Below are 106,225 nucleotides of genomic sequence, written 5' to 3'. Positions count from 1 at the left end.
CACAAAAAATCTCCTGTGGCCATGACTATTTTACCCAAGCTATAGCATGTGTAGATAGTATTATTTTTCATAACCATGTCTGATCACCAGATATAAACTAATGAAATTCCCACATTTGTGAGAATAAGCCAGAGGGAAATCAGTGACTTTCTGTAACTGCAGTGTTCTGCCAGATTAAGGGAAACTGTGGAAGGCTTAGCAAGATAAGCAGCCTCGGAAACACAAGAGGCCACAAGGCTGCTTGTTATGATGCACAGTCATGCTTACTGGTCATCAAGTGTAGGCTGCACTCAAACTGAATGTCCGGACACATTTCCTGTGTAGCTTCCCCTTTCTGAATTCACAGTAAAAAATCGGTTTGAGAATAAGTTTGTCTATTTTTCCTGGTATCTCTAAAGACGAAAACATGCAAATAAAAAGAAATATGACACAAAAATTATCTCAAATGTTGTGTTTTATTGAAACTGAATACAGAATCCCGAAAAGCATCTTCAGCTGCTTAAACTTAAAATACAGTATCTACAGATACTTCACTTTTTAAAACCATGCATGCAGAGAACCAGACAACTCTTTATATACAGTAACAAAAAAATATTTAAATAAATAAGCCACAAAAAAATGTAACAAAGAAACATGCTTTTGTTTGGATTGATCTGTTTGTAAAGAAGCCACGAGCAGAACATTCTCATCAGAAGTGCTTCAGAGTGACAGCAAGTGTGTCTTTATTTAACTCTTTGGGCCAAAAATCTTCAACAAACCTAATCAACAATGATTTGGTATAGTGTGATAATTTCTCTACTAATCAGCCAGTAAGTTTCTAACCCTTTATTACTCATTTGCATACTTCACGGAAACACAGTATTGTGTTCACCATCATGCCTGTGCCAAGACTAAAACTGATGTTGCAAAAAACCACATCATTAACTTGGTTTAAATACAGCATCTGGTTAAGAGTCCAAAATCACAAAATTGTGACAAAAGCCAAAATAAAGATTCAATGTTTTCTTATATAATTACAACTCATGTTAAGAGGGATTTGACTAATTTTATAATATTTAGGGATATGACTCAATGCATAAATCACCGTTCAACTCTCAAAGTTCACAATCCTTCATTTGAGTTTTGGCATCAATGAAGACAAAAAGAAAAGTAAAACAATTCAACAATGTGCCACAGGACAAAAAGAATATAACCTATATCCTACACTTTAAACCTTAACAATGTGTGAACATGCTCAAGTCTGTAAACTATGCAAACTACAAAACATACATATTTATAACCAACATTTGCAAAAAGCCATTTGAAGTCATTTGGAACTTCAAAAGAGGCTGTGAAAGAATAAAATGGTTCTAAAATGACACAACCATCGGCATAAAATGTTGCCTTTAATATTTACTGTTTCCTAACTTTAACTCTTGCTTTAAAAATAAGTTCACAGCAATAACACACATTGCAAAGAATTTCCCTGACCAGCATATTGTCCCTGTTGCCTCATATTGCACATAAAAACTGGTAGGTGTTAACATTTAAGCACAATTTTGGTATTTTTTAATCTGGGTCCTATGTTTATAAATGCAAGGGGGTAAACGAATGGTACTTCGTGGTACTAAAACAAAAGTTTTTACAAAAAGATAACACTGTAGCATTTTAAAGGTTGCTGTAAGTGCCATTCATTTACTTTACATTTGCTTTAATTGTTAAAGACCTAAACCTAAATAAAGATCTTGCATAAAGATCTTCAAAAAGATTATAAATATATTATAAAAATGGTAAAATTCCAATTGTACAGTAGACTAAAAAAAAAAACATAAGGGAAAATCAGCAAACCCCTGACACGACCAATAACAAGGGGGAAATAAAAGGTTCTCACGAGCAAGCATTAAATTCAGTGAGGATGAACATGAGTATATCAACCAAACCAAAACACTAATACATGTTTGATAAGGATGCAACTCGTTCTATAACTTTGGTTTTGAAGCCAGCAGATAGAGTTTCTAATGAAACTGAATATCCATTCATTACTAGACTGCTTATCATTTAAGAATCGTTGGGTGAGAGGTCGGGTACCTGGACAGCCTATCACAGTAAAGATAATGAAGAGGACCATTCACACCTACTGGCAATTAGGGACTTGCCAACTAATTTAGCCAGCATGTCTTTGGACAGTGGAAGATAACCAGTGTACCCAGATAAACTCAGGCAATAATGGGGAGAGCATGCAAACTCCCCACATAAAAGACCCTGGTAAAGCCTTTTCAACGGAATTAATTCACATGAACACTGAAAAGAATTTCTGGCCTGAAAAAGAAGTGCACTTTTACTTTACTGCCATTGTTTGTCTGTGATCATGCATTATCCATAAGGGGATTGACCTGAAATGCTGAACAGATAAGGCTGGCAATTTCAGAAAAAACAGCTGAGCACAGTTCATCAAAAGCTATAAGAGGAGATTTCAAAATAAAAGTACTGCTGTGTGCTGACTGGCTGTCATCAAGGGAAATTAGCAACTGCCTTCAGCTCTTCGTTGTCCGGCCGGTGGTCCAGCTGGTCCTGGAGCCGAATGACCTGCTCCAGCTCTCGGATCTGTCGGTCCGTCTTGTGACTAACGAGCGTGCGGTAAAAGTGGACGGCGAACACAATGAAGACGATTCCAAACGGCACCATGATGCAAGTGGAGGCGATGGCTGCAGCCTGGCCAGAACTTATGGTGCCGTTTACTTCTGATTTGCTTCTGAGGGGTAAGAACTTCACCCAGCACAGGAGCATCACCTCCGTAAGGAACAGGAGGGTGCCGATGACTGTGGAGAAAGCCCAGGCCAGTTCTATGTGGTGGTGCATCCGCTCGTGGGGAGACTCGTGGACAGAGTTGAGGTTGTGAACGTTGCTGACAGCCTCAAGGTTAGGGAGGATGCAGGTGCTGATCATGAGGGCAAAGAGGTGAACTGCAACCAGAACTGTGGTGCAGGCACTAAAGGCTATGAGCAGCCCGGGAGGATACTCATGCTCCGGTTCCAACTGGACCTCCACCATAGCAACCTGGTAAATAAAAACAGCGAGGCATTAACAACATTTTATAAACAGTAGGTTTTCATGAATAAACACAGTGGCAGATATCTGCACCGATCTAACTCCACTGGAATGGTATCATCACTGGTAGTAACTGTACGGAAATCATCTATCTGCAATTAAATGTAGTTATTATTAATTGTTGCATTTTTTGCTTTATTTTGAAACTTGTCTTTCATTCAGTCCATTTCAAACTTCGATAGTTTGGAAATATATATTGATTTAGGCTGTTGCCATTATCATCAATGCTGAAAAACAGGACTGATACACACCTAAAATAACTTTACTCCACCTATTGACTGAACATACATGAAAACTACCAACTGCACGGATACAATTATTTAATATCTTAAATTATTTAACCCAGAGTGTATCAGTAACACAATAAACACGGCTGTTGTTAAAGGTAAATGCTCAATGAGAATAATTAATGAGCTTTTTTTCTACAATGAGAAAGGGCATATCAATGGCAGCTATTAATCCAACTGTACGGAAATCATGTATCTGCAATTAGATATAGTTATTATTAATTGTTGTATTTTTTGCTTTATTTTGAAACTTGTCTTTCATTCAGTCCATTTCAAACTTCGACAGTTTGGAAATATAAATTGATTTAGGCTGTTGCCATTATCGTCAATGCTGAAAAACAGGACTGATACACACCTAAAATTACTTGACTCCGCCTAATGAGTGAACATACATGAAAACAACCAACTGCACGGATACAATTATTTAATATCTTTAATTATTCAACCCAGATTGTATCAGTAACACAATAAACACGGCTGTTGTTAAGGTAAATGCACAATGAGAATAATTAATGAGCTTTTTTTCTACAATGAGATAGGGCATGTCAATGGCAGCTATTAATCCAATGAAATGTAACCATACAAATCTTCACACAAGTGTTTCATTGCATGTTTAACAATATGAGACAAACTTTTATCTGACGACCAAAAAAACATGAGCCAAATACACTTTTTCCAAATTCAGCATTTTACTTTTTACTACTATTATAATGATGTGTGGTTGTGAGGGGGTAACATCCCAGGTGGAACTATTATAACACCTTGTTGCACATGATATACTACTTAAAACAGTAGCTTGCTTTTTATTGTATATTAATTGGATTGGTGTAGATGTGAATATAGCGTAATGGTTTGGATGTGTCAGCACGATGCTGCTTTGCGGTCTACTTGTTGTGGCGGAAGGTGACCCTACAGGACTAAGTTGGGGGTGAGTTGGCAAACTCTGTGAAGTTTGCACCAACTGGTTACTTGACCAGATCTTCAGATTGTTGCGCTGCTTTGCACCGTGAGATCTGTCTGAAAGCACGGTGAGGGGGGAGTTCACCTTTTGTTTCCTGGAGTTACTTTTGTAAGGAGTTAATAAACAATCATAACACGTTATCACACAGGAGCGGTGGTTCGGCCTGAGCAGGTTAAAACGAGCATCTGCGTCACATTTACTCTGTGTGTGGGTGTGTGTGTGTGTGTGGGGGGGGGGGGGGGGGTTGTTGGGTCGAACTTCGCTGATGTGTTCACGGGAACAAGAGGCGGTGAACTCACCATGGCGAAGCCGGAGAGCAGAGCCGAAGTTCGGCTGGTGGCCTTCAGCTTGGCTCGGCTCAGGTAGAGTTTCCTCCAGGACAGAGCCTGTAACGAGTGCTCGTTCAAACTCATTCCGACAGAGAGTTGCTCGGAAAGTCACCGCTTTGCCTTTGTCCAGGTCAATCTGAGCTCCGGCTGGAGGTCGCGGCTCGACACGCGGATCTAATGTTCACGCAGGAGAAGAGTTTCCACTCAGTTAACCCTCAATACAAGTAGGTTGTGAAAAAAGTGGCTGTCAAACTATGTGGAGACTTTCCTGCAGCAGCTGACTGGCAGGAAACACGACATACCCACAATCCACCGCTCCTCCTCTCAGCGCACCTCCTTACGCCCGCAGCTCAAACTGACATTCTGCGCCTGTTTTCCACTGAGAATACGTCCCCAACGTAGAGCTGGCTAATGCAATCGTATCAATAATTAAAGCTTAATCCTTTTCATCCTCAGCAATATAACAAGAGCCTAATGTCGATGTAATGCTCACGAGGAGGCAGAACACATAACTGATCCACCCTTGATTAGTAAAAAGGTTTTTCTGTTGATCAAGTGTCATAAAATCTGTCTTTATGATTCGTTATGAGCCAAGTTCAACCCATGAATCTGGATTATTTTTTTTGTCAAATATGTAATAAATGTGATATTAAACCCAGCATTACTATGTATTTCATCAAGGAGCAGTCATACAATAAAAACAATATTTAAAGTGTGCAATATCTCTTTCAAATAAATAATAATGTGACATCTATCTTGATGATTATTGATATAGACTGATCCTTTTGACCATATTGTCCCGCTCTTCCCCAACATTAAGCATAACTGTGTAATCCGGTTTTATTTCAACAGGAAATGGCTTAACACTGATGCTCACACACTTCCTGAGTGTGAGCGTCTCACTTCCTGAGAGTAAACCCAGTGACCAACACCACTATACAAACATATACAGTGTTTGTATAGTGGTGTTGTCATTCACTGGGTTTACTCTCAGCCCTTTTAATGACACTATGGGGACATTGATTTTAGACCTAAAGTCAGAGCGACTTGGAGAAAACACACAGAATCTAACTGAAGTCTGGTGGGGACTTTCCTTTCAATCATTCTATAGTTCCTTAGTTGCCATGTTGTCATTCTCTGTCAAATCATTACATTTAAGTTTCACACCCTTACAGATATTAATGAAAACTGTGAGCCTGTTTTGACGAAAAAACAATTTAACCTACATTTGACATTGTTAACAGCAAGCAAATTCAAAATACTAATGAACTACATTAGTGATGGCTCCTATGCCACTGGGGAGTGTGTTCAAAGAAATACAAAATGTTATGACTCATAATATATTTGAGCTAAATGTTAATTCAATTTATTGCAAAACTATGCTTGGAGGTTGAGGTGGTTTGTTAGCCCATATCTCACTGAGGCAAACAACCCATTGTTCCGTGTGTTTTTTTTATGTGACCAAATCAGAGAGTGTGACAGTCTGGTTCAAAAGTTTGAGGATTTGACACAACATGGCTCCACTGAAATCCAAGAAATGGAGTGCATCTACTTCCACCACAGTAGCATCATCATCAGCTATTTATGTTTCCTTTTCCCTACTTACATCAATTGAATATTACTTGACAACTCATTTATATCATCTGTCTCCACAGAACAATACATACACAGATTTATTTGACAGTAGCTGGGGTGAACTCAAGCATACACACATCCACAGACAGACAGTGCATTTAATCAAAGTTAAACACTCAGAGTGTATTTCCGTTGAGGCTATGCAGCAGCACTGGAGACAGTTGGCCACGGGTTTTGCAGACCTTCCTGTGTTCACACCTCAAAGATCAAGGTAACCGCTATCTAAGACACATGCACAACTTATTGTCAATAAGCATCTTTCTATAATCTGGTTCAGTTTTCTTGGACATCTGCTTGAGAATAAAGAAGCTACATTTATCACTGTGGAATGAGTGGGCAGGGAAAAATATAGTGAGGAACGTCATGGCAGTCGTTCACCACCTGAGGGCTCACAATCACAACATATCCTATGGGCAGAATCCCCACCCCTCAAAAAAAAATTATGTTGAGAAAATACCTTATTTTATAGTTAAGAGCATTTAAAAGTAATGTGTCATCCATGCTTGCTTTTCTGTACATGCAAACCTATATGCATGTGTGTGTGCTTCTCATTAACAACGGCAAACTGAAATGCAACGGTTTGAGAACATTCTTTACAGATTATCCATAACATGTCTCTCATTGAATCCAATGTGTTGCCTATCGTTTCTAATTAGTTTTGAGCACAGCGATGTCTGATTTCACTCCCAAACACATCTCTGCAGATTGAACACCACTCCCTCATATCCTGTGATACAGCTCATCTTGTTGACTCAAAGCCTCTACTGTGTCGGGGTCTGGATTTAGTCCTGTTTCAAAAATAATATGAATATGTTTGTATAAGGAAAAATGAAACACAGTGCAGCCTTGAGAGAGCATGCATACAGATAAAAGCATTTATTTCAATTGCACTCATTATGTCAAACCCCTTGAGATGTACCATCTTGTTTTCGAGGGTCCTAACATAAACCACAATCAATACATTCCAAAATAGAAAAACAGTTATCAAAATAGTAGCAGAAGAAGGAAAAACAAACACAAAAACAAAAACAAACGGAAACAAAACTATTTTATGAATGATTTCAGTCAACAACTATGAACTCATGAACAGTTGAGTGTGAGTGAATCACCACATACAACCAGGTATAATATTCATGCATAAAATAGACTGCATCTATTTATATAGATGAAATGATATACATACAGCTTCATTGATCTTCCATCTCTAAATGAGAGGACAGGGCATAGTTCAACATATCAAGTGAGGAAGTGGACATAATATAAGCAAAGAGCCTCATTTGATCATTTGAAAGGAACACAATGCTGTTTTGAATAAGAAGGATAATTGAAGTGACTATATTTGAATATCAGTTACAACCAGTGACATTTAGAGATGGCCATCCAACAGTTATGAGTGAGAAGAGGACATACGTATAAAATTGGCCCATTTACCCTTTTATTAAATAAAAAATAACCTGTTCATCTTGAGACGAAATCACTTTTCATATAAGGCGAAGGAACACTGACGTTTCCCACGACATGGTGGTTATATAACTGTTTCGCTGCACGAGATGTTCTTGATCAATCCCCAGATGCCGCCAAATCACATCATGTTCACACCACACAGTGACCGACATGATCCAGTATGATATCACACAGTTCACTCACGAGTAAGTCAATGGCATATCTCTTGGTTGATTGGATCTGAAACTAAACAACGTCAAAGAGCTGATTCACGTTTGACCTGAGGGTCTTTATCAATATGAGATCATTAGTGTAGGCGGTGTTTTATTTATTTTTTCAGAGGGATTAAATGTATTTGAGGTTATCGTGTTGAATATATGATGGCAAATCTGGTATGTGACACCGGCTGATATTTTAATTATTGATGTTAAATATACGGCAGCCATCTGCTCCTGTCCTCAGCTAAAACACCTCCTCAGCACCACTGAGGTTTCTGACTGACTTTTAACATTTTTAACAATGAGCATTAACATGTAAACACCAGGAGTAATTACATAGCTAGTAAAGCCACACATAATGTCAGGTAAACCCTCTCAAAGGCCTGTCAGCTGAGTGCGTGACTAACACACACATTTGGGGATTAAGATGTCAAATAAATAAAATGGATCTTTGAAGAATTAACCTGTACGGTCTTACAACACCGAGCTGAAGCCAACACACATGTGTAAAAGTGAATCATCTTGTTCTACCTGCTCGTCTTCATTTCCGGTTGCATCGATGCTGCATTTATAGCACACGTAAATACGTAAGTTAGTGTATTACAACGCTTTAGTGTTGTAATACACTAATGTACATCAACCATATATTTTACTCTTTTATTAGCTATGCCCAAAAACATGCTATGTAGGTGTAATAGCTATTATAGTGTCGAAGAACCATATGTGTCCTATATGATGGGAGTGGATTAGGTGAGCATGAAGGTAGTGTTTCCCGCTGTCAGTGAACGCAGCACGGTGCACACAGCTAGCACCATGAGCTAGCAGCTGCCCGTGAGGAGCAGGGAGGGCGGAGCTGCGCGAGCAGCGTTCAGCCATGTTAGTTTTCTGTGCCGTCCACAAACGATGAGACAGAGGAGCCATGGCCTTGTCATTGAGCGGAGACGATGAGGAATATGATTCAGAGTCCGAGCAGGTCAGAGCGCCTACATTTCATACCGTCACCTCTCTGCGCTGCCTGTCCTGTTTTCGCGATGTGCCGTGGGGCTGAAAGCTTCGTGTGGGAGCTGAATGTCGTGTTTTCTCCCTCACTGGCTTCAGGTTAACGTGCGGTTCTCAACCCGCTGCCCCTTCTTGTGTTGTGGTCACATGGAGGGAAAGGAGGGGAACGCTGTTTTATAAACGTTAGCCCGGTTCCGGAGAGGAGCCGCTAGCTGGACATTTAACATAGATAACACGGGGTTAAATGGAGCTAGTCATCAGAGCTGATAGCGCTCAAAACACGCCGCGTCCTCTCCTTCTCCTCGGACACCATCTGTCATGCTTCACCGCAACTGACCCATTTCTGTAGTGACCACCTCTGAGCACCTCCATGCCCTGAACTTCACAGACTCCTGTCCGTGCACAGAGCCTCACTGACCTCCTGCTAGCTGCACGGCTAACACAGCCCATGCTAGCCGAAGCTGTGATTTGCCCCCGTCCCCCCACATCTCTTCCTGGGGAAAGCGTTTTGTTGTCGACCAGTGTCCTCACACTTGTTAAAGTTGCCCCACCACTCTGTGTCTTTAAGAAGGCTTTGGGCTACATGTTGTGGGAGCAGGGGCTGAGGAGGGGGATGGGGAGCTGGAACAATGAAGTGGCTCTACTTTCTGTTGGGTTCCCAAACTGGGTCCCAGTGACCCCGGCAAAAAAGTATGATTGGTTTGATTTGAACAGTTTGTGTTCCACTTGTTTTATACGTTTTTTTGTCCACATGTTGCTGTTGATTCTGTCCAGAGGTCCCACTTCTATTGGACTAACTTGTATAATATCAGATCCATCTGTATTGGGGTCCAAGGAATGATTGGTTTCGAAAATACCTTTTATGGGATATTGCAAAAGCCTCCACTGGTCACTTGGCCTGTACTATTCAGGAGAAACATGAGAAGTGTTGACATGAGAGCCAGCTCCTTGTGCTTACACAATGTTTATACCCACACCACCCATTAACGGTTCCTCATCACAGACAGAGGGTTGTTTTGACACATTGTTGGAGAGACACTTTTTTTTAATCTGTGTCAAGGACCCCACTGTACATGAGCAGCAGATGATGGGAGCCTTGTGACTCCCCCCACCCCACCCCACACACACTGAAATCCACGCTGAAGCCGGAGTCAGAAGACTGTGCTCAGAATATAGGCCATGTTTTTGTTCTTAGGCCTCAGAAACCAATCCCAAATTCCTGACATAGTACTGCAGAGAGTTACAGTAAAGACGGGTCAGGTGATAGTTGCTTTGGGGATCATGCTCTGCACAGTGGGCCCAGGCAGGCTCCATTTGTATGTAGCCTCACTTACTATCAGCTACTCATTAAGTAGCCAGGTAGAGGTCAGAGATTGTTCAGGGAGTGGAAGGTACCCTGCACTTAGTTCCTCAGACACTGTGATCAGAGACGCTGCAAACCTGATCTCAAATTTTCTGTTAAGATAACAGTTGTAAGACAACAGCAAAATCATGAGGCCGCTGGACTTAAAAAGCAGTTTCTGATGTTGACAGTCACAGAAGCAGCAGCAGCAGTTCTATCTGTGATGTCACCCGTGTCACTTCCATATTTCCATGGTAGTCAGATGGATTCATGGAAATCTGCCTTTGTGTTTTGATTAAATGTTAAATCAGCATCAGCAGGCCAAGACCAGCATATTGTTTTTGAGAAAAATATTCTGTTGTAAACAAACTCCACAATCTAAAGTTGTAGTTTTCCTTAAACCACTCTTTCCGAAACCCTCCTGAGGTGCTAAGAAGAAAAGTTTGTTGGGTAAACATGAAACAACTTGTTCTGACTAAATCAGGGAAACATTAATGTCCTGCTGAGAAGGCAGTTTTTCCCCCACATAACATTTAAGAGCATATCATCATTAGGCTTGATGGAATGTCTTGTTCTCTCTCCACAATGTTATACATGTTCAACCTGCCAGCAGCTCTCTAGCATTACTATGCACAAATTAAATCAACATGCTCTTGAAGGTTATTTTTAATACTCGTGTATCATACATTTGAACAGTGATAACTGCTCCTATAGCCACTTAATGAGTAGTGTGTGGGTTGTGTGTAGACACTACGAGTAGTTGATATTAATAGATGACACTTTCTTGCACTCATCTGTTCAAACAGTTGCCCACCAGCAAGGCAAATGTGTTGCCACGGTAACCTCTCCTGCTAAAACAAGAACCCATGTAATGTTCTATGATTCGTCTTGTTTTCAATGTGCTGCAGAATCCTACCATGGCAACAGGAAAGAGTCTAAAAATAAATATGAGAAAATCACAAATTAGAATTTGGGGTCATTGATTCAAAAAGCTAAGTGCTGTGTGTTTGTGTGCATGTGTGTGCGGGGGGGTGCTGCGTCTTCTCCCTTGTACATTTTTAGGAGGTTAATCATAGTGTTACCTTCTCTTTCATTTACTCCCATGAGTCACTCATACAGTGCATGGGTGTATTCTCACAGAGTGTCAGAGCTCAAGAAGCGGCAGCCGAGGGGCAGGTTGACAGATAGATTCCTTCATCGTTTAGTCTTTGCCGTTTTAGATATTAATATTTACAGCTTAACTAATTTGTTAATTGATTACCTGATCAACTAAAAATTATTTTACGATCGTATTTATTTTGTTTTGATAAATAATTCAAACTTGTTTGTTATAGGTAACAATATTCTGTTATTTGCTGATTTATATCTTTATAAACTGAGAATTTCTGTCTTGCTTAGTGTTAATTGACAATGTAATAATATTAATCAAAAATCAAAATGATTGTTTGAGCCTGACAGATATTTCTACGGTAGTATTTGTTGGACATGCTAATATGAACCATAACAATTTCTGCCTCAGTAGCTCAATACATATAAGCTGACTTAGCATGTCGCATTATCTTGCTGAACGATCCTTGTCACAAAGGATGAGACAGCACAAATGTGTCCCCCCTCCACTGAGAGAGAGGCTCTGAACTTTCTCATCTTAATCTCACTTTCAGTCTCTCTATTTGTCTTCCAGCAGCGGGCAGCCAACCGGCCAAAGCCCAAGATGGGGACGACGTCAGCGGTTAAGCTGCCGTCCAACCGCAGCACGTCCGGCGCCAGGCGCAGGAGGACGCGCTGCCGAAAGTGCGAGGCATGTCTGCGGACCGAGTGTGGAGAGTGTCACTTCTGCAAGGACATGAAGAAGTTCGGAGGGCCGGGGCGCATGAAGCAGTCCTGCATTATGAGACAATGTATTGCGGTAAGTCAGTAGTAGGAGAGTTGTAGATTAATAGAAGTACTTATAGTGTTAAAGCATTTACCTGATTTTTCAATAATAGGTCTGAGGAGAGTTGCATGAATTGTAAACACACTCCTGGTGTAAATATAAAGTATTTAAAGGGCCCCTTCAAGGGTAAATATAACAATTTGTAATAATAATAATACAATTTAGATAATTACGCACTAGTGAAAACATCACAAGGATTACTTTATATTCTATATCTGCAAATCGATCCCTTTAACCTAAAGCCTACATACCGAACCTTTTAAATGTATTTATTCCTACTATTTTTGTCTGTTCTTAATTCATACAGCCCGTCCTGCCTCACACGGCGGTGTGTGTAGTGTGTAAAGAGGCCGGCAAGGAGGACACACTGGAGGAAGAGGAGGACAAGTTCAACTTTATGTTGATGGAGTGCTCCATCTGCAACGAGATCGTCCACCCTAACTGCCTCAAGGTATGGAGGGTCAGGCTGGGAACAATGGAAACACTCCACCTCCGTCAAGCCATTCACATAGCGACTCATCTGTTATAAAGCAGTATTGCCAGCTCATAGAAACGTAATGTGAGTGACTCAGAGGATAGGGCTGTAGTCACTGAAGGTAAATGGAAATAGTTTTGTTTACACAACTCTGAACGCTCGTCAGGTTTATGTGACTCAGTGGTTTTTTTATGGTTCAGGTATGACAATATCATGTTTGAGGACTTGACTAATTGTACCTGGATAAAACGTGTACGTAATGAGAGTTGAGCTCATTACCTTTTAAAAGGGCGTGTGAATGTATCTCTTTACTGAAACATTTCTTCAGATAAAGGCCTAACAAAATGTAAAGAAGAACACACCCTGTTAATAGCTGTTATTTAAAAAACACAACAGGTTGTTGCTAGCATCGTCTTGGTCGAACCAGTTTTTCAAACATGAACTGTCTAGTTGTTTTGCAGCATGCAACAACTTAGATATTATATAATTCAGACACTACAGCCGTCTAGATTTCCATATTCAAGACCCTAAAGTAGGATTCTACTTCCCTTTTCTATTGAATGCGTGAGGCAGGAGTCTGTGTTTTGACTAAGGCTGCGGTTAAACTAAGCTGACCTGCCTAACAGGCACCACATCACAGTGTTCGCTTTCACTTCCCTCCAACGGTTTGTGTTAAACTGTACACAGGAATCCTTTTGAAAACTCGTTGTTCTTGTTGACAATCTGTCTTGTTTCCTCGTTGATTTGTTAGGTGAGCGACGCGTCGGGGGTGGTGAACGATGAACTCCCCAACTGCTGGGAATGTCCCAAATGCAACCACGCTGGGAAAAGTGGAAAAGTGAGTGCAAAATGTGTGTGAGTCAGATTGTTAATATTAAGTAACAGTGTGGTCAGGAAGTATTTTCAGTCACAAGACAATTAGTTATACAGATTTGATAATTTCCTTGGATTTGGCAATTCATACAGTTTAAAAGAGTTTTTTTGTTATTCAGAGTATGTGTTTTTAGTTTGCCACTTCCTGTTTATACTTTTCTAGTTTGTGAAAGTATTTCACATGTGACTGTTTGGCACGGAAACAGGAAACAACTTTTGGTTTCAGCGATTAGTGTATTAAACCTCAGGATTGTAGCACAGCTTATCTTGTCGCCATAGGCTAAAGGTATAAAGTTGTCTCGCAATTTTGTCCCCTTTGGCATTGAAGCAAAAAAGGGGCCCAGGCTTCAAGTACGCCTCCAACCTCCCCGGCTCTCTGCTGAGGGAACAGAAGCCTGTGAAGGAGGAGGGAGACGTGTCCTCAGCAGCCAAGAGGAGAACAGACAGAGAGGAGACGCCCAGGTACAGACCTGAGGAGTCTCTACACCGACAGCCGCCACTACTCTCTCCCAGCAGCCTGCCCAGGCCCAGGCCTGAGGACAAACTGAGGAAGAAGAGGAAGCTGTTTGATGATGATGATGAGGATGATCTCAGTGTGAGGAAGAAGGTTGGCATTATGCACAGCGTGACTGATTTAATTTTTCTGTCTTTTTTTGTAAAACCAGTAAATGTGTTTGTGGATAATTCCAGTTGCACCAAAGTAATTCTGCTATTTTTGTTCAACAGGAAAAGTCAGATGACCCTTATTTTTCCAAACTTCTGCGCCATATCAAAACAGAAGAGGAGGACGAAGACGCATATGAGGAAGAAGACGAAGAAGGAAGGGATCCTCAATTCCGGATTGGCGTAGAAAGGAAACGGCGATTAGGAGAAGCTGAAGAACAAGGAGCTGAAAGGGAATCAAAGAATGAACTTTTGAATCCCTGCATTAAAACGCCTGTTGGAGACAGTGACCAGTCTCACAGCAGCTCTCCGCAGGCAGGCCCGAGCAGTGAGGGCGGAAGTGAGACACAGGAGAAAGGTCCGCGTCCTAAAGCTCGCCGCAAGCGGCGGTTGCCCAACAGAGAGCTGAGCCGAGAACTGAGCAAAGCACTGAACCAGGAAATCCAGAAGACGGAGGACTGCCTGGCGAACGAGAACCGCCAACCCCTCAAGGTGGAGCCAGAGACGGAAAACGAGGAGCCCAAGAGGTTGTTCCGCAACGGTAATGAACTTGGGGATCAGAGGCCACACCTCAAGACCAAAGAGATGAACGGGACCCCGTGGGAGCTGCGGCACTTCTACCCGAGTCAGATCACTCCACTAGGTTTCAACCGGAGCACGCCGACCAACCGCCCAGTGCCACCACGCTCCCCACCCAAGTGTGTCCAAATGGAGCGGCACGTCATTCGCCCTCCTCCGATCAGTCCGCCTCCCGACAGACTGCCTCTTAAAGACAGTAAAATGCACATCATACAGCGGGAGATCTGGATGAAGATCTTTCACTACCTCACACACCAGGAGCTGTGTGTCTGCATGAGAGTTTGCAAGACATGGAACAGATGGTAAATTCAAGCTAACATTTTTATATTCAAAATTACATTTCAAAGAAGATTTCAGAAAAAATTAAATTGCTGCACGTAATGCAAAAATGTTTTACTTTTGTTAAGCGTGAGGGAGCAATGAAAGCTTATTGATTCTGGTGCTGTGCTTTGAGAGAGTAACACAGAGACATAACATGCAACACAAACCTGTGTGTCTGATGTTTAGGTGTTGTGATAAGAGACTGTGGACAAAGATCGATCTGAACCGCTGCACCTCCATCACTCCACTCATGCTGAGCGGGGTTATCCGCCGACAGCCACTTTACCTGGACCTCAGCTGGACAAATATTTCAAAGAAACAATTAAGCTGGCTTATCAATCGTTTGCCAGGTACACAACTTTGAGTGATTTCTGATCTATTAACAACAAAAAAAGTATATTCTTTGTTTCACTTGTTTTGCATCTGTAATTTAAAGCCCTGCTGTGTCTTTCAGGTCTGCGCGTGTTAAAGTTGTCTGGGTGCTCTTGGGCTGCTGTGTCTGCGCTCTGCACCTCCAGCTGCCCTCTGCTGCGCACCCTGGATGTCCAGTGGGTGGAGGGACTTAAAGATGCACAGATGAGGGACCTCCTGTCACCCCCCACAGACAACAGACCAGGTAACTCAGAGGGCCGACAAAGCTCAAGTGCAACTTTACTGTGTGAGTGCACCGCTGTCCCCGTTTTGTGACTGATTTGAATAGAATTGTTCAACGATGCAACTTTAATTTAGACACTCCTTCTATAATGTAAGGGTTAGAATCCTTATATAGTAACAAAATAGTTTATGAGAGAGTGGCTCGACTTAATTGTAGGTGATGGATTAATCATTGTGGTTAACTTTGCTCTCCAAAGACTTTCAAAAGGAAGTTTACTTCAGAACATACTGCGAGGGACTCCTTGCACATATCTTTGTAGTTCATCCTGCACCTGTTGACCAAAACTGATGGGTGATATTTGTATGTGACTAACTGACAGGTCAGCTGGATAACCGCTGCAAGTTGCGGAATGTTGAGACCCTGCGGCTGGCGGGGCTGGACATCACAGACACATCTTTACGTCTCGTCAGTCGGCAGATGCCTTTGCTGTCCAGGCTGGACCTGAGTTACTGCAACCACATCAACGACCAGTCAGTCAACCTACTGACAGCAGCGGGGACCACGACCAGAGACTCTCTAACAGAAATCAACCTGTCTGGTGAGAAACGGGAGTTTAAGAATACACAGGCACGATTACAGGAGCTGCTGGGATGTAAATAACATACAGATCTGACACGGTATGATCCAGAAGATTTTCCTGGGCGGTCAACAACATCAGTTTTTTAGGGAATCCCGATTGATCTTGTTCTGCTTTTCCCAGAGTTCAGTTTGTGGGAGGTACATCCTCAGTAAACACTGAGTCAGCAACAGATAAACAGATAAAAATAATGAAGCCAAATTACAGCCCAAAAATTGTTAGGTTTAAAATTCCTGGTTGAAAACACTGACCTGTGTTAAGGCTTTTATTTTGGAGCAAAAGGGTAACTTAATCCTCAACTTAAAAGATATAACGAGGAATTAATCAAATAAACCCATCTTTTATCTCATATTTACATCTGGACTATTTCTACCGTGACATTTAAACTATCTTCCAAAAGACATGTCAAAGAATACTCTTCCACAGATTGTACTTAAATTGCAGCCTGAGGTGAAAAAATGTATAGTTGGCTACCTGGGAAACTAACTAACTGACTACCTTTGGCAGGAGCAACAGAAAACAGGCTGTGCCCTCGCTGTTGAACACAGTGTCCGTGTGGCAACTGCAGAGGGAGTGTTGTTATATGAAAGTAGATAAGGTAAATCACAGCTGATTTTAACCCCCTAATAACCTGAATGCTATGAGCTGCACTTCATTGCTCAAAGCAAATACACTCCTAGAATAAAGAAAACACCAATTAATTGAGCTTACACCAGAAAGAAGAGTGAATATTTGAAAGGCACTCATTAGAGTGTATAACTCGCCCAACCGTCACCTTCAATATAATTGAGCCGCAACAAATTGCACACACTTATTGCTTTCACCCTCTAAAACCCTGGATCTGCCCCAAAATTATAACAGGCTCTGTCTTGTCTGTGTCCCATCATTTGTAGTTTTGTTTTGACAAACAAATCAACAGCTGGGGTTGAAAACATAACCTAGTTGCTGGACATTTTGAAATAATATATCACTTGTCTCACATTGGTGTATTTTAGGCTCAGATTTGATCATTTGGATTTTTTTTAAATGCTGACACATTTAAAATTGATTTAAATAATGTACATTCTCTTTGAGATGTTGTACCTTTCTCCTCAAGAAAAGACGAGAATAACTTGCACATCCCTTTTTAAGTATGAGGCTTGTGACTGACTCTTGTTTTCTTCGTTTTCTTTTCAGTTTGTAACCGCGTCACAGACCATTCCCTTAACTTTTTCAAGCGGTGTGGAAGCATCTGTCAGATAGACCTTCGCTTTTGCAAGCAGGTGACCAAGATGGCCTGCGAAAGGTTCATCGCAGAGATGTCTGTGAGCGTGCCGTTCAGACTGAAAGAGGAGAAACTGCTGCAGAAGACAAGCTAGTTCCCAACGGAAAAACAATGATCAAAAAACTGTCTTTGCACTTAATGGAACAATTTTGTTTTCTAGACCGATCCCTATGATAGGTCTCTGGGTCAGTTTGACGGTCAACTCAAAGAGACACATTTGTGGACAGAGACCTGAGATGGACTCATATTAGAAGGTGATATACATTCACTGGATGGACAAACGGCATGCATGTATTTATGTTGAGATTGTACTTTTTATAAAGACGTTGCTTGTAATTGACGGTTGGGTTGTTTATTTTTAATCTTAAAATATTCGCAAACCCAGTATTTTTATACGAGCATCATTTCATGAGTTTACAGTGTCTCAGGAGCTAAATAGCACAGAGAGACTGTGACGTGAACTGAAACATGTCCCCTTCCTCTGTTTGACTTCAAACGCAATGTGTCTCCTTTGTGCCAAAATCTGTACTTGACATCAGTGTAATTTATCAGAATCAGAGAGAGAGAAAAAACATGTACAGTAATAAATATCTGACTAAATTGTCATTCAAATAACATCCCAAATATTTAGAATGTTTATCAAGAATAAGAGAACAAACTTCATTTTCCTGTTACACCCTCATGTCTTCAGTTTCCTAAATACTTCTATGAACTGTTAAGTGTTGGTGTTGGATGGGTTTTTCATCAACATTTCAACATTAATTTATTGTTTCTTTTTTTATTACAGTTTGTATTTATTCATTAATTAAGTCGTTTGACACAGAGGTCTCACAGAGCGGGTTCAAATAATGCTTGCAAATAATTTATGGAGTTGCGGGTGGGTGGGTTGGAGTCTGTTGCAGCACACACTTGGTGGGTTTAGCACCAGAATTTGAGTCACAGTAAACAAGTGACTCACCTCACCCTGACTTTCAGTGATGCGGTCAACCCCACATATCTGGCTCTCTATATAAGTATCTAAATAAGACCATTGCAAATAACTCATTTGCAAACATTTTAAAGGTGAAATAAACCTCCATACAGTAGGTGTTGTGTGTATTTTGGGTGTTGTGCTGTAATCTTATCACCTCAAGTGAATGTGATGTTTATATTTGTAAATTCAAAAACTGAAGTGCTAAAAATGCATTAAAGTAACTCATTTGTATCAACATCGAGTCTGCAGTTTGATATTTATATATTCTGATGAAATTGAGATGTCTTTGAATATCTGAGGTATGCACAGCAATGGTTCCCTCATTTTTTGACTTATCACAACCGCAAAGGGTGTTGTATTACCAAGAAACTCGGTGGAAGGATGTGGCTTGGGTGAGTTAAGAGCCCGTAAGAATGTTTTGTATCAGTCAATGAATTATTCAGGGAGCATTTTACTTTCTTTTTTAACATTGCCAGTAATGACATTATTCAACATTTTTGATTTCTAAGAATAAACCATGGATCTTGTTGAAAACAATCTGTAAAGTTTAGGTATATTTTTTAGTGTGAATAGAAAATCAGGATCTAGTGAATTTAGAGGCGGTTTTATCAGGGGACTATTAAGGCCTTGGAGGAGGTAATAGCTATTGAGTGCCAGTTTAGTTTAAAGTGTAAAATGCCCCGGACAGTGTTGTAGTAGGTTTTTTAATAGTTTTGTGTCAAACCTCTGAAAAGACATGGTTTAAATGTCACAAGCTAAAACCAGAAAATGTAGGTGGAGGTGATTGACATTATTGTAGCCCAAAAATATTTTTTCTTAAGTTTGATGCCAAGTTTCACAAGATCCAAGATAATGCAGGGACACTGTATGTGATGCTTGAACGTACAAAAACTGAATTTTTTTATTGAATCTTTAATTACCAAAATAAAAAGTTTGACATTCCCAAATACGAAGACAAACCTTGCACACATATACCCTCACTAAACTAAAAGTGCAACCTGCTCCTCTTCATGATTGCAGGGGGACATCTTTACTGTTATAGCAGCAACTTTGAATTTGTGTGGGTACAGTAGAGAGGGATACGGCTAAAATGAGCAGGGGAATTAAAACCAGGAAATAGAGCTCTGCAGCTTGAGAAGATGGAATATAACATGACCAGCGTCGAAGGGGTTTGGGTTCTTGTCATGCTCTGGTTCAAGAGGGACAGATAGTTCAAGCAAACCTATGCAGATTAAACACGTCAAACCACTTGACAGGTAAACATAACTCTGTAATAATAAACAAACCCAATCCCACAATCTCTGATTACTCAATTTCAAATCAAATAAAGAGAAAAAAATATATATATACACATCTCATATGAGTCAATATATGCAAATGTACATTAGCATTAATTCTATATACTTTCTATACCACAGGTGTCAGTTAACTCACATTATATCTTGAATAGTTAGTTCAATATATTACTCCTACATGAGAGAGAATCAACTGAAAAGCCTTAAGACACTTCATTCCTCTCCCGACAAAACGACGACAGAAAGAACATTCAGTTTCACATCCACAGTTCAGCTGGAAAACGGTAAAGGATGAAGGGATGAGTTAGCACCGGTTGTTGTGTCCTGTCTCCATTTAAGTGCAGAGACAGGAAGGAGGTGACGGCGGAGGAGGTTAACTACTGTATTGCTGTAATGGCAAGAGTTTGCATGATCCTTTCAACATGACATGCATCAAAAATAACATCTTTTTAAAAGCAAATCAGTGAAGATAATAAAATTAATGAAATGTCATCATCAGTCATCGGAATCCTCACCTGCTCATTTAAAGCCAGGAAAAGAGTTTAACTTGAAAAGCAAACACAAGCTCAATGATTTCTACTTCTCTTTTCACACCGACTTGAATAAAATGACTGGGATTAAAAACATGTGCTACCTCAGCCTCTGCTCCTGGTTTGCAGTTTGTGAGCAGTGGTGCATCAACACACACAGAGAGTGAACAAAGTGCTTTCTGTTCAAACAACCAACAATCACACACTGGCCCACACAGTCGACGAGGGAAAAGACAATGGGTGAGAAGCACGAGGGTGGGACCCATTATTTGGCAACTAACTCTCCTGTGCTCCAGTTCAGTGTGTGTCTGTCCTCAGTGTTACTAAGATATGTATTCCCTTGCAGCAGTTGTAAAAGAGAAGTGCTCTATAGAACACTCAAGAGTTGAGGTCCAGCTTCAGTTTATAGGCTGATCTGAGGGTGATGAGTTGTGTTAAAACGTGGCTGCACGTGCCCGAGGGCCACACATTCTTTGTGTTGAAAAATTGTAAGAAAAGCAAAACTGACACTTAGGAATGAGCACAGATTATAGATATGTTTACTTGAGGAATGAGTCAAAAGAGGTTATGAGCCTACACTCTGCCCACTGGCGAAAGCAAAGACTCAAGTTCTTAATAAAAACACATTTCTCTTAATGTGCAAATAATGTGAATACAAACATGAGACATCCACAAAATGAGTCTTTTGGGGATCCAAAGGTTGTGAGCTGCATGGTTGAGTCAAGGTAGAGTCTCTGTCGGAGCTGCGACTCTGAAGCACCTGCTGCGGTGCTGCAGTGCATTAGGACTTGAAGACGTGCACGGCCCTCACAACGTACTGCCTGCAGATCGGGCACTCGCTCATCCTCTTGCCGCACTTGGTGCAGGTGACCATGTGACCGCACTCCAGAAGAACACAGTCGATAGATGCGTCCATGCAGATCCTGCAGAGGTTGTCGTCCTGGGTCGTCAGTGGACCCTTCACGCCGTCTACAAGGGACAGAGAGCGGTGACGGCAAATGTTGAGAAACTGCTGTGAACACAGTGAAGAATAACCGGGACATTTCATGCACTGTGAAGGGGCAAGGAGCAGCAGCAGCTTGACAAATCCACTCATCTTATCCAGCGTGCCTCATCTTGGTGAAGTCACGCTCTCAATCACCGGTAAAATGTCAACGTCTGCTGTGGTTATGTGTCAAGATGTTCCTATGACCACCACACAGCCTTTATCGCTGGAGACGTGCTGGTAGGAGAGTGAAGGTACCGGGCTAACACACTGCAGCGCTCAGTATAATTAGCTTCACACGTTGAACACGTGACCTTATGGGAGCGACCCCCATGGTGGATCAATGTTCCTGGAGCATTGCTTAGCTAAAACGTTTAAATTAAAGTTCTTCAGTGGGATAAGTGAAAATTCATTTTCAATAAAAACAGCCTTCACAGGAACTGCCATTCCACAGGGAGGGAGGGGCACATGTAGGGATTTAAAAATAAAGGGGGGGGGGTGTAAAACGAATGAGAACAGGTTCACAACGAACACAGATGTGGTGCAGATGTGACACTGCTCACACTATGGAGAGGCGGACCACGAAATGGTTAAGTGTGACCATGGCAACGGTGGCAAGGAATCCATAAGCCTTACCTCCGATGGCACCGTTGCAGATGTGAGGGGGGAAGGCCACCACTTTAATGTGGGAGGAGTAAAGCAAGCGAGAGACATTTCATCATCATTCTGGGCGAATAAACTCTTTGTAATTATTCTGCTTGTGTCTTCAGTGAAGGTTATTCAAATTATTCATATTTGTTTAGTTTTATAATTGTTATTATTAACTAGGTGCGTAGCGGAACACAAAAATCAGTTTGACATGTACCTCGGTTTTGAGATCCCTGTTCGGTACGTTTTTGGTAGAGCGAAAACCAGTTTTCTCACAAAAGAGTGAGGCCACTTATTGGCTGCTAAACAAACACCTATGCCATTTGTTATTAGAGTGTGTATACGCTACCCGGCTGGGCAGGGTTCAGAGAGAATGTTTGAAATGATATTCAGCTTTACCGTTACACCCCTACCAAATACCTACAGGATCTAATATCATCAGAAGGAAGGTAATAGGTTTCTGAGGTTAACAATCTAGAACATTTCAAACAGATGGGTGACAGCTCACCTGTGGTTACAGTACTGCTGTCTTTATCCACTGCAAGACACAAATCAGTCAATCAACAAGTGCACAGAAAGAACACAGTAGGGGTCAATTTTTATATCAATCTGTTTTCTACTTGGCTTCATCCATACTATAATAGATAAGGCCATGCTTTTTTCATAGCTATCAACTTATAAATAAGAAATCACGGTCAACTCTAAACACAGTCTTTATTCACGGTTCATAGTACCCACATGATTTCCTGTTCTTCTCCGTCTCTCTGTACAGTCTGCTGACGCGCTCCACCAGCTCCCACTTCTCACAGCACCCTGAATAGTTGACAAAGTTCCTGGCCAGGATCTCCTTCAGCTGCCTGACGGACAGGCCCTCTATGTCCCTCAAGCTGGAAATGTCCGAGAGCGACGCTCTGGCCCGACGCCGCGTCTGAGGACTCACCTGAAAACCAACAAAACACAATTTTTACATGATAAAATTCAGGATTTTAACCTGAACATTTTGGATTGTTTATTCTATTAATGCTTTTATGTAAAAAAAAAATGATTGGATAAAGTATTTTGAGTTCTGCATTTCGCACACACTGCAGTTTTTGCTACCGGGGAGAAAGTGGTTACAGATCCAGCCAAACGATTCTTAGCATTAGCATCTCATTTTCAGCCCTTTCTTGCACATTGACATTCAGCAACAGAAATGTAATGTGTCTGTCTCATAGAAATGATTTCAAAATCCTCAATAAAAATATGATCACCTCAGGGGTGTGTTCACTGGGATCCACGTTGAGGAGAGACACAGACGTCGCGTCACCTACGTCCTGCGACACAACAAAAACAACCATTAGAATGTAATACATGCACGGGACAAGCCAGTTAACTAAGGATTAGGATTAGACACTCTTCAGCCAGCCCATTGATACCTGAGGAGGAACAATGCCTCTTCCCTTCCATTCATAGAAAAGCTTACTGCTCCCTAAGCAGGCCAAGTACAAGTATTTATAGTGGATCCTGGCTGCTTGGAGACAAGCTCCCCTTTCATTGCCAGTGGCAGAACTTCTTGTTCTCTCTTTTACCGTTTGCCTCTCTGCTTCTAGCATCCAACTCAGTTTCCAATTGGTTGGCTAACGAAACCTAATTGTCTGTGGTGAAGTTAAGTGCTTCCCATATAATTCATTTATAGCAGCTCAACAAACAGTGCATTAGGCCATCAATTCAAGGACTCTTAAGATCTGCAGAATTAGGTTATGAGTTGGTCCCGACCTGGTTTGTATCAGAGCTATCACTCCTGCTGAGCGGTTCCTCCTGAGACGTGACAAAAGCGGACAGCTCAGAGGCAGATTGTGTGGTAGAAGGGGTATACAGGGAACGTGAGTGCAAGCTGCCCGTGTCAGGGTCCTCCTCCTCAATGCCTTGATGACAGAGCACCAAGTCCACCAAGTCATCCTTTTCCCTGCAGGTATCGATGGGGATGTTGCGCAGCAGCAAGTACTGCCGCAGGTCTTTTACTCGCAGACGCATGAGCCGAGGGCGCTGAAAGGCTGTGGCTTTCAGCAAATGGCATGTGGCACAAATGCGCAGATTCTCCTGAAGCACGGAGCACAGCGAGCAGAAGCTCTTCTTGCAGTCGCAGCACATATACTAGGAAAAAAACAGAGAGAGGAACCAAGATGAAGTAAATGAGGAGATTTTTGCATTTTCTACGACGCATTACGGCCAAAAATCCCTGTCATCATCAGGATACATCAAACATTAACAAGTGTATCTGGCCTTCATTTTTATATAAACAATATTTCTTTTCACTGACCTGTGACATTATAGAATAAATAAGGAAACCATCATGTTGATTGACCGGAATATCTATGCCAGTAGACCTTTCCTGCATTTTTGAATCCCTCACATCTGCTCTACCTCTCCAGGCAAAGAAACAGGAGGAAGCGCATTTCTTTTACGTGACAAACATCAAATAGTAATAAATGCAAGACATGGGATTAGACTGGCACGATGATGGAATGCAGCATAAAGTTCAGACAGAATGAGACCTCTGAGCCACTGGATCATCAGTGAAGACGATATTACAGAACCAGTATGTTGTCCATCTGTCTCTAGTATGGCACAGTGATTGCAACAACAATGTGTCGCCTCTGGATGTGAATTCAAATAACTTAGCTAAATTAATTTGAGCTCAACATAGCTTTAAAATGTAAAAATTCAGGGATATATTTCAAAATAGAGGGATTTATCCCAGACTAACTTCAGCCCTAGTTTTAGGTCCACTGGCCAGGAAGCATTACAAATGTAGACATGCATAAAAACATGCACTTAATCTACTCTGCAAAAATTTGATTGCTCAGCTTCAAACAGCCAAACACAGTAAGTAATTCATACTCCTAAGTATTTATTTAATATCTTCATCTACTTCCACACATGCAGCGGTTTCAATCTCATTAAGTCAGCAGATCATCCAAGCACCTACCTTCCTCCTGAAGACCGAGAAGGCCTGGCCACAGGCCTTGCATACAGGATTGGGACTCCCTGAGCTGGTGGGCGGGTATGTGGAGTATCCCGCACTGGGTGCAAATCTGAAGGGTCCAGCACCGGCCCCAAACCCCGGCTGCTGGCCTCGCACGGCCCCTGTGCCCATGACCTCATTCAGCAGACCACAGCATGAAGCCCACAAGGACGAGGCCCCTGCCTGACAAGTCATAGAACACCTTGACTTGAGTATTTGCTATGTTCACATGAATCTTGGTGACGCTTTAGATACTGAAAGCACACGGACAACAACATGTTAACAAATGGTGACCCCAGAAACAAGCCCAGCTCTTTAAATAGAAACAACACACGAGTGTTCATTATAGACGAGATGACAGACACTAGTAGTTTAATAAACGGAAAACTAGATGCAGGCAGGAGGACGAGGCTCATCCCAGCTGCCACAACACTATCACACAAAGTGCGATTTATCGTTAGAGTGTTTATCGAAACTGTCGAACGTTAACGTTGCAAAACAGCATCAAATAACATCTGAGCAAAATCTTTAAGAAAAAATATCTCAACTCAATTCATGCTTAACAACAGTGTGAGGTGGAAGCTGGCTGACAGCTGTCAGAGGGGCTGTTTGGACAATTAGCAGACGGCAGCTCCCGACCCAGCGACGAGATGCTTTGCGATGCACAGCTAATGTTAGCTGCTAGCTACAGGCTAAAGCAGAGCTCAAAGAGGAGCGGAGGTTACTCAAAGAGGAGAGACGCACCTTCATTGCAGCTCCGGCGTGTCTGTGGCTGTGGAGGAACCGACTGGCGGATTAAACATCGCAGATGGAAGCGTCACTTCTTTGGCTGAACTGACTGGTTTCAAGGTAGGAACTGAGATCAGAGCCCGAGCTCAGCGACGGGCTTCTTCTTCTACTGCTCCCGGATGCTGACAGAGTCTGGACACTGCTGCGTTGTGTTGCTGCGCCCCAGAGGTCACATGAGGAACTGAGGTAATGACTATTCAATAGTTGAATCATTTGAATCAATAATAACATTTAAAAAAGTCGATACTAGTCAAATGAGATCAGATTACCAGGGACCGAAATCACCCAAAATAAATAAATAAATAAGTGACTTTACATATTATAAATGCATAGATACATTTAGAAACATACGAAAGCCTGTATCCAGGGCCGGCCCTGGCAATGTTGGCCCCCTAGGCAATTGGCTCCCCCCAACATACACACGCAAACTGTCATGCATCCCGTTCAGTTCTATAAAAAAAAAAAAACTATTCTCACATTTCGTAATTCACACTTGGCCTCCTGAAAGTTAGTACATATGCACAGACAAGTGATAGGAAGCTGAAGCTGTTTTTCAAGACATAGTGTATGTTTTATTAAAACTATTTCAGATAATTGAATGTCTACTGATGCATGTTGAAATGATTTAATTCATTAATACGATCACATAAAATTGGCTAATCTAAATATCAATTGTAAAATATATCACAGTATTTATATTAATTATATATAAAAACGGGAAAAAAAATTTAAACTAAATAAATAAATGTACAGTAAATAAATTATTAGCGTTTTAACGCCATTCCGGAAAGATTTTCTCCCTCTCGCCAACAACAACCGTCGCCGGGTAGTGACGTTGATTCACGCGTCATAAGGGTGTTTTGACTTTTAGCGCGTTTCTTGTCCAGGTAGTTTGAAGATGGAGACCGACCCCAGTGTCAGCTCGATGGTCATGTTGGAGGACGAGTCGGTGGACGTCCGCTACGTGAACGGATCCCAGTTACAAGTGTCCCCGTGCGGCGGTGAGTTCCTGCTGGTGAAAGCCTCCGATCCCTCCTCGCATCCTCTGCAGCCCAGAGAGAGGGTCCGCCAGAGGACGCGGTTCACCATCAGCTCGTACAAGGTACATGTCAGGACCAGGCTATCCTCTGCAACACAACAGCTGACCTCCGTGTATTCAACGTGCTGGCGTCCCTTTGCAGGAGTTGATGACAGCTGCTCTGGCGTTTAGGAATAAATATGCAAGTCGACCATACCTGCCACAGGAACTCGTCCCTGCTGAACACAAGACGGTAGCATACACCACTTCCTATCCCACAGTTGGTCCCTCAAATTGCTGCTGTCTGAATCATGTTGCCATCTGAATTTTCTACCTGCAGTCTTGCAGTATTGACTCGGATGTGATGTGGCCGGAGTTCTCCTCCTGTGAAGCTGAGCTCGGGCCTGGAGGTGAAACCATCATCCGGTCTGAGGAGGGACGAGCTACGCTGATGCTGTCGCCCTCAGGAGAAGAATTCTCCATTGAGTTCCAGTGCAGACTCAGCCAGTTTCAGAATCATCAGCACAGTGCGGAGAGTTCCAGCAGGGATGCGGAATGCAGGGCGAGCAGGCAGCAATATGTAAGCGATCTGAACTGCCAGAGCACTAGACCAAAGAGGTTGATCTGGGAAGAGGAAGCAGAGGGGATGAGTCAGTTAGATCAGTTGTTCTCTGATTGTCAGCCCTTCTCAGACAAAGGTCATGCTTCTTAAAAACCTACTCCTGCTTACGTCTAATCTTTGATTAACTATTTAATTTCTCGTCTCTTCTCTTTCCCAGCCGGGGGCGGTGTACCAATCCACCACAGTGGTCCAGCATCACTCGTGCTTTGCTTATGCCCCCATGTGGCGCTACCCTCTCTCCTTAGCTCTCCACCACTGGACGACGCGTGTCTCCCAACCTAAAGAAGTCACAGCGGTTGGACCCGATTATTCTGCCCAAGCAGACAGGAAAATAAACATGTCTGACATATCTAGTGAAGAGAGAAGGTCTTGTCTACCTCAGGCACTGGCTCTCACATGTCTGTCCCCTCACAGACACAGGTTTGCTGATTAAGATGCATCTTGTGCGTTATTTATTGATGCTCTGTGACTGATTTGGGCTTCTGGCCTCATGTGTTTAAGGTGGAAGAGTAAAGATGAGGACCTTCCAGCAGAGCTGATGAAAGTGATGTGGTGTCAAGGAGTCACCTACAGGTAGATGTGCAGGATGTTACGATCCTTAGAGAGCTTTATTACTTTGTTTATCTCTGAAGCAGCATCTCCACTCCATAGTCATAAAAACATAACAAAAAAATGTATACCTTCGCAGTATGGTCTCTGGAATGAGCTTGCAGCTGTGGTCACAAATGCTTCATCTCTTACTGCTTTTAAATCTCTTCTTTATATAAATGTATTTTTTATTTATTTACTTAACTAAATTTATTAGAATTCTTTATTTCATTGTTCCTGTGAAGTACTTTGTTGTATAATCAAACAACGAATATTATTCAGACTATTATGAATTAGATGGTATAATAATGAAATATTATAATTATAAGACAGTAGTTTGCTTTGAATGAAAGAAGCATTGAAATAAGTGTATATGATTGGAGATATGCAAAATATGTTTTTCATTTAGCTTGACTTGATTTTGTAAAGGCAAAAACAAGCGGTGCATTTTTTCACACTTAGGTGTTAAAAGTGTTATTTTTGTTCTACCTTGACTTTTCCCATTTAAGAATCCCATGTTTAGCTACACAGTGACTATGTGTGCACCTGTCTCTTGTGCAGGATACTGAGTGGAGCTGTCGCAGTCATAGAGGTTTCTCCAGGAGATGGATCAGTGATCCGTTCTAACGGTGTCCTCAACACTTACTTTACCCATCACCGCCCTGAGCTCCAGTCAGGGCGTGTAAGTCTTTCATCACGCAGCTTTCATACAGTCTCATCCACTGTATTAGAAATGGCACGTTGTTGATATGGAAGCTAAACACAAAGCCAATAGAGTTTCTTTCATTTTTCCATAAATGCACAAGGAAAACCTATTTGTTTGTATCTATTTCGCAGGTGAAAGAGATATCATATCATCTGAATAACCTTCCACCAGTTGTAGTTGGACAGGCCTACTCTATATGCTCTATTGTGAATCGTGCAAGCAGGTGAGGAGCCGTATGTAACCATCAGATAAATGTCATCGCTTTATTTTATTTAAGTCTCCAATCATCACGTCATTGTTTTGAAGGATCCTCACCTGCTATGACCAGGCCAAACAATCGCTGACGCTCCCTGCAACACTCAGCTGCTTGCAAGGGACCATAGAGGTAGTTGTTCATAGCTACAGTATTTCCACAATATTCCAGTTTCTTAAATATATTAATATGGTATTTTGTTTGCAGGGCAGACATTTTTCTAAACCTGCAGTGCTTGAAGGAAATCTTGCTCCTGTGGAGCATCAAATGATTGTTACAGAGAGACAAGAAAACATGTGAGTTCAATTTTTCTGGTCGCTTGTTTGGTATTTGTTGGATTGTGAGTCGGATACTTTGTTATGTGCCTAATGTGATCTGTTCCATGTCCTTCAGGTCAGATATTGTAGCTGCAGAAGTGGAGAAGATACAACGGTTCAACTGTATCCTTCAGCACTCAGACGACGGCACGAACAGCAATTCACACAATAGCGATTCATTTAGTTGTTATGAGATTTGACATATTACACATGTTTATGTTGGCAATACCTTTGTTATGTACTTTAACACACTGTGTTCAGTTCTTCTGGAGAATAGCCAGCTGGAAAGAGGTGAGAAAGCATGTGTGGAGCAGAAATGTCCTTCTGCAGAGGAGGAGACTCATGAACCACTGAGTGAGAGCTCCATTGCTGAAGCTCTTCAGAGGACTTCCAAGGCCATACAGGAGATTGATGCGCTCGTGTCTGCAACAACACTGACTTGACGGAGTGACGTAAAAGTAGCAGGAACCCCTGTGTCTGAGTTTCCCTGGGAAGATGTAAAGCAGTGTAACTGTTATGTACGAACACTTGCATAAAATCACTAATAACATAAACAATGACACATGCATCTCTGTTTTTTTTTCATGGATCCTTTAGACCAATAAAATGTTGTGAAAAGGACACCAGCAAATCACAGGGTCAACATACAGAGAGAAACAACCATTCATTATCATATTCAATGTAGAGTCTCCAATTAATCTAACCCCAATCTGCATTGCTATGGATTGTAGGGGAGTACCTGGAAAAAAACAACATAGACACAAGTGACAGACAGCTGCTTGATAATAAATATTACAATTTATGCTTTTATTGATTATTGATTACCAATGGTCAATTACTAGCCATTTCAAGTTGAAGACTCATTTATGCAAGTCAATGGCCTGTAAACCACCATCCTCATAATCTCTTACCATTGTTGCTTTTTTAGAAAAGGAGGTTTTCTATTCCAGATGTGATAAAAGTTGAATGTGTTAATGGTCCTTATAGCTTTTTGAGACACGGGAATACACATTAAAAAAAAATTATAACATCCATCTGTCTAATCTTGATTTACATTTATAATGTTTGCACCAAATGTTCAGAGTTTCCCTCAACTTAGCATCTTTTGAAATAAGAAATTCAAAATACTTGACGGAGGTATAATGTGGGTACCATATGCTGCCACAAGATGGCAGTAATGAATAGCTCACTAAAGAAATTGCATTTTCTCAAGTTCAGATGAAAACAAGATGCTTTTATGAATGCTTTTATGAATGAATGTGCAATTACATTAGCTTTAAGTCAACATTTTTAAAGGCAAAACTGTATCATCTATTTGGTTTGTCATGACACTCAATGGCTCACTGTCCTGCGTCTACTCACAAGAGGGATGGTGGAATTGGGCAACCTTGTGTTAAACCCCTGTTCATTTAAAACCTAAAGGAACACTTGACAAAGAGTGAGCTGTTAGTGTCATAAAGCATCTGATCACATTCCTTAAATCCTCTGTAGAAACGGTTCAGATGACATGGGGCCTCGGGGCGAGATCCGTTATATTTTTGTAAGTTACTGTTCCTGAGGACTTTTGGTTATTATGATTATCTATCCACACTATCTGCTTTTCTTTATATTCATAAATTAGAATTTACAAATTTGGATCTATCTATATATCTATATATCTATCTAACTAACTTGATAAGAGACCACAAGAGTGTCATCAAAACAAGATGGAGATACAAAGTTATGAAAAGATCGATTTTTATATATATTTTCTCAACTCAGCAGAGACTGTTTATGCGTTCATACATTTAGTCTGATAATAAAGTGATCTATGGGAAAATATATACATTGTACAAATCTGAGCAGAAACAGAAATTGAATTAGTAGTGTTCATTTGAATGCTGAAGACACACAGCTTTGTATGTATAGCTTTATACAACTAAGTGTGTTGGCATGCAGGAAAATTGATGAACAAAAGTTATTAGTTAGTACCAGATCTGTGTATGCAGGAATTGTTGTGTAGCAAGAAGCTGCAGTGCTGTTAATTTATGTTGGATTTCTTTGATCTTAATTATGTAATTAAATCACTACTTTGTTTGAAATTAATTAGTTACAAATTAATCCATTACTTTGAAAAAGCTGATATCATATTTCGCTAATGAAGACCATTAGCTATAGTCAGAAACTATAATAAATGCTGCGGTGGACTAGTGGCAGAAACTTGGACTATGGGCAGAAAAGGTCTCTGGTTCGTCTCTGGTTCGACTCCAAGGAGAAACAACAAAAAGACGAACCTGGATTGATCTGTCCAAAAATCCAAGAGGATTCTCCCTACCCTGTCTAGTGCCCCTGAGCAAGGCACCTTACTCCCCCAACATCTGCTCCCCTGGCCCCGTACATGGTCGTTTACTGCTTTGTGTGTCCTGCACCAGATGGGTCAAAAGCAGAGGTTGAATTTCCCTACCTGCATGAGTGTGCCTGTGCATGTCTGTGCATGTGTTTGGGACTAATAAATGCATCTTAATCTTATGACCATTACTAGCATACACACACACACACACACACACACACACTGATCAAATGTAAATGATTTGTATTTGGACCTTTGAGAGCTTTTCGGACCAGGCTTTTGGGCTTGAGTAAAGCTGGTGTTGTTGTTGTAGCTCTCCCTGAACCCACAGAAGATTTTTGGGGAAAGATCTCCTTCTGCCAGGTCTTCACGCTCTTCCCCTCCTCAGCGGTGAGTGACTGGGAGATGGAGAAGTGGAGGGTGGACAGGCGCTCTGTGGAGGTGAAGAAGCACTGCCACGCCCTCATGAGGGAGCCATAAAGTCCTGGTTTACTATTACATTTTATGTTTTGACAGTAATGAAGAGACTATTTTCTTTGTGCAATTGATTTTATCATTAGAAATATTTCACATGGAAAGAAATGTGAAGACATGGACGAACTCTTAACCGATATTCAAAATTTTCTATCAAGAACTCGGCCCTGCAATGGACTACGACTTGTTCAGGATGCACCCCACCTCTCGTCCATTGTCCGCTGGTATAAGGTCCATCGCCCCATCACCCTCAAAAGGCTAAGCTGGATAGAGGGATGGAGGGAGGGATGGATGGATAGTGGAATGGAAAGAGGATGGATGGATATCAAGAACTACATAATCATAGTATCAATTAAAGAGGACTTAAGCATAAAGAGGCACTCAAAACCTACTATGTGTTTGGCGAATACTTATGGACAGATGATGCATGATTCAGATATGAATTTGTACTGACTTTTGTTTATATGTTACTTTATCTTATTTTATCTCATTTTATTTATTTACCTCTTGTCATTGTCATGATTTCTTCAGTAAGGTTGGAGATGTACCCCGGGCACAGACAGTTTTTGTGTATACATCTTGTGCTTGTATAAACTATAAAGTTATCAATCAATCATCTCCCCATCGACCATGCTGCAGTCGCCGGGTCAGATGCGTGTATTATCTGCCGATACGATCAGATTTCGATGGAGGAAAAGACAGCTGATCTGAGATCAGATGGTGATGGAGGAGGACTCAGCGGATCTCAGGTCTGCTGCGGTGAAGCGAAGTCCCCGGACTCTCCCCCGTTGTTCGTCTATTTTCTCGCGAGAAGCCGCGAAGTTTCCGGTGTTGTGTATGTTCCTGGAAACATGGCGGCCAGCTTCCGCGGCCGTCCTATCCGGAGTCTTCGGATGCGAGGTAAGCATTAAAAGCTCGACTGGGCGGCATGTGTGATATCGGCATATTGTGAAAGAAGATGTTCCCGAGCATGTGATGAGCCGGGCGGGATCCCTGACCATTTGGCCGCTGTGTGTTTCTGACAGGTCGGAATGACAGCGGGGAGGAGAACGTACCGCTGGATCTGACCAGAGGTAAGCATCATCACCCTGAGAGCGATTATTGTTCAAGATGGATGAGGCGCGTTTGTGCGAGCTATGGCGCCGGGGAGTGAAAACCTGGTTCCCGGGGGCTCATGTCCCATCAGTGATGCTGTTCACTCCCCCCTCTCGGTTTAGTTTAGCCTGCTATACCATAATAACAGGCGGCTGCGAGCTAACTGACTAGCCGGGTTAGCATGAGCTAGCTGCCACAGCTAAGCAGCCATGGCGACGGTGTGTTGTTTTGGTTCGTGCCAGTGGACAAAACGGGCTCGTATCAAGCCGGACAGGCACAAGCGCTGCAGCAATGCTGAGGGTGTAGCTAGCTGCAGGACAGGGTGTGTTTAGCTGAGCAGGGTGTTTTTTCTTCGAGTTGTTCTCTGATACATCTGCTCAGTTATTCTCCTGCAGCAGCAGCAGCAGCAGCACTGTGCACCACCCAGCAATCCCTGTGTCACAACCAACACTGGTTTCACTACTGCACTGCAAACCAGCGTTAATCAGCATCTCAAATGTCAGATGAATAAACAGTCACAGTGTCTCATCGACATGGGGGATGAGGTGGAGGGGCATTCAATCCGCTGTTTCTTCATGGAGTCGCAAAGCATGCTGTGTGTAAGATATTGGACCTCAATGCTTAACTTCAGGTCTGGGTAACAGATCATAAAATGTTGGAGTTGTGTGCACTCCTAATCCTAAAGTGTGTCTGCACCCACGACTTTCAAGGTCATCAAACTTGAAATCCTGATGTTAAGACCATGACAAATGTTTTTTTGTCCTATCTATCCCAAAGGACGGCTATTGCACATGCAGATCATTGCTGCATTAGTCTCTGGAGCTCCGGCAATGTCTGATACAGTTAGGCAATATAATATGCTACCACAAGTTCTGCAGACAATGCTCGTCAGTGTTTGTATGATTCCATCCAATCTATCACAGATCTAGTGTTTGTTTTTCTTATGGACAAAAATAACATTTGTACATTTTGTACTAATTTAAATTCAGTGTGTATTTTAATGTGTCTGCTGTATCTGAATCTGCCTCAGCGCTTGGCTAACATTGGTAACTGAAGAGAAAATATTGTATACAATTTGTTAAGCTGATGTTTTGTTGGTTTCTGCAGCATTTATCTGTTTGCTTAAATATAGTGTCTAGATGTTCTTTCCTTTGTTTTTACACAGTCGCTGAAAGGAACTGAAAATGAAAAAAAAAAGCATACTTCCCTGCTCAAGTCTAGCTTTCACAGTCTGGACCTTGTTTAGACTGTACATATTCATTTAGTTTGACCAGCTATACCAACTTCCTTCCTGCAATATATCAACTACAGTTCATTGACTGTTATTGTGGCAATATGGTGTAATATAAAGTTTGTCTTGGTTACATTGTGTTTCCTTTTTGTTCTCCTGCAGAGCCGTCAGAAAACTTCCGTGAAATCCTCCAAAATGTGGCCAAATCACACGGAGTCAGTAACATGCGAAAACTGGGCCACCTGAACAACTTCATAAAGGTAACTCTCACATTATGACGTTTTTACTCCAGTGTTTTATTTATTACTTTATACACTCCTGACTACACAGATAATTATTGAGGGTGCACTTGCAAAGATCCAACCTTTCAAGACTTGTGACCCACTCTTTGTAAAGATGGACTTCCCCTCCTCTGTCATGTCACCACTGACCTCTCCTTGATCTTCTCCTCTTGGGTGTTGCTGCCACTAGGCCTTGCTGTGTCTTGTCATTGTAATGCTGACAGTGACTGTAGCAGGAGCTCTAGGGATGGTGAAACACCCCTGACTTAATGTGCTTCAAGAGCTGCACCCTGACTTTGAAACTTGAGATGCTTAATGTCTGGTTATTATTTTTATGAACCTGGCTTAGACACTGTCAAACTTTATTATATTTTCTATTGTTGATGGTAAAAGTGAAGGTCTTCCAGTACAAACAAATGTTGTGCTTCTAAATCTCTTAAATGTCAATGGGACCAACTAAATTGTGTTGAGTTAAACTGAAACACAAAACAAGTTTGACACAAAACAAGTGATCGCGGATAGCTACGAGATTTATTGGGCTTTGTGTGTCCCACTTATCAGTAATCGATGGCCAGGGTGCACAGATGTATTGTTTGCAAAAAAAGAAGAGGGAATAAGAGATTTGGTTGATTTTCTATTCGTTTAGTGCTTTGCTGCAGATAGAGGTTCAGATGGTGTTTTTAGTCTTTTTATTTGTGTGGACAAGTGATGTACTAGTGCGCTCTGCATATAAGAATAGTCTTGAGCCCTCTTGTAAGTGTGTACAGGAATAACATTGTGTACAAAAGTACTTGCAACGCTGAAAGCTAAGTTTGAAAGAAAATGTTGTTTTCGTTCACCGTCTTGTTGTTGAGAAAATGTCCAATTCACCAACCTTGGGCACCAGATGTGTAAACGTTTGCTGATTTGCACTGAGCCACCCGCGGTCGTAAACCACCCATGACTGTGTGTCATGGACATGTTTTGTCCAACTGTTGGTGGCCGTGCAGCCAGTTTGTGCTGGCCTTCAGAAAACCTGTGCAGCTGGCAGTGCATTCGACTGGAAGTGTGAGGCTGAGATGTGCGTCTGTAATCCGTACACCTAACTCCCTTGTTTACAACTGACAGGAGGGTAATAGTCATGACGTGTGTGTATACGTCTGTTCGAGCACCATGCCCCTGATGCCTTATATGGGTTCCAGGACAGCGAGGGTGACCTAATCCCCCCCGAGAGTGTCACATGCCCCTCGCCCCATCTCCTCTCCCCCTTCCTGCCTGGACTCTGACATCACAGCTGGTTTAAAACAACCCCTTACTTACCATGCCCCTGTTCACCCATCCTGTTCCATCTCCCCTTGCTCTGTGGTTTGTAATGAACGAGAGAAAAGAGGATTACTTTCAGCTTCAAGACACGATTCACACATAAATTACCCGTTTGGTTTACTCATCGGCTCCTCTGCTGCTGCTGCTGCTGTGTCACTATAGGTGTATGTAACCTGCACTTTTGTGACCACTGCCTGGGCGCCTCAGGGTGCTCAAAAATGATTTTCTGAGGATCCCTGACCCTTACTAATTGCTTTGTGTGTATGATGGCCTTTCTTAACTGTGCTTTTGTAAGCATTCGCCTCCCAGATAATAGTTGTTCGATATGAACTGCTTTACTTATTATGTTCATTATGGACATAGTATTTTGTGTACATATAATTTGAATGTTTTATACACCAGCAGTGTTTTGGCCCTGGTTAATTATTGAGGAACTTTGGTGAAGGAGCTGGAGTCGGCTTGGTAGGGTACACAAAACCGAAACAAATAGTCGGGTTGAACGCGGAGGTATACAAAGACGTTTTGAGACATGAACGCAGGTGAATTTTTTGGGTCTGGACTTTCTCTGGTGTTTGCCTTTCTCACATGAGCAACGCAGCAGAAGGCTCCTCGCTCAGACGCGTTCACAACAGCACAGAATTCTCCGGAATGTTCTTGTGAGGGGTGATGCAGCTTGCACAGGCAGAATGAAATTTACAAATTTCTCTGTGGAGATGTTTACGACACATCGTCACCAGCATCGCCCCTCATCACCAAAATATCTCTTGACAGCTTTGTCCGGGTCTGTCGTTGCGTATGCTTTTTAAAATACTGATTTAGTTTTTATCTGTCGCGCCCACAGAGGTTTTACTAGGGGGCTTACTAGACAGTCTAGAGGCTCTCGCATTGAGATCAGTGCCTGTCTGAAAGCAGCTCAAAATAATCATTCAACCTGTATCTTACTTCCTGTTCTCACCCTCTTGTTTTATTCCTCAAACATATACAAGCGCATGTACTCATAAACAACAAATGCTGGTGATAAATCCTGCGCCAACCACACGACCTGTGTTGTCCCAATGCTTCTGTGATTGTAACTACCACCAGTGAAACCATAAGATTATCCATTCACAATTGTGTGTTTGTTTTTTCTTTGACTCAAACATTGTTTAATGGTGAGTGTATAAAGGGAAGGATTGAGACTCTGAACTCTCATCTTAATATAACAATGTTCCATTGTGCCACCATTATGCCTGTGCTAGGATTACTCTGATCCAAAAGATCACGTTAAATGCAGTCCGTTTATAGACCCAAAAAATGATGTCTTGTTCTGTCTCTGTGTTACAGCTGCTATGCAGCATTGGTTACCGTGAAGAGAACTTTGGGTTTACACACGAAGAAATCATCGTTTGGTAAGTTTGTCAGAGACACTTTATCAGTAGTTTCATGTTTTTTCAGCATGTGCTCTTTTTCCAGGTCATAAGCCAAGTAAAACCCTTAGTTAGCAAGGACCGGTGATTAATATACATCAGAGCTTTTTAATTTGAAAAGGCCTTTTAAATCCATTATGCATATGAAATATTTCAGGAAATAAATCAAGTTTGTAAAGTATATTAATTCTGTAGCCATGTCCATTTTCAAATTTTTCACCCAAAGTCTGCGACTAGCTCTACTGAATGAGGCCAAGGAAGTGCGTGCAGCAGGGTTGCGGGCGCTCCGCTACCTCATTAGAGACACCGCCGTGCTGCAGAAGGTCCTCAGACTACAGGTGGACTACTTAATAGCCAGGTGAGATTCTGTTTTGACCAGTCAAATGGAAACAGCTGGGCACATTCTGATGATGTGGGTTCATAACAGATATTTCTGCAATTTGCATGGTCCTTTAGAAGTGCTATGCTTCAATCGTTGACAGGTTTATTTTTCTCTCACTAGCTGGCTGTGTTGAAACGAGAAGGCCATGATTAATGGTGCCTCTGTGTTCTTGTTTCAGATGCATTGACATCCAGCAGAGCAATGAGGGCGAGAGAACTCAGGCTCTGAGACTCGTTCGAAAGGTAAGATATATATATATAGAACACAGCATTATTATTTTTGTATTTCCATTCCTCTGCAGCCAATTAATTGTATATTCAGCGTCACTCACTAGGAGTTAGCCCTCTGCGCTCAACATCAGCTTCAGTGCCAGCACAAAGTGCCACCAGAAAGATCCTTGGGCTAGCAGCAGTGTCAAAGTGTGGACACTTGGTACGAGTCTGCGGGCGAGGTTATTTATAGCTCTTTCTGTAGTTTACTGTAAACCTTCCTCACACACACACATTGAGTCAGGCTCTGGTTTCAGTAGAGGAATACTTTGCCATACAAGTAGTAATATTACCCCTGTGTTCATTACATATAGCCTGGCCTCTTAAATCTATTTCCCCATCACTTACTACGTTGATACTCTTAGAAAAAAAGGCCATAGAGACATTGAAAAAAATGTATGCATCTATTTGTCCAGCCTTGTTAATGACTCATTTTTCTCTCCTCTCCCTCTTCCTGTAGATTATCACTGTCAATGCAATGTTGTTCCCCACGTCTATCACAAACTCTCTAATTGCTATCGGCACGGATGGACTCCAGGAGAGAGACCGCATGGTCCGCGCGGCCATCGCCATCGTATGTGAGCTCGGTGAGTGCCCGGCCTCAGAAAGTCACTCTGTTCATGGACAGAAATCAACCCTGTGAAAAACCTCATTTGTGATTAAGAAGGAGACAAAGCGACTAATATTTCTTTGTTGCTGACTAATTCCACTCGCAGCCCTGAAGAACCCAGAGGTGGTGGCCAAACGAGGCGGCCTCAGCACCATCCTGAAGAGTGTGATCGATTGTCAGTTGAGTCGCATCAACGAAGCACTGATCACCACCATTCTCCATCTTCTCAACCACCCACGTACCCGCCAGTACGTACGGGTGGACGTCGAGCTGGAGGTATGCACAGATATGAAATTCAGAGTCCGCTGCCGTTCATAAATGAGCCAGTGTGCCGCAGGATTGACATCAGGTTGTACGTCTCTTTCCCATGGAGCTTAGAGTAATCGATTACAACGTTTCTCTAAAGCCTCATTGTCTGTAAACGGGCACCTGGGACAGAAGCGTCTCATGATTGTAGTCATTAGAGCCACCGGGGTGTCATATGAGATCTATAGCTAGGTCATTATTACTGCAAGATGTTTGGTGGGTTAATAACCCTTAATAGGTCTGTTATATGTTGTACTCATCCATCTTTTGTGTATGTGTTTCTGTCCTCCAGCAAATCCTCGCCCCTTTCACAGATTTTCACTACCGGCACAACGCAGACACGACTGAAGGGCAACTCAAGTGAGTGTGTGCGGCAGGGAGTATGAAGAGTTTAACTGTTACATCAGGAAAACAATATAGATAGTGTTCTGACATTTCCCTCTGTTTAGAGTTTGCTCCGTTTCTATATTGGTAACACCATGCGTCGAGAAAGTTGAGGGCTTGTATAGTGTTTTTATGATATGACCCTTGTTTTAAGGGCTTTTTGACTCCACAGTGACATGCCCCCAGGATTTGAAGCAACTCTCCTTTAAGTTCCTCTTGAAGTTTTGTCTTTACATAAAAAGATCTTTTATTGATTCCTTTTTTATTTTTTTATTTTTACGTCTTTCAAGTTTTACATTGAGGGTATAGTTTGAGCCTTGGTGAAAGGTTTTTCAGTGCTCTGTGCAAAGAGAGATCATAATGATGTTGTACGGTGGAACATGGTGCCTTGTTTATTAATATGCGTGTTTTCATGTTCTCAGGGAGGACAGAGAGGCCCGTTTCTTGTCGAGTAGGATGGCCATAGTGGCAGCCTTTCGCTCCTGGTCTGGTAAGGGCTAAGACATAGTTACATTGTTTGATAAGTAATGTGTTTTCATTTTAAGGGTATCATGAGTTACAAGTGTCTCTTTCTGTGACTCAGGGATTATCAACCTATGCAAGGCTGGAAATTCTGGTATCCAGTCTTTAATTGGCTTACTTTGCATACCAAATATGGAAGTTAGGGTGAGTATTGACACAGCTACATTCCAAATATTTACAGAAAATGTCTGAAAGAACAAGGAAGTTAGCAGTTATAAATGTGGATAGCTCTTGTGTTCCTTCCCTAGCATCCAACACCTCACTGACGTGCAAATCTCCTGTCTGTAAAATGTCTGCCCATTAGGTCTTCGTTTTACTGTAGCTGTAGTAAGATGAAGAACCATAGCAGCTCTCATTAGTTTTGGTTCCAGTCAGGGTATTAACAGAGTCAGTTATCTGAGTCATATATATTATCTGATTTAAGATATATGTCAGATAAGATATATGACTAAAGCAAAGTCCGTAGCTTCCATTAACATTTTATTGAACCGCATCCCCTAATTTCCCCTAAGTCTTTATGGGTCCTCGTGCTTCAGTTTCTGTCACAGGGTTTGCGCTTTTATATATATGTAATTTTTTTAAGTGTTTTATTTGTGAACGACTTATTAACAACATTTATGTATCTGATTGCTTCATTGTGATCTCCCACAGAAAGGCTTGTTGGAGGTGTTATATGAGATATTCAGGCTCCCTGTGCCCATTGTAACTGAAGACTTTACAGAAGGTCTTCTAAGTGTTGGTGAGGACATTTTTTTGTAACTTGAGAATTCATTTTAATATCCACAGTATCTCGGTATGTGCTACTTTGGTTGTTTTGCAGCCACATAGCCAAACTGTAATTTCTTTGGCTATGTGACCCTGCATAGTCATGGCAAAAAGCTTTCTAGTTTTTAGACCCCTAATATTTACGTTCACATTATACTATAAGTTATCTCTTCTCTTATTTGTCCTCAGACCCTGCCAGGTTCCAGGACACCTGGAGACTGTCTGATGGGTTTGTTGCTGCTGAGGCCAAAGTCGTCCTGCCCCATCGGGCCCGCTCCAGGTGAGAGAGAACAACATGGAGTCAACCCCTGGGTTGTGTGTCCAAATGTCCTGTAAACCTATGTCCCTTCTTTTCTCATTCACATTTTTGGCCATCATTCAAGAATTAATCTGCTAATAAATTAATCTGTCATGCTTTGCTTCATTAGGCCTGATCTGATGGACAACTACCTAGGATTTGTTCTGTCTGCCTTCATCTCCAGTGGGCTGTTAGAGGTGAGTCAAGGAGAATCGTACACCTTGGTTTCTCTGATTGGATTGTGTAACGATTTGACACCGCATGTTTGATTTACCATTCTACACAGCAGCATTAAAGCGTGCATGTGTCTTTTCTTTCCCTTTCTTTGGCTCTGTAGGGTATTGTTGAAGTTGTGACCAGTAGCGATGACCTGCTCGCTATCAGAGCTACCATCCTGTTGGGAGAACTTCTGCACATGGTAATTAAGAAAGTGGGGAAATAATATGCGGCATAATTAGGAGAACTGTTATAGAACATTATTTTTCCCATTGCGTTCTCACAAACTGCAAAAGTCCTAAATGTTTCCTCTTCTGTGTCACTGTAAATTAAACAGAGATATTTTTCATTTGAACAGCTGCCCGCTACGACTGAGTTACTGTGATTCTAATTCAAAATGCATCTCGGCTCTTTCTTCCACCCCCTTCTCTCATGTTTAGGCGAACACCATCCTTCCTCATTCCCACAGTCACCACCTGCACTGCCTTCCCACCCTTATCAACATGGCAGCCTCCTTTGACATCCCCCAGGAGAAACGACTGTGAGGACACACTGTCACACCCACACGTCTCCTTTTCCTCACAAATAAAAGCACATTTTCTCACTATTCTAACTGTGAATCCAATACACTTCCACAAATCAATTATAATTAACATAATCCCAAATACTCGGGAAGCTGAATTAAATCGCTATTATCAATTGTGTATTTTTCAGTCGAGCGAGTGCAGCTGTCAACAATCTGAAGCGTTTCCATGAGATGAAGAAGAAAGGTTTGAAACCACACAGTCTGTACCTGGACCACATCATTCGCAAGTCGGTGTCGTCAAATAGCCGCAGAGAGTCCCACTCGCGTGTCCACAGGGATATCTACATTATTAAGGTAAAGACAAACACACTTCTCACAATCTACATTCAATATTTAGACGTCCCCTGTGTAACATCATCATATATAGTTTGTTAAGAGGAGTACTTTTTTGTTTATATGCTTATTTGCCATCCTACTCTGAGCAGATATCAATTTCATCTCTTTGTGTTCACTACAAACATTTGGGTTGTGTTTAGTTTAGCTTCGCACAAATACTGAAGAAGGGGAAACGGGTACATAAGTATTCTTCACAAATGAATAATAAACTAGGTTGTGTCTCACTTTGTATAATGTCATACTCATACTTGCAATTTTGAGTACCGTACTGAAGTTTTTTTTTACAGAAAAATATGACAACATGCATACATTGCACAATATGTCCCAGTATGATACTTTCAAAGCAGTCAAAAAGTGAAACCCTCAATGGTCCCCATCCAAGTTATGTTGTAGAAGGGGAGAGACAACAGATGTATTTTCACATTTGCTGCCAATGAAGGAAAACAGGTTGTCAATTTTAATCTCCACGCCACTTGAAAGAAAGTATAACGTTCATTTTTAAGTCAAGTCGTCAAAGCAGCTGGTATTTTGGTGACAGTTATGGTCGTGTGTTGTAATCGTCATTTTTGGCGGAATGGATAACAACTGTGTTTGAAGCCTGTCAGAGTTCACACACTGAGCCGGTGTCTGATTTGAAAAGCATTTGTTTCACCTGAAAAATGGTTGAATTTCCAAGTTGTTTTTTTATTCCAAGAATACCCCGAATGTTCTTTGGGTGTAAGATTGTGTAACGTTGCTTAAATATGTGAGATACAATGTAAGAATGAGGTGCAACAGATTTTGAGTTATACGTAACGCCTATAAGAAAGTTAGGTTTCTTTATTGAATAAATGAATTAGTTTTTCACAAGGGAAAGAATTGCCATATAATATGTAAAACCAATTCAACTGGTATGTGTCCCTATTTCAATGTTTCAGGACACAGAAGATGCACTTATGCTGAACCTGAGAGACAGTCACATTCTCAACCACAAGCACAACCTGGAGTGGAACTGGCTGCTTATTGCCACCATCCTGAAGGTCAGGCTGTTCTCATGAAGCACCACAAACTCCATTGTGAACATTTTTTCCCTGTCTTATATTAAAATGTTTGTTTTTCTCTCCCAGTGGCCAAATGTGAACCTCAGGAACAACAAAGATGAACACATGCACAAGTGAGACCCCTTCATATCCGCCAAAGCCCCATTGCAGCATGGTCAAAATTTTTACGTGCTTATCTGACAAATTGTATTCAATTTGTTTGAACAGGTTTGTGCGGAGGCTGCTTTACTTTTATAAGCCCAGTAGTAAATTGTATGCAGGACTGGCACTGGATCACGTGAAGGCCAGACAACTCACTGTGGTTGGTTGTCAGTTTGTTGAGTTCCTCATGGACTCAGATGAGGTGAGAGAAATGTGCACAAAGTCACAAACCTTATATTCCTGTTTTACCTTTGGTCATTTTCTAATTTGCCACCTTCCCTCTGTCCTCTCTTCTCCCCTCTTCTTCCTCTTGTCACCAGGATGGCCAGGGTTACCTGGAGGAGCTGGTGAAGGACATGGTGTCGTGGCTCTCCTCGTCCTCAGGACTGAAGCCTGAGCGCTGTCTGCAGAGTAACGGCCTGCTCACCACACTCAGCCAACACTATTTCCTCTTCCTGGGGACGCTCTCTGCCCACCCACAGGGAGTCAAGCTGCTTGAGAAGTGTGGCCTGTTTCAGTGGTGAGTAAACAGAAAAACCTGTTCCAGGCCCATGAACCCACCACAACGACGCATTGGATTGAGGACCTGCTAACAACTCGTCCGATTTGTACTTGCAGCCTGCTGAATCTCTGCTCTGTGAAGAACCAGGACGCTGTGCTCAAACTTGCTGTAACCACACTGGACTACAGCAGAGACGGTCTGGCTAGAGTGATCCTCTCCAAGATCCTCACTGCTGCTACTGATGTGAGACAGCCACAGGAACACGACTCACACAAACATAAAAATACCTTCTGAAACGTGCAATTACCTTGCATTCATCTGTGTCCAAGTAACTGAAGCTATGTTGAGCTAGACTTTGCAACTGCAGATCATGCAGAAAAAGTAGAGCAAATACCACCTAGGATAAACCTTAATATTTGATAAAAATGCCCTACTACTTAATGTGAAAGGAAGTGGCAGAAGAAAGCTTCCCAATCAACAGGATCTAAGCTAAGTTTACTGGGTTCTTCTCTTGCCTACTCCTTTGCCAAGTGTGATGCAAACCAGTTCACAGTTTTTTTATGGAATCATGTTTCCAAACAAAAAACCACCAGACAAACGCATAAAACATAATCTCCTTGGCTTCAATAACAATGCCCCTTCCTCTTCCCACAATGCCTCTGGTCTCACGAGCAGACGTGTAGGCTGTATGGCACCAAACACCTCCGTGTGCTTCTGCGTGCGGGCGTGGAGTTCTTCAGTAGCTGGGGCATGGAGCTACTGGTCACGCAGCTTCATGACCACAGCAAAGCCGTGTCCATGGAGGCCCTGGACATCCTGGATGAGGCGTGTGAGGACAAGGTGACGTGAATCACTCACTGACTACAGTCAACACAGTAGAGCTGTTAACTCTGCTGTGCAGCTCACATGTGAGAGAGAGCATTAGAAGCTGAATGAATGTAAAGCAGAGCATTGCAGCAACACTGTGTAACGTTACTGAGCAACAGCGCCCTCTGGAGCTACTAGTGTTTAATTCTGCTGGGCTCCATGACTAAGTGATGAAGTGGTTTTAATGTAGAGAAGATCAAAGCGGCTCCACTATCTCTATTCCAAGTCATTGATCCACCAAACTAACTTGTGCTGTTGTGCCTTAAGTTACCACAGAAACAAAGATTTAACTTGTTCCATTGATATTGTAAGAGGCAGAGAAAATATGGATTTACATGGAATTGAGCTGTGGCTGTTTTTCTCCTCTGTTTACATGGTTCTGTAGTGTGTTTATGCTTCCTGCTGTCTGACTTGCTGTATTGTGCTGCTTCACAGGCCAACCTTCATGCGTTAATCCAGCTAAAACCAGCTCTGTCCCACCTGGGAGATAAAGGCCTCCTGCTGCTCCTCAGGTGAGTTTTATACAGATTGTAACCCCCCCCCCCCCCCCAGTTCACATAAAAGGCTGCTCACTTCCCACTGAGGTTTGGGTTAGGATGGAAGCCTTGGTTGTAAATTCCTCTAAACCTAAATTGATTTGTTTTATCATCCAACAGATTTTACGTCTTTAAATACCCTGTGCATCTTGTGTCTGTTTAGGTTCTTGTCCATTCCTAAAGGTTTCTCCTACCTCAATGAGAGGGGTTATGTGAGCAAGCAGCTGGATAAATGGCAGAAGGTATTAACAGCATAATCCATTTAATAATAGTTTTTAAATTCATCTGCTTCTAAATCCTGATAAGACCACAAGCTAACAGAAGACTGTTTAACTCTGTGACCCACATGTCATATGGATTGCAGGAATACAACCTTAAGTATGTGGACCTGATAGAGGAGCAGCTCAACGAAGCACTTACCACGTACCGCAAACCTGTTGATGGAGACAACTACGTCAGACGCAGCAACCAAAGGTGAGACCCTTGACTCTTAAATACTGTCGGTATAATCTGACAAACCCCCGGGGGTGCTTTGCAAACAGTAGTATTCTAACTTTTCGGGTTGTCTCCAGGTTACAAAGACCAAATGTCTATCTTCCTGTGCACTTGTACGGACAGCTGGTCCATGATAAGACAGGCTGTCATCTTTTGGAGGTTCAGGTAATTACTTGTTTATCGGTTCAACATCACACAGCTTCCATTTCTCGTTTTCAATTTCCCATATTAGTTTTTCTGGGAGCGAGTGGTTTGTCCAGATGCAGCTTGTCTTTGTTCTTACCCTCTGTCTTTTGCAGAGTGTGGTTCCTGACCTCAGCTACACAGTTCGCTCCCCGATGCTGGACACCTGGGAGGGAATTAAACAGCTGAAGGCTGCTCTGTGGGCACTGGTGAGGAACACTTTCACTGTCAACTTGATATTGAGAGTTACAAAGAGATGGTTCTGATGGTGTGTGTTGTTTTCCCTGCAGGGCAATATTGGCTCTTCAAACTGGGGTCTGAATCTCCTGCAGGAGGAGAATGTTATTCCTGACATCCTCGCATTGGCTCAGCACTGTGAGGTGCTCTCAGTACGAGGGTAAGCTGATCCTATTTTTAGTTTTTTACCACTTTTCACTATAAAATACCCAGATTTGACTATTTAATGTCAATCATTTTGAACAGACACTTTTAAAAAATAAGCAGGACACTTGTGTTTTTTGCTGAATTATAGATGCAAATCATTTCACAGTTAACCTTAAAGATCTTTTCAACAAAACAGACAAGTGGTAAATACAGCACACCATCGTATTTTCACTAACAGTCCTCTCCTGTCCACAGCACCTGTGTTTATGTTCTGGGCGTCATATCCAAGACCCGGCAGGGCTGTGATGTGCTGAAGCATTACGGCTGGGACACGGTCAGACACAGTCGCAGGACGTTGTGGCCCGTCACTCCAGACGAGGTCGACACTCACTTAACCTCTGAACTTTCCTCAGTGCCAAGCACGCTCAGTCTGAACTCTGAATCCACCAGCTCGCGCCACAACAGCGAGAGCGAGTCTCAGCCAAGTATGTAGGATTTCGAGAACATTTTGAGAGAGTCTTAATCATTTGTTACATAATGCTCCACCACAATAGTAATCTGGTATTTTTGATGGCAGTTACGCCAGACATTATCTTTTTCGCCTCCCGCTCTGGTTTTGATCAACTCTTTGTGCTTTCAGACATGTACATACTGGAGGATGACAAGTGTGATGTTCTGGACCAGTCAGATGAGCCCTTCCATCTTCACCCCAAACCCATCAAGGACCGCAGCCCCTTCACAATCCTGGCCTCCACACGCTTTGTTCGCACCCGTTTCCTCAACTCCCTGCCCCTTCCCAGCAAGAAGCTGCGCTCCACCAGCGACCCCAAGACCCCGTCAGGCTCTCGTACCCCTACTGAGCTCAAGACAGGGAGTATGAGGCGTAACAGGACAGTGACCGAACCCTCAGTGTACAGCCCAAACCAGGGGGATGTCTTCACCCCTGTGTTTAATGGCAGAGGAATGCCAAAGAGTCCCACAGTGAGTCTGGAGACGTCCTTTGTTGGTACCAGGGGCGGCTCCGAGGAGCACCTTGTGGATGGAAGGCTGACAAGGGGAGGAGGCTCAGGCCTTGGACTAAGTGGTCTAGGAGGGCAAGGGGCTGTGGAGCACCCCAGTCGTGAGCGGGAGCAGAGCAGCCGAGAGCGTCTGGCAGGAGGGGATGGTGGCTCCTCCTCTAGTGGAGGCAACGTAGGAGGGGGCGGAGGAGGTGGTGGTGGAGGTACTCAGTTTAAAAGCCGCAGTCAGAGCTTTAACACGGACACCACAACCAGCGGCATCAGCTCCATGAGCTCCAGCCCCTCTAGGGAGACCGTTGGAAACCCTGAGCATCCCGAACCTGAACCAGACTCTTCTGACTGTGTGAGCCTCAACACGGTGGTGTCTGCCAAGACTGTCAAAACACTCTCCTCCCTCACACCCCAGGCTCAGACCAACCATATTTCAATGTCGAAGTCGTCCACTGTCTCTCTGGTACCGCCCGGCTCCTCGCACACACTCCCTCGCCGAGCTCAATCTCTCAAGTCTCCTTCAGTCGCCACCATCAAGAGTTTGGCTGACTGTAGCTTCATGTACACCAGCCCAAGAGACGCGCTGGGCTACGCTACGTTGAAGAGGCTTCAGCAGCAGAGGATACACCCATCTTTGTCTCACAGTGAAGCCTTGGCTTCGCCGGCCAAAGACGTACTCTTCACCGACACCATCACTATGAAGACAGGCAGCCTGGACTCCAGATTAACACCTCGCAGGTAAATCATAGTGACAGGGATTGAACGACGGAAAACTAACACTGCAGCTTTCATTTTGTTTACATGAATATATTTTCTTCCTTTTTTTAACAATCTGTTTTTCTTTGCAACATAAAAATGTAATCTCATGTCCCAGTAACAACTCAACTAGCCTCCTCCGTTCAGCTTAAGCAGCTCTGTGCCTGAGGTAGATTTTTGATTTGTGCCCGCCTTAGCAATGACAGATGTGATAATGTGTTTTTTGTGCACCTTCTGCTATGTCTGTCAGAATATCAGACAGACGGCTCACCTGTCCAGAACCCAGCGTCTTAAACCCGTACCGCAGGCTGTCCAGAACACTCGCACCGTGGTGGGTGGAGAGGCCCAGTGTCCTCCTGAGTAGACAAATAGCTTCTAGCACCGATCTAGAACAATTATGTCCTCGTTGCTTTTAGTTTAGTTGCAACTATGACTCCTTGCCTGCAGTTGTTTTACAGTTGATTTGACTCCCGTAGCCCTGTAGTGTGACCTGTGTAGATTGGTCAGTTGCTGGTTGTTCCTGCCTCTAGGAGCTGTGAGTCTTCTTAGAAGTAAACAGCGCAAAGGTAGAGATACTTGCCACTATATAGATATTATAGTAGAGGTACCAGCTTTTCACTCCTACTGTATATTAAACTCTCTTCACATTCACTGTCTATTTTACACATATGAGTTGTTTAATTATAACATAGAAATATAGGTGATGGATCATCAGTGTTCCAGTGTCGACATTGTTTTTATATTATGTGTCTTGAACATTATCTGTCCTGCCTATGAGAGGCTTATAAGACCTCATTATTTAGAAGAAAAAAAAGAACAAGGAGCCAGAGTGCAACATAAATAGCTATTAAAAAAATCCTGAACCATTTTCCAAGATTCAGCAATTCATACAAATTAAAAGCTTGAACCAATGAATGTTTAGTCAAACGATTAAGCTATGGTTAATAGCTTAATTAAGCTATGGTTAATAGTGCCAATTAACCTTCATATACATTTTAGTCTCTTACTGGATATGTTTCTTTTTCATTTGGAAGCTACGGACAAGTGGTTATTTGTGGTTATTGGGTACTTCGGTGTATTTTAAAGTTTTTCTATGCCTGAAGACTTTATCACACTTGGATGTCCTGTGCTGTGAGTGTATCTGTAGCTGCCGCCCTCATAACATGCTGGCATTAGAGCCTGTTAGGATCCCGACGTCCTTCGCACTGTCTGCTCACTGAGTCTCTGTCTCTGTGCTTTTATCCAACATTTTTTTCACTTACTCCCCACGTTCCTTTTCTGTCCCAGTCTCTCCCCCCGGATCCTCTCACGTACCTCTCCTCTTGCCCTACCTAGGTTCCTGAAAGCGCTGAGCTTTGCCTCTCTGGATAAAGAGGAGCTGCTCAGCCCCATCAACCAAAGCACCCTGCACCGCTGCTCTTCAGTGCGCTCTATGGTATCTGGCATCACCTATGGGTGCAACGATGACTACATTGGCCTCGCACTGCCCATGGACATCAATGATATGTTCCACATCAGAGACTTAGCTTACTTTCAGCAGAGGATCAGCCCACCGTCTGAAGAGCGTAAACGCTTCCTCTTTGGCGATGGAGATGGTAAATACAACTTCTTGTATAATCAAATGACAACATATGATTTTGAATCGGACTGGTGGATTGTGTTCCTTTGTGCTCACCATGGTTCTTCCCTCTGCAGGTGACCGCCCGGCTATCCCACTACTGAAGCAGCAGTTCAGTATCTCTGAGCTGATAGTGTGTCGAGGTGACACCCAGAACCACACGGTGGGCTTAGACGAGACGGGACTGCAGGATCACTCCGAAGAGAACTGCCTGTACTGTGTGGGAGCCATTGTCCTCGGGTACCCGCCACAGCCACAGTTCAACAGCACACAGCCTTGCACAGGTGAGCCTCCCCCCCACACACATGCAAACACACTCAGTCAGTCATGGACATACTTTAAAGTCAGTACAGAAAATAAAAGATGCTCCGTTTGTTTCCCCTCTGACAGACTATGTCGACTTTCCGTCATGGGGAGGCAAGAGCGGCCATCGTCTGGAGGTGATGCCTCAGTCCAAGTTCTCTGGTGTGTCAGGCTGCAGCGATGCTGCAGTGTCACAAGGCTCCATCTGTAGCACGCCCACACCTGCTGACGTTGTCCTCGGTAAGAATCACCACAACATGTAGGATATCATCTGAAATACCAAAACAACCCTTAAACTAATTACTGTATTGTTACTTTATCATTTTAATAATTGTATTACGTTGCATTTACCACCATATTAAATTCCGCCTCACTTTTACTACCACATGATTAAAATGTGTGAATGAAGTATGAACAGGAAATACTTCTGAGTCAGATCCACCTTTCAGTCCCATTCTTTGTTTGTTTGCCCTTTATTTGACAAGGAAAGCTTCCATTCTATTAGTCCAGGTTAAAGTAGACAATGAGCGACACCATCAGAAGACAGATGACCCAAAAATGAGCCAGTGTGACCCTGTGTGGCTAAAATACAACCAGTGCTTTGTATTTGATTGAAGTATAAAAGAAGTAGCTCAGAGCATCTGTCGCTGTCTGTGCTTGATGGTAAATTAAAGAAAATTATAATGTAGGAAAGGTAATACAGAGGGTTTGGAAGCACAAAGCTCCAGATGGAATAAGGGAAATATTTTTAAAGCAGTTGCACAGCTTTACAGTTAATGTATTTTTTATTTATTGGTGTATATTGAGTATTTATTGATTTATGTGTCTCTCAGGCGGAAAGGGGATATCAGAGGACGGCCCCGCCTCCCGTGTCTTGCTGAGGAAGGAGGTTCTCCGCCTCATCATCAACCTCAGCTCCTCTGTGGGAACCAAAGGCCACGAAACAGGACTACTGACGTAAAGCCCCACTTATTTTACATTTTTTAGATGCATGTTTATTTGCCGAACAAAAGAAGTTGTTTTTAAAGATGTGTTAAATCCCCTCTGTTTCTCTAGGATAAAGGAGAAGTTTCCGTATGCGTTTGACGACATCTGCCTGTACTCCGAGGTGTCTCACCTCCTGGCCCACTGCATGTTTCGCTTGACCTCAAGACGTTTCATACAGGAGCTCTTCCAGGATGTGCAATTCATGCCAGTGAGAAAATAAACCAACCCCCATCCCATTCTGAATCTCTACATGTATCCCATATATTCCAACATGTTTCCTCTTTTCCAGATGTACGAGGAAGCCGAGGCAATCCTGACGAAGCTACCAAAACCTGTCGAAGAGGACGATCCCCCTCCTGCAGAATCCTGATCACCCTTCCCTTTCGTGTTCCTTGCACAGCCCCGGTCCTGCCACCCTACAAACATCGAACGAATGCGAGACTGAGAGAAATTAAGTTATGGCTCAAAGGATGGGGAAACGTTTGGCGTGTTTCTGTTGCTCAAAACAGAGTTCCATAGCCAAGGACATCAAGGAAGTGATCACCACTCACCTTTCTTCTAGCTAAATCAAGCTGGGAAACGGACATCCGTATCTGTAAACTAGGTTTAACCTGACATGCCTAATGCTGTCTCAGACTTTATTTTCTTCTTTTAACAGGATCAAGGGGGAGCAGTTTAACCAAATACTGTTTTCACATGGGTTGGCAATCTTGGGCAACATTCAATAATCAGAAAACATAATGCTTAAGGACAAGCTGAATCATTAAGATTCACATTGTGTTCAAAACAGAAGAAAAAAAGAAAATGAAATAATTCTACCAACATTTTATCTCTTTCCAGAGGTGGTGTTTTTTCTGTAATGAAATGAATAAGGCATGTTGTTGTGTCTAACCAGTGATTCCTCGGACCTGCGTTCTTTTCTCCTTAACGAAACAAAACACTACAGAGGAATCCTGTTGTTTTAAAAAAACGTATCTGGAGCCTTCCTGGCTCATATCCCACCCTGACCTGTGATCTGTTCTAGCCAGGTAGGCTCTTTGGCTTCTCTCACCTCAACGCTTCCTACAACCCTGTAGCCTCTCATCAGCACAGGCCGCTAATTCCTTTTCTATTTCTTGTATCTCAGACAATCAAACATCACTAGTATCATATTTGCATAAGCTCTATATATGCCACCCTTACTCGGTACATGAGAATAGCATGTAATTTAATGATAGTTTATGCCATCCTTTACTTCTGTAGGACCTTTAATGTATTTTCTTCAGCCATTGCATTATAAGTGAGCTTCTCAGGAAGCCGCTGGTCTTGTGCTCCGTCGTACAAGTTATCTGTAGAATGATTGATTACAGATTTAGTACCAAGCTCTGCTCAGACATTTGCAGAACCTGCATAAGCCCAGCAGCTCTACCCGACTCTGCCTTCTTACCTCTTTGCTTCACCTCCACTGCATGTGCAACAAGCATGGCAAAGTTGTAACGTCACCGTAACGCGTTTCTCGCTTAACTTTATAAATAGGTTGCCATTACATGCTGCCATCACATTGTAGGAATATAACGACCCCCTGAATCTGTTTCCACAACGCAATATCACTGTCTGTCATTGGCTAAGAAGGGGGAGGGGGTGTGTGTGCTGACTAAAGGATTTTTAAAAGGTTTCCAGGGAAACAGGGATCTCTGTTTCCATTGGCTTGTTTTTGCTATAATGCTGCTACAAAAATGGACTCGTAGAGAGATGATTCATAGATCAGCTGAGTGATGTCAGATCAGATCTATTTATTATATGTCTGTACCATAGAGTGAGCTCAACCAGAGAAGAAAAAAAGTTATTTATATTTTTTCCTCAAGACTGTATTATAATTTAAAAAGATTTTGTTTTCTTTTTTTTTTTGTTGCCTGAATCGTGGTTTCCCTTGTATAATGTGTACAGTATGTCTTTGGGACATTGATGACCTAAAGAAACATACAATCCTATCAAAGGGATGCATTGTTAATAAAACTAAATTTGAAATACCCAACACGTTTGACATATTTCTTTTTTCTCATTCTTTCATTTGTAACTGTTTTCCTCTTCTTTGTTGAGGATGTCATGAGCCCCTTTTGTCTGGAAACGCAGAAATATTATGATTCTGCAGAAACCTTCCTGTTTGGAATGGTTGAAGATGTTTAGAGGTTTTTAGAATGGAATTACTTCTGCAATAGGATAATTGACTCGCAGTGAGAAGATTCTTTCAGAGTGGAGCTTTAATGTTCTCCCTGTGTCTTTGAGAGTTTTCTCCGAATACTCTGGCTTCATCCCACAGTCCAAACACATGCAGATTGGGCCTAGGTTGATTGGAACTCTAAATTGACCAAGGTTGTGAATGGCAGTGAGAATGCCATTCCTGTGGTGTCCTCGGCTCCAGCTCGTATACAGTAAAAAGCACAAAGCTCTGTCAACTCATAGATTTAACGTTAGTATTTACTACTCACAATGTTCTGGGATACATTTGTTGTTAAAACGTTCCATGTTCATCTGTCGGAAGCCTAAGGAAATTGTTTTATATTTCTCATTAAAACAAACCTGTTGCAAAAATGACGTTTTCAACTTGTATGCAAATTGCTCAAGTGTAGCTAGAAAATGAACCATTTTTTGGAGATCAGTTAAATTAATGATTAGTGAAACCAATTAATTTCCACTTCCTGGGAATCACAATGATATGAAATACTTTCTTTGATTAGTTTTTATTATTGCATTAGTATAGTTTTGATCCAAAACTAGTTCTTTAATATTTGTATACTTATTATTATCAAAATTTGTATATTTCCTAAACTAATAAAATACAACATTTTAAAGAGTATTAACAGTCCTAACAGACAGTTTAAGAGACGGGTATTTTCTAACTTTATTTACAAGCTTTCCTAACTTTAATTTATAAGCAGTGATCATGGAAAACATGTTTTTAATAAGGATATTTACTTAACTAATACAAATACTCAACATTTTCTCACTGATTGCACATTTTACAGCAAAAGCAACATACTGCAATTGAATAAACTATCATATGAAATGCTGGGGTGTTAGTGAATCACTCGAAACAGTAGTAATGTGTAGTCTTCACATACAAAATAATTACTCAATAAAAAAATAAAATATTACTCATTCAAGAACATTTAGTCGACCTCCTGTCCTGTCGCACATTTCCACGACCTGAAAAACAAACCCTGCCCAGCTGCAGTGCCTGTAAAGAGAGACTCATAGTTTCTCTTTCGATGATACAGGAGGGTCGATGTTTATTGCAGCAGTCCGAGCTTGCCTTGCTAAGAAATATTGCACAACTGTATGTTGTTGACAGTCCCCTGGTCCATTTCTGATTGAGGTACATAGTTAAGTTAATGACTTATTTTACTCTCTCTGTCCATTCCCTTGTCCATCCTTTTGCAGCTTGTTACGGAGGTATTTACTCATCAGGGCTGATAGAAACCGCTCTTGATGTCAGCGCTCAGAGACGGTCATTTATCTCCTCTTTTTCTATAATGGTTGAAGGTCCGCTTGCAGCTGTGACAGCATTTGAGTCTAGCTCAGGTTTTATCTCAACGTCTTCATAGCTCAGGTTATCATAGACACTTCTCATGTGGCCCCCCATCTCCAGCTCCTGGCTGGCCTTTGCTTTTTCCTGTTGCAGCTGCAGCAGCACTGCCTTGTTCACATTAGGACCTGAGAACAGAAAACAACCAGATTTTACTCCCTGTCCCAGTTTAATTGATTTTCTCAGGTGCATAGAAGAAAAGTGTTGAAAAATAAAGTGCGTACCAAAGTAGCTAAGCAGCACAGGGAGGAAGATGAGTCCATGAGCCAGCCCCAGAAGTGTGATGACCAGGTTTAACCGGAAGAAGAAGATCTGGATGAGCTGTGCTTTGGCAAACGCCAGCACAAGGATGCCCGGCAGGTTGGTCATAGCAACACCAGCAACGACCTTCAGGGTACAAAATATCCATGTTGAACTCAGACAGCAGCAGCTGACCATGGATGCTCATACAATTAACTGTGTGAGGCACTAAAAGTGAACCTTTATTATCTCTGCTTTCCCCCAGGTCTGATTGTTTGTTTATTAGATTACGAAAAAATCCCCAGAACGATTGCCTCCATACATGGCGGAGGATGGATGCTTAGGCCTTGGAAGAACCCATCTCATGTGGAGATTAGGGGGCAGATTCAGTAATTTTTTTAATATGTTTATTAAATCACTTACGTTATCTGGCCGTTTACATTTTCTAACTATAAGAAATACACAATTATGTATTATTGTTTAGCCTTGGAAAAAGTCTATCTGTGCTCTTCGAGTTTCCTTGACATTTGTGCTTTAAATTTTTCAGTGATTCTGCACCAGCTTGCCTTATACTGCCGTTCACTTACCGCACTGCCCATATTGGCTGTAGCCTCCATAGCTCTTTCCACATGTGTGGGCTTGGTGCTGAGCGCAAAGGCTCTCGTCATATGTGACACAAACTCCACAGAGATGCCCACCGCCTGCAACAACATGAAGTATGTACATGTAAATCTGTATGTACATTTAGAACTTAACTTCCTGGAAACAATGTTTCTGTTAATGTTTTCATATCATAATTGTATTTTTTTAAAAAGGAATTATCACTGAGAGGTTTGCCTACAATTTTACATGTACAGTTTCAAAAACTAATACAAAAAATCACAAAATTAACACTATCATGGTGAGAAGATTCTAAATACATTTATATAAGTACCTGCACAATGGAGGATTCAATATACGCTCAAACTACAGATGACATACAACTGTCTTCACAGGCTGAGCAGCACTCCTCATCACCAGTAGAGTGAGCTTTGTAAAGTGGATGGAGTGCCCCTTTAAGCCCCAGCACAGACATGTTCTCACCGTGACCAGATTGATAAGGGCCACCGCGTTGTAGTCTATGTTCCACAGTGTCATGACGCCCACAGTGTCCACGATGATCATGATTATGGTGATCAGGTTGAGCAGGCCGGAGCGCAGGTCCAGGCCCAGAAGCAGGCAGCACACCACGAAGGTCGGCAGCAGACACAGCGAGAGGTTGTAGAGTCCCTCCGGCACGATAGTCAGGTACTGCTCGTAAAACACATTAGTTACCCTTGAAGACAGAGAGGAGCAAAACAATGGTCAGGATATACAGACTGCTTGGATTTAAAGCTGTATACAATACTGATAAGGAAGTGTCTGTCCACAGTGCTGTAGATTGAAGGTGTTATATAGGAGTTTGGGAACTGAAAGTACATACGTGTAGGGAAATACTTCAAAGTCAGGTGAGGTGCCAGGGATATTCCTCATGCCCATGGTGATATTGTGGGCCAGCTCTCTGGACTTCAGCAGCGCAGCAGTGAACTCCTGAGAGTTTGTTAAAGGTGTGTGGTAAGCCATGAACCGAGTGGCTGGGAAAAAAAAGAGGATCACTCATTATTTGGATTTCTATTTACAGCGAAACATCTTTGCAGCTTGGCGATGACTTACCTATAATTTCTCCGCTTGCATCTCTCACCACGGCCTTGTCGTAGGCCCCAAGTCCACTGTGAAAAGTAATACAAATTAAGCCGTGACACTGTTGTTTCCATGGTGTGATCTTTTTGTGTGTATATGTGCAACTATGATACACACCCTTTGGGGCACTGCAGGTCAGGCCTGTTACCCAGGAAGTCGGGGAGAAAACGGTTGAATTGTTCTACACTTGGCCTGAGGACGCCATTCGAAGGAGGAGGCATACATTTACGTCTACAAAGATTAGCAGCTATGGAGACATGGGGGGAGAGTAAGAGTGGTGATGAAGTACAGGTAGAGTAATACAAGGGAAATCTCAGTAAAGATTGGCTGTTTTCTCAGCCGTGATTCTCACCTTCAGTTGCAGGACAGAAGTTTCCATTATTTGCACCTTCGGTGTACAGACGACAACATTTGGATCCAGGGTTCAGCCAGTCAATGAAGTCATCCACCCAAGAGTTAGCAGGAATAGCCAAGTAGGATCTACACAACAAATTGTAAAAAGACAGCAAAGGTCCATGATGAAAGGATAAGAGTATATATTATCTATTTGTTATAGCTACAAATGCCACAAACACAATATAACAATGTAAATATTTAAATAAGCTCTCAGTTATATAATTTTATTTGATGCTATATTTGTTTAGTTTGAAACACACTTATCACTGTAAATTATAAAAGATGACGCCCCTTGTCTGTATTATATTTTTGAAGCTACAGTCAGCAGCTAGTTAGCTTAGCATAAAGACTAGAAACTGTCAAAATACAACTGGAAGCTCCACATACTGTAAGTACAGCAATTGTAGGGAATACTTTGAGTGTTTGCTATCTGCATGGCTAAATGTGTAAGAGGCAGCGTTTATCTGCTTAGTGGTGTTCATATAACTCAATTTATCATTAACTGCTCTGATTGGATAGTATATGAGAGACAGGGGTAATATCGCTATCAGGTACAGGTCAGCCTTGAACCTTGGATCAAGGATGTGTGGGTAAAAAATTGATGATGATGATGATATAAAGGATAAAGACACGCTTCATTAATTTGATCCAACTGATTGTTGCTGAGTTAGGAAGGAACCGCTTCTACAAGCCTGTTTCCTCGTGTTGAGGTTATGAAAAACTCACAGATCAGGGTCATTGGTGGCGTACTGGATCTTCTGGGTTAGTGAGAATTGATCACAACCCACGCTGGAGCAAGCGCCATTCATGCCCTCCACAGTGGTGAAGTTGAAGCCCCTTTTTGTGACAAAGTAAACAGGAACTCCAACTTCAAAGTATTTGTACAAGTACTGGAAGTAGTCCAACATATAAGAGCCCTGCAAAAAAAACAGAATGTTTGTAAGGTTACATTAACACAAGACTGTGCGAGCATTAATTTATGTTTATGTAAGAGTGTGTACAGACCTGGGGCATAGCCAGCTCCTGATCCAAACCAACTGTGACATTAAACATGAGGAATACAGATCCACAGAGCATGAAGATGAAAACCAACATCTGCAGAACACAAGAAAATATGAACCTTTTAACTTTCTTTTTTTTAATATATATTTTAGTCACATCAGAGGCCACAGCTTGAGAATCTGTGAAATGTTTACGGCTGAAGTGTTAGCTTTACCACTAAGATCCTGCTGTAGCGGCTCAGTAGGACGGGGGCATAGTATTTCCTCATTAAGGGCAACAGAAAGCCCTCATTTGGCTTGTTGGGACGCTGCGTTGACACTTTGACACAGCAGAGCAGTTCACAGCGGTTGCTGTCTTGGCGCCGGGCGTCCAGGGACAGCAGCGCCACAAAGGCCGTCATCTGCAGGATGAAGTCCATGAGCACAGCCAGAGCAGCGTACAGAGCGAAGGTCCTGACTGCTGGCATGGTGGAGAGGGCCCCTTGGGTAACCAAGACATGAACACAGGTTAACACATTGTATGGAAACGCAGCATGATGCCCTTCAGTGACACCTTTTCATATGTCTCTGTTATCGGTTGTTCCTACCTAGAAAGAAGCAGATAGACTCAGACAGACTGCACAGGAGCATGCTGGGAGCTACGTTTCCAAGGACACGTCCAATCTGCTCCTCTCTTTTTTCTCCAGGCCTTCGTGCATCTCTCTGCAAGGATGCATGTATCACATTATTTGAAATTCGTTTTTCTTAAAATCATCTATATCCAACACCTAGGGTGCACGGTATGTACCTGGTACTCCAGAACAAAGATGAAGATGTTGTCAGCTCCTACAGCGAGCACCAGGAAGGGCACAACCTGCAGAATGACCAGCGAAGAGGGGATGCCGATCCAGGAGTAGAAGCCAAAGGAAGTCAGGACAGAGCAGCCGACCACCAGGATCCCACCCAGACCCACCAGGAACTTGGAGTCCACCTTGAGGACAGAGCGATAAGAATCCAAATGTGCATTCAACTCTCTGAACCATGTTCTTCCCATATCTTTGTTATATCATGGCAGCAACATATTGATGCATGCTTATTTTAGTATGTTTTTTATTCTTTTTATTTTGACTGTGTTTATAATTTTTTAACCATAATGTCAAAATGCAATGCATGGAAGAACATAATATACATAGACCAATTTATATATATACCTACATACACCTATATACATATACATACCCACTGAAAAAACCATACATATCAAAACATCTGCATAGATTAACACACACAGACATGCAAATACATATATATACATACATACATAAACATGCATACATACAAAAATACAAATTAAATTAACACTTGCTAAATAGCCCCTGACACAAAGTACAGCTGAGGATGCTAAAAAGGCCATTTGCATTGCAGGTATTGGATCACAAATAAAATATTGAATATTCTCAAATTTAAATATAATGAGAGGAACATTTTTAACCTGTGGTGTGGCTAAAGTTATGAGCAAAGTAAAATGAAAGCCATTATAATTTGTTGTCTGTTGACCATGAAAGTCTGTATAAAGATTTCTGATAATTAATCCAGTAGTTGTTGTTGTAGTTGTTGATATTCGGCCCAAATTGGTAAATTGATAATTTGAGTACATTGAATATATAGTGCGGACAGTACTATCTGTGAAGTCTTACCAGTATGCGTTTCCATGAAGTGTACTCTCCTAGAGCAACAGAAATGTAAATAAAGATGACAGCATAGCTAATCATAAAGATGGGGATGTCCTCTGCCGTGGTCCGATTTATCTCATCCTCCAGGGACCTCTATGGAAAGAGAAGAGGGTTTCAGGTGGGGAGATAACTCAAAGATTAGGAGCTTAAGAGTTAAGATAGTGAGGTGAAAATGAGTTAAGGATGCCACCCAACCCTTGGACAAGCTGTAACAGCAGGTCCTTATCAACATGGCACTGATTATTGCTTTTTTAGGTGGAGGGATTTCAAGAAGTCACAAGCAACAAAGGTCCCTGGTCAGGCTAAGGTTACCTGGTCATGGTCTTAAACACTGTTCAGATCTGGAATTAAAGGTTCAGTGTGTAGAATTTAGAACCCTTCCATCTAAATCTTACACACTGGACCTGTCCTGAGTGATCCGATCTGAAGTGGGAGACACATTCTGCATGCATTTGAATCCCAGGTGTAAACAGACTAACTTGAGATCTTAAATCTCAGGACAGCTCACGAGATCTTATATCTGAACAGCGTTTAGGTCACTTGGGGATTGTTGTTAATGTGAAAATATGCATGATGTGATTTGTGAGTTTACCGTACCTCTGCCATGTATGCAAAGGTGAAGTTAGTGGCAGGGTCTTTCTGGTACTCTTGGACAATTTTAAGAAACTCTGTTTCCCACTGCATGGCCACTTTAAACTTGGGGTTGGTGCGAGCGTAGTTGTTGAGGGAGAAGGTCAGGATTAAAGCCTCGGCATTGGTGAAGTCGTCATCTTGGGAAAAGCAGGAGGATTAGCATTGAAGGAGCGAGTTGGGAGTGCAGTCTAGTGAGTTTGTGTGTAAAGGATAATGCTGAAAGTCACTAACTCGTATAGCCTCCAACTGCTAGAAAGGAGAAGACTGGAGCTCCGTAGTCAGCCATGCAGCTCAATCCCAAGTCAGTGATGTCTTTGAAGGACAGGGGAGAGCTTGAGAAAGGACAGGGGGGAAAAAAGGAAAGTCAGTGCTGCATTTGAGTCACTGTGAAGCTGCAAATCAGTCGCCAATGTTTTCAGTTTGGGTTGAAATCCTATTTGCTGAATCCTTACTTGAGGCAGTAGAACAAGTGGTCTCTCCAGTCCACCTCTTTGGTCACCCCCAGCTCTGTCATGTTCACCTTAGCGTTAATGTTGTCCAGGCTGTTCTGGAAGTACTGTGGCAAACTGTTGGTTGCACAGTCCGTCAGGGAGACGTTGTTTGGGCTCAGAGGCGCGAAACACACATCCTTCAGACTTGCTGTGCGATTCAGATCCTCTGACCAGAACTCAATGTTCTGAAAAACAAGAGGCATCATGGCGTCAAAATAATATGATGAGGTTTTCCAAACACGGCTGGAGGAGCCTATGTTTTCACCTCTGTCTGACCAATAATTTTGGTCCCGATCTGGATCAGGCACTGACACAACAAGTTTTCAACTCTTTCCCTTTTTTCCCTAAGGTATTATTCATGGATCTTTGTTTTAAAAAATCATCTAGAGCACATTTAGGAAACTGATATCTATGTGGTTGTCAAATTTGGTGCAGCTTGATTAAATTCAAGGCCTTGGCAGAGGTATGCACTCTACTGAGTGACATTCTTGTTTCATACCTGAATTCGTGTCTGGAGCTCCAGCAGCTGGATGATGAGATCCTTAGATATGATCCCACTGAAGTTCTGTCGTCCAAACAGCAAGGAATCATAAATGTAGCCCTCTCTGTTTGGCGCTGTCAAGATCAGCTGGTTGGTCCTGAAGAAGGGGTCAAAGTATGTATCGTGGAAGGTTTTCTCCTGGCGGGCCCGGCTTTCGGGAGCGGACCACAGCTCCACGGGGTCAGTGGTGAGCTCGATGGATTTGAGGCCGGCAGCGAAAACAGCCGTGACCGCAGCCGACAGCAGGAGCACCTTGAATGAAGATTCAATATTAGCAACAGAGTTAAATCTTTTTCATCAGGCTAACATTTGTCTGGTTTGAAGCCACTGTGACTAATAACTGTTGATGGTTTGTGGAAAGTTTGTCATATGAAAATGTGGTTTCTGTCCATTTTTAGCTACGCCAAGGAGATGATAGGTTTGTTTGTCTGTTAGTTAGCAGGAGAACGCCAAAAACCACTGGACAAGTGATCATGAAATTTGGAGAACGCAAGTGGCATGGGTCAGGAAAACACATTTTTGTAAGAATTTGTATCAGGGAGCAAATCCAGGAATTTTATTTAGATACAATTTCTGTCGAATTGCAAGATAGGACATTCATGGATCTGACATATTTACAAAACTGATATTCACAAGTGTGTAATATAGAGCGGTTTCATAAGGGGACTGTTTTGCTTTGGCCGAGGTACACGCCCTGACTTTTACCTAAGTGACCTGTACCTGCCGTCATGTGTTTAAAAGGACTTACTGTGAGAGGATAAGTTGCCATGAGGATTCCCCATTGCCGAAACCATGAGCTCAGGAGAGCTTGAGCTGCCAGGCTGTTCCTTTCAGCACAGGTCACCTCTGACGGGTCAATGAGTCGCTGAGTCACATCATTACTGTTCTGGTCTTTGCCATTCGCCTTCTTCTTTCCTTTCTTTTCATCGTCTCTCTTCTTAGACATCACCCAGAAAGAGACAAAGAGGTACAATAGGAAGGAAAATAGCAGGAGACAGAGCAAGATGATGGAGATCACAAGGAAGCCGTCTGTCCCCAAGAGTCTGAAGGGACCCGGGGGCCGCGATGGAGGAGGGATACTCGGGCACGACGCTTGGCAGTCTAGGCAGGAGCAGACTTGGCCTCCTGAAGGCGTGGTCTCATTACACTTCAGTGCACGTCCGTTGTAGGGAATCACACCCTTTGGTACACCCTCTGTGTCTCCCTCCTTTATCAGCTTGAAGTCGAGGTCCAGTGGAGCCAGGCCGTTGCTGGAGTCTCCCTGGAAGTCATACCAGCGCTGAGCGGTACACAGCTTGGCGCCGTATCGTCCACACATGGTGCCGATGGCGAACCCCCCTGTGGCAGGTATCCTGACATTTTTACAGGACTGGAACGACCCATCTGCAAAGGTGTTGCTGAGGAAGGCCTGGTAACCCACCACGACCTCCCTCGTCACGTTTGACTCAGTGAGGTTCATGACCTTTGTGATTTTCACTGTCTGGCTCTGGTTGGGGCTGCAGGTGTTGATGCAGTGCAGGTGGGCAAAGTTCTCAGCGCAGGAGGGACAACGGTTCAGCACGGCCTTGGACAGGACCAGGCTCATATCAAGGGATGTCAACTGTTTGGTTGAGCAGCAGGCGTAAGTGTTGCCCTCACCACGGTCCAAGACGGGACACACCTAGGGTCATAACAGGTGCTTTTTTAACACAAGACAGACACGTTTTGTGGGAATGGTCTGACACTACAATACTTTATTCATTCCTATGTTCTTCAAACTGTTATTGACATATACACACCTTTTTGAGTTGAGTGTAGTGATTTCCTGTGACTAGTCTTGCTCTGCTGTAGTTTAGACAGGGGACAATAGCAGGAATAAGGGGATTTTCTATGAGTGGGTTAGATCCGCACTCCTCATAGAAAGAACAGTAGCCAGGCTCATGCTGGGCCTCGGACAGAAGCTGTGTGGATGACATAGGTTACACATACACTTTAGTTAACTGGAAAAAAGAAGCGAAATCTTAAATGCAGTTTTTACTCAAAACTCAAATATTGATGATGTCATTTATGCATGTATTATAGATCTTTGGCCCTCCTTTGCATTTATCTGCATAATTTATATCATTTCACAGGTAAAAAATGTATGATTTTAGAAGCTCCTAATGACTTTACAGCTGCTCTGTGTCCTGTCAGCTACTTAATGTCCTCTGGTAAGGTAATAAAATTGGCAAAATGGAAAATTTGTTTAAGGTTGATTACAATATCCAGAGCTTATAACAAATAAATGAACAACAAAATAAATTTTGTAAAAGTGTTAAATATTGATCTTTCACAAGTTTACGAACATAGTATGTGCATTATGTAAAACTTATATGTAAAAGCGCTATGGTTGGCAATTGTTCCAATGCACTTAACTGCATAAATAAACTTAAACTTTAAACACATATTGTGTGTATCCTGACCACATATGGTCAGTGTGGTGAATAGAGGACATAGTTGAAAGGAGTTGTGGAGCTGCTGTAAACACCTGACGTCAGCGGGTGCTATTTGAATTGTGCAAAGTTTCACACAGTTTCAGCTCTTTACCTGTTTGATTCCCTCCTCCTCTCTGAACTCATATAGAAACTATTTGAATTTGGTCAATGAAATGTTTAAGAGTGCGGCTTCAGAAGTTAAAGTTGACATCACTTCAAATATAATAACCTATTTCAGTTGAACTTTAAGATGCCTTAATAAACACAGTTTAAATATATCAAGAGAACGGCAGCAGACACTGTAATTTACAGTATATTTCCTTTGGTTGTTTTTTTAATTCGGCTTTTACCATCTTCAATAACAGTGAACTCAGACGGAACTTTATCTTTGTTGCCTGTGTGAAAACTTCACTAACTTTGGATGCTTAAGCGTAAGCAAGCAGAGAAACACTGTTTTTGCTTTGACATTTATGGTCCTTTATTAAAAAATAAATAATGAACTGCTGTCTTTTGTGACTGCAAATATCAATTTTTTTCCCTGAAATGTGTAATTGATTAAATCTGTTATGAATTTAAATTACAAAAGAAATCACATACCGTACATTCTATTACTTTTACCTTAACCTAGTATCTATATTGCGGTGCACCTTATGAAACTCAATTATCAGGTATCGACTGACTAACAGAGAAAAATGACCAGATCAACTTACCATGCATGTCAGAAAGACGACCAGGCTCGTTACGTGGACCATGATTCCTGTCAGGGTCCTCGGGTACAGTAAAAAGGAGTGTATATTAATCAGTGTTGGTCTGCTGGATGATACATCAGACAAAGTAAGACAGTGACCGAAGAGCTCTGTGGTGTCCTCTCTCTCCTATCACCTGTGTTAGGGTTTTGGACAAGCCAGATGTCACCACTCCTGTGACGTCTCAGCTTTCTTATCTGGTCTGATGATGCAGCTGTCCAATCACAGCATTGAATGATCAATATCACTGTCGATAATTAACATGGGAGGGATATTGATAGGGTTGCTGGGGAGAGCCAAAGCACAAGGAAGAAACTACGGGAGAATACAAAACAACAACCACACCCGGATCTTGACAAAGGAGTGTCTCTCCTTCACCTGAAACATGTATCAGATAGTCGCCATTACTGTTCCTGTAAATGTATTTATATTAAAGACATTGGTTTCTCCAAATCAGTGGCATTTCTGTTTGTTTTATTGTTGTTTCACAGTTTATACTGTAAACAGGCAAAGTACAGTACACCCCGCCACAGTAAGCCTGAACATGACCTTAAGACCATAATCTAAGTGACACTGAGGGGTGCAGTCCATCCGGTTTCCAAGGTGCAGAGTGTTATATCCCTGAAACCTTTCTTTCTGATATTTTGTTTTTTTATTCAAACGTCACCCAACAAATCCATTAAAAGACTGATGATAGTCGCAGGTTGTCATGGTGCCAGAACACCATGACCAATCACTTCCTACCCCATTTATGTTTTATAATAAATAGTCTTATCGCATGTCAAGGACAGAGTCGAGATAAAGCTCACAAGGAAGGACCACGGTCGTGCCATGGAATTGTGAGGCCATCAGAGATATCAGGGCGACGGGTTTTTTATGATTAACAGATATGGTAAAATAAGACAAAGAGCAAGATATCTTATGGTGTTGTTCTTTGCTCTAAATAAATTTGAATTTGTAGCTTGGCCAAAACAACAAAAGATTATGAGACTCTGCAGTGCACGCCACCACTCAGATTAAAAGATAAAATCATGTGGTTTATCAGCACAAATATTCATCAATTTTTTCCCCCCATCAATTGACTGACTTTTTCTATAATTTCATTCAGTGAATAAAGAATTGCAGTTTTATAATTTTTATTACTGGAAACACTTAATATTTCAACTACACTATATTCATATGTATATAAATCGGGTATGTACATGGTATAATCAGATTAGTTGCAGCATTACATGAATAATTATAATCATAATCATAATAATAATGATAACCATTATTATAACTGTATATTTAAGTAATCATTTTTGTTTTTGTACTCATTGGACAGAAATGTGATAAATCAAATGTACATTAATACTGCTTATCAGTGTCTCTTGTCAAAGTTTATTTAGTTTGACATGAATATTATTTATTAATGCGTGCAAGCTTTTAAATATTATTCAATTGTAATTAAAGAAATATGCAAGTTAAATCTATCAAATCGTCCCGTTAGACAGACTTAGATTCACGATTAATAGAAAAAAGTCACAGCTTTCACAAACAGAGCTGTGGGAAAATATCTTGCCGTCTGTCCTCCAAGGTACAGAGTGTTTAAAAAGTATCTGTAAACTTTCACCGAAGTCAACTCCAGATAGCTCACACTTTCCCCCCTTTATGACATTGACAACCATTATCTATTGTGCAGGCTGGATGCTGGAGAAAGCTGGTTATCTTGACTTTTTGGACTCCGGGTGAAGGGTAGTTTCCTTGAAAGATCTTAGCTATCAGCTGAAAACTGGCTCAGAGGATAAAACCCCTCTTTGTGATGGAGATACCGGGATCCTCAAATCTCTGCAATGATCATCGCCCTCTCAGATAACAGTGAGGGGAACAAATCACTTGAGAACATATAGCTTGACATTCAAGGTGATCACCTACAAGGGCCTTAATACTATGGTACCATCATACCTTAAAGAGCTCATAGTCCCATATCACCCCACTAGAGCACTGCGCTCCCAGAACTCAGGCTTACTTGTCGTCCCTAAAGTCCCTAAAAGCAGAGTAGGAGCCAGAGCTTTCAGCCATCAAGCTCCTCTCCTGTGGAGTCATCTCCCACTTTCAGTTTGGGATTTCAACACATTCCTGCCTTTATTATATATATCTGTATAGAGATTCATACATAAATGACATGTATATTTTATGATTCATTTCAATGTTATTTAAATCTAAATTAAAAACCCACCTTTTTAGTCTGGCTGTCATCTAAAGAGGAATTCTATTTCCTGGTTCGGTTGAAACACGCCCCATAATCACAGCCCAATGGAGCGGTATCAGACTCACATTCTGACTAGAATTGTGAGTATAACAACGTCAGGCTAGTGTTTTATCATTTCTTGAAGATTTATTGTATATTTGTACTGTTGTTAATTTATTTTACAAAAATGTATGTATATTAAAAATATTAAATTATCTTATCTGCTTTTATTGTTGTGTTTTCTATTATGGATCGCTTTGGTATGTATTAGTCTCTCAATCTGTATGTTTTTAATTTATATTTAATAATATGACTTACTAAGTTATGTAAAGCACTCTGAAATGCATTTGATTGGTTTAAAAGGTGCTACATAAATGAAGTTTGAATGATCGATGGTTGAAAGAGCTACACATGAAATTCTGGCTTTTATCAATATAATTTATCATTTGACACAACAGATTTTTTTCTGGCTGAGAACCTGTTCATTAAACCAGAAACAAAGAAGAAAAAACACTGTCTGAATCAGATCAGTATTATATCACCTCAACCCCCATAGCTAGTTATATCAATCTTGACATATATAGGACACTGTGTTGATATATGCAGTGGTTGTTTTCACTTTGCAGGTATGCAGGTATCAGTGTTACTTTACATTGTGTGGGCTTTATTCTCATTCATCGATCCTCTCTGCTTTCCTGGTGAATGAGTCACCAAAAATCGGTCTTGTTTGGCAAGTGTTGGATTAGAGCTGCTCTCTTCCGGTTAATAATATAACGTATAAAACAAACCTGCAGCGTACTCGGATTTGTAACTGTATGGCCAACTGACCCTTTCCACTGAAGACTCACAACAGCTAATAAAGCATTAGATTATGCACATGAATTATAAACTCAATATTACTCAATGCATAATTGTTAACTTAACAGACTGACTAGTTAACCTTATTAGCAGCTATGTTGAAAAGCCAAGTATGAACTACAACTTCACGCAAGATGCTTGTTTAGTTTATTTTTCGCTTTCATTCACTTTGCAACATGTGGAGTCTGTGAAGCAGGTTTCAGGTCAATACCAGGGAGGTGATTCATACTCTGATCTCTGCCAAAAACACAAATGGGAGCAATGATTAGACACTGCATGAAGGGTCATGTTGACATTGTATGCGCCTCACAGAGATAAAACTGTCTTGATGTAGCCAGTTTAGTGACTGAGAGTGAGCTTGTTAAGGTGGTAAAACATACAGCCCATCACTGCAAAGATCTGTAAGGTCAATTCTGAATAAATCAAAAAATCTTAGGGAATCATGGTTTTATTCCAGAAAAGTCAACATATCTAGGACAAAAACATTTCCTATCCCTATGAAAAATACAACATTTTTTGGGGGAAAGCAAAACATGTGGCTCATTTGGACAGCTTTGATATTTTAGTACTAAAAAATAATTCAAAAGTAAACATAAAACATAAAAAAAGGGGGAAAAAATACATGCAACAGTTTTCAAAGTTCATTTAAGGTTCGCTACCCGAACTTTAAAAAAGAGTGAGTATGAAAATGGAACAGAAAAATAGAATTCAAAATCTGCGTTGCTTATTAGGTCCAAAGTCTCCAGGCCCAGGGAGGCCTCTGGGGAAGCCGCCCTGACCTCCTCCGGGCATGTTGTTGTTTCCTTGCCCCTGCATCAATGGAGCATTCTCAGCAGGCATGCCAGGAGTACCTGCAGGACCAGAACTACCACCCAGAGAGTTTCTGTTCATCCCATGACCAGCCATGTGCATCCTCATGTCTTGCTCCCTGTTTTCAGGGAAGTTGCCTCTGAAGCCCTCCTGCTGCCTCTTCATCATCTCCTCGTTGCGCATCCTCATTTCCTCCTCTCTCCTCCGGTGCTCCTCTTCCTGCCGCAGCTCGGCCTGTTTTCTCTTCAGCACCTCCTGACTGTGGAGCTCCTCCATCCTCCGCAGCTCCTCCTGGCGCCTCAGCAGGTCCTGCCTCATCAGCATCACCTGATGCTCATGTCTGGCCGCGTCCATCTCGACCTCCAGCTTCTCCTGAGCCTCTTTCATGTTGCGGTCCACCATATCATACTGCTGCTTCTCCATCTCCATCAGGGCCTTCCAGCGCATGGCATACTCGAACTCGAAGGAGCCCGGCTGGGCAAATCGAGGAGGCTGCTCACGCTCTTTGTGATACTGCTGGTTTTTGTTGATAATCTTCTCTGATAGTCCCTCCTCTTCATCAAGCTGCTCCATGGGTTCCACTGTGATGGGGCGAGGGAAGGCCGTGAGAACATAGGCACCATCGTTGCACTTATCTAGAGCTTTTCTTGCAGCTGGCTTTGAGGTGTACTCCACAATCCCCTTCCCCGTGGGCCTCCCCCGGTCATCCACTATGACCACCGCCCTCTCGATCTGACCAAACACAGCGAAGGCCTCCTCCAGCAGTTCGTTGGACACAAACTCTGGCAGATTCTTCACAGACAGAGCAGCCCCGTGGGTCGCAAACCTCACCCGTATGGGCCTGCCTCTGAACTGGGTATCGTCCAGCTCGGCTCTGGCGATCTCTGCGATGATCCTGGTCTCCAGCCGAATGAAGCCGAAGCCTCTGTCCTTGTTGACGAAGATCTCGCTGGCCTTGCCGTACTTGTTGAAGAGCTTCTCGATGTCCTCCTCGGTGACTCCGGTCGGGAGGTTGCCCACAAACAGCCTGCTGCGCTGGGTAAAGGTCTTCTCTCCCGGCTTTCTGAAGCTCTGCATGTCCAGGGTGAAGGCCTCATTGGGGCTGGAATGGTCGCTGTGATCCGGCTGCTGGCCATTGGTGTTCCCCCCGGGTTTCTTTTGCTCTCCCGGGCGGTTGGGGCCGTGGTTGTGCTGAGGGCCTTTGTTTCCCTGCATCGTGTAGCCGAATTTAAACCCGAGTGGAAGAAATGCTCGAGGAAAAGCACGCAGACTCTCGGTGGACGGTGGCGCACAAAGAGCAGCGAAAATGGCGAGCCTGCTTGCTGCCGCGACGCTATTGTGACATCATCTCAGCGCGCCGAGAGAATCAAAAAGTCGTGACCTCACATCTGTGCGACCGAGCGAGAAAATCAAAAAATCTTCACTGCTCTCTTCTTAAAGTGGAGTGTTATATTTTATGTATCATTTTAATCCAGCTTGTTTTCGTTCCAGTTTTTGCTGAGTTGGGTTTTTGTGTCACAGGCGGAGTTACGCACTGAAAAATCTGAGCTTATTTTGTTCTCGCGAGAGTTCGAGTACATCTTGAAAAAAAAACGGCGATGTTGAGCGGATGATTTCGCGGGAAGTGACACTTTCGCTCCCAGGGAAGGAAGACAATATAAACATAAATACAGTATAACCGCATAGCTGAATTCACACGGACAACAGCGGCAGTTTGACTTTCCTTCTTCCAAGGTGAGATCGTTAAATCTGTTTCATTGGTGGTGTTCCTAAAAAACAGTCGACATGTTTTGAAGGAGCTCATGCGGCTGTCACCTAGTCTGTTAAATCCCCTTTATAAATAAACATGGTAGTCCTGAGGTGTGCGTGTACTGGTGAAAGGTAGGTGACCACTAACCTCTCCGCTGGGTGTGCCTCAGGACGGTCATGTTCTCCGACCTGAGCGCCCAGAAGGAGGGCTCCTCTCTGCTCTGCCGCCCTGCCTCCGAGGACCAGGGGCCGGTGTTCGAGCGGTCCTCTCTGGTCTTCACTCCATGCTCCGAGCGCTTCATAGTCGGGGAGAGAAGCTTCAGTCGCCAGTATGCTCACATCTACGCAGCTCGACTCATGGAGATGAGGCCCCTGCTGTCAGAGAGAGCCCAGCAGAAATGGGGTAAGCCCTGCACATTTTCTTGTCTACATCTTGGTGGTTGTTCTGTTATCATATCCATGTAACTTGTTTGTCTTTCTCCAGGATCCAACGTGCTCATAAGAAATCTGTGTGATCTTCAGATGGGGGAACAGTGTTGCATTGTGGGCACCGTGTTCAAGCGCATGGAGCTGCAGCCATCTATCCTTAAAGAGATCAGTGAGGAGGTAGGCAGATATGCTAAATTCACCATCAATGAAATGACCTCTGTCGTGTGCACCATCTCAGTGTTTTCCTTTTCTTTTGCAGCACAACCTGCTGCCCCAGCCTGCACGAGCCAAATTCATCAGTGAAACAGATGAGTTGATATTGGAAGACGAGCTCCAGAGAATTAAGCTCGAGGGCAAAATCGACAGAGACAAGTGTGTCACAGGTCAGCGTCTTGTGTCCAGGACATCACATGACGACGAGATCTGGGACATATCTATTGTATGCCATCGTGTGTTTTCTGTTCTCTCTCTTAGGTAGCATTATTGCTATATATGGAGCTGAGAAGAATGATGGGAAGTTCACAGTTGAGGACTTTTGCACAGCTGATCTCCCTTTGCAGACAACAAGGCCTGTACTCAGCTCAGACAGGTAAAAAACAAACACACACACACACACAAGTCAAATCCCAGTGTTATGTGAAAATGAATTCTATTGGTCTGGTCTGTTTTCAGGTTTGTGCTCCTGGCCTCAGGACTGGGTCTTGGCAGTATTCATGCCGACAGTATGCTGGGGCTTCAGCTGCTGGTTGACATGGTAACTGGTCAGCTCGGTGACCAGGGGGAGCAGAGCGGGGCAGCAACCATTTCCAGGGTCCTACTGGCTGGAAACCTCCTGAGCCAAAGCACCCAGGACAAGGATGCATCAACCAGGGTAACTCAAAGTCATTTATCCTGGACATACATTTGTTTGCATCTATAGCGTTACTGTATTTTACCGTCCATCTGTTTTACAGCCCAAATACCTCACCAAGAAGACTCAGGCTAGCAGTGTGGATGCCATCCGTCTGCTGGATGAGCTACTGCTTCAGCTCGTAGTGAGTCTACATCTTCTCTGTCTGCCTCTGTTCAGTTAAGCTCAAAGGACAAAACATTTCTGACGCCTACTATGGTTGTGCAGAGATGATCATTTAACCATTAATGTATCATTTGTAGAATTAATAGAAAATGTCCTTTGCATACACACCACTCTCTGCTGTTAGTTTGTTTATCAGTTACAAACAAAGTGGAGGAAATAGTATGCAGACTGATGGAAAGTTTCTTTGTCTTCTTGTTTTTCATTTTTAATGGTTATGTATAAAATGTTCAGCCCTAATACCAAGAACATTAACCAGCGCCAACTATCAGTTTTTGGCAGAAATGTTGACTTCATTAGTTAAGTTATAGTACCATGAAGGTTATATTATGGGCTCTAATGTTGTGTGCCACTGCCTCGTGCCTTCCTAGGCCTCTGTTCCAGTGGATGTAATGCCGGGCCAATATGACCCCACCAACTACACCCTCCCACAGCAGCCACTACATCGCTGCATGTTCCCCCTGTCCTCAGTTTACCCCACGCTACAGCTAGCATCCAATCCATACCAGGCCAAAATTGATGGAATTAGGTGAGTTCTACTGAACAGCTGCGCCTTTGTCCATCTTGCATTTAAAGTTTTATTTAAAATTGGTGTGACATGTTTAGGAGCCTATTCGTGTTTCTTTCCACTTAGGTTCCTGGGCACATCGGGTCAGAATGTCTGTGACATTCAGAGGTACAGCAGCATGGACAGTCACCTGGAAATACTGGAGGAGACGCTAAGATTCAGACACCTGGCCCCTACGGCACCTGATACTCTCGGTAAGTCCGAGAAGTGGATGCAGAATAAAAAACACAACATTCTGTCCGATATGTTATTATATCCTTCAAACTGTTTTCTGTACATTTTGTCTCAGGTTGTTTCCCATTTTACAAGAAAGACCCTTTCATCTTGGAAGAGTGTCCCCATGTTTACTTCAGTGGCAACGCCCCAAGCTATGGATCCAAGCTCATCAAAGGTCAGTGTTTGACCTGTTCATCTATACTTTAGAGCATGTTGGACGATCAACATGGTCTGTATTTACACACAAAATGGACAGAATATTAACATTACTATCAGTCATATTTCATTTGAATTGTTTCCCTGTCTTATGTTGTTGTGTTGGTAATCCCCAGGTGCGGATGGCCAGGAAGTCCTTTTGGTTACTGTCCCAGACTTCAGCAGCACCCAAACTGTGTGCCTGGTCAATCTGCGCACTCTGGAATGTGAGCCAGTCAGCTTCTCCGCCTTCTCCGCTGATGACGATGAGGAAAGTGAGATGAACATCAGTCACTGAGGAGGGTCCATATCCACACACACAGTACAGCTAACTGAGACTGAGACCTTAAGACACTATTTGCGAACAGGCAGACTCAGTTTTCTTGACTAGAGGCTAATCAATTCCACATGTGGGCAATAGTGACGTCCAGTGCTTAACTGGTGCTGTTGAGTATCATAAAGGTGAATGAATTCCTATTGAAATTGTCTCATGAGGTTGCTTTTAATGTTTCCTTTTGAGGAGATTATTTTTCATAAGTTTCTAAAAGGCAAACAGAAATCACTGTTCACACATGTGCTGAATAAGGAGAACACAAGCATTTTGTATAAACAAGCCTTTATTTGAAAAATCACTCTTCTAACCATCTGTATCTGAAGACACATGATAGAAGACCCTTCCCCCGCTCCCCTCCCTCTTTACCTTTTAGCAAGTGTTCATAATGTAAAAAATATTTCTGCCATGGAGGAAGATACTGTAAATAACTGAAAACTAAAAGTGAAATTAATACAATGTCATGAATTTGTTTAATGTGCACCCACAATAAACTTTTCTTTATTAAAAAACAAGTGAATAATGAGTCAGGAAAAATGCAGTTTGAACTTTTAACGGTGAATGTCTGTGAAGAGGCATTGCTTCAAGTGTTAAGTAATAGATACGCTATCTTTATACAATTAATAGAGTTAATATTCTCTAAATTCCCATTGCTCTGTTGATTCTTCCTCAACCTGCTTGGAGAACAACATGGCAGTGAGAACTACAAGTGGGAAACAGTTGTGTATAGAAACAGGCAGTGTGTGTTTGGTTTAATAGTCATCAATTTTGTACTCGTAGTTATAATCCAGGATGGAGTCTGTGAACCCCCCGGGCGTTGAGGATTGTCCCTCCATTGTGTTCCACGATTCGTACCAGGATGTGGTGGTCTCTGGCGTTGTGGGAACTGTGGTTGTTGTTGTTGGGGGTAACGTTGTCGCTGTTGTAGTCGATCTGAGTTTCATTAGTCTCAGTTGTCGAAGGCGACGGATACGAGCTATTTTGAGCCTCCTTCGCCGCTCAGCCGAATTCCCAGTGTTGCTATCGACCGCACGATTGTTGTTATTGCTAACTGGAGTATAATGTGATCTGCTGTTGCTGTAGCTGAGTCGTATTGGCTTGTTGCCATGGAGGGCCATGATCTGCAGTGAAACGAAGAAATTGCTTCATCAAGTACACGGTTGATATGTATTGAGGGGTTGGTCGGATCAGGGGGGACATGTCTTACCTGTTTAATGCGGTCCCAGTTGGACTTGGCCAGGTTGAAGCTGCATGCGGTTGCTCCTGACTGGTAACCCACCACGCAGAGTTTGGTCACAGAGGAGAAGCCCTCAGCTCGAGCTGTCACACGGTACTCCCCTGGGTTCAACAGCCTCCAGTAGTCTCCAGTTGAAGCTACAACATCATAGACGGGACACAACATTTAGTTTTCAGCACGGAGGGTCTGTATTCTGACTCGGGCGGAGGAATAGAGAGGAAGTTTTTCACCAGACCTGTAGTGACATCATGGTTTATCCCCTCTACAGACACAGTGGCGTTTGCCACGGGGTTCCCTTGCTGGTCCTTCACAATGCCCCTGATGCCACGATGCACCTAGATAGAGGAGGGGGGAAATGAGTCATGCTACTAGTAGAGATGAAATGGTGTGATCATTATGATCATGGTGACAAATTATTGCAGTATTGTTAAAATGTGCTGAAAGTTTAGAAAAAGCATTGATACACAAACGGAAGTAATGTCACCAAGTTTTATATTAAAATGTATGTTGTCAGTAAGAATAATAATATAGCACCAAGACCATATCAAATGTGCAGCATTAACATTGTAGAACGAAGGCAATAAAGAAGCTTTTTGTTTTTGAAAGAACTTTGTGATGTAGGTTTGAATGAAACCGTAAATAAATAGATAAAATGTGCATTAAAAAGCGATGCAACCATTATGAACAAAATATGTACATCTTAGAACAATACAGCCATGTGTAAACAAATCCAATCTCAGATATTGATTACATAAAATAACACAAACCAAGCACAGTGGAGGCGAGAAGGTTGGCAAATTGTTACAAACATTGACCCCAAATGTCTGAGGGCCAGGACAAATGATCAGTTTCTTAAACCCATGCAATTTACTGAGGATGCCAGCAGTTGCTACCTATGGCCAGAGCTTTAACAGCTCATTCTATTACATTACAGCACCAACCAAATCACCGCAGTGATCACGGTCATTCAAGATTGAAATGGTACAATTAACCATCATGAATTTTACCAAGGTACACTGTGAAAACCAATAACAAATTCATCCCCAGCCACTTGATATTAAAGGGCTTGGTTGGTATATTGAGCTGGTCAGGTTGTTGTAATTGGCCGTCCACATTAGCCAGATACAACCCACGCTTATTATGTGTTGCTCAAAGCAAACATGAAAAGATCTTTAAAAGCACTCTTAAGTACATACTAGATGTAAGCAGTCTGTATGTGAATGTGTGAGACTGACCTGCTCCATGAAGATTAGCATGGCTTCTCTGTTCTTATCCCACTCGTACATTAAGTCACTCTGATGGGGGAACTTATCACAGCCCAGGAATATGGACAACTCAAAACAGTTGGTGTGGAGATAGCTGAAGTCATTCATACCTGGAGAGATGCACAAGCACAAGCATTAACCTCACAGCTCGCAATGCACACATTGTCCACGAGGGTGTGCTGTAACCACATTCAGAGAGTGTGTCTACTCACTGCCTGTGATTGGCTTCCATTTGGCCCGGTTCACCATGCCCTGCCCACCTCCAGCATTGTCTCCCTGGCAGGAGCCGTGGTAGGTGTGGGTCATGGTCAGGTGAGTGGAGGCGTAGGAGACAGCCAGCCACCTGAAGAGGGACTCGTCTGCAATCGCCCGGACCTCTTCCTCAGGCTCGGAGTACTGGTAGCCCGCGCTTCTTCCTCTGTCATCTTCCTCTTCCTCTCTGCGCTCGAAACCTTGGTTGTTGTCGTAGCCGTGGTCATAGCCGTGGTCGTAGCCGTGGTTGTCATACCCACGGTCATGACCTTGATCGTATCCACGGTCATGACCTTGATCGTAACCACGGTCGTATCCATGCTCGTACCCACGGTCATCATACCCACGGTCTTGACCATGGTCATACCCGTGAGCCCTCTGTTCCTCCTCTGGCTCTGGCTCTGGCTCTGCATATCCCCTACTTCTCCAGTCTTCCTCTGGCTCCTCTTGGTAACCCCTTCCCCACTCTGTCGCATCAAAACCTTCCTCCTCATACCTGTAAGAAATGATTTGTAGTTGAATAATGTATCTTGATTGTAACTGCAGCAGGAGAAAGACAAAGGGAAAATTATAGTTTTTGAAATAAACGTGTGTAAAACAGGAAAACAAGCAGGGAGTAGGTCTTACTGTCTCTTCTTGCGGCTGTGGGCTTGCTGGCTCTGGACAGGCTTGTTGAGACGTAAGCTGTCATAAGGATAGGCCACAATTCTCTCCCCGCCCTGGAAGTTCGCACCCAACACAAATGGATGTTTTTTCATCCAGGAGATTATGGCCCTGGTTTCCACTGCAATCTGGAACAATAAACAGGAAGGTCAGGATCGGGGTGGAAGGAAACCCCAGCACAGTATACTTACAACTGGTGACAGGTCGCCTTAGCTGAAAGTTTTAATCCTCAGCATTTATGATTGGTGAGTTGTGATTCCCTCGTCCTTACCGAGGTGTTGGTCTCGAAGCCATCTGGTATGGGCACATGATGGTTGGGCGTGAGCTTTGGCACCATTCCCTTATCTTCAGCATCCCACAGGATTCCGTTCAGGTCAGGGAAGTTCTGGAAGATGTCAAAGCCATCCTCAGTGAAGTGTCCGGTGGTGACGCCACTCAGCTCCGACCCCTGCAAATCCAGAAATTGTATGAAGGAATCATTTCTTTCTGTTTTATCTTGGTTTGCTGCTTAATGGCAAACTTGAATTTTTTCAACCAACCGCTTCGAAAGCTTCGTTCTGTCCGTCAGGGTTGAGCGAGGGCACCAGGTGGATGCGTATTCCCTCCACCAGCCGCTGGACTCTGGGGTTACTGTCTTTGTACTCTTTGCACAGATACTGCATGAGAAGAAGAAGCAGCTCGCGACCTGTCGCCTCGTTTCCATGGAGGCCTGCTGTGAAGCGGAATTCCGGCTCACCTGCGCAGACAGACAGACACGATTGTAGCTGTTTGTCTGTTAACCATACTCTTCATACTTCCACCTGGTGTTTATTAGGATTAACTGGAATCATGGCTGGTGCCAAGACACAACATTACAGTTTTTCCACCAATAAGAATTTTGTGTTAGAGAGTCTGAAAGAAACGGCCGGTTGTGCATCTGCTTTGAAAGAAGGCTTTTATTTTGGTATTGTGCATGCATGATAAAAATAGATAATAATCAACAAATCTGATAAATTGCCTGTTTCATGGTCCTGTAAACACATTCCCACCTATTTCGTGCTCTGTGGGGTTGCCAGAGATGACGATGGCCATGATTTCCAGTCCCTTGGAGCTGCGGCCCAGGCTGTAGATGCTGGTGATGTTGGGACACTCTTCATTCACTGACTTCATAAGCTGTGGGATGAAAGTAAGTATTGTCATTGTTATCATGTTAATAATGAAAGCGCTGATGATTGAAATTGTATTAGCGTATAACGGCTGTGTGGCCCTCTGGTGGTTGAAATATCTAATTGTGAAGCCTTCTGCACTGGTTTTAATGAGTTAATATTTAAGTGGATTAAAGAAGATCTCCGGGATCAGTGTATTTTCATTTAGTCGAAGGATTTCATGTGTAATTTAATCCGCTGTTGGACATTAAGGGGCCGTGCAGGGATACTCACTGCAACCATTTCTGAGTAGCTGTGATGTCTGAACTCCAAGTAATCCACTGGAGTCACTTCATTTTGCCTGATCTTTACATCAGCTGGATCTGTGAGGCAGAGGGGAACAAAACACTTTATTAGTTGTGTGTGTTTAATTGTGTGCGTGCATGTATTGGTGGGTTTACGAAGCTCACCAAGCTTTGGGCAGCCCAGGACCTCAAGCCTCATACACAGAGAGCCGTTCCAGCTCTGAGGGATGATCCGGATGTAGCGGGCCACCACAGGCTGTGCCAGCTGGTTCATCACTGGAGTGTCCTTATCGCTATTTGCAAAGAACAGCTGGAACGACAATGTGCAGACCGGAGGGAAGCAAGTCAGGGAGGGAAAGATTGCACATGGTGCACAGGGAAGTGAGAAGATTTCAGGTAACTCACCCAGTCGGCGTATCCATCATGAATGGTGGTCCATTCTCTGCTGTCATTGCTGAACGCTAGGAAGTATGATGTCACATAGTCACTCCTGCAACAAGACAAGATGCAGCAACAAGATGAATTCAGGAAAGGAAGATAAAGTGTGTGTGTGCAGTGTGTTGTGTATGTGTGTGCAGTGTGTGTGTGTGTGTCTCACTCATTCCGGGAGTCTCGTCCCTGAGTGATGACTCCAGTGAACTCTGTGTCCTTGCGAGCATCGATCTCAAACCAGTGGATTCGGTCCTCTGAGTTTGCACACCATGCTCCACCTCTCATGTTGTCTTCATCATCAGAGCCCTAAGAACCACAGAGGCCAGAAGACCTGCTGGTTACTTTTGACTAACCCAAACTCCATTTCTATTTTTTAGCAAATACATACCCGGCACACAGGAAAGCTTGGAGTTAAAACCAAAAAACTGCAGTAATAAGCAGTAGTGCTAAAATGGATTGTGGGGGCATATACAGATATTAGGGAGAAAAACATTTCCGATGCTAGTACCAGCCAATATTTATATTAAACAAGTGTCAATGATTCCAAAGATGTTGTTATCAAACTCTTATGCCAAAGAAAATACATTTAATGATTAACGTTATTTTGAATAAGCATCCTAGATAAGATAAAACGCAATACAACAAAATATATGGAACTTTTTATTCCATAAAACATAAATACGAATTTCTCTGTCTATTTTTGTGTGTAAAATAAAAGTTTTCATATCCGCAAGCTAAAACTGATATATCTGTGGGTATCTAATAGGCAGAGTAAGACTTATTATAACTAAGCTGCTAAAATGATTATTATATACTACAAAGATCACTGAGCATAAGTTACCAAAGCAGCTTCTGGAAGTGACTCAGTAATTATATATATATATATATATAATTGTGGTAGGTAACTGGTGTTTATATCAATGTATTGCAGTATGACAGTTGAAATGAGTATATATATATATACAGTATATACTGTACATGTTGAGTCCTGCCCTGATCATGTACCTGCATGTTGAGTCGTGCTCTGGAAGGTCCAAAACTATACTCAGACATAGAGGAGGCTAAAAGCTGGTCTGGCTCGATCCTGTGGGACTCCAGCCCCAGTGGAGGACACTCTGCCACGTACACACACACACAAGAGAGATACAAAAATATGTTATTTGCATTAGCAAAGCTTCTGTAATGTAGATTTAGTTTTAATGTCATTTAGATTTGAGCAGACGTTTGACTCACTCTTAGGCTCTTTGTAGACACGTGGTCTGTTCCTGGCCCGCTCCTCGGCCTCCTTCAGCTTCTGCAATCTCTCTGGTAGATGTCAGAAAAAAAATGCCTTGATGCAAAATGCACCGACTTGGCGGAATATTTGCACTCTCTGACCAGAAATGATCCAGGAACTCATAATGTTTTTCACTACATTTGCCAACAATCTGCAAAAACTTAGAGGCCGTACAAAAAAAGAAGAAAAGAAAATCCCAGATGTTGTGATTTCCTTCCCAGTCTCTGAGTGTGCTCTGATCAAACTCAGATCATCCTCACACAGAGAGTTTACTATCGAAGAGAAATCCCATTTATCACCTTCATTATTCGTATTCTGACAGTGACCTGCAGTGCTGGGAGTACAGCTGCCAGAAGGCTTACCGACAGTAGGAGTGTAAAACATGTTGTAAGTCACTGATTGTACACACAAGCACAAGCAGACATACACGTGCATGCATTAACATAAGGATACATGTGGGTGCAGAGACATATCTGTGTTTGTTATTAATAGTCCATGAAGCGTTAGGTCTGTCCCACTATCAAATTGTCACATGTGTGAGGGCTCTCACAGACTGTGAATCCTTTATGCACACTTTCCTTGAGTCGGCATTTCCACAGGGTTTGTCAAAGGGAGTTACCCACAGTTCATAGCGTTGTGACGCGGGTAAAAAAAATGAAACAGCAATGTAATAGTAATCAAACAAGCATGGAAGGAGTAACCAATCCTAACATTGACGTTACAGTAAATTTAAGTATAAACACACAGCTATGTGCTGATTCATAGCCAGAATTTGTGTAGTTGCTTGTCATATTGATTTTTTATTTTTGCATAATGATGCTTTTTTGGCCTCTCGTCAACTTGAGAGTCTGAAACATGAACTCTCTGTGGCTAATAGCAGTGATATTGTACAAATGTTCAAAGTCTACCTTTCTTTTTCTGTTTTTTTTTTACATATTTATATACTTTCATTTTTGTAAATTTTGTAACTAATGCTAATTCACAAATACTACATCATATTGCTTGTACGTGTAATCCACTTGGCAGTAAACCCTGATTCTGATTGTGAACATGATACCAGGCAGTCGGTTCCTTAAGCCCCTTGGCTGAGAACAAAGTAAACAGCGTAATACCAAAATGTCTTAAACCTGTCACAGTAACGTATTATTGAGCAATGTGCAGCTGTCCCGTTCCTGTTTATATAATTTGAATCCCTCTCTGCCTCTAACATGAGATAAGTCGGTGAGGGTTCAGAGCTTCGGTCCTGAGGGGGAACATTGGGATTCAGCCTCAGAAACGTCTAATCTTTTGCTCCAAGTGAGCTCCACCTTGAACCCATATGTCAGTGAAGCGTGCACACAGCATGTGCCCTACTGACACGGTACTGACACGGTACTGACACTCGTGTATATCATCGGCTCAGGGCTCGACCTCTCAACTACCGGCTAACATCTCTGCTCACAGCCGCCACAAAAAAGAGCTCAATGTGATGTGGAAACAAAACTACAACATCACCCGTCTCTCTTTCTTCATCACTCTCTCTAATCCCCTACATGCGTATCATTGTCAGCTCACCTCGCCCTCTCACCCTCTTTGCTCACAAGAGATTTCTCAACTTCATAAAGACTCAATCTCCAATTTGGCTTTGGAAGAATGAGCGTTTGTTCCCGTCACGCAAATCAAGGTAAGCAACAAAAGGCTCGCTGTTGGAAATCACATCTGCATTCTCTTCCAAACAGAAATGTGATCCAAGGGAGTGATCACCTCTGAGCTGTCCTCTACTTTGGCTGCTGAGGTCAGGGGTCACGTTCGTTCATTGCTTTTGCAACGACCTCATCGCATGTCGCCGGACGCGTTTGGTGTTATGTAAGTAAAGAGAGGATCCACATCTGGGTTCTCTTACCTCTCTCTTCCCTCTCTCTCTCCTTCTTTGCTCTCTCTCTCTCCTTCGCCACCCATTTATCGTCTGTCTCGTCCTCTTTTTTCCCTGAGGAAGGAAAATTAGAAAACCACAGTTTTATAGTGATATCTATTAACACAGCGACCCCATGCACAGCAGTGTATAAGCATTCTGTCTGGGTTTTTTTAGGCCATTACGAGCCACAAACAGTAAATCTGGAAGGTTGTTGACCCGGCTGCTGTTTATTCCTTTTCCTTGCTGTTTGCTTTGTTGACAGACGCTTCAATGGAGCCTAAACAGTAGATCTAATGATCTCATTTAAAACATTTGCGTATGACTGTGTGTATGTGAGTGTGTTTGTGCATACTCATTCCATATTCGTCGTAGTCATCGTACCACGTCCCCTCGAAGGGGGGAGTGGCTGTGGGCTCCTCTGTGCGAAAGAAAAAAAAAAAGAAGACAATTCCTTCACGCAGGCACCACTACATCAAAAGTGAGAATTTAAGAGATTAACTGGTTTAATCTGCAGTTTTACAGGTTAGCACAGCCCTGCTTTACTCCACCACATGAAATGTAAAGTGTTTGGATGCCTCTGTAACGCCTACCATGATTAAGTTGTTAAATCTTTAATTTACATTTACAAGAATCATAACACAGTTGTGATATGATGACAGGGTTTTTTTTTTACTCCACAACAAGACTATGGAATGTTTTGTTGACTGCGTGGAACAAAGATAACCCACGCACTCCTCTCTGTAAAGTAGGTTAGTTCACAGACTCACTATAATGTTCTGCCCATGTGCTGAATCACTCATGAGTTCTCATCTGCTCTTGGCGTTAAGGCACAGAGAGAATGGACACTTCATCTGCATCTCAACATTAGATACAAATTGACTTCCCTGATTGGGAAGTTGATATGGCTTGATGGATATTAACTGGATTTCTTGAGTCAAAGCAGTTACCTGTTAGAGTTTCCACTACGATTTCAGGGCTGACCTCTTTACCGTCAGGGAATGGAAGATTGTCTGGCACCTCAACTGCAAGAGTGGAGTGGAAAGAAAAGAGAAGGTCAAACACAGTCTGAGGAGCAGGGGACTGTAAAGAAAAGAGCCTGTGATGGACCAGTGTTGATGAATCAGTGGAAATGCTGGAAGAGCAGAGGTTCAGTTCAGTATGCTGGAAACACAGGGTAATGAGAACATGTCCAGTCCGGTGCAGACGAGTGTCACCGAGCCACACAACGCACAGTTTCCAGCATCTGATTCTGCAGAAAAATGAAACGTCAACTGCTGACTTCAGGTGGTGGACGACTGGGAGAGATGGCTGCAGTCCAAAACGTTTTCAGCATGAAGGTTGCTTTAAGTAAACCACGTTATTCACCAGGTTTTAGTTATTTGGCCTTATTTAAAAAGGTTGTGGTAGTTAGAGGGCTGTATGTGTTAGATTTCAGCCAGTGGACGTCACTGAATTACATCCTGTGTAGCCATAGACACATTAAACCCTCAATAAAACTGTTTTATTGTTAAAGGGTTTTGTGCCTTGTTCTTTAAATTCAGTTTCACAGGATAAGTCAACCTCTTAACACTCGTTCTTTTCATCACGAAAACACCAATTTGTACTCCAGATAACAGATTGTTCATCTAGCATACCCCCCCCCCCCACACACACACACAAAAAAAATAAATCTCTATTTAAAATGAGAAATTTCAAACCAGTCTCTTGTTTCAACAACAGTGTGTGAGTCATAAGAATTTTTGAAGTGTGACTCATCACAAAGTTGTCTTTTGTTGTTTAGCTGTGGAGCCATTGTGGAACCTGCTGTCTACAATGTGTGTTGAAATCATGTCCAGCTGATGGTTCACCAATTGGATCAGATCAAGTGGTTGGAGTTAGGTCCATACCCACTACCCAGCATGCACTGTGTATGGGTTTGAATGCTCTAGAATGTTTCTACTAATGCGACTCATTAACTGGAAACAAAAATCAACAACTTTGCAGTAAAAACAGAAGCTGTTGACTCAACTTAATTTCTCAGGCCTGACTACTTTAGACTTTTAAGTTCCCAGACAAACATTTAGTTGTTACCTGAACTAGAAAAGTTAAGTTTAATTGTACAAACTGCACAAAAAAGTGTTGATTACCAACTTGATTACCAAGAGAGTCTTTTTTTAAGTTGGCACCCATTGTCTTTTTTCGTTGAGAATACCTTGTTAAACTGAGCTGACACAACTTGACGCTTAAGTTTAGTAAAGCCTGGATGCCTTGTGTTTTTGTTTTCTCAGCTTACGCACGTAAATCATTTTTCATTACAGCTACAATGACTCCTGGTGATTTCCCCACAGACGTAATCATAGTTTCCTCTTGTGCCCTGTAAACTGTCACCCCACAAACATCCTCAATCAAAACAAAGCAGGAAGAAACAAAGATTCAGACTTACATGTGGCATCCCAGTAATCATTTTCATCTGTCCCAGCCTTCCCATCAACCTCAGGGGCAGAGGGTGTTGGATCCACCTCTTTCCAGTTGGTATCATAGGTATCAGTCACAGGATTGTCTGGTTCTTTCTCATCTGGTGTCCAATAGTCATCGTATGCGTCAGGCGCCATAGTGGACAGCTCTTTCCCGTCAGGTTTCCAGTAGTCATCATAGATGTCGGGTGTTGGGGTGGACAGATCTTTCGCCTCTGGTTTCCAGTAGTCGTCATAGATGTCGGGTGTTGGGGTGGACGGATCTTTCGCCTCTGGTTTCCAGTAATCATCGAAGGCGTCGGGCACTGGCGTGGACGGATCTTTCTCCTCTGGTTTCCAATAGTCATCGTAGCCGTCTATCACAGGGGCGGTAGGGTCTCCCTCGTCCGGCTTCCAGTCGTCATACGGAAGGTCTGTGGTGGGAATCTCTGGCTGAGGCCTGGATGCCGTTGGCTCAGCCTCCCAGTAGTCGTCTTCCGGTTTCCAGTAATCATTGTCTGTCAGAAAAACAGATGGAAAGACTGATGGCTGCAGACAGGTTCAAATGTCTGAGAAAAAATATTTTGGAGGATGCACAACTTTATACTTAGCTTCACTAAAAATGTTTTAGATGGGAAGTGACTGAAATGTGGAACCTTAAAACAACCATTTAGGGAAGGTTAAGGAAAGGGGAAAGTTGTTTTTTCTATATTTTCCCTGAGAGGAGGGTATTTGGCACAGCAGCAACGGCTCATTTGTACATCTCATATCACAATTTATTTTATTACCTCATATCAACTCTAGTTCAGACTGAGAGACTGGTGTGTAATGATAGTTGAACCTAATGCTTCCTCCAGCCACTAGCCTCAAGCTGAGATGAGGAGTGGGCTGCAGAGGTCTGGTAAACTAACTTTTTATCGGACTCCACACCTCCAAATGCTTTTCTTTTTCATTTTCAAACTTGTGCTCTTCGTACCAGCCAACGCTGACTCAAGTGAAATCACTTCAAGCAATTAATCAGACTTGAAACAGCTCCCTCTGGAACCACATAAGGCTTTTTATACAACTATGACAGTAGCTCTCACTGAGACCCGTAAACAAAGTCTGACGTGCTACTTGGGTGGAGTCCCCCTTAAAATCCTTCATGCTTTGCCTTTTCTTTTTACTATTAATGGTGGAAATAGTTGCCCTAACTCAGCTCTAAACTATGAGATAATAAGGGGAGAGTTTTTACGTCATGGCCTGTGTCCAGATAGATTCATAATTATGCTATGCGCGGTCTTGAAAATCTGCAAACTGATCTGTTAAATGGAATCCCCCTCCCCAACCCCAAGTGTTGGTGCCACTCACCAGTATCAGGATAGGTGTAGTCTGTGTACGGCTCAGGCTCCGGCTCAGTCGGGGTGGCTGGCAGCAGCACACGACACAACACAGGGTCAGTGGCATTCATTTCAAGTCACTGTCACGGAAGTGGGTCACAGCTGTGTCCTTACCTGTTGTGGTCGGTGGTAGAGTTGTGGTCGTCTGCCTGTCCTTCTTCTTTCCCTTCTTGTCAGTTTTGGGCTTCTTGGTGGCGTTGGGGTCCTTTGGCTCCTTTTTCTTCTTCTTGTCCTTCTTCTTCTTTTTGCCTTCTTCAGGTGCTCGCCTCACTCTGCCCGCAACACCTGGACAGATGTGGAAATCAAAGGGAGGAGATATACATTTAAATTTATGTTGTTTTGTAACTGTAAGCACATACAGTACCATTCATGATCAGAATAACATTGTATTAATTAATTAATATTTAGTTTTTCCAAATTCTCACACACAAATCCCTTGTCATAGGTAGTATTAAATGTGAAGGAGCATCATCTGCAGCTTTCTTTTATTAATAGTCTGTACATTGGTTGAATCAAACAAAACATACAGTAGGTAGATAATAATGATGTAGTAGATTGTTCCATTAGGGAAAAAGCTACAAATAGTTCTACTTTCAATTCTAAGAGTACCTGCACTACTGCCTGGCATCATTTAATAAAGACCAACATGCAGGTCACGATGTGCAAATAACAATTAGACCCAAAATCATTGATCAATGAAAGTAGATTCGCATTAAGGAAAACTCAGAGGTTTGTATTTTTGTGTGTATCATTAATGATAAATGTGTTTGAACAATTTCTCTTGTGCAATGTCAAAACACAGCAGGAGGAAAATCCAGACACATTTCAGTGGTTGCTTGAGGTCCATCAGAATTCCCCCCTGAGGTCGTCTGAAGTCCTGAGTGGCTTTCATGGAAAACACTACTCTCTCTCTTTCCATTAGTTCTGCTCCATTCACCACAATCCACTTTGAATGGCACAAAACCCATCCAGATACGCAATAAATACATCACTCTCTCCTCAGCAACATGTTACCATGAAAGGCCTCAGTTGGACTTATTCTAGGGCTGCTTTGGAGTGGTATTTATTACATATGAAGTTACGTTAGAATTCAGGCTTATCTTTAAAGTGTGTTAGTCATAAAAAACCCTAATCTCGCAGCTTCGGAGTCAGCATTAATCATACAGGGTTACAGAAGCAGAGGCAGTGGAAAAGTTCTGTGTCATAAAAATCTGTGTGCAAGATGCTCCACTCAGTGTCTTCCTGTCTGGTTTGAAAAAGGCCAGAGAAAGAGAAAACCCATTGCTCCAGTCCTCCCTGCTGGGGAGACGCAGCAGTGGACAGGTGTGTGTGCGTGGACTTTCTCCTGCCTGAGCTGTCACCGACCAAATGTGTGTGTTTGTGTCTGTGTTTGCTCTTCCATGCTGTGTCGTAATTCCTCAACAGCTTTGATGTCTCGTCTGTGTAACATAACAGCAGGGCCGGTACTCGCCATATGGGTACCCTGGGCAGGACAAGGATTTGGTGCACCCCCCCCCCCCCCCCCCCCCCCCTCCCATCCCGAGCTTCCAACTTGCAGTGGTTGTAGATTTGCTCAAATACAGTACTTAAGTACAAATCCACAATTACTATTACTCTACTTGCATATTTATATTTTATTCAATTTCATTCTTGTACTGCACAAAATCGGAGACCAAATTTTTTCACCCACTACATTTGTCTGAGAACTTTAACCCTGAGGAGAACTCGTCTATAGAACTCATTGCCTATATGACCAGATAATTCATTCTTTACTTTGATGTAGTATATCAACATATTGAACCAAAAGTGAACAATATGGATCAGATGAATATATTAATGTGTAAATCCCAAAAGCTTTTAAATTACAATACTTTTTTATATAGCTTTGTTTTTTCCTCATCCTCTCCCTCAGATGAATCTAGTGTCCCTGAATGCATATCTGTTAATAAAATAGTTCAAACCGTTTCCACTACGCTGCTACACATGGATGTGTCTGTATTATCAAATAAAGATGGCCTGTATAATAAGTCACCAGTTAGATGGACCAAACAAACATTTGTATAATAGGCTATTTTGACCTAAATACGACTTTTCATGAAGGACGTTTACTTTGAATGGAGAATTTTTACATTGCTGAAACTTTTACTTGAGTAAAGTATCTGATTACTTAAAGTATGCTCTGAAAATGTGTGTATTTAGAGTTAAAATTATGATTTTCTCCACTGACCTGTCTGTTCAGCCTCCTCTGTGTCTCTTCTGGCCTTGCTGCGGCTTCCTAGTGGGTTGGGGTCCTCTGCAAGTTCCTGCTCTTTTTCTGGATCATCCAGGGACTCATTTGGCAGGTGATCCCCTGCCCTCCGGTCCCCTTCAGCCTGCCGGAGAGAAACTATCCCCCCAGCACTCTCGCCTCCTCTGGGTATCAACAGGCAGCACAGGGCCAGCAGAGCCACTGACGCCACCACAGTCTGGCTTTTCATACCTGCGGCTCTTCCGACTGCACAGTCCTTTGGTCTGGAGTTTTAAAACTTTTGTCTGTCAGCCGTCCAACGCTGAAACCACTGATTCTATGCTCCACCAGATGATATATTTCACCCTCTCTTCCTCTCTGTCCTCTCCATGTGATCCAAGCTCCTGCAGGGGAATCTCTGCTGCTCCACACGTCCCCACAACCACAGTGTCAACCAGTCACAGAATGGGCTAGACAGAGATGGAGTGGGAGGGGGGTAGGGACAGGCAGGGAGGGAAGGGAGGTGGGTTATAGAGGGAGACAGAGAGCGAGCGAGATACAGAGCAAAGCAGCAATTCAGTCCAATGAATGGACTTGGCTCCTAATTGCCCTGCAGCGACGGTCAGCTGAAATAATAAGTGTATGGCCAGAGGATCCCCTTCACCTGGCTGACGAGTCAGAACAGGTGCAAGGCTCAGACAGGAGATGGAGGAGGAGGAGGGTGAGTGATGAGGGAGGGCAGGTGAGGCCTCAGACTACAGGGCGCACACCTCCTGTATTAGAGAGAGAAGAGCCAGCTCCTTTTCGTCTGCAGCTCCCGTTGAATTCCTCGGCGGAGAGCGTTCGCCCTGCAGACTCACCAACGAGTAGAGCAGCCGGAGAGAGGAGTGACTCCCCTGGACACAGAATTCCACAAGAGGAGGAGGGGAGAGGGGCTGAAACAATTTTCCTGTGTGTGTGTGTGCCACTAATCATCATAGAGAGAGAGGTATTCAAAAGAAATGAAAACAAGAAGGAGTGGAGCATGAATTCCATTTTCAGTCAAGAGCTTGTTTCGGTTGGGAATGAATCTTTGGTGTCTGTCTCGTCTTTGTGAAGCTTTGTTGTTTTACCTTCTTTAGAAAAAACTAAGGCAGGGTAGGTGGCCATGAAGAAACACACACACACACACACACACACACACACACACACAAAGGACATTTTTTGAGCAGATGACAGAATATAATCTTATAAGATATGGTGTTTTCTTTGCCATCCCCTATCTTCCTCTTAAGAGGGGGGCCTGTCATCAGTTTATTTAGCCACAAGTTTAGTCATGTCAAACTTCTAGCTCTCCCTCGTAATCCAGAGCAGTTTATTCTCTGGGAGAAATATGATGATGCAAATCCAGGTGAAGATATCAGGCAGAAATTCCAACATTGAAAGTGAAAACTCCAAATTCTCAAAAAAAGCGGCTAAAATCTAAATATTAAGGGAGAAGAAAATTAACCTGAGCCACAAAAAGAGAGAAAAATGGCCCTTATGCATGCAGAAACAACCATCTTTCTAAAAACGCTATTGTCCTCGTCATTTCATGGAGGACTGTTTATTATCCAGTGAGGCCTGATGAATGAAGCATTGTACTAAAGCCTGACTAACTCTGCCCAGTCATAAGAGTGATTTCCTCTGAATGGGTTTTTAAAGACACACACACGCACAGTGGCAAGAACACCCAAGTATGTGTAAAAAAAAAAAAAAAGCACACCTGGTAAAATGATTCACACACTCAGACTGTGAGGACAGTTAAACAGAATTCCAGTAGACGGAAAACAGACTGCGGAGAGGATTTGAAATGAGGAAAAGTGCATTGCAGGCATGCAGTTCTATCTGTGAGGGACGTGACCACGGCGGTGAAGAATGCAGCAGATAAGTCAGACTACAGTAAGGTCAAGCAGAGGGCTTTATCAGCAGTGGACACAAGCAGGGGATCGAACTCTGAGACGCCGTTTTAATCCAAAACGATTTCACAACACAGTGGGAGTTTGTACAGGCCGTACTCTCTCTCCCACTCGAAGAAATGGTAACAAACATTTCTTATCTAGTGATGGAGGAAATAATGATTCCAAGCTGTTGCTGTGCACAGTTGTTGTACTTTCTTGAGTACTTCCATTTTGTGCTATATAAACACACGTCTCCATATTCGTATAAGCAGATGGACGTTCTTAGATCACAGTCTTCCACTTTTATTTTAGAGATATTGTTACTTCAGAGTATAAATAAGAGTGAGAGTCTTTAAGTAAGAGACCTGAATCCGTTACACAGCAGTAGTTAACGTTTACTAACATCAGTCACAACAACCATTGGTGAGAAACTGTTTGTTTAATGACCATAGACTGTATATAAAGATGGCCGACGTGACTGCTCCTCAAAAGTGAAGCCAAAGCCACTCGATCATCCCCTAGTGGCTGACTGCCTCCTCCATGTTAGAGAATGGGACACAGACCAAACTAAAACATCAAAGTACACGAGAAATACATTTTTCTCAAAGATGGTGTGTGCCGTTTATAGATCTCATCCCACTGATGTATGTTCAAGTGCTTGTTCCGGTAAGTTTGGTTTTAATTCGTTGGATGTGATTGACAGCTGAGACTGACTCACGATTGGTCAAGTGCATGCATCGGCAGGATCTCGATATCACCCCCGGTGTGCAACCTCTGTCTCCAAATGTACATTGTTGGTATCTGAGATAATTTGGCTTCATTTCTAAATAGTGGAAAGAAGAGGGGTTGTGAAGAGAGGAGCAGTACCACACTCCAGAGACCCAAGTCTTAAAATGAAAAGTAAGAGTATGTGATAATTATTAAACCCTAATACTTGATTGATGATGCATGATGCATGATCAAGCTAATTTTACAGATGCATTGTATATAGTGATAATCTTATAATCATAATATTGTATAAATTCACCGTCAACCACACCACCAGTTATTAGTAGCAGAATATGTAACTGCAATCCACTTGAATATGCACTTACTTTGTTTGTCATTATTTATCATGATGACACTGAAAGTGGCCTTTCTGTTGTTACTTTGACTTCTAATTGATTTTTGGTAATAATACTTTCATAAGTATTAGGATAAAGCTCCCGTCCTCCCTTGTCACTCAGATAATTACTGTTCATCACATCACAGTAAATCACATCAGAGCGAGCACTGGTGACTGTTTCTTCCAAGACAGTTCTGCATATTTTGTCTGTCAGCAAATCCAGAAGAGAGACAACACAGATGATGGATGACAGAGCGAAGAGGGTCAGTGACCCCTGAGTACAACAGGCCTCAACACACACAAAAACACACACACACACACACACACACACACACACATACACACACACACACCCACACAAACAGTTAAACAGCAATACAGACAAACACAAATCACAGACAATTTATAGACCTGGGTTGGAATGAACCTGACATTACTTTTTTATTCCTATCTGTATATTCCTATTGGTCAGCAAAAGCAGCCAGCATCATTAATTTGAGCCTGAGAGAGCAGCCTTGAGCTGAGAGTCAGCATCTACTGAGCAGGCAACAATGACATCAGAGAGAGAGAGAGAGAGTGAGAGGGGAAGAGAGTTGGGGGAGGGAAGGCGAGAGTAAGAGGGAGAGAAAAATGCTGTAATCCAGCAGGCTCACTAGGTACAAATGGAGACAGATTTATAAAAGCTCCATCTTTCTCGTTTCTCTTCATTCTCTCTGAGCACCCAGATGCTACAGCAGTCCAGTATGGATATCTGAGGCCTGACTCACTTCTGAGTTTTACATGAACCCTCTGAAGGGCTCCTGAGTGACCTCTTTGTGCTCTGCACTGCACGTGCACAGTGAAAAAACCCTGATGCAAGAACGGACTGTGCTACGGACAATAAGCAGTTATGAAAAACTGCTTTTGGAACAAGGATTTCTTCTCAGATCGTTGATAAAAAGTTAGCTGAAATATTTGTTCCATCCTGTGTGTGCAGTGATTCAGCAGGTCCACCACAGCCCAGTCATCTGGCTCTGTGGGTCTGGAGCCACGGGTCTGATTAATCGCAGATGTAGAAACATGCAGCATCAAGATTCCTTTGGAGGCATCCCAAGGTTATTTGACCCACGACCAAAAATCCCCTTCGTCAGATCAAATAACTCGACTCTGTTCTGGGAAGGGTTCGTACTATAACGTTGTTTGTGGGACATTTCAGTGATTTGTTTTCCCGATGAAAGATGAGGCACAGACTGAGAACAGTTTAAACAGTGTGTGCACAGCCTGCCAGTATTCTTGCTACATCCTGGAGACGCTGCACGACAGGAACTCGTGAGGTTCACTTCTAGATAAACAACCAAAGCAAGATTGAATAAGGATTAGGTTTAGATTTCATGGCAGTTAGCTGACGCTGCACAGAGAGCAATTGTAAATAGTTGCCACGCGTGCTGTGATATGTAAATCCAACTTGATTTTTTGCTGAATAGACAAGAGTTGACGGATTATTTGTTTAGTATTTTGCATTACAACAATACATAAACTCTGTGTGAATTAAACACCTGTACAATATGTTTGCTCACAGCCCTGATCATCTGAGTTGTGATCTATATGTGAACAAGGTGCGCACTCTAGTGGCTTAAGTAGAGAGAAGCCGGATCTCACTACAAACAATCCAGATGAAAAGCATCAGAGGGGCAATGCATATACTCTGTGTGCATTGTAAGGACCCCAATCAAACTGTTTAATAATTCATATTGTAATAATGACATTTCATAACGACATCAAGATGTAATTTATGTAATATGATGACTAATGATTGGTTAATCTAAATAAACTGTATATTGTGTATCTTCTTAGTTTCAATCTTTCTGGCTATATGATATGTCCAGACTAGACTTATGATCATAAATATATTTTTTAATATATATATAAGCTTATGGTTGGGTCTATATTCCTGTAGGATGCAGCAATAACTCCATTTACCTTCCTTGCAAATTCTTTACAAAGCCATTTATATCAAGTTTCAGGTTTTCCCTTCACCTCTGTCATTAACAGAAGTTTTTTTATTGATTTTGACCTTAACCTTTGACTCATGACCTCCAAGTGTACCACCATGTGTTATTCAGTAACACACACAAACACACACACACACATTTTGATGTACAGCACAATACTACTCAACACTATATTTCACAAAAGGAAGGTGCTGATTAAAAATACTTCTTGCAAAAAAAGTAAATCATTTAATTGTTGACCAAAATAATATGATTCTACAAAACTAAAATGGATTAACAGGTTTGGCTTGTTGGTTGAGAAAGACCTGTCCTGTGAAAAAATTGCTATTAACTATTAAAGACAACAGTTTGCTCTCTTTAATAATTAATTGAAAATTCTTGACAGATGTTCATTCCCTTATATGTATTTTTTGTTTTTAAAAGGCAAGTACATTGATTTTTTTGTATACTAATTGGGGAAAAAGTCTATCAAATGGAAATGCGTATATGTATACAACAACAATGTAGAATGCAAAGTGAACTTTATATGGAGTTAAGCACAAGCCAGTACAATCGTTTAGATTCAACAGAAGTCAAGGAGGATTCAGGGATTTCACAGAGAACTATATCGTTTTAACAGCATTTATTTAGCTTTCTCCATACAATACATTTAATGTACAACAGCACATACTGTATTCTGAAATAACTCTCAGTATAAAATAGGGCTTCTACAATCAAGGTACAGTCATAAAATGCTCTGAGGGACATGACGACAACGGCAACAGTAAAACACCTTCATATAAAGCACAGGATATTGAGATAAGTGATTGTATTTGCCGAGTTGCTGCTGTAGGAAGCAGAACTTCAGACCATACCTCTCAGAGCATCCGACATCCTGCAAGAACCCGTTTATATATATATATATATATATATTCTTTTTTTGTTAAATTTTTTTCTTTCTCTTGCTTCTGGTTTCACAACTGAGGAGATTCCAAATGATGATCAATGCATAATAATATGAGTAATTCCGACTGCTGAAAATATAATTTTTGGTAACATGAGGATAAACCAGGCCTGGTTTTGGATACTGAATATATACCAAGGTCGAAGCATACACAGTATTATGACTGCTAATCAAGCCTATTTATATATTGAAGTATGTTTGTGACTGTAGCTGTAAAGACAGATTGCTCATCAGTGTTTTCCTGACACCCAACACTTAAAAACAGCAAAAGTATACTTTACTATCACTGAAGCCACAAGAGAACTCAGCTTATTTCAACATGGCAAACATCAGCCAATTATAGGTCGTTTTCAAAAAGGATTTCATATCTGCATGTGTGGGCCTATATAGTGTCTATAAATGTGTCTCTAAATAGAATACACGTAACATTGACCAGCTTTTGTGTTAGTTTGTTATCATGTAGTGCTTCAGGTGCTGAATATACATTATATAAAATATCCAATTGGAATGAGCGAAGGCCTGCCTACGAGGGAACGTAAAAAGAGAAGTGTCGGACTGGGCGGCCAAAAAAACATCAGGAGAGAGAAAGGAGAGATTTGTCTCAAGTCTTGAGGTAAGCAATGTGTTTTAGTATAATGCCCTACAGACAATCATACAGTTACAATCATTAATTCTCTATATACAAACTTCCTGATTTACATACACTGTACTGCTCCTCAGTTCAAAATTTAATAAAACTTAACGCAAGATCGTATCTGTGGTGCAACTTTTTAGAGCGAGGAGGGAAATCCGTTCCATGAGGCGGGTGATGATAACGAACATTATGGCTATTGAAGATGGCCCGTTCTCTCTTGCATACATCAAACATACTATCAAAGATCTACAACAGTGCAAATTTTCCTGATCAATCAAAACACTTGCAAACAATTGGCAAAAGTACATCAGCTCGTTTTTCGAGGTTAAATGTCAGCGATGGCAAAGAACGATTATCGGAGTAGATGTTGACATTGAAAATGTACATGCCTGTGTTTTTTTTATGTATATATCCATTAGGCCTGCATGTTTTAAGGGGTCACAACAACTCGGTTAACTGCGTTACATGAATGGAGGAAGTCTACTGTGGCACGATGGCTCAAATGAAAGAAAAAAAACAAAAAAAAGGACAGACGAGCATTCTACCCCGCACGGCTCCGCTGGATGTAGGCACCGTTTTTTTTTTTTTACCATCACCTTCTTAGAAGACAAGGTCAGGCCTATCCCACATCTCTGCAGAACATACACTGTGCCACCTAAACAAGTGTCTACTGGAGGAGGCTTCATGAAAAGATGAAATGAATGTGCTATAGTAGTAACAGTTTGCGTACTCACTGACACTACAGACTGTAACTGAGACATGACATCAACAAGCTTTTTACGAAGAGGAGGAGGCTATAGTATGCTACAGTACTAGTGCTACCTGAACATGCTACAGATTGAGACTACGATGATGGGAGGAGGTTTCACGTCAGCACACAGCAGTGACCAGCTTTGCAGAGGAGCTCGATCCGTTCTCGGGCACAGAGCCACTGAGACGAGCTGTGTCCAGAGAACAACATCTGTTTTGGTTTCTTTACAGCAAACCAATGAATGTGTTAACAATGTTTCTTTAGCAATGCTATGTACCATTTTTCAAAAATGAAACAAAGGACCGTCTTTGCAGCTGGATGGATCAAGTACTTAGTAAAGCTGGCTTATTGTGTGCAGCGGAAAGCACCCCATTTGTAGTCAGTTCCTGTCATACAACACACACACACACACATCGTACACACACACGCTTGCACACAAACCCTGAAGTTAGGAACGATTTCTATCGTCACACAGCACTATCGTTTTGATTATCATTGAGTAAGAGCTGGGATTACATACTGTACCATACATCTCCTTGGAGAGGCACCCTTCATCAATATCAGCTCATCCATCTGACACCACACACAGACAGTCACACACACACACACACGCACGCACGCACACTCATACACCCAAATAAACTTTTATTAAACTGGTCAAAAAAATTACAATCACATGCTTTGTAACGGAATGTAGAGAAAGCTCATACCAGACCTTTGACTTCAGCTGGGACCAAGCCAAGCACACTGACTCTGTTATGTAGTGTCTCCTTGGCTTCAACCTAGATTTTAGTCAGAAGACTTTCAGATGTCCTGCTGGAATTTAACAGTGTTAAAAACCCTTCACACGGACACTCAGCCATCAGTTTCATAACAAAAATCTGAAGTAGAACTGTATAATGGGGACATTACGACAGCTGTCCCTTCAGAAAGGACAAGAATAGTTATTTTCTTAAATTATTTAAAATATATTCCCCCATATTAAGTGGGAGCTCTGGACCTAGTCTATCACGCCTCTAGCAACAGACACAATGAGCACACCAACAACTGGCTATACCACCACACATCTGGACTGAGCATTCTTTCTTGTGTATCTTTCATATAATGTTGATCTCATTCACACTGGTAGAGAATGCAAAGTGATTAGACCTTCAAAGCAAGCTGCATTCAACTCCTACTGTGTACGATTTTTGAGAACAGCGTAAACCTGCAGTTCCTGTTACCTGCACCAAAGCTTCTGCAACCTCTCTGGGTTAGCTACCTGCCGCTCCCCGACTCATGCTGAGAGAAAACTTGCTTGTGTTTGCTCTATCGAAGGGCTTAAACCTGATACATATCTTTATCTTAGTTTAGTTAACAGGGCACGCAACAAAACGCCAAACAACACTGCTCTCTGTTGCATTACAGGCCGTTAGCATGCTCATGTGATGGAGCGGTATCTTGGAGTAGGACAGACAGCTAAGCCTTTCAAAAAGGCCACTTGTTGCCTTGTCCCAGCCTCTGTACTGCCAACATAACCTGACTGAGAGATCCTTGTTTTGGACTTCAAGGCAGGTTGAGTTTCACCACGAGAATTTGGCTAAAATCCACAGAAAAGTGCAAATATTCACTTCTTGTTGTTTTTGTGACACATTGTGTTTCTGACCTTGTTAAGCTCTTTATATTCAACTGTTCTCTGTTTAAAAAAAATAAATTAATAAAAAAACAAATATAACTCTGAAAGACCCCCCCCATAGCATAATCTGATCAAAGTGCAACACCCCAGCAGCAAGGGAAAGAGTGGAAGTGTTTGAAAAAGGTTCAGATCGCAGGGCCTAGATCAGGGTCTGGTGGGGTTCTCTTAGCTCTCTGAGTAAGCCACTCGCAATTACACTAATAGATATACCCACACGCAGGATTGCTCACACACACGCACATTCACACAAAGTCAAGCTTAGATGAGTCTGGCCTCTCCCTCCATGTCTGGTGGTAGATCACACACTCCTGTGAAGTGCATCTCCTTTCCCTTGCTTCCCGCCGCGGCTCTGGCCCCTCGTTCCCCCAGGCTGGGAGAAGGCTGTTGGGCCTGAGGGTCTGACGACGTCCCGCGGGGGATTCCAACTGCCTGCCTCTCTTTCAGGAAGACCTCTAGTCGCCGTAGCATCTGCTTGGGATTCTTTTTGGCAAACAGCTCCACTTCTAAAGGGTTAGAAAACACAGAAACTGTGAGACTCCTGCCGGGATGACAATCTGTGTTTAGCTGCGTTTCTCAGAGTTCAATGCATATCAATGTGATTCATGTTTTTGAAGATTGGAAATAGAAACATTTATTGGAAAATATTAATCTCCATTCACTTTCTTGAGTTAGAAGATGGCTACTGGGCCAGGCTAGTATTTTTACAGTTGTCCCGCTTTATGACATGCTAACCAGCTTCTGTCTACAACTTCATATGTAAGTTCATAGCCTGATTACAGATACAGTTGGTAAAGACAATTGCCCCTTTGCCATTGTGTGACTCACAATAGACTTCCCACAGTTTGGTTAAAGATTTATGGGTGCTTACTCATAGTTGAAACAACCTGCCATTTCCTCTACCTTTTAGTACAAAGCCAGAGTCAGCAATGGTCTTCTGTTGGGTCTTCCACAGTTGGTACAGGTGCAGGTACGTGGCAACGTAGAACTCATTCAGTACACCAACCACCTGCTGACGTCGATTGCACTCCCTGTTTTAACCAAACACAGAGCGGAGCTTTTAGGGGAAGAGATTCAGATTGAAACTACACAGTAAACCAGAAACACGCTTCAGAAGATGTGGTAAAGCAATAGCTGGGGAGCAGTGACTCACTTGGACAAGGCCTCCTCTCTGAGTACTTGTAGAGCAATGCGGGTCATGTTGATTGACATCACACTAAATGGAAAGTTCTGAAGTAGAGGAAATACACAAGGGAACTTAGGTCCACAGAGACTACATAAAAAGGGCACAGGAGAAAGTCTTGTCTGGTTTTGGCTCTAGTTCTCTCTTCAGGGAGAACAAAGGTCAGTGTCAGCAACAAAGCAGCATGTCTCACGAATGAGAGGACTTTATTAGTGAAATAGTGTGCCTGAATCAGTTGCCCAAGGTTAAACTAATCTTCACTTAATAAAACACATTCAAGCATGCACACAATGGCAGACTCTGGCATGAACGAACTGCCTTACAGGAGTGTCTTTATGATCTTGCGATACCTGTGTAGGGTGCTGTGATAACTTGTAGATGTCTCGAGCCAGAGGCAGAGTCTCTGGGTCCATCACAAAGTAAAGAGTGTGCATCAGTCCCAGGAAACCGGTGCCACGCAGGTCAGTGGCCGGGTCTGTACCTGCACATACAGAAACACCAAGACAGATGATACAACAACAGTTTGTTTGAATTTGTCCTTGTTTGGTGTTGTGAACTTTAAGTAATTCTACATACAGATCCTTTGCTAATAACAATTACTACCTATGACATACCATTTTACATGAGCACCCACAGACCTGATGTGCTGTATTTATAGTGAAGGAGGGTACATAGTCTCACCCTGAAAGCCAATGTTTTCCCAGTGTGCCCCATAGCGAGGACAGTCCAGTCTGCTACCAATCAGCCTCTTATAAATGCTCTGCAGGACACGCATATGGACTGTTTGGCTGTTGTCCACATGGCCTAGAGAAACACACACATAAATATGCAGAAGCAAAAATCAGTGGTTAGGTAAAGAAACTTGTGAGTTTGATATGTGGCATGACTATTACAGGTCCTGCGAACACACACTCACATTGTGCGATGGCAAAGACCAGATCTCGCTCCTCCAGGAGTTCCCGGTGCAGTCGTGGAGGTCCAAAGAGGAAGTGAGTGATAGCAGCCAGACCTGCCCTGCGAATGGTTGGCTGGATGTTCTTCTATAGATGGAACGGACAGCAAAAATACAAGCTCGTTTAAAATGACAGTTCACTAGTTAGCTATCAGGGCAATTCTTAAGCAAATCCACAACTAATTCAATAGATGAATGTACAGTTTATTGATCTATCTGAGGGTGTCTCCTGCTGTTAGCAGCTACAACCGATAGAGGACATTTCTCTCTCTCACTTACTCACTGCATTCATTACACATAAACAAACCCAAGTGTTTATTTCATTCAAATTTGGTTCTGATTTGCTTTGAATTTGTTATGCAAACTCCACTTCCTCCACCTGCTTCACAATAAAATGCTTGCGGCTGTTCCCTTACCATCCCCAGGAAGCTTTAATACAAAAAAGTTGTTTCACAGATAAAAATAATGGAAATGTCCACCATCACTTTCTCTGATATCATTTGAGACTTAACGTTATTATACTAACAGTTATCATCTTTTCATTTAAGGAATGAAGCATTTCTTACAAGCAAGTCCCCAAGGTCAGTTGTCTGGAAGTACTGCAAGGCTTCATTGAAGGAGATGAGCGGGGTTGGGTTTGAGTCCTCAGTGAGAGCTGAGGGAATATTACATTGAGTTATTCTTTCAGATCATCAGATCACAGACAAAAAATAACGTACAAGGTCATCTGTTCATTTCAATGCCTACAGGGGAAACAGCGAGATGCACCTGACCTGGTTGAACGTTCTCCAGAGCCTCCCACTCCTCTCTGGCCTTTTCCAACTCCACATTTTCCTCTGTTGAGAGAATCACGAAGGGTAGAAAAAAAATTCAATAGTTTCACATTTCTTCTACACACACACACACACTCATTTCACCAGCTACAACACTGAAAGAGGATGAGCATCTACTAGATATTGAGCTATAGACCAATGGCTGACACCCAGTTCAGTTCTCAGACAGAAATCCTTCCTCTCCAAGACCTTCATAATTCAGGCAACCAGTGAGACTCTATTCTTCCTCTGAGCAGACAACCTTTGCTCCTGAGGGAGGCTTTAGTTGCCACAGCCGCCTGGTATCTAGGATACACTCACAAACTCCTGTGGGAAGAGGATGCAAGACTAAAGAGAGGCTGTGTGAGAGTATGTGTGTTACCTGTGGGATTAGGCTGGTCCCCTCCAGCCGCCAGGGTCTGCAGTAGACCATTCTGCTTCAGTACTGAAATCTGGACAATAATCACAAAATGAGTCACCTTGCATGAGGAGGGTCGTGTTGGTTTAAGTGAAAGACTAAGAATGAAATGAAAATTACCGGCAGGGATCTGAGTGGTGCGCTGCCGTTCGTGTGGTCTTTGACATTATGACCAATAATCAGTCCATTCATGACCTGTCAATTCAAAAAGGTAAGTAAAGGTAAATGAAAAAGAAAAAAATTGATAGATGGAACAATGAGGTGATTTTATCTGTACTCACAGGCTTATGATTGGAGTGTCCATTCGTGATCTCCTCGAATGGTTTACATTCACAGGACAAACCATTCAGACCCTAGCAGCAACAGAGAGCAGATGCATCAGACATGTACACAATATAAAAATAGTTCAGCTTGTACTCGGTTTAAAACAGTGCACCCCATCGTACGCTTCTTTTTAAACTTTGGAATTTGATTAATCAAAGCAGTAGTACAGATAGACATGTGAAAATTAAACCTGATTAAGTTAGTAGAGAAACATAGTACATTCAGATGCTTCTATACTGGTTCACTGCATGGTAAAATGGACATTCTTATCTGATAGGCTAATTTGGCAGGAGTTTCAGTAACAAAGATGCTCAACAGGCCAATGTTTCAGTAAAAGCACTGACTCAATTGACATCTGCATTTAGATCTATGGGACACAGACGTCAGTAGATAGGTTCGGAAATTGTGGTAGACACTGCTCACATTTGATGACTGTGATGCTCGTGCATTTGAGAGTAAGGAAGAACAGATGAGCATCTCTTCCTCGGGTGAATGTCACTGCAGGAAGTGATCAGATCAGCAGGAACAGACCGTCGCAAGTTATACAGAGAGACATCCTATGGTAGAACTGCAGTGCAAAAACCTCTCATTACAAAGATGATCACACATGAGCGCTCAGTGGTGCAAAATCCAGAGGCACTGGTCTACAGAGATGTGGAGAAAGGTGATATGGTCGGATGAGTCATCCTTCTCCATGATCTCCACAAGTGGGTGCGTGCTTGTGTGGCTTACACTAAGAGCAGGGTTTCGGCAGGTTTCACTAAGATAAAATGAAAGAGGTTTTAAGATGATAAGGGATGAACTTTAAGACCGATGTCAGGTACAACAAACACAAAGGAATATTTAGAGTTCTAGAATTACTTCCATTTAACCATAACTGAAGATAAGTTGAAGCAGTCGGGTAGAGACTACCCCTTGAAACAACTTGTTATCTAACAAACTACAGGCAAAGACAGAAGGTCTCCATATTCGTTTCCACAGCTAAGCCCAGTGTTTTGAGATATATTCGGTTTCGCGTTATTCTTGCTTGTAGTTTTATTACAAGGTGCTAATATTTCCTTCCCTGAGAAAGAATTAAATCACAGAAACATAAAAAGCTTTGCAGGCAAAACCTTTCTCTGAAAAACAGTTTTACAGCATGATAGAGGTAGCATTAAATTAACGTTAACATAATTAAGACTTACCTAAATGTATTTAAGACCTATTGTTTAATATTTAATATTTAAGACATATTTGAATGATTGAGTTCTGGACTTTTGAAGACCCCGCAAGAAGCTCTACAGGCCTGAATGACTGGCCCATGAACTGAGGGGATGCAGCGGTTCTGTTAAGCTTTGGGGGGAATTTTACTGTCATGGAGTTCACCTGTCCCCTTACAGGGAAGCATAACTGCAAAATACTTTGCTGTTGAGTGGACACCTTTATCCTTTACGAAACAGATGCTATCCTGGTGGGAATGGTCTGTTCTATAGGGCACGAGAGGCCACTGCATGGTTTGATGAGTATAAAAATGACGCAAACAATGTGCTATGGACTTTCCAGTCACCAGATCTAAACCAAATTGAACAGCTAAGGGAGACTTTGGACCAACATGTCCGACAGATTTCTCCACCACCACCACCAAGACACCAATTGATGGAGAGGTGGTGTTCAGAGATTTGCACCAAGGTGTACTATAAAGCTGTTCTGGTTGCACATGTTGACCCAACACCTCACTAAGACACTTCATGTTGGTTTCTCCTTTAATTTGTCACCTGTCTGTACTACTCTGTACCAACTGCTTACAAAAAGACCAATACACAAGGCTAGAGTCCAGAGAGTAAGAGGTAATGTTATGTCTAGGAAGCCAAGCTGTGTATCAGAGAAATGCCCTGTCAGCTGCTGCCGTGGAAACATGCCAAATAAGCCTGACCAGAGATTACAGCTAAAGTGGAGGGGGAACCGTTGACCTAAAGCCTTAACTTAAACACATGTGATAGAACCTTAAACAGAAGTGAAGAGCAGGAACATTTGGGTAAGTGGTCAGAGAGTGCTTACTTCCATTTGGTTATATTGCTGTTGAATGAGATTAAATTGTAAAAGGTAAAATAATGTTACCTCAGTATGTGATGTGACATCAATGTCTTCTTCCATTGCATACGAGTGTGTTGGCTGGCGGGCGTGTTCCTGATGGTAGCCTCTACAGACTTCTGAAGTCATGGATTGAGATGCGCTGAGGAGCTGATGCAAGGACCACCATGGTTTCTGTAGGGCACCTTTGCATTGACTGCAAGTATCTAAGCTTTTCTAGTTTTCTACTCATACACACAGAGAACTCAACGTCCACAGTCATCAGTATGATCTCACAAACTGTCAGTGGGGACAGAAATCCACGTTGTGCACATCATCTTCTGTGTGGTAGCGGTGATTGTGTGTTGTTGATGGGAGCCTTGTTGGATTAGCTACTCCAAATTGTAACCTTGAATGAGAGGGATGTGCAGGTATCCGTCTACAAGAGCTGATGGGAGGAAATGGATATCCATCAATACACAAGTTTCCTCCTTCCTCTTCCCCACAGATCTGCTTGGCTGGTGGGTTCAATCCTCAGCCCTATCAGAGGTGCACAGAGGCTGGATGATGACATTGCTTTTCAGGGCTGGGCTCTCCCTGTCCTAGACTCTTCATTACTTTGGCACTCAAGAAAAATCCAGTATGCACTGAGAGCTACTAGTGCAGGTGCAGATTAGGTTTCTTGCACCGAAGCTGTGTTATGTCTTCAGCCTCATATGAAATGGCAGCACATGTCTGAAGTAAGAGCTGCAGGTGTCCAGTAAGATGTGGGTCATGGATAGAGTTCTTGTATGGCCAGAGTCCTGAGAAGGGGCTGTCATATGTTCTCAATATCTGAAAATGAATAAAAATCATATCAAATAGTACCTACATGGTAGATGGTGGTGCAAGGAGCAAAATATGGGTTCATAATAACATGATATAACAATCAAGCTGTAGAAATGTATCACATACGTTGACTATGCACAGTAAGATATTGCGACTAATGTGCTTTTTTGTAATTAACAGGATTTACAGAGAGAAAAATCAAGCATTAATCTCTTTGCAATTATCTTTGGGTCTGAATTATTTTACCAAATGTACTTGATGTAAACCAAAGTGGCAATACAACACAAATACTTTCCAACTTTCATCTGGACGAACACTCTCTGGCAGAAGATCGGTTTATCGTACCAACACTGCTTTTATCAGGCCATGCTGCTTTTACCTTCTAATAAACTACAATGCAGTTTGTTATCAAACTGATTTACCAATGAAGACATAACTCATGGAGTCTGATGCATTGTTATAGAATAAAGTAGCCAACAGAAGGAAATATTTAAACAATAAGCTCCAACAACTATGATGATTACACATAAATAATAATTATTCAATAATACAGCTGTGCTAGACTCAGAGGGTTAGTTTTTCCTACATTGAGCGCTTTAATTTTCATTACCTGGGTACTTTCATCGAAGTGACATGCACTGATTGTACTAGTACAATAACAGTTTTCTAGATCTGATATTTCTACTTTCACTTAGGTAAAATACTTAATATACTTGCACTCATGTTACAGTAAAGTCCTTCAGAGTATATGCACAGCGTGGAGACAAAAGACTGATAATACAAGCTGCAAGTCTTTGTTTAGAGAGATGACAGCGGTCTCCTGTCACACGTCGCTGCTTTGACAGCTCCAGCCTCACATCAGCTAGCTACAAGATCTGAAGCAGCTAACATGCTAGCAGCCCCGCAGGCACAAAGACGCCGCTTCGCTCCGGCTCGACCCGAGGATGCATCACCCGCATGTAGCGCGCACGGCACGGCCTAGATACACCTGCAGCCAGCGAGAGGGAGAATGGCACGAATACCATTTAGAGCTAAGTAGTTCACCTGGTTAGCCTGAGAATAGCCAGCTGTCAGGCTAACTAACGGGCTAACCGTGTAGCTTCTACTGAAGTGTAACGGGGATGGAGTCAGGTCCCTAAACGCAGCACACGGATACATCTGCGTTCGTGTGAATCGCGAATTAAATACAACAGTGAGCGTGACGTGCGGCCGCCTGTTGTGTGACTGAAGCGTTTTTATTAAGCGTATTTAAAAGTACCTCAGTTTCTGATTGTTTCTCCCTCCAATCTCAGCTTCCCTTCCCCCGTCCAGTGGCCACGGTATTTGCAAGTGCATCCTGGGACTTGTGGTTTCCTGTCGGACTGGAGCTTCATTACGTCATTTCTTTCTCTCGCTCTCTCTCTCTCTCCCTCTCTCTCTCTCTCTCTCTCTCTCTCTCTCTCTCTGACATTTTCTTTTTTGATTGCATCCATTCAAAAAGCTTTGACATAGTTTATTGCTCCCTGGTATGAAGGACAACACATCTATATGAATCAATAAATCCATACAGATTGCGATGAAAAAAAAGGTATTTCTGTTTTTTCCCAAATGTTTTAATATATTAATTTATTTCTACAGTTTTTTATTTATTAATTCATACATGTATTTATTTACTTATTCCCAGATTTAGTTTGTTATTCATTTCATTTATTTCTGTAATTCTATTCTTATTCATATATTTATTTTTATATATGTATGTCTGTGTTTCTGCCATTATTAGGGCCTGAGCACTCACAGGCACTGACAGACAGTGAGGCCCTATTGAAATTGTAAGGATATACATTTTCAGACAAATGAATTGGCTTTTGGAGGGCTTTAACATGCTCAAATTCTTACCAAAATGAAAGTGGGGAAAATGTACGTACTCTTGAGGAATTTTCAAGGGGCGTGCCAAAATGGCTTTACAGTGCCCCCCGAGACCCCTGGAATGCGTTCACATTGACCGATCTTCACAAAAATCGATAAACAGGTTTATCATGACCAGGCAAACAAAAAACCATGAAGGTGCAATTTGATTAATTTTTTTCAGGCAAAAGGCAAAACGTATGCAACGCCTCAAAATGCATGTTCTCGGACCCACTCAGTGCTGCTTTTGGTACGTTACAGGGTTGAGCAATCCTGGTTTTAGTATATATTTGATTTCATATAGGTAATATCTGAGAGCTACGACAAAAGTCAATAATTTGGTTGACACAACATTTCTGATTGAACAACTGATCGATCGACTCTGGAAAAAGGGCCAAAAAACGTTAAGGTACCAGTTTCAAATATGTTTTGCTATAATTAACTGAATATCTGTGGGTTTTGGATGGTTGATCCAATAAGACAAGACATTTGAAGGAGAAATGATTTGCTCATCACTGACAACAAAGTAGTTCACATGTGGGGGGACAGATGCACCAATTATTACACTAATGATTCTATAATGTGATCATGGACCATATGACAGTGGATTGCGAATCAGGGATCGTGGATCCATTTTTCTAATTTTATTATTGTAGTGTGTGGTCATGCTTCATTTTCAGTCATCTTTAAGATCATTGTCCCCTCAGCAGTCAGACTTTTAAACCAGCTGTAGCCCTGGTGTATGGCAAAAATACATTTTAATATATTTTAGTATATCAACAAAGTTTTAAATTTAAATAGTTGTTTGAAGTTCTGCCAATTTTATGGGTTCTGTATTTTGCCAAGGGCACTTCTGCTTACAGTTGGGAAGAGTGGGGATTGAACCAGCAACCTTCTGGTTGGAGAACAAGCACTCTACCCCCTAGGGCACACAGCCTATACCCTAACTTAAGAAACTAAGTACATTAAAAAGATGGACACATTATTGTGTGTGTGTGTGTCTGTGTCATTCTATGCGGCTTTTGATACACATTTCAGAGAAAACCGTATTTTGTACTTTACTACATATATTTGACAGCCTTACTTAAAAGGTATTTTCATGTTTTTGGATTTTAGATACTGGATGATTTAACATGCTTTAAAAACCTATTGTTAGAGAAAAACCCAGTAGTTTCCAACCTTGGCTTCTGACGCCTTACAAGAATCACAATCTGGGACACATTTAATTTAATATAATTCTGAAAATTCATGCAAAACCTTCTAGTTTATATTTTCTTTCTGTATTTCTAAATTTATTTATTGAAACATTTCCCCATAAAGTGTAATCAAAATT

General features: G+C 42.3%; 10 protein-coding genes across 17 annotated transcripts; 4 read left to right on the top strand and 6 right to left on the bottom strand.

Moving 5' to 3' along the window:
• Window positions 1-436: 436 nt before the first annotated feature.
• On the bottom strand, window positions 437-4,798 carry LOC133949690 (calcium release-activated calcium channel protein 1-like). Its single transcript, XM_062383641.1, has 2 exons — window positions 4,635-4,798; window positions 437-3,036 (listed from the first exon to the last, which is right to left on the bottom strand). Exons 1-2 carry the CDS (start codon window positions 4,746-4,748, stop codon window positions 2,491-2,493), a joined length of 660 nt encoding a protein of 219 aa, XP_062239625.1. The 5' UTR covers window positions 4,749-4,798; the 3' UTR covers window positions 437-2,490.
• Window positions 4,799-8,799: 4,001 nt separating this feature from the next.
• Window positions 8,800-18,851, top strand: kdm2ba (lysine (K)-specific demethylase 2Ba). Of its 5 annotated transcripts, XR_009920123.1 has the most exons (11): window positions 8,800-8,933; window positions 11,983-12,207; window positions 12,542-12,685; window positions 13,461-13,548; window positions 13,903-14,189; window positions 14,309-15,126; window positions 15,332-15,495; window positions 15,600-15,761; window positions 16,120-16,338; window positions 16,885-16,975; window positions 17,554-17,692. XR_009920123.1 is itself a non-coding variant. In XM_062383356.1 (10 exons), the coding sequence occupies exons 1-10, from the start codon at window positions 8,880-8,882 to the stop codon at window positions 17,733-17,735; spliced, it is 2,334 nt and encodes a 777-aa protein (XP_062239340.1). In that variant the 5' UTR covers window positions 8,800-8,879; the 3' UTR covers window positions 17,736-18,851. The 5 variants fall into 5 exon arrangements, 4 of the variants coding, with proteins under 4 accessions (XP_062239340.1, XP_062239325.1, XP_062239346.1 ...); XM_062383356.1 differs by lacking the exon at window positions 16,885-16,975 and having other exon boundaries at window positions 13,461-13,547; window positions 13,911-14,189; window positions 17,554-18,851; XM_062383341.1 differs by lacking the exon at window positions 16,885-16,975 and having other exon boundaries at window positions 17,554-18,851.
• Window positions 18,852-19,484: 633 nt separating this feature from the next.
• Window positions 19,485-25,985, bottom strand: rnf34a (ring finger protein 34a). 3 transcript variants are annotated; one of them, XM_062383315.1, is made up of 8 exons: window positions 25,821-25,985; window positions 25,041-25,330; window positions 23,828-24,205; window positions 23,323-23,385; window positions 22,811-23,012; window positions 22,581-22,610; window positions 22,061-22,102; window positions 19,485-21,408 (listed from the first exon to the last, which is right to left on the bottom strand). In XM_062383315.1, the coding sequence occupies exons 2-8, from the start codon at window positions 25,269-25,271 to the stop codon at window positions 21,221-21,223; spliced, it is 1,134 nt and encodes a 377-aa protein (XP_062239299.1). In that variant the 5' UTR covers window positions 25,272-25,330; window positions 25,821-25,985; the 3' UTR covers window positions 19,485-21,220. The 3 variants fall into 3 exon arrangements, with proteins under 3 accessions (XP_062239299.1, XP_062239306.1, XP_062239315.1); XM_062383322.1 differs by having other exon boundaries at window positions 25,041-25,259; XM_062383331.1 differs by lacking the exon at window positions 22,061-22,102.
• A 715-nt stretch (window positions 25,986-26,700) lies between these two features.
• c3h5orf34 (chromosome 3 C5orf34 homolog) lies at window positions 26,701-29,929 on the top strand. The gene is made up of 11 exons (XM_062379603.1): window positions 26,701-26,967; window positions 27,047-27,136; window positions 27,224-27,463; window positions 27,663-27,925; window positions 28,007-28,078; window positions 28,655-28,775; window positions 28,931-29,022; window positions 29,106-29,184; window positions 29,260-29,348; window positions 29,446-29,492; window positions 29,631-29,929. The coding sequence occupies exons 1-11, from the start codon at window positions 26,764-26,766 to the stop codon at window positions 29,810-29,812; spliced, it is 1,479 nt and encodes a 492-aa protein (XP_062235587.1). The 5' UTR covers window positions 26,701-26,763; the 3' UTR covers window positions 29,813-29,929.
• A 3,082-nt stretch (window positions 29,930-33,011) lies between these two features.
• LOC133949098 (rapamycin-insensitive companion of mTOR-like) lies at window positions 33,012-52,997 on the top strand. Of its 2 annotated transcripts, none has more exons than XM_062383290.1 (37): window positions 33,012-33,072; window positions 33,198-33,245; window positions 34,661-34,758; window positions 37,405-37,469; window positions 37,714-37,845; window positions 38,048-38,111; window positions 38,599-38,725; window positions 38,855-39,024; window positions 39,347-39,414; window positions 39,861-39,928; window positions 40,022-40,104; window positions 40,612-40,699; window positions 40,915-41,005; window positions 41,154-41,220; window positions 41,361-41,441; window positions 41,680-41,780; window positions 41,954-42,119; window positions 43,079-43,180; window positions 43,268-43,314; window positions 43,409-43,544; window positions 43,663-43,862; window positions 43,961-44,087; window positions 44,520-44,684; window positions 45,147-45,223; window positions 45,411-45,489; window positions 45,612-45,721; window positions 45,820-45,907; window positions 46,042-46,134; window positions 46,216-46,322; window positions 46,565-46,794; window positions 46,950-48,057; window positions 49,411-49,670; window positions 49,771-49,977; window positions 50,084-50,236; window positions 50,830-50,953; window positions 51,053-51,191; window positions 51,273-52,997. In XM_062383290.1, the coding sequence occupies exons 1-37, from the start codon at window positions 33,024-33,026 to the stop codon at window positions 51,351-51,353; spliced, it is 5,199 nt and encodes a 1,732-aa protein (XP_062239274.1). In that variant the 5' UTR covers window positions 33,012-33,023; the 3' UTR covers window positions 51,354-52,997. The 2 variants fall into 2 exon arrangements, with proteins under 2 accessions (XP_062239274.1, XP_062239266.1); XM_062383282.1 differs by having other exon boundaries at window positions 49,363-49,670.
• Window positions 52,998-53,687: 690 nt separating this feature from the next.
• Window positions 53,688-64,615, bottom strand: npc1l1 (NPC1-like 1). Its single transcript, XM_062383302.1, has 21 exons — window positions 64,445-64,615; window positions 63,060-63,221; window positions 62,030-62,941; window positions 61,240-61,533; window positions 60,702-60,925; window positions 60,481-60,581; window positions 60,214-60,386; window positions 59,581-59,709; window positions 58,692-58,874; window positions 58,492-58,606; window positions 58,120-58,385; window positions 57,909-57,998; window positions 57,630-57,820; window positions 56,860-56,987; window positions 56,625-56,754; window positions 56,481-56,536; window positions 56,251-56,401; window positions 55,872-56,103; window positions 55,376-55,489; window positions 54,773-54,935; window positions 53,688-54,676 (listed from the first exon to the last, which is right to left on the bottom strand). Exons 1-21 carry the CDS (start codon window positions 64,484-64,486, stop codon window positions 54,462-54,464), a joined length of 4,071 nt encoding a protein of 1,356 aa, XP_062239286.1. The 5' UTR covers window positions 64,487-64,615; the 3' UTR covers window positions 53,688-54,461.
• A 3,086-nt stretch (window positions 64,616-67,701) lies between these two features.
• On the bottom strand, window positions 67,702-69,726 carry nono (non-POU domain containing, octamer-binding). Its single transcript, XM_062383256.1, has one exon. The coding sequence runs from the start codon at window positions 69,594-69,596 to the stop codon at window positions 68,280-68,282; it is 1,317 nt and encodes a 438-aa protein (XP_062239240.1). The 5' UTR covers window positions 69,597-69,726; the 3' UTR covers window positions 67,702-68,279.
• Window positions 69,727-69,887: 161 nt separating this feature from the next.
• On the top strand, window positions 69,888-73,049 carry pold2 (polymerase (DNA directed), delta 2, regulatory subunit). Its single transcript, XM_062383241.1, has 11 exons — window positions 69,888-70,115; window positions 70,301-70,533; window positions 70,615-70,736; window positions 70,819-70,942; window positions 71,034-71,148; window positions 71,232-71,430; window positions 71,513-71,593; window positions 72,003-72,160; window positions 72,266-72,393; window positions 72,489-72,590; window positions 72,748-73,049. The coding sequence occupies exons 2-11, from the start codon at window positions 70,308-70,310 to the stop codon at window positions 72,906-72,908; spliced, it is 1,416 nt and encodes a 471-aa protein (XP_062239225.1). The 5' UTR covers window positions 69,888-70,115; window positions 70,301-70,307; the 3' UTR covers window positions 72,909-73,049.
• Window positions 73,050-73,209: 160 nt separating this feature from the next.
• aebp1b (AE binding protein 1b) lies at window positions 73,210-88,277 on the bottom strand. The gene is made up of 22 exons (XM_062383229.1): window positions 87,428-88,277; window positions 85,315-85,485; window positions 85,172-85,228; window positions 83,812-84,339; window positions 82,337-82,411; window positions 81,742-81,807; window positions 81,378-81,461; window positions 79,453-79,524; window positions 79,225-79,334; window positions 78,386-78,525; window positions 78,193-78,277; window positions 77,953-78,097; window positions 77,777-77,865; window positions 77,387-77,510; window positions 76,898-77,094; window positions 76,630-76,806; window positions 76,323-76,486; window positions 75,656-76,191; window positions 75,414-75,553; window positions 74,414-74,513; window positions 74,149-74,315; window positions 73,210-74,062 (listed from the first exon to the last, which is right to left on the bottom strand). Exons 1-22 carry the CDS (start codon window positions 87,675-87,677, stop codon window positions 73,694-73,696), a joined length of 3,846 nt encoding a protein of 1,281 aa, XP_062239213.1. The 5' UTR covers window positions 87,678-88,277; the 3' UTR covers window positions 73,210-73,693.
• A 4,772-nt stretch (window positions 88,278-93,049) lies between these two features.
• On the bottom strand, window positions 93,050-104,335 carry elmod3 (ELMO/CED-12 domain containing 3). The gene is made up of 13 exons (XM_062383215.1): window positions 104,267-104,335; window positions 102,229-103,014; window positions 100,089-100,160; window positions 99,928-100,002; window positions 99,772-99,841; window positions 99,351-99,413; window positions 99,144-99,232; window positions 98,542-98,665; window positions 98,307-98,429; window positions 97,976-98,106; window positions 97,596-97,672; window positions 97,346-97,473; window positions 93,050-96,948 (listed from the first exon to the last, which is right to left on the bottom strand). Exons 2-13 carry the CDS (start codon window positions 102,328-102,330, stop codon window positions 96,704-96,706), a joined length of 1,299 nt encoding a protein of 432 aa, XP_062239199.1. The 5' UTR covers window positions 102,331-103,014; window positions 104,267-104,335; the 3' UTR covers window positions 93,050-96,703.
• Between the last annotated feature and the right edge of the window lie 1,890 nt (window positions 104,336-106,225).

This window comes from Platichthys flesus, chromosome 3 (genome assembly GCF_949316205.1).
Source record: "Platichthys flesus chromosome 3, fPlaFle2.1, whole genome shotgun sequence".
NCBI classification, from domain to species: domain Eukaryota; kingdom Metazoa; phylum Chordata; class Actinopteri; order Pleuronectiformes; family Pleuronectidae; genus Platichthys; species Platichthys flesus.
This window is presented reverse-complemented; position numbering and strand designations above follow the sequence as displayed.

Coding starts and splice junctions, on each gene's coding strand:
- LOC133949690 (XM_062383641.1), bottom strand. CDS start 4,748: ATGAGTTTGAACGAGCACTCGTTACAGGCTCTGTCCTGGAGGAAACTC. Junction 3,037..4,634: donor TGCTCTCCGGCTTCGCCATG/GTGAGTTCACCG, acceptor TTTATTTACCAG/GTTGCTATGGTGGAGGTCCA.
- kdm2ba (XM_062383341.1), top strand. CDS start 8,880: ATGGCCTTGTCATTGAGCGGAGACGATGAGGAATATGATTCAGAGTCC. Junction 8,934..11,982: donor ATGATTCAGAGTCCGAGCAG/GTCAGAGCGCCT, acceptor TTTGTCTTCCAG/CAGCGGGCAGCCAACCGGCC. Junction 13,549..13,902: donor CGCTGGGAAAAGTGGAAAAG/TGAGTGCAAAAT, acceptor TGTCCCCTTTGG/CATTGAAGCAAAAAAGGGGC.
- rnf34a (XM_062383315.1), bottom strand. CDS start 25,271: ATGACTTGTCAGGCAGGGGCCTCGTCCTTGTGGGCTTCATGCTGTGGT. Junction 24,206..25,040: donor TCTCGGTCTTCAGGAGGAAG/GTAGGTGCTTGG, acceptor TTTTTTTCCTAG/TATATGTGCTGCGACTGCAA. Junction 23,386..23,827: donor ATAGCTCTGATACAAACCAG/GTCGGGACCAAC, acceptor GTTGTGTCGCAG/GACGTAGGTGACGCGACGTC.
- c3h5orf34 (XM_062379603.1), top strand. CDS start 26,764: ATGGAGACCGACCCCAGTGTCAGCTCGATGGTCATGTTGGAGGACGAG. Junction 26,968..27,046: donor TCACCATCAGCTCGTACAAG/GTACATGTCAGG, acceptor GTCCCTTTGCAG/GAGTTGATGACAGCTGCTCT. Junction 29,493..29,630: donor GAAGATACAACGGTTCAACT/GTATCCTTCAGC, acceptor CACTGTGTTCAG/TTCTTCTGGAGAATAGCCAG.
- LOC133949098 (XM_062383282.1), top strand. CDS start 33,024: ATGGCGGCCAGCTTCCGCGGCCGTCCTATCCGGAGTCTTCGGATGCGA. Junction 43,863..43,960: donor AAGTGTGGCCTGTTTCAGTG/GTGAGTAAACAG, acceptor TTGTACTTGCAG/CCTGCTGAATCTCTGCTCTG. Junction 46,323..46,564: donor GAGGTGCTCTCAGTACGAGG/GTAAGCTGATCC, acceptor TCCTGTCCACAG/CACCTGTGTTTATGTTCTGG.
- npc1l1 (XM_062383302.1), bottom strand. CDS start 64,486: ATGGTCCACGTAACGAGCCTGGTCGTCTTTCTGACATGCATG. Junction 57,999..58,119: donor GCTACAGCAGGATCTTAGTG/GTAAAGCTAACA, acceptor TGTGTTCTGCAG/ATGTTGGTTTTCATCTTCAT. Junction 56,104..56,250: donor TTTGAAGTATTTCCCTACAC/GTATGTACTTTC, acceptor TCTGTCTTCAAG/GGTAACTAATGTGTTTTACG.
- nono (XM_062383256.1), bottom strand. CDS start 69,596: ATGCAGGGAAACAAAGGCCCTCAGCACAACCACGGCCCCAACCGCCCG.
- pold2 (XM_062383241.1), top strand. CDS start 70,308: ATGTTCTCCGACCTGAGCGCCCAGAAGGAGGGCTCCTCTCTGCTCTGC. Junction 70,737..70,818: donor TTAAAGAGATCAGTGAGGAG/GTAGGCAGATAT, acceptor TTTCTTTTGCAG/CACAACCTGCTGCCCCAGCC. Junction 71,594..72,002: donor AGCTACTGCTTCAGCTCGTA/GTGAGTCTACAT, acceptor GTGCCTTCCTAG/GCCTCTGTTCCAGTGGATGT.
- aebp1b (XM_062383229.1), bottom strand. CDS start 87,677: ATGAAAAGCCAGACTGTGGTGGCGTCAGTGGCTCTGCTGGCCCTGTGC. Junction 82,412..83,811: donor TGATTACTGGGATGCCACAT/GTAAGTCTGAAT, acceptor CCACTCTTGCAG/TTGAGGTGCCAGACAATCTT. Junction 77,866..77,952: donor CCTGGGCTGCCCAAAGCTTG/GTGAGCTTCGTA, acceptor TCTGCCTCACAG/ATCCAGCTGATGTAAAGATC.
- elmod3 (XM_062383215.1), bottom strand. CDS start 102,330: ATGACTTCAGAAGTCTGTAGAGGCTACCATCAGGAACACGCCCGCCAG. Junction 98,666..99,143: donor CTGACCTTGGGGACTTGCTT/GTAAGAAATGCT, acceptor TTCCATCTATAG/AAGAACATCCAGCCAACCAT. Junction 98,107..98,306: donor GGAAAACATTGGCTTTCAGG/GTGAGACTATGT, acceptor CTGTATGTGCAG/GTACAGACCCGGCCACTGAC.